Source organism: Dermacentor albipictus, chromosome 6 (genome assembly GCF_038994185.2).
Source record: "Dermacentor albipictus isolate Rhodes 1998 colony chromosome 6, USDA_Dalb.pri_finalv2, whole genome shotgun sequence".
NCBI classification, from domain to species: domain Eukaryota; kingdom Metazoa; phylum Arthropoda; class Arachnida; order Ixodida; family Ixodidae; genus Dermacentor; species Dermacentor albipictus.
Window position 1 is genome coordinate 118,043,288 of NC_091826.1, and position 106,593 is coordinate 118,149,880.

The 106,593-nt window shown below is 45.5% G+C and overlaps 4 protein-coding genes across 6 annotated transcripts; 2 read left to right on the forward strand and 2 right to left on the reverse strand.

The window, feature by feature from the left end:
• Positions 1-10,598: 10,598 nt before the first annotated feature.
• LOC135916287 (nuclear envelope integral membrane protein-like) lies at positions 10,599-12,950 on the reverse strand. Its single transcript, XM_065449614.2, has one exon. The coding sequence runs from the start codon at positions 12,726-12,728 to the stop codon at positions 11,511-11,513; it is 1,218 nt and encodes a 405-aa protein (XP_065305686.1). The 5' UTR covers positions 12,729-12,950; the 3' UTR covers positions 10,599-11,510.
• Positions 12,951-16,340: 3,390 nt separating this feature from the next.
• On the forward strand, positions 16,341-49,107 carry Prp18 (pre-mRNA processing factor 18). Of its 2 annotated transcripts, XM_065449612.1 has the most exons (10): positions 16,343-16,545; positions 20,555-20,659; positions 23,285-23,359; positions 26,302-26,436; positions 28,012-28,140; positions 36,082-36,153; positions 39,877-40,089; positions 44,991-45,108; positions 46,412-46,449; positions 48,227-49,107. In XM_065449612.1, the coding sequence occupies exons 1-10, from the start codon at positions 16,483-16,485 to the stop codon at positions 48,302-48,304; spliced, it is 1,026 nt and encodes a 341-aa protein (XP_065305684.1). In that variant the 5' UTR covers positions 16,343-16,482; the 3' UTR covers positions 48,305-49,107. The 2 variants fall into 2 exon arrangements, with proteins under 2 accessions (XP_065305685.1, XP_065305684.1); XM_065449613.2 differs by lacking the exons at positions 46,412-46,449; positions 48,227-49,107 and adding an exon at positions 45,948-46,013 and having other exon boundaries at positions 16,341-16,545; positions 44,991-45,164.
• A 1,305-nt stretch (positions 49,108-50,412) lies between these two features.
• Positions 50,413-73,680, reverse strand: BORCS6 (BLOC-1 related complex subunit 6). Of its 2 annotated transcripts, XM_065449610.1 has the most exons (6): positions 72,693-73,678; positions 69,423-69,697; positions 64,338-64,507; positions 60,225-60,308; positions 52,500-52,576; positions 50,413-50,575 (listed from the first exon to the last, which is right to left on the reverse strand). In XM_065449610.1, the coding sequence occupies exons 1-6, from the start codon at positions 73,076-73,078 to the stop codon at positions 50,518-50,520; spliced, it is 1,050 nt and encodes a 349-aa protein (XP_065305682.1). In that variant the 5' UTR covers positions 73,079-73,678; the 3' UTR covers positions 50,413-50,517. The 2 variants fall into 2 exon arrangements, with proteins under 2 accessions (XP_065305682.1, XP_065305683.1); XM_065449611.1 differs by lacking the exon at positions 60,225-60,308 and having other exon boundaries at positions 72,693-73,680.
• Positions 73,681-79,883: 6,203 nt separating this feature from the next.
• Positions 79,884-88,461, forward strand: LOC135916283 (nuclear envelope integral membrane protein-like). Its single transcript, XM_065449609.2, has 2 exons — positions 79,884-80,865; positions 84,426-88,461. Exons 1-2 carry the CDS (start codon positions 80,176-80,178, stop codon positions 85,002-85,004), a joined length of 1,269 nt encoding a protein of 422 aa, XP_065305681.1. The 5' UTR covers positions 79,884-80,175; the 3' UTR covers positions 85,005-88,461.
• The last annotated feature ends 18,132 nt before the right edge of the window (positions 88,462-106,593 follow it).

Here is a 106,593-nt window from a genome sequence, read left to right on the forward strand (position 1 = left end):
GAGGTCTATCCAGTTTGCTGTGAGGGGGAGGATAAGTCCTCCTACCCAGGTGATAGTGCGTAGTAATTTCGCTTAAAGTAGTTAGAGTGTCCCGAAACTTGAGAAGCCTCGAGTCTGAGCTCGATCCTGCTCCCGCGCGGGGGGTTAGTGCGCGCGCTTGGGAGTGGGCGATGTCATTGAAATTGGGAAACGAGTCAAGCTGGGGTTCGAGGCGAGTCGGAAACCACGTGATGGTGTGCGGAGAGATGATCTTGTTCTTGAGAATCTTGTGAGCCTCCTCAGCGATGGATCCTGAAGCGAAAGCCCTGACCGCCGATCTCGAATCAGTGAAGATCTATGATCTGATGTTGTCCAGGAGTGCTATAGCAACTGCGACCTGCTCCGCTCTGGTTGGTGTTGAGCACTTCAGGGAAGCCACATTCACTATCTGTCCATTGTGGTCAACGAGGGCAATGGCGAAGTTAGACGACTGTCCATATTGGGCGGCGTCGACAAAACATGCCGAGTAGGGATCGTCCTTGGTACGCTTGAGGAGGGCGAGGACTCTTGCCCTGCGTCTGCCTACGTTGTGTTGAGGATTAACGTTACGGGGAAACGGTGCAACTCGTATGTTGTTCCTTTGATCTTCTGAAATTTCATATTTCCGCTCTTCCATGAGGATAGGGTTGATCCCAAGAACCGCCAGGATCTTCTCTCCAGCCGGGGTACAGGATAGACGGGCCAGTTGGGCTGACTCCTGGGCCTCGATTACCTCGTCCAACATGTTGTGCACTCCTAGTTGCATAAGGAGATACGTACTCGCCCGTAACGGAATGCCTAATACTTTTTAATACTTTTTCTGATGAGCGTGTTTAATCGTTTCTTCTCGGAGTTATACAAGCTGTGCATGGCTGCCACATAAACTATATGACTCATGAGGAAGGCGTGGAACAACCTGAGGAGGTTGTCTTCCTTTAAACCTCCACGCCTATTCGAGACTCTGTTGATAAGTCTGATCATGTTCTCAGTCTTGGCTGTGAGCTTGTTGAGCGTCGTATTTTTACTGCCATTGGATTCCATGAACGTGCCAAGCACCCGAATGGTGTCTACTCTGGGGATGGTACAGCCGCTTTTAGTGTGGAGTTTGATGTTTACTTCTGACAACGGTTTCCAGCCTCTAGGTTTCGGACCTCTCCTGACTGGCGTGTAGAGGAGGAGCTTAGACTTGCTCGGGGAGCATCTAAGCCCCGTATGTTCCAGGTACATCTCTGTTTGATCTGCAGCCTCCCGTAAGCCTAATTCAACAGCTCCTTCGCTTCCTCCGGTGCACCAGATTGTGATATCATCAGCGTAGAGCGTATGATTGATCCCTTCTACGTTGGAGAGCCTTTGCGATAGTTTCTTCATGGCGATGGTAAAAAGCAGTGGTGAGACTACCGCGATCTTCAAAGCATCTGGAAAATCTCCGCTAAGAAGCATCTGATTTATTATATGCGATATATATATATATATATATATATATATATATATATATATATATATATATATATATATATATATATATATATATATATATATATATATATATATATATATGTGATAAAGAACAATTATTATCAAAACAGTAACCGTTTGATTATTAAATATTATATAGCGCGCAAATGTTTACATGATTTATTTAAATCCGTAAAACAGATGGTACCTTAAGGTGATTATGAAGAGATGGTAATGACAATTCTATATTACCGTGGATGAAAATTTTGTGGTAAATTTGCCATAATTAGTTCTCGTAATTATGCTTTCGGTTTTCGTAATAAGTAGCTCCTGTTACAAGCGAATTGGGTAGACGTGGAGTGAGGAAACTGGCTGTTCGTAATTCAAGGGATATAATTGGAGCTTTCCGCTGACAGATTTATGTGCCGAGTAGTTCCAAGTGAATATTTATTTAGTTTTTTGGACAGATCAGATACCGTGGGAAGTGAGCAGCGGAGATGCGCTTGATGTGTAGCTGTTACGTGTCATAACGCTGCCTGTCTGATTTTGGGTATGCTGCGGTGGGGAGGAGGAGGAGGAGGAGAAACATTTATTTTAAAAAATAAAAGAAAGGACAAGCAGATGTCTTTCTGCTTGTGCGGGAGGCGCCCTTAGTCCAGGGCTCCTGCGGCTCTTGCTGTCTCCCGGGCCCGCCGCACCAGTTGCTGCTGGTTACGAGGGTCCGAACTAGTCAGCACGGCCTCCCACTGCTCGGGTGTGGGGTTGGGTATTTGCGGGGCCGCCTTCACGTTGGGGCACGCCCATGTGGTGTGATATAGGGAGGCGTAATCATTACAAAAAGGACATTTGTATGAGTATAGTGTAGGGTGGATTGCGTGTAGTCTGCTTAAATGTGGGTATGTATTGGTTTGTAGTTGTCTCCATGTTACGGCGTCTTCACGTGAGAGGGTCTTGTGTGGAGGTGGGTATTGTCGTCTGTTCAATCTGTGGTGTTGTAGTATGGCGTTGTATTGTAAAGGTACGGGCTCCATGGATGCGTCCGTATCCCTCTCTTGTGGCGCCCGGGTGGCATGAGCTCGGGCTACAGCGTGCGCACGCTGATTTCCACGGAGGGACTCGTGTCCTGGAGTCCACACTATTTCAACGTCCGGGAATGCGGAGGCCTGTTTGAGGAGTCGGTGGGCGATTGAAGATATTCGACCTCTCGCGTAGCTACGGCAAGCTGCCTGGGAGTCGGTAATAATTGTGATGTACTCGTTGGTCAGACTAGAGGTGATGGCCAAGGCGATGGCTGTCTCCTCCGCTACGAGGGCGCTGGCAGTGCGGACAGTCATCGACACCACCTCTTGTAGGTTATAGTCGACAACGCTGGCCGTCATGGCTGCTTTTTGGGGGTACTGCGCGGCATCTGTGTATAGTGTGGTGGGGAGACTGCCATATCTTGTCTGTAGAGCTTTTGCGCGAGCTTGGCGACGATCGGCATGATGTTCCGGGTGCATGCTTCTGGGGATAGGGGCTACCTTGATGTGCTCTCGCAAGTTGGGGGCCAGATGGATTGCTTGTTCGTGGCCTTTGCTGTGTGTGGGGTAGCCTAGGCGCGCTAGGACTGTTCTTCCTGTTGGTGTGAGGGCTAGTCGTTCTCGTTGGCTTGTGAGGTGGGCGTCTATAATTTCTCTTGTAGTATTATGCACTCCTAGGGCTTCAAGCTTGAGTGTCGCTGTTCCTGGGGGTAGGCCGAGCGCTTGCTTGTAGGCTTTCCGAAGAAGTACGTCTAATTGATCTATCTCCTTGGGAGTGAGGGGCAAGTACGGGCCAGCGTAGGCAATGCGGCTGCTTATCAGGGCCTGGACGAGCTGTATTATGTCGTCTTCTTTCAGTCCGTATTGTTTGGTGGTGATACGGCTGACCATTCGCATGATCTGGAAGGTGGTCTGCTTGAGACGTTGGATGGTGTATGCGCCTCTGCCGTCCTGTTGTATGTGGAGTCCGAGAATGCGGACGCGGTTTACTGTGGGTATTTCTTTGTCGTCGAGGATGAGTGTGATGTTTGGTAGTTCATTGAGTTTTCTTCGGGATTTCTGTCGAACGATTAATAGTTCTGACTTCTCGGGGGAGCACCGGAGACCACTTGATTTTGCATATTGCTGGACGACGTCGGTCGCTTGTTGAAGGGCGTCTTGTTTCTCTCCTTCGGAACCAGCGGTGGTCCAGATAGTGATGTCATCGGCGTATATTGCATGCCTGATTCCTGGTATTGCGTTGAGTTTGTCAGGTAATTTCATCATAGCAATATTGAAAAGGGTGGGTGATAGAACAGCACCTTGTGGGGTTCCTGTGTTGCGGGTAGGTAACGTCGGGGTTCTGAGTGAGCCAATGCCTATTGTGGCTGTGCGGTTGCTTAGAAAGGCGCGTATATAATTGTAAGTATTACGACCACAGTTCGTGAGGCTTAGGTTTGTAAGGATGGTATGGTGAGCCACATTGTCAAAAGCGCCTTTGAGATCGAGTGCTAAAATCGCTCCGGTGTTGTGCGGTGAGACGTGTTCAAGGACTTGTTCCTTCAGCTGAAGAAGTATGTCGTGGGTAGAAAGGTGGGGCCGGAATCCGAACATTGTTTCGGGAAAGAGGTCGCTGGATTCTAGGTAAGGTTGAAGCCGATTGAGAATGACATGTTCCAGAAGCTTGCCTAGGCATGGTGGGGATAAATGTGTGGAACACGTGTTCCCCCATGACGATGCGCAAAAGTTAATGCACGCGTGAATGAACGCATAGTAATGGAGGATGACTGTTCTCACATTTAAAAAAATTAAAGCCTAATAACCATCTAAATACGTTGAGCTGTCTATCTAGTTTAAAAAATATGCGTATCACATTTTAATCGTTTATCTAGTATTATGCGAATAAACAGATGGTGTCTGTAGAATAAAGTGTGCTCGAGTTATAAGTTAGCGATGGTGGAGCCACCGAAATAGGCTCTTGGTTAGACTGAAAAATAACGAAGCTAACTTTAATATTATTAATGCACTGCCGTGCAGCTTCCGCATTAGCTTGTCATCACGGCTTTCACGTTGACAACGTCTACTCCCGTCTACAGTTGATTATTGTATATAGTTAGGTATAGGACTACATCGCACTTTTAGAACTGTTAGAAGATACGAACGTGTGCTTGTTGGTACGGGTTCATGAAGAAAAGAGTGCGCTATGCGAAGCAAGAAAGAGAGGACAAACTAACCAAACAGTCGATGTCTTAGGTATCGAAAATGCTTTTTACATCAAAGGTGCCTTATTGCAAAAAAAAACATAAAGGCATATATGACGTCATACATATGTAACGTCGCGGAATAATAGAAATAAGAAATTGGTCTTCATTTTCTCCCACAATACTGAACCCTTTACCGCAATATTAATTAACATAGCGTTTTGGAATTATGTGCCCAATTAAACCAATCTATACATAGTTGCGGAAAGTGACCGTGAAAAATTCAGGCACTCACTCAACTCGCTTAACCCTTGTTAACCACTGATATCAAACTCATTGTTCTATGTTATTTTTCCTACCTTTTTCTTGCACTGTAATACGTTTGTTACAAACTTAGAGAGTTCTTTTTTATTGTACCCATATACAGCATTATGTAGCTAATATGCTTCTCTAACTTTTAGGCTGTGCACTTGGGTGGTGCTCTTTTTGTATTAATATTGTTGTTACTCAATTGTATGTACTTACTTGATTCTATGCCCCCTTTACTCAATCCCCATGTAGGGGCGTTGTAAGTTTTTTTACAAATAAATAAAATAAATAAATGCTGAACTTTGAATGGCCCTTTGAGTTACAGAAAGCAGCAGTGCTCCAGCATCAACGGTGCAGAATATATTTTCTGCCAGCATTTCAGCGCTGTCGCCTTAGTGACACCCGCCTCTAATTGTACCAGAGTAGTTTGAAGAGCCAGCTTACCGATCGCGATCAAGGAAGCCAAGAAGATGACGATTGTGAGCTTCATCCCGGAGCGCTTCGGAGCTGGCACCTGTATGAATGTATGACGAAACCAACGACAAGATTCTCATGATCGTTGTCATTGGCAATTAAGCAAGTAATCTTAAAGCAAATCCTTCGCAACTTCGTATACTCTTTAAAGAAAGCAAGACGACAAGTAAAACACCACAGTTGAACTTTGAGAAAACAAATTAGGAAAGCACACTGGAGACACTTGCCAGACCGTTCTTGAAAATCGGCGATGTGCTTTGAGAGCTCCCGCGGCGATGAATGACAAACAGCTTTTGCTGCCCAAATTTATACAGACTGGCAAATAATGCGGGGTCGTCGACCATTCGCGCAGCTTACCGCTTGTAGCTATGCAATCGCGTAGAACTGGACAAACAAAATTATAATTCCACTTCCGTGTTCTGCGCTCTGTTATTTGCCAGACATTTCTGCCGCGAATTAAAATTAAAACACCGACGTCAACCAGCTGTCCTTGGTGGTTCCGTGCTACGCCTCATCGCTCCATTAACGTGTCGTGGAGGTGGTTTGTTTAGAAGGCGTTGAACCCTGGTGCACGCAGCAAGTAAGCAGCCTGCGCACAGTTGCGTGACGCTTTCCGCACTGCACGCATACTCATTAAACCCTCGCGGCAGTGGCAAAGCTCAAGCCTCCAGCTGTCAATTTGACGTCCGGCACTGTTCTAGGGCTGCTGGCGGCGCTGTGTTCAGCCAAGCTTAGCCATCTTAGGCGTCATCATCATCATCAGCCTGCTTACGCCCACTGCAGGGCAAAGGCCTCTCCCATGCTTCTCCAACTACCCCGGTCATGTACTAATTGTGGCCATGTTGTCCCTACAAACTTCTTAATCTCATCCGCCCACCTAACTCTCTGCCACTCCCTGCTACGCTTCCCTTCCCTTGGAATCTAGTCCGTAACCCTTAATGACCATCGGTTATCTTCCCTCCTCACCACATGTCCTGCCCATGCCCATTTCTTTTTCCTGATTTCAACTAAGATGTCATTAAGTCATGTTTGTTCCCTCACCCAATATGCTCTCCAATACAGCAGTTGCAATAGCAACTTGCTGTTCATGATCTGAGAATGCCTGCCAAACGCACCCCAGCCCATTCTTATTATTCTGATTATTTCAGTCTCATGATCTGGATCCGCTGTCACTACCTGTCCTAAGTAGATGTATTCCGTTGCCACTTCCAGTGCCTCGCTACCTATCGTAAACTGCTGTTCCTTCCCGAGACTGTTAACCATTACTTTAGTTTTCTGCAGATTAATTTTTAGACCCACCCTTCTGCTTTGCCTCTCCTGTTCAGTTAGCATGCATTGCAGTTTGTCCCCTGAGTTACAAAACAAGGCAATATCATCAGCGAATCGCAAGTTACTAAGGTATTCTCCATTAACTCTTATCCTCAATTCTTCCCAATCCAGGGACGCTGGATAGCTGGTGACGCTGGATCCAGGTGACACGCTGGGAATAGCATTGGAGAGATCGTATCTCCCTGTCTGACGCCTTTCTTTATTGGGATTTTGTTGCTTTCTTTGTGCAGGACTACAGTGGCTGTGGAGCCACTATAGATATCTTCCAGTATTTTTACATATGGCTCATCTACACCCTGATTCCGTAATGCCTCCATGACTGCTGAGGTTTCGACTGAATCAAACGCTTTCTCGTAATCAATGAAGGCTATATATAAGGGTTGGTTATATTCTGCACATTTCTCTATCACCTGATTGACAGTGTGAATATGGTCTATTGTTGAGTAGCCTTTACGGAATCCTGCCTGGTCCTTTGGTTGACAGAAGTCTAAGGTGTTCCTGGTTCTATTTGCGATTACCTTAGCAAAAACATTGTAGGCAACGGACAGTAACCTGATCGGTCTATAATTTTTCAAGTCTTTGGCGTCCCCTTTCTTATGGATTAGGATTATGTTAGCGTTCTTCCAAGATTCCGGTACGCTCGAGGTCATGAGACATTGCGTATACAGGGTGGCCAGTTTCTCTAGAACAATCTGTCCACCATCCTTCAACAAATCTGCTGTTACCTGATCCTCCCCAGCTGCCTTCCCCCTTTGCATAGCTCCCAAGGCGTTCTTTACTTCTTCCGGCGTTACTTGTGGGATTTCAAGTTCCTCTAGACTATTCTCTCTCACATTATCGTCGTGGTGTTACTGGTACTGTATAAATCTCTATAGAACTCCTCAGCCACTTTAACTATCTCATCCATACGATATTGCCGGCTTTGTCTCTTAACGCATACATCTGATTCTTGCCTATTCCTAGTTTCTTCTTCACTGCTTTTAGGTTTCCTCCGTTCCTGAGAGCCTGTTCAATTCTATGCATATTATATTTCCTTATGTTAGCTGTCTTACGCGTGTTGATTAACTTCGAAAGTTCTGCCAGTTCTATTCTAGCTGTAGGGTTAGAGGCTTTCATACATTGGCGTTTCTTGATCAGATCTTTCGTCTCCTGCGATAGCTTACTGGTGACCTGTCTAGCGGCATTACCACCGACTTCTATTGCGCACTCCTTAATGATGCCCATGAGATTGTCGTTCATTGCTTCAACACTAAGGTCCTCTTCCTGAGTTAAAGCCGAATACCTGTTCTGTAGCTTGATCCGGAATTTCTCTAGTTCCCCTCTTACCACTAACTCATTGATTGGCTTCTTGTGTACCAGTTTCTTCCGTTCCCTTCTCAAGTCTAGGCTAATTCGAGTTCTTACCATCCTATGGTCACTGAAGCGCACCTTGCCGAGCACGTCTACAGCTTGTATGATGCCAGGGTTCGCGCAGAGTATGAAGTTCGATTTCATTTCTAGTCTCACCATTCGGGCTCCTCCACGTCCACTTTCGGCTAACCCGCTTGCGGAAAAAGGTATGCTTATGAGCATGCTTGTATACTAAAAAGAAGAAATTGTACTTTTAAGTTGGCTCTAAAGCGTGGTGCACAATATTACGTGTGGTGCGTCGAAGCGAAGAAATGTTGACGAACCTGTGTACCATCACGTAACGAAAAACCAGAGCAGGGATGGTTATCTTGCTTGGGTACAATAATTTATTTTCTGAGATGGTACTTAATTCGCTTTTGCTAACTATTCTTTGCGACAGAAAGTAATTTATTTCTCATTTCTAGTTAGGGCGTGTTGAAAAGTGGCACTTCTTTCGTGTAGACAAACGATGTGGTGCAGTGATGGATCCTTAAGTATGCCCTTTTGGCACGTTGCTGCGCAACAGTGCGATTAGCGCTGCGTTGTGGGCGCGGTCCTTTCCAGGACGGCGCGTAATTGCGTGTCGACGTCGTCACAACATCTGAGTAGGCATTCCTTACCACTCCACAGTGGGCCTGCTTGCAGGGACTTCGGAACGTTTTGGGGAGCGAGGGGGGGGGGGGAGGGGGTTGCAAGTATTGTCGTGTTTATTATAGTTTTCTCAATATTTGCCAATTCTTGTGTATTTACATTACATTGTATTATTTTATTAATTAGTATAATGTTAATGGCATCAATTATTGATGTTTTAATTCATTTAAGCCGTATTGAATTTTACATATTTGCATGATTGCTTATTCTGCATTGGTATACACTTTAAAGATGGTTCGAAATTTCAGAAGTACTGAAAGCCTGCGCAGACCGCTCAAATCACGAAACGGGTTTGAAAGCTGCGAAAAATCATTTTTAATAATTCTGAATTCGCTTCCCCAGTGAAGCAAATGTGATCTGACACAAGTACCCAAATGTGTCCGCTTTGAATGATCTAATGGATGCTGTTTACAGACCTTTGCTATCTGTTCTCGACGGAGAGCTATTAATTTCTAAACTTTGTGCTTCTATATTTTTCGAACTTTCTAATTTTCGAAAATTCTTTTAACAAAATCCAGCCCCTAAATAGAAATTCCGCTTCCAACAGTCACTAGAATTTACATTTCTCTCTCAAATGCAGCAAATATCATTAACAGCAGTCCAGCGGTTACCCCAGAAAAGCGTTTTTGCCTTTTACATGTATTTGAATAGGCCGCGTCGGAGTTGGGCCCGAGCTAAAGCTTCCTCTTAAACTCTGTTTCTTGACACCTGCCAAAATCAAGGAAGGGGCTGACAGATGGAATAGCACACTGATATAAAGGTTATAAACAGGGATAAGGTGCCTCAGAAAGGCTGGCCAGCGTACGTTACGATAGGAGGACCTATCTTCGTCAAAGGCGGCCTCGTCTTCCTCGGCATGTAGTTTTAAAGCGCCCCTCACCAGTTCTGGCGATTTTGAGCTGACAAGCGCAGAACATACATTGCGCGATAACAATCGTGTCTGCAAAGTATTACATCGCTACGCGCCGCGGAAAGATGTGAAATTTCAAACCGAACGCCGTTTTTCCTTCTCGCGGCTGCCGCGCTCCAAGCCGCACGGTGACGTAATCGTGCCCCTGCGCCTACGTAATCGTGTCCGCAGTGTGCCGTCGCTCGTGCCGACAGTGAGTTCAATAATTATTCAAGACATCTGTTATCTGTGCGATCCGTTGCTTGAATTGGCGAATTGAAGTTTAGAGAAATAATAAAACACACAAGCAGAATGTCTGCGTGCTTTTTTGTTTTACTTCGCACCGAAGAGATTTACTTCCGCTTCGTCTGCTTGTACCCAAGGTCGTGCGGTCACGTGTGCAGGCACCGAAACTATGCCATTTTCTACTGTGTTCCAGCGCGTGATCTCAATCTGCGATCCGCTTGTTCTGCCTCAGTATTCGTGTAGCACTGAATAATACCGCTGGTCATGTTTCCTTGCGCACAGCGCGCAAAATCGTGCGCTGCGCGAACGAGACGCGGGGCTTGTGACGTATGCGTCATGCGATTCTCGAGGTCCGGTATGGGAGAACGCCAGGAAGGAGTTTCGCTTGCGTAGGCTAGAACCTGCTGAAATTATTGGTTCGCGGCACTGAAATATTTCTATCTCGGCTATCAATGAGCCGATTTGAAAAAGTTTTGCGGCAGAACGCTCCCTAGAGGACACGTAACAACTTCCAGCGTATAACCAAAATTTGCTATAGGACCTGATGAGGGGCCCTTTAAATGGTTAGGTTTAAAAGCTCACTTGTTAGTGAATGCAATGCACTACAGCATCTTTTTTCCCCCAAGTTAACCAGGCAAGCAAAGGTGTCGAGTGCTTTATGGAATGACAGAACTGAAAATCACATTTTCGTACAAACTTCAATAGAAAACAAACCAGTGATAAGTGAAGTTATCTTTTGAAGTTGTTCATAATAATAAAACAAAGAACTGGCTCGCTGCACATGAAATAAATGATCCTACAGCGTCTCAGTGAGGCACACAATAATTGCCTATGGAAGTTAGGCTTATATATTAGCCAGAAGATGCGTTTTATGTGTAAAGCAGGCGCCTTTTGAAAGACTGACTATTTGACCCAATAGATCATAGATGCTGAAAAAGAAAAAAGAGGCTGCTGCTACCCTATTCTGCAAGCTTTTTCAGTTCTTGCTATCAATTACCAGTGAGTTTGCATGCGAGGCCCCAACTTTTTGCCTATGACAATTTGCACTGTGTTTGGATAAAAGGTCAATAAGGGATTGAGATGTACAAGCATTTTGCCCCGAGACTTTTGTAAAGACTGTCCAGGTCGAAGTACCTTGCTCACCTCAGTGATGGCTCCAAATGATAAATGATACAACCATAAAACGTTTTTGTTTGGGTATGCATTCCACAAACTTTCACACACACCACCGATTCTCAACAACCTTAAACTCATTTGCTTATAGAATAAATATGCAGTTAGCCAGTTTTTCATGTTTCCATTGAAGTACAGTATAAACAAAGCAGATCAGTGACGAAATTTATCGGGAAAACGTGGTCAGGTATGCGGGGGGGGGGGGGGGGGGGGGGGACATGTACCGGCACTTTCAACTAAAGGGGTCCCGAACAACGGGCCGCCGCGGCAATATTGAGCATTCAAGTTAACAGATCGCCTAGTACGTTGTGTTAAGATCAATGCACCGCTCCGATACACAACTCGTGAGAGATATAACCGCCAAGGTTATGACTGCACTCAATATGTGTTGTCGGGCTCATCCACATTTGGTTCCTCGAGGAAATGGTCAAACTCGTCCCCACTATTGTCGAGCATGTCACGTTCCGACAACGTCACCCATTGTCTCGGCGAGCGTATGCCGTCGTCAGCACGGATACACATCGCGATTTTCTTAGCTTGGGGAGCCCGAATCTTCGTAACTATAGTCCACATGCCATCGTCACCGAAGTGTGTGCAGCTCGACGCTCTTGGCGAATCTGTCGGCGTTGCGCCCTGTTCGACAGCAGGTGTCAACAGTACGGTAGGTGTCGAACGGTTGGCGTTTGAGGCGGGAGGCCTGCGCGACCAGAACTGCACCAGGTAGGTCGACACCATCACAACTACCACGCCCGCCATCACGTCGCTCCTGTCAGACGAAAAGTAGACGCAGGTCAAACCGACCAACTGCAGCGACCACTGAATCAAGTTAAGCGTTCGAGGGTTGCTCGGTTGTCCGACACGATAGCAGACGGCGAAACTCAAGGCAGCCGAACCGACGACGTAGCAGACGACGAAATGTTGGTAGTTGTCCACGACGTCCTGCACGTTTGACCAGAGGAACTCGAGCCACGACACGACCAGCGACCAGCCGCAAAGCACGAGGGCGACACCTGCGGCCCTGCGCGGGAGCAAGCGACTCACGAGGAACACCGCAATCAGAGGGAACACGAAGACGCCGATGCTGGTGCCGCAGGTGTAGAAAACGGCAGCTCTACGGGAAACGACGGGGGCCACGAAGAAAGCGACGATGCCGAAGCAGAACTGAGCAATGCCCGGATGGTTGACGCTGAGCACGAACGCGAACTCGTAAGCGTCTCTCGAAAACACGCCAAAGCAGCGGCGGTGGCGACTGTTCAGAAAGCTCACCTTGCGCTGCAATTTCGTCGCCAAAAAGGAAAAATCGACGCCACTGTGGAAGTACTTCTGCTGCACGGTCTGCTCATCTTCACCGGTGAACAGTTGCAGGTCATTGGGAGCGACGGAAAACTTGACCGTGGCTGTCCTGAAGACATCGAAGTAGCTCGGGGCATTGTGTCGTGGTTCCCAGCAGTAGACATCGACGCCCCCGACGTAGTCGTACTTCTGTGACGACGAGTAGACGCGATGTTCCTCCAGAAGTACGGCGGATCCCACGACACGACCCAGTGCACTCAAAAGCACGATCACCGCCGACAAGGCAAACCCGGCACCAGTCATGTCGCGCTGTCGACCGATTCCCGAATTGCAACTACAAGTGTCGAGCAAAACCCGCGATTCGGTGTTTGTGCTACACCATTGCAAGGTCAGTAAGATGACGTGACAAACCGTGCGAACGATGCCATCGACGCAAACGCCCTGGCAAGCACAAACGCGCTATCAAAGAATGGCGCGGATTGAAATAATGATGCAGTCCCTCTCTTTAATATATATACTCCTCGACATTGGCAATGGCGCTGGCAGTTGCGATTTCGTTTTCAACAAGAGACTGAGGCAGGGGTGCCCTTTATCCCCGCTGCTGTTTATGATGTAAGTACATGGGGAGGATGGAGAGGGCGCTAGAAAAAAGTAATATCGGGTTTTATCTCTCATACAAACAGGCGTGGACAGTAGTAGAGCAGCAGTTCCCAGAATTATTTTATGCGGACGACATTGTGTTGCTAGCTAACAAGCAAAGTGATTTGCAACGTCTGGCTAATATCTGTGGAGAGGAAGGCAACAATTTAGATTTAAAATTTATGGTTAGAAAATCAGGTGTTATGATATTCAATGAAAACAGTGAACAGACAGTGGAGATACAAGGTTAGGCCAGGAAATACCTCGGGTAACAGAATATAAATACCTTGGTATATGACGAAAGCAATAGATAAATGGAAACACAGGAAAAAACAGTAACAGTGAAGGGGAACAGAAATTCAGCCATAATGAAGCACAGAGCGCTATGGGGATACAATAGGTACGAGGTCCTCCAAAGTATCTGGAAAGGTGTAATGGTTCCAGGACTTACTTTTGGAAATCCGGTTGTTTGCTTTAAATCAGGGGTACAATCAGAACTCGACGGGAACCAAAGGTCAGTGGGTCGCCCCGCATTGGGCGCTCACGGGAAGACTACAAATGAAGCTGTGCAGGGTGATATGGGCTGGACTTGTTTTGAAGTGAGGGAAGCTCGCAGTAAAATTGAGTATGAAGAACGACTGAGGAATATAGAAAAAAGTTAATGGGCTGGGAGAGTGTTGAGGTATCTGTACAGGAAAAACATTGATCCACAGTGGAGGTAAAGAACTAGGAAGCTCACCAGCAAGTATGCGGCCTGTAGGGTGGGCAACACAGCAACAAAGAACGTCAAGCGGAAAGTCAGAGAGGCTGAAATAATCTCATGGATGGCGGCAATGGAAAAGAAACTTGCCATGAGTAACTACTTAAGAGGAAATTTATGATAACTCAAATGGAAGCTCATTACTTTTCGAAGCGTGATCGGGATGCCTTAGAACACGCACCTATAAAGCGAGATATAAGAATTCGGAAGAAGAATCATGTGCTTGCTGCGGTAAAGCTAGGGAAACTATGGAGTATGTTTTATTAGAATGTGAAGACGTCTACCACAGAGCGTGTCCCCAGCGGTTGATTTAGGCACCACTGGCCTCCTTGAAGCCCTTAGGTTCAGCGGGAGCAGTGGTAAAGTAAACATGTCCGCAATAGGCATTAGTAAGAGGCGATTCGAGGATTGGTGGAAGAAAAGTAGGGAAACAACAGAAGACGGAGACGTACAAAAGCACAGTTCGCACTAGGGGATCAGAAAATTTGGGCGTGGTAGTTCATAGTGTTTTTTTTTTCTATTGGTTAACCTAGGTAGGACGTACATTAGGCAGTATAACAGCAAGGGCTTTGTGGCGCAACCCACCGCCCCATTGAAAAGGGAACGCTTATAACATCCATCCACCCATCCTGCGTTCTGTGTTATCGTTAGGGTGTTTTTTTTCTTTTTTTAATATACACTCTTAAAACGTTTGCACCCTTTGGGGTGTATATTTGTCCCACAACAATAATCGTCATCTGCCTTGCTTGCGTTTCCTTTCTTGAAACTCGGCGCTCGCTACCTTCCTGTTGAGAATGCTGCGTCACACTGATAACGCGCATGCCGTTCGTGACTGGGAAGTACAGGGCTCGCAGCGTTAAAGAAAGGAAACGCGGGCAAGACAGATGACGATTATTGTTGTGGGACAAGATAAGCCCTAAAGGGCGTAAATTTTTCTAAGAGCGTAGCTTCAACAATAGCCAATATAATAAAACTTTAGTGGCTCAACCCGCCACTCCGTTTCAGGGGGGACACTCACAGCAGCTATCCAGCATCCATGCATACAATGTACTAGAAAAGTTTCTAGTACACTGCACTCTAAAAACAGTTGCACCCTTTGGGGTGTATATTTGTCCCACACTCTAAGAGCAGTTTACACCCTTTGGCTTGCCCCTTCTGCCACACAAAAATAATCGTCATCTGCCTTGATGCGTTTCCTTTCTTTATCGCTGCGAGCCCGGAACTTTCCAGTAACGAACGGCACGCGCGTTATCAGCATAGAACAGTTTACACCCTTTGCACTCTAAGAACAGTTTACACCCCTTGGCTTGCCCCTTCTGCCACACAAAAATAATCGTCATCTGCCTTGATGCGTTTCCTTTCTTTATCGCGGCAAGCCCGGAACTTTCCAGTGACGAACGGCACGCGCGTTATCAGAAGAGGCACTCCAAAGGGTGTAAACTGTTCTATGCTGATAACGCGCGTGCCGTTCGTTACTGGAAAGTTCCGGGCTTGCCGCGATAAAGAAAGGAAACGCATCAAGGCAGATGACGATTATTTTTGTGCGGCAGAAGGGGCAAGCCAAAGGGTGTAAACTGTTCTTAGAGTGTGGAGTGCCTCTTCTGATAACGCGCGCGCCGTTCGTCACTGGAAAGTTCCGGGCTTGCAGCGATAAAGAAAGGAAACGCATCAAGGCAGATGACGATTATTTTTGTGTGGCAGAAGGGGCAAGCCAAAGGGCGTAAACTATTCTTAGAGTGCACAACAATAATCGTCATTGGTCTTGCCCGCGTTTCCTTTCTTTAACGCTGCCAGCCCGGTACATTCTACACTCTAAAAACAGTTTGCACCCTTTGGGGTGTATATTTGTCCCACAACAATAATCGTCATCCGCCTTGCTTGCGTTTCCTTTCTTGAAAACTCGGCGCTCGCTACTTTCTTGTCGAGAATGCTGCGTCACATTGATAACGCGCATGCCGTTCGTGACTGGGAAGTACCGGGCTGGCAGCGTTAAAGAAAGGAAACGCGGGCAAGACAGATGACGATTATTGTTGTGGGACAAGATACGCCCCAAAGGGTGTAAATTTTTCTAAGAGTGTAGAGTGTGTATTCATGCGTCTTCATTCGCGGCCATGGAGGTTCGCGGCGCACCGCGTCTCTTCCAGAAAGCTCGCCTTCATGCACAGCGTTCGCCGCCAGTGCTTCCTGGTGATCTGATATTAAAACTTCCGGTTAAGATGTTCCTGGAATCCAGTTTATTTTTTTTTTGTGTAACGATATTCGGCTGTCTACTCCCAGTTACAAGCTGAACTGAGAACAGTTGGACGACGGTGGCATCAACGTTCTGCGTGCCATAACCCCTTTAACAGCCCGTGAAATCTCTTTAGGTATTACACAATGGCGCCGACTGCCTCCGATACTGCGTTGCAATTACATCTACAGTGCATTCTGCAACAGAACATTCTGCAACGAACGGGCCATGGAGGACGTTCTTTTATTCAATGCGGCCAACCTTGACCGTTTTTCCTGTGGTCACTTTTTGCAGTTGGCAACATTCATGGCAGCGCCCACGGCGACGCGTACTATGTTGTTGGCGATGTCGTAGTTTGCGCAGTTCAAACGCGATTACAGCTTTTCAACGGTCTTCGTGAGCTCGATCGTTTATTACGACTTTGAAGAATGGACGTTCTAAAAGCAGAGATTGAGCGCAAGCGTAAAGAACTGGAAAACAGGCAGCTCGTCGTGAGTATTTGGCCGTCTGCAGCGATAGCCAATGCGTTCGAAACGCTTCACAGCTCGTGTACAACGAAGAACTGTTTCGTTGCACCCTCAGTACCTACAGCAAGCACATTGAATTAGCAAAAAGATGTTCTTGCTGGGTAAACTTTCGTGGTCTTAATTGGTGTTGCGTTACTACGAACTTCGGCGATTTGCAGTAGGGCTCGCTCGCTCGTTCATGCTACGTCGACTTCCTTTTCTATTTTTCATCACTCATTCAGTTTTAATGAAAAAAAAGAGAGAAAAACCTTACCAACAGTTTTCACTTTAAATACCTAAAGCACAGTGTGCTTAGTCTAATGTAACACAATTGTATGCTACGGAGTATTTTTGACGAATGGAATAACATGATCTGCCGAAGAAGTATATTAAAAGAATAATACTGCACCTGTTCGTTACAGCATATTACAAAATATAGAGTAGCACGAATACAGGTAGTCAAAACAATGTTGTCATGTTGCTGTAATATTGATGCATAAAATTTATCATATTCGCTGTTTAGATTAAAAGCTCATGTTTAATCTAAAATGTTATATTTAATCTCAAAATACTGCAGTACATACAAGCACTCAGTACCACATTATGGATCAGTCATTAAACACATCACCATTTTCTATCTTTTTTATACACTAATCATGTCTCTTTTGATCTATGTCGGATGCTCGGTTGCCATGGTCGCAAGTTCGAATCTTTCTATAATTTTTTTTTTTTATCTTGGACGGTGGTAAGCTTCAGTTTCACCTCCTACAGTGCACTACATGTGCAGGCTTGGAGTGACGCCTAACAACTGCAAAATATGCCGAGGGTGAGTGGGGCTATACAAATCGGTACAACCAAATTATGAAAGCCTACTAAGCTTCAACAGACACTGCCTCACCAGAACAGAAATAGGCCTCCCTGGTGGAGTATTCGGCTACTCCCTCCCTCATGATTCCTTCAATTAACCCATGGCCCTCATTCCCCAGCAGCTACAGAGCACCTGACCAAGGCCTATTGTCAAACCTACAACACAGCAGAGGGTGCTAAGAATCTCTGAACCCGGACAGGCCACCACTGGAAACTGACCCTGGCGAATAATGAACACCTTCTTCAGGAAGCTTTGGAACAAAATGTGGACCTGGAAAATCCCTAATGATAAAACAAGAAATGAAATTGATTTCATACTTTCTGCTGATCTCAACATAGTGTAGGATGTAGAAGTGATAGGTAGGGTAAAGCGCAGTGATCATAGATTAGTGAGAGCTAGCATTCACCTCAATTTGAAGAGACAAAGAGTAAAATTGGTCAAGAAGAAACAGGTCAACTTAGAGGTGGTAACAGTAAAAGCAGACAAATTCAGGCTGGTACTTGCAAACAAATATGCAGCCTTACAACAGAGCGATGAAGATGACGTAGAAGTAATGAATGTAACTGTAACTAGGCTGGCTTCAGAGGCAGCAATTGAAGTGGGAGGCAAGGCAACCAGTAGGCAAGCTCTCCCAAGTAACAAAAGACCTAATAAAGAAATGACAAAGAATGAAAGTGTCCAACTCAAGAGATAAGATAGAATTTGCAGAACTGTAAAAACTGATCAACAAGGTGAAAATAAGGGATATTCTAAATTATGAAGTGAGAAAGACTGAAGCCGTAAAAGATGGATGCAGCCTGAAATCAGTGAGAAGGAAACTTGGCATGGGACAAACCAAGATGCATGCACTGAAAGATAAGCAGGGTAATATTATCAGCAATTTCGAAGGTATAGTAACAGCAGCGGAAGAATTCTGTACTGACCTGCACAGTACCCGGAGGAGTTGGGATGCCTCCATTCGAAATAGTAATGAACAGGATACAAAAACGCCTCCTATAACTAGCGATGAGGTCAGAACAACCTTGCAAGACATAATACAGCGAAGAGCGGCAGGAGAAGATGGAATAACAGTCGATTTAATCAAGGATGGAGGATACATAATGCTTGTAAAACTGGAAGCTCTCTATACGAAATGTCTATTGACTTTGAGGGTCCCAGAAAACTGGAAGAATGGAAACATTATACTAATGCACAAGAAGGGAGACATTAAAGAATTAAAAAATTATATGCCCACTATCTTACCCCCAGCATTATATAAAATATTCACCAAGATAGTTTGCAATAGGATAAGAGCGACACTGGACTTTAGCCAACCAGTAGAACAGGCTGGCTTCATGAAGGGATAGTCTACTATAGATCACATCTATGTCATTAATCACATAATCAAGAAATCCGCAGAGTACAATCAGCCTCTCTATATGGCTTTGATAGATTAGGAAAAGGCATTTGATTCAGTAGAGATACCAGCAGCAGTGGCGTAGCAACAGGGGGGGCCGGGGGGCCGTGGGCCCCGGGTGCAAGGGGTCAGTGAGGGAGGGGGGGTGTCATATACGTCTGAAGACACCCCTCTTTCCGCCGGCTACACCCGGGGAGGGGGGTGACAGAAGACCTATGGGCCCTGGTGGCTGACGACCTAGCTACGCCACTGACCAGCAGTCATAGAAGCATTACGTAATCAAGGAGCACAGAGCGCTTACGTAAATATCTTGGAAAATATCTACAGAGGTTCGACAACTACCTTAATTCTGCACAAGAAAAGTATGAAGATACCTATAAAGAAAGGGGTCAGACAAAGAGACAATCTCTCCTATGCTATTCACTGCATGCTTGGAAGAAGTATTCAAGCTATTTAACTGGGGAAGTATTAGGAGTAAGGATCGACAGCGAATATCTCAGCAACCTTCCGTTTGCCGATGACATTGTTCTATTCAACAATACTGCAGGCCAGTTACACCAAATGGTCGAGGACCTTAACAGAGAGAGTACAAGAGTTGGGTTGACGATTAATATGCAGAAGACAAAGATAATGATGAATAGCCGGGCAAGGGAACATCAGTTCAGGATTGCCAGTCAGCCTGCCAGCGCTGTAGAGGACAGCAGAAGACCACATGAGGCGATGAAATTAGGAAATTCGTGAGCGCTAGTTGGAATCGGTTGGCGCAGGACAGGGGTAATTGGAGATTGCAGGGAGAGGCCTTTGTCCTGCAGTGGACATAAAATAGGCTGCTTATTATTATTATTATTATTATTATTATTATTATTATTATTATTATTATTATTATTATTATTATTATTCGTCTTTTCATGCCTTATTAAGTACAATGATGTCATATTTAAAAACTGTGGCACTTTGTCAACAGGTGTTTTGTAATCATTTCAGAAGTAATACTGAATAACCGCAGCAAGGAGGTGAGAGCGCTCATGTATTCATAGGGCATCAAGGAAATCGCATTTTTCTTTTAATTCAACTCATTGCTGATTTATCTGTTGTTGTCAGAATTACTTCTCAGGTATCAAATTCTATGTTCATATTTCTCATGACTGAACTTGAAATGCAATGTTGTTATTTGTCTTAGATGATAGATAATATAAATAATAATTACACTGTGTTATGCCAGACCTGGTGTCATTGACATTGTACTGTGTCATGATACAGGGTAAAATTTGCTGATATCACATTGGGATGAGAATACGTGTGATGATGTTACTCAAAGGGTACTGCGTGCATTGCTTATGGCTGTGTTCATGTGTGGCCTTTGCAGCTCGCACGAACTGAGTGACCCAGTGTACCCTTAAGTCAGTCACGATGCTTGCACTTATTCAACGCTGAAATCAAAACTAGTTTGTAGTAAACTATTTATGGCAGTGTGGCACTTGCCTGCATTTTTTCTCGGGCACAGGTGGTTTGCAGGCTCATTCAACTGACAAGAAAAGGAGATATGGCAAGTTGTAAATGTTGTGTTGGTATTTTAAGTGCACAATGGGTGTTTTAAAGAGGTTGCTCAGATTGTACCATACTTAGTCATGCCATTCTGCTTAGTCTCACTTCCTGTTCTAAAGCTAGCAGCTTGTTCAGTTGGCTTCACTTGACAGCTGTCATAAGCAGGTGCCCCTTTGCTTTGACAGGGACCCCAGAGAAAGTTCTTCAAGCGGGAAGAGCTGATCAAGCAGACGACTGAGGAGTATGAGCAACGACGCCGAGCTAAGCATCAGGACGAAGATGACGATGAGGTGAATGCACCTCTGTGGGACAATCTTGCCACCCAAGCTCACCCCTATATCACTCCACCTGAACGCTTCCTTTGCACTTTATGGGGAGCATTGAATGGCTGGGCATTTGGACCTGCCCAAACAATCACTGCACCTACTGGTTCTTGCTTTTCATGTGCGGCCGTATGAGTTCTCTGAAATAATTTAGCTAAACAAGAGAGTGGTGGCATTTGTGAAGATTAATATATTTAGAAACTCACAAATCAGAGTTACCAGACCACTCCAAACCACAGATCACCAGATTGGCCATCATGGTAGCCAACATTCTAGGTTGTTCAAAAGTAGCCAAAAATTAGTGTTGTTTTGTGGTGTTATTCCAAGCATATTGAACTAATTTTCCACAAGAAAACTTACATGTGAGTTTTTTTTCATGTAAAAAAGAAGGCCCAAGATTTGCCCAGAGGCTTGCGCCAGAGCGAGTGGACAAGTCCCTCAAAAGGCGCTAAATGAAATTATCGGTGCCGGCATAGGTATATTCGTTAAGTTAAAGTCACTTGCCCCAAAGTTTTATTGTGGCTGTATGGCTGCTCCCAAGTCTGGAAGAGACATTTGAAATACATGCGCACATATGTGGCCGCAAGATATCATGTTTCACTCTGTCCCTCTATGGCTTACACTCTCAGCACTAGTTCGAAGACGGCATCAATGCAGCCTCGTTGGCAAATTTATGACGAGGTAAATGCAGGCTTTATGATAAATACACTCTTATTTTTCTCAAAGATGATTTGCTGCATTTTTGCTGCCGCTGAATTTCGTATGTGAGAAACAACTTCAAATTATCATCCAGAATTATCATACGCTAACGTGTTGATTTAACATGCACCCCCTCATCAGCATAGTTTATTAAGTAGTTCTGTGGGAGATGACTTGTGAAGAGTTGGGGGGGGGGGGGGGTAAGGTTAGGTCAGAAAGGAATCTAGCCGAAAAATAGCCGCATAGCCCCCCAAAAATTTTTAAGCCAACTCAGGTGAGCTATTACCAGCCCAATTTGGTAACCATGACCTAAATACAAATGTTGTTGCCTGTTTCTTTTCATCGCATAAACTTTACTTTTTTTTTAGTTCTAACATCAATTAAAGAACTGAGTGAATTGCACATGGTTTGTTTGATACAGTGATCGGTATTACTTATGTAGTCTACTTAAACGTGCTGTGCTGTAATGTGGAGAGAAAAGGAGGTTGAGGAAGATGATAACAGTCCCTCTGACGGGCAACAGCATTTCAACGGCTATCTTCACAATCGATCGCCTCTGCCAGCCTTCATCTGTAAATAAATGCACAATCATTCATAACAGTACTTTTCTGTAAACACATCTGAGAAATGGAGGATCAGCTTATCCAGTTTGGGTGGTTTCACAGAAACCTGGTGCCTCTCTGCGCATAGTGACGTTGCCAAACATTATCTATTTGTCTTCTGATTGGCACTAACATCTGCATTCATCTGCGTTTATTGGACTATTTATACGTTTATGCAAAACTTGCCATTGCATGAGCTATTGCTTTGATACCATGATAGATCAGATGCAAAAATTACATGCAGTCAACGAATATACAGACTTGAACAAGTGCCTCGTTTGTGTCTGTTTGTCCACTACATGTACTTCATTTTTGATCCTCATCTACCATGGCTGTATGTTCAGGTTGGGGCAATATTCCACCAAATTACTGTTAGTTCCGCTGCTTTCTAACTTCAGTTGTTTGTCCAGCTGCATATTTTTTGTTTGCTTGTTTTTTCCCTGCCTTGAGTGATCCTTTTCTTGTGTAACCAATACTGTTTACAGTTCAAAATCTCTCCATTTCTCTGTGCTGCTTGTGAGGCTTGTCTTGTAATTTTTGTGCTTGAAAAAGCCTTCGAAAGCCGCCTCTGTTCAACAGAATAAAGGTTTTGGTGATTTGGTGGCCAATGACATTGAACTGTAGTCATGACTGGCAACTTAACGGTACCCTCGTAAAGGAAAATGTACAATCATTGCATTCTACCAGTACTAACATATCGTCTGGAAACTTGGAAGCCAACAAAAAAGCTTGAAAAGAAGTATTGTGCAACGAGGGATGGCATGAAAAATGTTAGGCATAACATCGACAGGAAGAAAGTAGTGTGAATCAGACAGTAAACACGGGTGGCCAGTGGTCTGTTAAGGTTACAGAATGGGTGTCAGGGGAAGGGAAGCACAGTTAAGGGGGGATGAGGGTCTTGAAAACTTTTTTTTTATTTCTTAACATATCTTTCTGAAAATTGGCATGCAGATATATCTTTGAATGCTGATCCCAAATATATATTCAGATTTTATATATCTCATCTAGAAATGAAGATATTGTAAAATAATTGATCCCACATAGGTCTTTTCTTATGATGACAGAGAACTCGGTGGTGTGATGAAATTGGGAAATTCGCAGGCCTAGGATGTTGCCAGCTGGCGCACGACGAGGGTAATTGGAGATCCCTGGGTCTTGGTCTTGCAGTGGACATAAAAGATAGGCTGATGATTACCATGGTGAATGTTGAAACATGGCAACACAGATGGAGCTAATGTTATTTCAAGATGATCACTTCTGTGCTCATCTCTGCCTCCCTGTGCCATTGCAGTCGTCATTGTCGCTGTCAGTGGCCAGCCTCCTCAAGAAGAAGCAGGAGGACGAACGTGTGCTGCCAAGGAAAGAGGTGTGTCCTGTGCAGACTTTCACTGCTCGTTGGTTGATTTCATTGCGTAATAAACTCGGTGCAAGCAGGGCAGGACAAGGTGCTTGTCCTGTCTTCTTATTGTGCCAGACCTGTTCGAACTAAAGCTTATTGTGAATGCACCCCAACTATCCCATCAATGCATCTTGCTGTCTTCATTGCACTTTCAGTAATATTCGTTTTGTGTGCGTGTATTAGTTATAGACTCCAGTAATACGCTGTTTTTTGTAATTATGTGTAGCTGCTGTATATTTAGGATTTTTAGACAATGCTAATGGGAGGTCCCCTTTACAGTCTATTAACTCTGAAGCCTCTCTCCGTATGTGTTGTCCATATTTTGTGACCTTATTATGTGCAATGATATGAAACTTAAACTTATCATGCATTATCAGCGAAGCTCATTAAGCAAGATAAGGCCAAATTTACTTAGCCTCTTCTTTTTCCATAGTTGCTGTTTCATCTTCTGTGCAGGTTGCTGCAAGCGTGTGCCACCAAGCTAAGTGCATCTCTGCGCATTTCGGCAGTAATGATTAGTTGTGGTTGTTCTCTTGCAACTTGATTCCTGGTTACACGTTTTCGGTTCATAAGTTGTTTTATTTGCTTCGCTCTTTTGCATAAATATGAAGCACCTTGGAAAATTTAACATGAGTGTCCAGTGTTAATGGCACTGAATAATCATGTTTTTTGGAAATCTCTAACTTATGCTGTGCCTGTGTTTACCAACTTATTTTACTGCATTCCATACTTTATTATGTAGGATAGCAGAATGCTTCCAAGAAAGCTTGTATGTACCAGTGACATTGCCAGTGAGGGTAAAGCGAAAATTCCACTTTCATGTAACGGGCAGCTCAATGACAGTGACTTGACTGAAAAAAAAAAAACGCCGGGGAACGAGAAATATGTTTTGTGTGGAAAGCTTTGCTTAAAAATAATTACCACTTGAGAAATTTCGTTGCATGCTCTTGCCAGATTAGAGCCAAAAATTTGCCAGTGAGCGATGCTTGTGCTTGAGGGTGTTTTCCTCTAATGCAATTTGGATTGATTAAGCAGGCATTAGTATATAGAGTCAGAAGGCTGTAGGTAGGTTAGATGAGCTTTTGCCATCATGGATAAGCCACTTTAGTCTTCGGTAGCTAATGGCAACACATCAACGAAAGGCTGCGCGACAACACCTGTCCATCAGTATACAACTCACTCGGGAACAGGGCCTTGGCAGGTTTTAGAAATGTCCACTGAGCAGTATTCGAGGCCAATGGTGTAAAAGTGCTGTTGCACAGTAGAACAGTCAACAGATCTTATCCACCACCACTGTGGACATCTTAAACCATGTCAAGCTACAGTGGTGCAGAACAGTCCGCAGGCCATCAGGGAGAGTGCATACTTGGGCAAGGGATTGCAGCTGTCAGGTGGCCTGCCAAATTTGTCGCTCTATCAAGGCAGCCGAGGAAACTCACTTTCTCTTGAGACAGCTGCGCTTCTCTCTGTCCTTCACTCCTTCGATGCAGGCAGAGAAAAAGCTGAAAAAAAAATGGGAAAATGTGGTAAATGTCCAGCACATCCGCTGCTGAGCATCGGCTGAAACTAAATAAGAAAAATATGTAGCCCAGTATCATTGCAGAGGCTGAATGATTGCAGTAAAAAGATGCAAAGAAGAAAAGACAGATCATGATTTCCGAGCACATTTCCGAGTCTGACAAGCTGCTCTGCCACAGAGAATGCCTGCACAGAATCTGCCATCTGTTTGTCTCATGTTTGTTTCAGCAGTGTGGTAGCCTAATTTGACAATGCGTTATGGCTTGCGCAGCTCCACTGTAAGCATGGTGGGGGAAAAAAAATGGCGCAACTTATTACTCGAACAGAGACAGAGTAGATGCACACCAGCGTTTACTTGATCAGCGCTGGTGCATGTCTGCTCTGTCTCAGCCCCTGTAAAAAGTTTTGCTGTTCTTCTTTCTCCACCACGTGTCCATGCCAACTCACCCAAATGTCAGCTCTCGCGAACCGCCATGAGCAGTCGTGCCTCACTTTTAAAGTGAAAGCTGGAAGTGCTTTTATAGCACACAACAGTGTGACAGGCATACTAGTTACATCACTTGCATCATTATTTTTCTTCTTTTCATTTATCTCCAACAAGAACTGAAAGTTAGGCGAGTTTGTGAGAATTCATACTTGACTTAAAGCGCGAAAAATGAGGACACATGAAGTAAGACCAGACAGGATGAGCGCAACACATAAGCTATTCATCTCTTTCTTTCTTCCTTTATCTCCGAGTGAGTGTTTATGTGAGAGCTGTCCCAAGTAAACTGTCTTTTCACATTCTGACCCTGTAAGAGTGAGAGAGAAAGAGAAATTTTAATGGTACAAAATCACACCGGGACACTCCCCGTCAGAAGGCCTTAGTTGTGGGTGGAGCCCTCAGTCTAAAACCCCATGAGCCGTAGCCACACGCCACACTGACCAGACAAAGCTGGCCCCTGGAGTCAACGCAGGACAGCAAAGTTTCCCTCTGTTGTGCAGTCAGCTATGCTGCTTCCTGGAGGTCACTATCGTTGCAAGCAAAATGCTTCCATCCATGTCATGTGCGTGCCCTACAGTAACCTTTTTGTGAGTCACTGTGCAGTACATGTATGTGTTGCTTTGTACAGGAACAGAGAAGGGCACATGTCACTCTGAACTTAGCTCCTCCTGCCAAGTTTCTTATAGCCTTTTATGACATTTGTTTTGGATTGCATCCAAATCTATGCAGAACCTTTACCTACAATGGTGTTCTGTGTTACACTGTGTACAGCATTGGCAACTGTAAAGATGTTCCACATATGCTGCATAATCATTCTTGCAGATTCTATTTTAGAATGTCGTTATTGCCTTTTGTCATGCCTCTGCATAGTCTACTCTGTAGTAATGCACGGTGCATGTCAATGCAGGTGATCAGGCGCCTTCGGGACCGTTCTGAGCCAATACTGCTTTTCGGTGAGACAGAGACAGAAGCCTTCCATCGACTGCGACGCCTGGAAATTCTCGAGCCTGAGGTGGACAGGGGCCTCCGCAATGACTTTCAGGTAAATTGATGAAGCTCTGTAGACCTCACTGTTATTGTAATAGACACCTTTTTGTGCTGATTGTATCACAATTTTTGCAGCTCCTTGAAAACCTTGGTACCCTTTGCTCCATAAAAAGAGAAACAAGAGGTTTAGTTACAATAAATAAAAGGCAACCTCCATGGTGCTTTTGGTTAGGTGCCTCAGTTGTTCTGCTCCTCAGTAGATATAACAACAGGTTTTTGTGGATGGCTTTTTCATGTCCCTCTTGGAAAGATCCAGTCCTTTATTGCAACGACTGGGCTCTGTATGCCCAGCAAGGCAAATGTTTCACATTGCGGACAGGCCTGGACACGTCCATAGCAGGCGGTGTGCTGTGGCTGGCTCACGCATTAAAAATTTCTAGCATTCTTCAAATGATTTGTGAAAGAAGGTACCGGTTACATGCCTATCCAAACATGTTGCCTCTCCACATTGATCTTCCTTTTAGCTCCATGGTGGCTATGTTAAAAGGGTAAAAACCACGCATTTCTGCTTCTAATAGTTTCATGTGCACACAACACTTTGTCTTGCACAAATACCTCTAATGCATTGCGAGATTGCATGCACTTCCATCTTTGCCTCGGCTGCTGTTTCCTTCGCATGTTCAGCCAGAGCTGATCAATGTTTACAATGCACCAGTAAATTGTGGAAATGTCATAGTACCTACATTTCCTCCTCTGTATTTATGACACAATGCCTGTGCTGTAGTTTAGACAAGCCTGCATTTCCTTGCCTTCTCCAGGGATGTCATGTAACAATAGCCCCAAGGCTGTACTGATATCAAGACCAGCACATTGATTTATGCCACAGGCAGACCTTCCCACTGCTACTGTAAAATTTTCATCACATGTTACTCCATTTTACTTCTTGCAGCATTAAGAGGCAACCATAAATGAAGTTGACAACATGGCATAGTTGTTCATGAATCGTTTTGTAGTATATAGAGTTCACTGTCATGGGGGGCAATACAGGCAAGAGGTACTATGAGTAAGCACTCCATATCAAAAGAGGCGCTCTCAAAATCCACCGATATGTCCATCTATCCAAGTACTTTGTTTCATTTTAAGTGTGTGTCTGAGCATGCCAGTGGCTCATTCAACAGGTCACTTTCAAGCGCTCTATAGTGCTCTTGCAGTGCATATCAGGTGCTCGGAACACATTCGCCTGGTTCATTAAGAGTGGTGCACTTTATCTGAAAGCACTCAGAGGCACCGTCACCTTCAAGCTGGGAGCAGTACCTAGATTTGACAAAATCCCCATCACGAGGCTCCTCTAATTGCTGTGGGAGCTGCTTAGCATTTCACCCAGGCTAGCTTTCTCTGCCTCCAATGTTGAGAGGCCTCTGCAACACTGCAAACTAATTCGAAGTGTGGCGGAAACTGGTCAAATGTACCGTAACTATTAGTGAAGCAGAAGGTGAGCATGCTCAGCTGAAACAGCCTGTTAATATGCATGTCACCAGTGCTGTGATGATGCTGCTCTCAGGTGCTACTCTGTCCCTCGTCATGCACTACTGTCTTCTCACTTCTCTCCACTTCACCGAAATCTGCGCAGGAGGCAATGGAGAAAGTGGACCAAATCTACCTGGACGAGATACTTAAGTCACAGGGCAAAACCGAAGACGGGAAATCGGTGCATGACGTCAAGGTTGAGAATGATGGAACCACCTTGGAAGACATCCAGGTACGCACTGGGCTTTGTTGTGCGCAAGTGTTTCCTACGCATGTTCTCAAGTCAGAAGCATGTTTCTAGAATGTTGTTGCTGTGATGCCAGCCGTGAAAGCCAAGAATCGTTCGTACATATACCATATCTTTACAAATATAATATGACCGTAAATAGTACAAAAAACAAGACATGACAACTAAAAAGGAGAAAAAAAATTATTAAGGCGAAAGCTTTAGACGAATCACGAGATGAAAAATTCATGTCCGGCGTTATGGCACCAAAGTTCACTGGGAGTCGAACCCACAACCTTTCGTCTTAATTCAGGTGAATTTAGTTGTCAGGCCCAAGACCTTTTGTTGGAGTCAAAGCCATGACATTTGGTGTTAATTAGGGTGAATTAAACCATCAATTTATTTGTAAGAAAGCGTGAAGCCAAGGCGAAGAAACCTCAACACGACCTGGGGTGTTAATTAAGGTAAAGTTAATTAAGGCACAGGTAACTACGATATAGTTAATTAGGGCACTAAAACCGACAACCTTTGGTGGAAGTTAAGCCCACTTGGAGATATGGGAAAACCGGCCATATCTCCAAGTTAGATCCCAATTGACATCGTGTAGGTGTAAAGTCAAAACCACTAACTTTGGTGTTAATTAAGGCGAAGTGAATTAAGGCACAGTTAATTAAGATATAGTTAATTAAGGAACTCGAACCAATGACCTTTTGTGAGAGTCAAACCAACTGGGAGATATGGGCAAACCGGCCATATCTCCAAACTGGATTCTAATTGATATTGTGTAGGTTGAGAGTTGAACCCATGACCTCTGGTCTGTCAAGCTTTCGACCTTTGGTGGGAGCTGAACCCGTGACCTCTGGTGTGAATTAAGGTGAAGTTAATTAAGGCACTTGAACTAGTCGCATCCTCGACGTTTGGTCGGAGTCGAACCCACAACCTGTGGGGTTAGTTAAGGCAAATCAGGACATTTAATTAAGATTGAGTTAATTAAGGCACTTGAACCCACAACCTTTGGTGGAAGAAAACAGGTAATAGGAAGTAACAATGCATTAGTATGGAAATGTCAAGTAATGTAATTAATGTCCCGGGAGCGGGCAGGCTTTTGCCTTCATCCTCTTTAGCGTATGCTAGAGTGACTGTTAACTTTTTAACATTGTAACTAGACCCGTAATTGTGGACCTGTGCAAGCAGGATTGTTTCAGTACACTCGTATGTACACTTGTGTGGAATGGCTCACACACATGCGGGAGCCACTGTGCATTGCTGTTGTGCTCTGCCAAAGTGTTTCACCAGTGCTAGGTGTGGCCAGGGCAACAGTATTTGTGCATGTGAGGCTGGGCAGGCATTATAGTGGACTAGGCCCTCGAACTGCTCTGAATCATCGCACCCTCGCCTCCCCCTTCCCTTCTTGCTTCCTTGTAAACGCGCACGCATTCTTCTGCTCATACGACATCAAGAGGCTGACTTTCCTGCACACAGAACTCGCAGCGGCCAGAAAAGTATTTAAATTGAGCTAGTTCGTTCATAGCTAGAACAAGTTTGAACAGCTGAACTGGCATACAAGAGACTATGGAAGACTGACAAGGGCATTGCTGTTGTCCTGACAGTATATCAGACAACTAAAAAAAAGCATGTCTTGCCGGCAGGTGACACCCAATCATGTATCGACTCTCTTTACATGGAAGATGCAAGTTACAGACGCTACGCACCTGTTTTAAAGCAACGCTTTCTTTGCATCTTCCTTCAACTTTCCCACTGCTGCTGCTGCTGCTGCTGCTGCTGCGGCTGTCTTGCACACCGCATCGGGGATGGTTCAGAGCATGTATATACATTGAAGAAGCGTGGCAGAGAGGAAAAGAGACACAAGAAACTCGTTTGGAACTTTCCATCATGTCTCATGTGTGCAATGCACTCTGGAGCTCCCTGGGCTTCGCCACATTTGCCTCTTGACAGCTGCAATTATCTGTGACCCCTCGCAAAAACATTGAAATAACTGCAGTGCTTACCTTTCTACAAGCGCACAAGTACAGAAGGAAGCTGGATAGAATGGGATAGAATGCGTGAAACCGATGCAGTCGCCAAACGAGTGAATAGCAGCCTTGCCACTCTTTGCTCACGGTTCTCGTACAAAGGGGGGAAGGGGGTGACAGGGAAAAAGTGGCGTGAGAAGGCAAGGGAACGCTACTACTGTAGACACGACAGTAGTTGCAGGGAAGCTCGATAAATTTAAGTTCAAGGTACGGCATGGCGTGCTTCTGCTATTTGTGAAAAATAAATGCCATGCAAATAAGTCAAGCAGACAACTTATGCAGGGCTTGCAGAAGCAGATCCGCATTAAAAAGCGCACCACGGGGTCAAGGCGACGCTGCAGAAGTGGTCGCATGTCAAATCAACATGTACATTTCCGCCACGATAGCTTTGCGGCTATGACATTGCTCGAAATCACAGGTTTGATCCCAACTGCGGCAACCACATTTCACCGGGGCGAAATAGAAAACACTCGTGCACTTAGATTTAAGGACATGTTAAAGTGCACCATGGTGTTCTAATTAATCTGGAGTCTGCCACTATGGCGTGCCTCATAATCCAATTGTGGTTTTGGCACGTACAGGCCCATCATTCAATTAAAGTTTAAGACTTCCGCCACGATGTGATGTGCCATGTCAGAAAATGTCTACTCTCAACCCTCCCAGAGGTTATGAAATGTGGCGTGCAAGAACTCAAGCAAACACCTTTCCCTGTGTGTTGTGTATACTATGCAGACAGTCGACAGTGGTGCATGCAAGGTAACATTTAACATCAACTCACCACTCTCGTACTGGACTAAACATTAAAGAAATTAAACAGTAGCCATCAACATCATCGCTAATTATCATCAGTCAAAGCCACGACCGGCTTTATTACTTCGCGACCTGTTCACCGACGCCGCCTCCGTAGCCGCCGATTTTTTACTGCTTGTTTAGTTCATTCTTAGTTCGCCCGACCGCCGCTGCTCTCCATGGCGCCAGAACTTACCCCCACGCCGAGTGCGGGCTGGCGTAGCGGTAGCAGTGGCGGCTTCTTCGTTGTGTTTTTGTGCTTGTCTGAACACCGTGTTTCCGGCTGTTCTCATTGCTGCCCGCATACGTGCCAAGAACGCAATTACTGCTGAGAGCCTTTACATTTCGTAGGCCGCAAAAATCATCGCCCGCGATGGTGTATTGCTGCGTTCCGCTCTGCAAATCGAGCGGGCGCACAGCGAAGGGTATCACATGTGAGGGCTGTCTCATTAATTTGAGGGCACCAGCCTCTCAGTCTACTACTACTGCCATCATAGCAGGCATGGACCGGGGAGGGCTATCAGTACCCTACCTTGGCTTTCGTAGGGTTCGTCAGCCGCCTGGAAGGTGTTGCATCAAGTGTGACTCCTGTACTTGTTAGGGGGCCAACGCCGCTTAAGTTTGCAGACCTAGTGCTGCCGTGACTTATAAAGAATCCGTTGTTTGTGTGCTTGAAGGACACCACAGAGCCTCACAGAAGGGCCCAGCTAAAGCTGATTGTCCACAAGTTTATGAGGTCATTTTTGTCCAATTTTTCCTCTGATCTCACAGAAGAGCACGCCAAACGAAAATTAATTAATGCCAAACCGAAATCACGAACGGTCCTAAAAGTGTAAGAATCTGGCTGACCTGAAATAAAGTTCTGGCCACGACCGGCTATTGTGTCTGGCAAACAAGCTTTTCTAGTCTGGTTTTATTCATTTTTCATCTAGAGTGCGTCTTGAAATGATTAACGATCGGGTGAATGCTCCTGAAAACGAGTAAGTGAGCATAGCGCGCTTTTTCTTGTAAAGTGGTGGAAAGTAGCGCGGCTTCACCCTGGGATGCTGCTAGCTACATAGCAGAAGCAATCGTGTTCAGGTTGTGCAGCTGTGCGCGCAAAAAAAAAAAAAAAAAAGCGCCGCTTGAGTAGCACGTACCAGAGCCGCGCCCACCAGCACAACCGCTCTTTGAGATTGTTTTAGCCGCAAAACTGCTGCGCTGAGAAAGAAAAATAATACCGCTATCAGCGTTTAGTCGGGTACGCCTTTTTGTGGCTATGCAGGGGAATTGCTACGAGCGCGATCGAAACGCTTGCTTCTGCGCTGTTCTCGCGCGCTCATGAGCCAGATTAGGCGCGTTAGCTGACACCTCGCGCTCTTAACTACCGCTGTATACAGAAAGCTGTCCGCGATTATTGCATCTGATGAATATTAACACGTCTTTGCGGTGCGTGCTCAAACAATGCGGTTTAACTCGGCCTACCGGCTACATGGTAACGCAAGCCTACTGAAGCTAACAGAAGCGTACGGCAGGCGCTGCCGAAATGAGGGTAGCTTGTGGCGCCACCTGTTGTGGCGCCCCGTCCCTCCTGAACAGTCACGTGACATTTACGCGGACACGCGCCGCCATAGGAGCCGGCGTAGTGAGCAGGTCGCGAGTAATAAAGCCGGTCGTGGTCAAAGCAAACAGCGCACAAAGCTTCTCTTACATCGATTCCCACAGTGTGTGGGATCCTCATAATTTTTTTTATTATTTTGTGCGTGTGCTACTATATGCCGTCATTGACCAATAATTCGGCCATGCTTGAATATTCGGACAGCTCTGTGGCACTGTCATTGGCTCCAGAGACTTCATGTATAAGGACGACCAAAATTTTGGACACCTTACTGTGCATCGTGCAATAATTTGGACTCCAACTGAATGGCTATGTGCTAATTTGGCCACCGAGTCAAGCAGAAACAGAGATAATTTTGTTTTGATGCTTTGCCACAATGGTTGTTGGCCATGCCACCAGCACCTCCTTGAAATTGAAACCAGTGAAGCCTAGTCGTTCTTGTAGTCACCGACCGTGCCCACACTACAGGACAAGCCAGGCCACTAAGTCGTAAAGGCTGCATTGCAAATTATGCAATTTGTCGTGCGAGTTCCATTCCGCTCTTATCATCCACCGTTCATGGTAGGCTGATCCTGCTGATAATGTGGGTGTAGCATCGCTCTGACCACTGACGAAGTGCAAAAAGCATAAAAAGAATAGCATACAAGGCATCGCTAAAACATCTCGGCCACAGACTGTCTAGTCCAAAGTCAAACGTGTGTGCACGTAACAATGCGTTGACAAACTTGGCCTATATTTTCAGACGATGACTTTCAAAGATACCTTCACTTTCGCAATATTTCATGTGACAAGCACTGGACGCATTGACGGGCAGCATTTCCATGTTGTGATAAGATAGCATACGAGGCACTGTAGAAAAAATACCATCGCTTGAAGATGCCGATGCATCTTGCTCTAGTCATGCTACAGACAGCTTGCTTGTTGCTGATCCAGGAATGCCATCGCTCGTAGATGCTGATGCATCTTGAGCTAGTCATGTGAAATTGAAGGTATCCCAGAAAGTGATTTGCAAATGTGGCACTTATTTTTTTACCCCTTGTGGAATGAAGTCACATATTTTTGGGCAAGTCTAGCATTTCTGACTCTTGATTATTCAAATGTTTTAACAGTTCCCAGGGAGTCCGAATTATCGGTTGATAGTACAGCAACGTGCTTGTCTGTATCCCTTAATCCCTTGTTATTCAGTTCAGCTATTCAAATTCGCCTTAGCTTCACAGCAACCTTTGATAGCCTTAACAGCCCTTGAATATCACTATGATGCCAGTTTCAAGGCCCTGAAAACCCTTAAATTTCTCCATGTGCCAAAAATTTTCCTGAATTTCACTTTCGGCTAAGCTTAGTGGGTTTCTTTTGGAGACTTAGCCACAAGGTCGATTGCACTACAGCAAATGGCAGGTGAAAAATGGTTCTCATCTGGAAAAATAGCTTATGCACCACCCTATTTGACAATAATGCCTAACCACATTGGCGATAAGGACAACCTCAAGCATGCAAACAAGCTCAAGGGAAGACTAAGTCTGAACTTAACCTTAGACTAAGCCTCAACCTGCTGTGGAAAACCACGCCAGTTCTCGTAAATAAAGACACCTCTGTCCACTCCTGTGCACAGTGAGCCACAGCAACACTGTTTTATTCGGAGATTCCTGATGCAATTTGTTTTATAATACTAATCAGAACTTTGTGGACACACCTCATAGTTGTGGCTGCTGCCTGCACGTGTATTGTAGCAGGGTCAAAGCCCATGCAACAATTGCTCTCTGCTACAGTAGGTCCCTTTTAAAAACAAACTTGGTTGAGCTGAGTCATGAAAATTTTGGAGACTTAGTTTTCTCCGGGGATGCCTATGGGTGCAGTCATTTGTGATAAACGTGTGATGACGTGTAGGAACTCTCAAGGCCTACCTAAATTTGAGTTCATTGCTTTCAGCACACACAAAAAGCCTGCAAATGCGAATCGGACTCATAGCTTTAGACTAGTTCAGGTCTGAAATTAGAAGTGTGACAAAGGCAAGTCTGCACAGCATATGAAACAGGCTAATTTTTTTTTGCCTTGTGTTTTCCACTGCTCTTTACTGTATCCTTTCTGTGCATTTGCGCACTCTGTACTTGTAACATAGTTGATTAATTGTTGTATAGCATTCGCTCCTTTATATGTTACTTCAATACTGTTTCCCCCCCCCCCCCTTTATGTAATGCCCTGTTAAGGGTCCTTAAGGGTTAATAAATGATGATAATGATGATGATGATGATGCATAGTACTGGATCCTTAATGTTCTTGTTAAAGAGAATGTGCGGTCTGTTTTAAATCAAAGCTCTGTAAGTGAACTTTCCCCCACTCTTTTTTTTACCATAACTTCGTGGTGCTGCTGCTCTCTTGCCGAATAGCTCATACACAGCACAGTACTCGTGTACCAAATAAACTTATATGTAGCCCCAGGTGCGCTACCTTTACAGTTGAAAGATAAGACTGTCATAGTACAAAGCTACAAAGGAAATCCATATGGGTTTCTTTTCAGGACCATTTTCCCTTTCATGAACCTTCCTTCACCTTGCAGGTTTCCACAGAATTGGTTTGCTCTTATAGATGTGTCGTTTGCCAGCTCTATTGCGTACGGAATTACGTGGTGAAACAACACTGTCTAAATATCTTCAGCGCAACAAATATACATTTTCAAGCATGTAATTCCTTTATTTCCAGACCTGTCTTGGTGCAGTCCACTTCCATTGATTCGACCCTGACGGGACCAACAAAATTGATCGAATTATCCATCAGGTCGAATTAAACAAGATGCAAAAAAAGATCTCAAATACGCACTGCTGATTCATTTGTCAGTAAATGCCAGATTCTAATGCGCACATGCTTTCTGTGAGTCCAAAATGGAATACTAACGTAGAGATAGCATTAAAGCTTCTAAACAAAGTAGATATCTGTAGCACACCCACGTTTTTAGCAAGAAAAATGACTATGGGTATTTTATGTGTTACACAGTGGTGGTGGGTTTCTTAGTCACCTTCACCCCGATACAGAACTGTAATGCGGCAAAGCATGCAAACGTTGAGAACGCGGTTCTCGGCCTAATTTCCGTCGAAAAAAGAAAGACGCACGTTAGAGTCAGATAAATACTGTAATGAGACGTTTTGAGCTACCATTATTGCCCGAAAATCTTCCGAGGGTAGGCTGAAAATAGGCCTGTCCAACAGGAGATTGCATGTACTCAACGCATTCACTGTACCCTAAGCTCTGCCAAGACAGACGCTGCCGGTAGAGGGTTTGCTATTGGGGTCACCATAGGAGTCATGCACATGCATGCTGACTGGTCAAGTTCAAATTATCTGACGAAGGACAGTTTTAGGATCAAAGTAACGAAAGTTTGTGCCTGTAGAAATGCATGGGCACCAGCTGGGTGGGACCTTTGATATAGGTTGAATTAACTGGAGTCTAATTAAGGGAAGTCTACTTTAGTAAGGCCATTTTCACATTAATGCATTTTATTGTAATGCTTTCAACATTTTCCTCTGTCCCTTGCAGAACATAGCACAGGAACTCGGCGAGCGCAGAAACAAGGGAAAAGATGCGGAGATGATTCTTACTGCCCTCAGGGTGAGCATGCAGCATCTTTTTTTCCCTTACATCTTCCATTGTTCCCTGAGATCCTTGGGTAATGTAAGAGTACTAAAAAGTGCTGCTGCCCTTTTTGGTACCCTTATTTTTATCCTATGTGAACTGAATTTTCTTTTCTGCCCCATGTCTTTCTGTACCCTCTTTCACCTGCCATCATGGCTTAGTGGCTGTGGTGGTGTTTTCTTGCTGAGCACAAGGTCACTGGCTCAGTTTCCGGCTGTGGGTGCTCTATTCCAACCCAGCCAAAACCAATTGCGTACCATACTTTCGATACGCATTGCAGAACCCCAGCTGATGAAAATTACTCCATAACCCTCCACTACGATGTCCCTCATAACCTATTGCGCAGCTTTGCGACGTTAAACCGTCATCTGTTTCTCTTCTTTTGTGATGTTCACGCTTTCTTTATGTGGTAAGGTGTCCACCAACTGAGTTTCGGAAAGCACTGGCCAGAAGGCACTATAGCAGTTTGATTGTGCAAGTAAAATTTGCCAACACGACTCGATAGGGAGGCCACAGAAATGGCACATCATTTCGAACGATAACTAGGCTTGTGCAAATATTCGAAAATTTCGAATATTATAGACTAATATATTTTTAATATTTGTATTTGATTTGAAAACAAGGTATTCGAAAAATTTTGAATATTTTATTAAATAATATTATTCGAAACAAATCGAATACATTGCTGGCAGTGCAGGAGAGAACACGGTTCTTAGCGTGTATTTCTGTCTAATCTAAGTAAGTGTGCCTGATCTTGTGCTGAATTTTGCAAAAATTTCATGCTGCTGGCAAAATTTCGCCTGTAAAACACTCTTAGCCATTGGACGTCTAAACCTTGCAGGAAAGCCAGCGTCTCAGTAGCAAGAGGCACGGGTTTGCAAACAGCGAGGGTGCACTCACTTGCAAGTTCCACCCGCAATCCTGAGCGTATTGCTTGATGGCAAATGTGATGAGTGACGACTGGTACAGGGTCAAATGCCTCAGAGTACGCGAGAAAATGATGCAGTATAATAAGGCACAGGTTGGCGAGAACAGACAACTAGCAGAAATTATTCAATTTTCCAAAGCTAACATCAGCTGGATACACAATCTTTTAGTATAATGGCTTACCAGTTCAACTTTTTTTACAAATTACAATGTAATTGCACTGTTCCAACATGTTAAAATAAACCAACTTGCAAATAAATCTATGTGCATATCATTATTCAATATTCGATTCAACATTGGATGCTAAGCATTCGTATTTGATTCATATTCAAAAATTTTTACATTCACGCACCTCTAACGATAGTAAATGCACACCTGATCAGCACTTTAGCCCGATGCATCCAGCCAAGCTCTGTCCACGTTCTGGAAGGCCGAAGTCTAGTCACGTCACAAGCATTATAAGCAGCGAATTTGCCATTGTGAAATCGCAGCATGCGCTACAGAAAACTGTTGGCTCCTCTAGGCAGTGTGTTATGGCACTGCTGTTGATGCTGGTGAGATAGTGATGATGCTGGTGAGAGATGCTGGTGAGCCATAGGTCGCTGTTGTTCCCGAAGAGAATTCCACATTCCATTGTAGGACCAGTCCAGGTCATTCGGAAGTTTCACCATGTGGAAAGGACTCATGCAGGCAAAAAGTTTGTGCAGCTTTGTTTGTTTATCTTTTGCAACAAGACACTCTGAATGCCAGTGAGCCCAAAATCCATAAAAACTGAATGGAAACTTTTACAAGCCACGTGGTGAAAACAAACCCAAGTTCATTTAAATAAGCATGAGCCATGAATCCGCTTGTGCTTATTGGGAAATGGTGCCCCATCAAAGAGCACTTGATTTCGACACACTGCTGTACAACTTTAAGCTTCACATTGTGAGAACACTGTGAGAACACTGTGAGAACACCTGTTTCCTAACTAGCACGCATTCAAATACACCTAACCTGTCGTGGACTGCCTGCATATACCAGTAGACCCTTTTTCTAACTCGCAAGCTCACTTTGTCACATCTTGCATTTTCACAGCTAATGAAGGCACCAGTCATTATTCAAATGAAGTGCAGACTGCCTTGTTGGATGCTCCACAAAGCTTTGTCACCGAAGCATTTACATCTTCCAACTCAAAACACACCAACTGTATGCATGTGCACTGATTGAGAGGTTTCTTACACTGCCAATTAGCTTGGCAAACTGCCTTGCATGTTAGCTATCACCCTGTGGATGTTGGCACCTAGGGTTCCCCCTCTCTTTCACTCCCTGACTTTCCTCCCTTTCTCCTCTGAGCCAACTGCTCCCAATAAACTCCGCCAGTTCTTTTCAACACATGTGACAACATTATCACTGAGATCAACAATTTGAATGTAAAATTACAAATGTGGAATAATTTTAAAAGGAAGCTTTAGCTCCGGCCCAACTTCGACACGGCCTATTTAAATATATGTAAAAAGCAAAAACGCTTTTATGAGATAACCGCTAGACCGATTTTAATTAAATTAGCTGCGTTTGAAAGAGAAAGTTGAATTCTAGTGACTGTTCGAAGCAGAATTTGGGTATAGGGCCTGAATTTTATTGAAATAATCTTCAAAAATTCAAAAGTAAAAAAATTATAGAAGCACAAAGTTTACAAATTAATAGCTCTCCGTCAAGAACAGATATCAAGGTTCTGTAAACGGCATCCACTAAATCATTCAAAGCGGACAAATTCAATATGTCAATTTATAAATTATGTGAATTTGTTACATTGGATACAAAGGTTTTACGAAAGCTGTATTTACACATTAGTACTAAATTTTTTCAGGTTCATATGTAACATATCAATTTTGTCCGCTTTAGATGTACTATGAGATGCAATTCACAGAATTATGATATCATGTTTCATTGCTGAGTTACAGAGTTGTAATCTTCGTAGTTTCATTTCCCGAAAATTTGCAATTTTTGCCAAATTTTTGAAATATTGACGACCCAAATCAAAAATTCAAAACCAGTCACTAGATTTTAAGTTTTCTTTTAAATGCAACAAACCTCGTCAAGTTTGGTGCAGTGGTTGCCGAGAAAAACGAATTCTCCTTTTACATGTATTTAGAGAGTAGCACCCGAGCTAAAGCTTTCTTTTAAGTGATGAAGTTTTTGTCATGTATGGCGTTACATATGTGATATGAAGAAGACAGTCCTTTAGTTGGTATTTCACTAGAATAGCAGCTTGGGCTTGTTGGTTTTCCATCCTGCTGTTAACAGCGCAAAATGCAGACAAATTGACAGCGCTTGTGGTGTCTTCTTGTCTCGTCTCTTGTCTGCATTTTGCGCTGTTAACAGCAGGCCTTAGTTGGTAACTGTGCCCGGACCATCTGTGCATAATCTAAAACGATTGTTTTGCTACGAAATTTCTCTTGTGCTATAATAACTACAATTTTGTAATACATAGTGTAAATAGTTCAAACAAGGCCCATGATTCCTGCAACAAGTTTCGCTTTTATTTTTTTATTTTTTTAAGATTTCTTTTGCTGCCCTGACAGCAGTAAAAATGTTCACCAATGCAGTCAATGGGGGCTGGTTGGTGCACATTCATAATTTGAATGTATGCGTCTCAAAAACTTTTTTTTTTTTCACATAGTAAATGGTTTGAAACTATAATGATCACATACAAGTTTCATATAACTTCCTAGACTTCGGCAAGTGAAGTAGTCGCCAAAAGCAGTAGATTCCTTTTTCTGTCGTTGGCAGTTCATCCTGCAAATGTGGGGCGAGCGGCTGAATGCTCGGCCCGAGCCTGAGAAGATGTCGATGCGGGGCAAGCTGGCATCGGCAACGTACGGCCAGACGCAGTCATACCTGCGACCGCTGTTCAAGCGACTCCGCAAGAGCACCATCCCTGAGGATATCCTTGAGCACCTGGTGCGGATTGTTAAAAACATGCTACTCAAGGAGTATGTCAAGGTGTGTGTACTACCTCTTCCCACATGCTCGTTCTATTGCCAGTTTGGGGGAGAAACCGTCTCGGTGGCTACAGTCAGACCTTGTTATGGTGCTGTGGTAAGCAATGGTTTAGCTCTATGCTTATCTTTGCCATCCGCTGTGCCAAGTTAAAGGGACCATGGGCCTCTTCAAGCCATTTTCTGGCTTTTAGTCCACGGCCCCCAACATCTGTATTCTTTGGATTTCGATGTTGGAATGAAGCAGTTTTGATATTGATTTGAACACCCAACACAAAAATATCATCATTATATTGTTATCATTGTAAGCATAACTGCTCATACAGTAGAACCTCGTCCATATGTTTCTGAAGAAAAAAATCTTACTAACCAGGAAAACATACTATCCAAAGTGACAGAAAATTTGGGCAGACTCAACTGTAGTTAATATCTACGTAGTGTGAAGCATTGCACGAATTGTTGCAGCACGAAACACTGACACGTATCATCGTTTTTCTGTTACGTAATTGTTTTAAGACTGCGATGGGAAACCGAAACCAACTCAAACTGGTGGATGATGCCAGAATACGATTCTGCCAGAGTGAAACATGATGCTCACTTCGCAGCACCTGAAGCAGAGAATGGTGGCACATTTGGGTTATCGCCATTTAAAAGCATGTAGTATGCTTCCAGCAGCACTATGCCTCACATGGGGTCTTTGTGAAACAGATAGGTGAAGATGCTTATTGCAATGGGATTGGCAGTGGTAGCTGTGAATGGCGTCGTGCGACGACCTATAAGATTTGCTGGCCCAGAAACAGGAACGAAATCGAGCTGGCAGGCAATGCCGTATTATGGGATGCCACCAGAGCAAAACATGATGCTCACTTCACGCCGCCCACAGCAGGGAATGGCAGAGCATTTGGGTTATCAGCTATTAGAAGCGTTCAGTACACTTCCAAGTTCCAATGGCACTATGCCACATACACGCCTGTGCGCGGTGAGAGAGAGGTGAAGGTACTTATCACAGTAGGGGACCTCTATGATTTTCCGCTTCTGGCTACCCACGAGCTGCCAGAACCAGCCAGGACGATTTGGTCTGGCGACGCCTGGAACGAGTGGGCGTCTGGAAGCTCTCTGGCTAGCAGACAACAAAAAGCGGCGATGAGCGCTGGCCGCCATCTTTGTCAAGAATTGACGGATTGCAACGTGGGCACTTGAGGACTTTAACCTCGCGCAGCTAATTCGCTACGGTCACCTTCGGATTGCGTTACTTCTAGCATTATAAAAGAAGCTTTCTTTTGTGTGTGTGTCCCATGAAGGCTTCTTCCCAGCCGCAAATAGCGCGCCGCATTCTCAATCATGTGTGCATGCTATCCGCACTATGTTCCGCATAACTTGTAGATGCTTATTCCCCACACATTGCAATGCCTTTTTGGTTTATCTTTCTCTGTTGGTATCCCTTTTCACATCTCTCATGTATATGTGGCGATATCTCCTTTTTCTGCAGTTAGCAAAGGCATCGTAGCTAGCCTGTGTTTGCTCCATATCTCCATCATATGCTTGGGTGGCAGATCAAAACCGATGTATTCTAACTATAGGCCGTTGATGTTAAAGAAATGCACTGGTTGAGTAATGGCTACACGTAAATTCATTACCTTATTGCTCTTATGATTGACCGATGCAATTTTTGTGTGAAACGTTTCGCTGGTCACAGGTGGCATGCATTTTCATGTGCCAACTGCAGCCCCAGCTCCTTCAGCACAGGGGCAGAAGAGAAGTACCATCAGCCTAAACAAACTTTATGAAATCGAATTCAAGCATGGCAGCACGAAATTTTATGCGTATAAGACGTACCCAATATCCTGCTTTTTCGTGTCTTGTCAAATGATGACAAAATGCCAACTCATCAATGTCACCGGTGGCCGACGTGGCCGCTGCAAGCAGGCATCCTCGAGTGATTGCAATCACTTACGTCTTTTGGTATCATATGTGTCCGAGGCCGTTTGTTGCGCTGTGCAAAGTGAGGTGCCCTGTGCTAAGTCACGCAAAATCTTGCAAAAGTGATCGTATTACCAAGTGCAACTATATATTTTTTCAAGCTGGCAACGCATAAATGGGCTGACTACACCGAGCGAACGCCAGCTGCTGCCATGCTGGTAGCATGTTTACATTTATCCCGTGGTCTGGTCAGCTGTCCCAACATTCTATATTGTGAAATTCAGGCAGCTTTGGGTTGTCTTAGGATCCCAGTCCAGATGACTTCCTGTCAGGACCGGAACTAGCTGGCTGCCAGAACTCTGAAAATCGAAGAGGCCCAGGGTTGCCAGTGATGGCTGTGAACAGCGACGTGCAACAACTCCACGAGATTTGCTACTGCCAGAAGAGGGAATGGGCGCTTGCAGGCATTTTCACGTGACAAGGGCGGGCACCTACTGAATTCAATTGCATGTGCCTCATGTCTTCTTGTTTACATGGAATCTAGCAGCCGGAAACTGTATCAGCCTGCAATTTGGCAACGTACAGTGTGCTGGTGCCGAAAGATTGTGTTTTCAGGGAACATATGAACGAGTAAAAAAGAAGCGCAACTGTTTTGGGTCATTTCTTTGTGTTCTCAATCGTGGACATTGACGCAGGGGAATCGTAAGAAAGGGGATCATATCAACACGGTCCTACTGTATTGGCAATAAAATTGCAGTTGGGTCTATGCATAGTAGCCCACTCTTACGAGTTTATCTGAAAATGCTTGATTTTATGAGTGAGTTTCTGTACAAAGTACAAGTGCAATACGATCGCAGCCATTTGCTGTATGCTGCAGGTGCGAGGGAAAGCATCCAAGGGTGAGCCAAGAAGGGTGGTGGCTTGGCGCGGTGGCATCTTATTACATGTGCGAGGGTGGATGGTTGGAGGGTGCACGGCAACTTTTCGCGTGCACGAGGGGAGAAAGCAGGGAAGTGTGCACATGCTAGGAGGGAAGAGGGAAGGGGCCAAGGTAGCACGTGTCTCTCCTTCTACTCGTGCCACGGGTGCGCATGGTGCAGCTGACTGCAACCACGCATGTCCCGTCTTGGAGGTAATCTGCAGTGGGCTCAAAGGCTAGCCAACCCGACCCAACCCGACGTAGTTGGTGGCTTTGTGTGAGCCGTATTCTCGCACGTCTAGTTTGTGATGAAGCAAAAGGCAGCAGGAAGGGGAATTCGCTCGCCACTGCTGCTACTCTTCATCGTGCCAGCATTCCGACTATACACAGTCATCGAGTTAGATGTGTTTATGTTTGACTAGTAAGTGAATGTTTACAATAGCTTACACAGCTGATAAAACTACTAACCTTACAGCGTATAGCTGTCTAAAAATTTGCTACCACGGTCACTGTTTCGCCTTTCGGATGAAACTGTGGCTTTTATCGCTTGTTTACAATTTAGTGACAAACCACTTTCAAGATATATACAAGTACAGCTGCTGAGTGTTTTTTTATGGGCTGTATTAAGACCTGTTTATTATACTGGCATACACATGCATCAGCGACATCAACTGATAGAGGCAATGTATAGGAGCAAGCAAACTTTTGACAGCCATTACATGAATATTTCACTAATAAACTTCATATTCATTTCTGATTGGCTGCAGCGCAGATCATTGTTGCTGCTACTATGGACTGCTAAGTGGCTGTTCACTGCACCCCTACAGAACAGTCTTTTAATAAACACCCATCATATTGAAAATCAAACAATTTTTAGTATTCTTGACCAAATGTTAGTACTATTTTCTTGCCTTCAATGCACTGTTTTTCAAATTCTAAAGTTGGCCGCTCTGTCTTTGTGAAACGAGCACAAGAATGATGTAGTGGTGGAACAGCTGCACCAGTTGTGCCAAATTGCACCAAGAGCAGTCCTCTGCACCATCCTGCTCCAAAGCAGCATTTTAGCAGGTAAACTTTTCAAAGGCTGCGTCAAAGGAAGCATATATAAGAATTAAAGCCTTGTTTCTTTCATGCTGCCTCACTAGTGAAACTGAAGCCAGACTAAAAATTGTCCTGTTATTAACATCCTTCATCTGGAAGTCAACGGAGCAGCCAAAGCAGTAAAAATATGTGGCAGAAACTTGGAGCTTAAAAAAGAAGCTTCAGAAAAAATAAACCACATGTACATAATGAATGATATGGAATGAGAAGTAATAGGCAAAACATTAAGAGAAAGCAGTGCGAATGGGAGTGCAAACGGCAGTAGCCAATATTCCAATTGACAATTTTCTAATTAAGGACAAAACGGAGCTGGGTAGGCCATGTGATGCACAGGGCAGGTAACTGGTAGTGTGTTAGAGCTACAGAATGGGGGGAAGCGCAGTCAAGGGCGGCAGGAAAAGATGGGGTGACAAAATGAGCAAGCTTTGAGCCGCAAGTGGGAATCGGATAGTGCAAGACAGCGGCGATTGGATATCACTGGAAGGGACCTTTGTCCTGCAGCGTACATCAGTTAGCATGAAGATGCCATATATTTGACAGTGGGTTGGTATGCAGAAGTACAAACGGGAAGTGTATAGGGTTATCTACAACTTAATCCTGCAGCACCTTCATTCATTTTGTCTGTCTCCAATTAAAATAATTGTGCAGGTTTGTGCCACTTCATCCTGCTATCTTATCCTGCAAGCACAAATGAAATAAGCGTCGTGCATTCTGAATGGTAGTGTCTTCCTTTGCAAATTTGCATCTGCAAGTTATTTAGCACATATAGAGGATAAAATGCATGAAATGACAAGGCACATTGCACTTGTGTCACTCGATGCATTTTGTCCTCCATTTGTGCATAGAGACCTGCCAGTATGGATTGCAGTCACCACCTCGCCCAAATAAGTACCCTATTCCTTGCAGAGTAGCTGTGGATGCTGCGGCAGTAATTGTTTGCCTTTTTTTTATTACTGGACTCGCAGGCCAATGACGCATACCTGCAGATGGCCATTGGCAATGCCCCCTGGCCCATTGGTGTCACCATGGTGGGCATTCACGCCCGAACAGGTCGTGAGAAGATCTTCGCACAGAACATTGCCCGTATCCTTCACTTTACAGTGCCGTCACGTACACAGTATGACAGAGAAAACAAAGAGGTAGAGATCACCTGTCACCTAGCATGCACAGTTAGTGCAATGAGGCACATTATGCGGTACCGGCGCGCCCATCATGTCAGGCCGACCTTTTAATCTCCGCAGTTTGTCTTTTGCAGTGCAAAGCGCCTCACGCAGAATACTCACTTTTGGAAATATATATGACTTTAATTCCTGGTGTTCAAATGCAGCATTCAAGTGGCTTTCTTTTTTTTTTTTTTTTCTGGGCAGCTCAGCTTGTAGTATAGATGCGTATTTAAATAAAAGGGTAAAGGCCCTCCTAGTGTACAAATTGCCAAGTAGCCCTCGTTTCTGGGTTTGCTCACAAACTGGGTGACAAGATAACGTCACGCTAGCATTAATTTCACATCTTGTCTATCGTCAGTGACAGAATGCAGTGGCAAATACCTCTTCGAGGTACCATGTGCAGTTGGCTGCAAAAGTGCACGGCGGATGTCAACTTCTGGTCTCTTAAAGGCACAGCAATATTGATTTAATGGATCACTGCGTAGGCTGCAAAACCTACTACAGTTTCAAACTTTGGATTCGAGGCCATGTGCCTAAGCTTTGTAGGAATTCAGCTTTGTTGCAAATTGCAGATCCTGTGTCCAATAATTTTGTGACCGACTGTCGGAAATGCTGTGCCATCATCATCAAACACCATTGTGAACATCAGCAGTATACTTTAGAAGCATTGCTAGTGTGTCCATTTGATTTCTGCAGTCCACATAAACTCTTCACTCACTTTGACAATCATCATTGGTGGTTTCTGCTTTCGTTTCACAGCACTTCCTGCATAATCATGGCATGGCTTTCTTATGGGGCCCACCAATGTGAGTTGTATCATGAACGTCAATTCTGTATAGTATCTGCTAACCATTTCTTTGGAGTCTATAGCCAGGAACATGATGGATTACTTAGGCAGATGTGATGCTAGCTGTATAGCTTCCCGTTCAAGCTTTCTTAAGGAAACTCAAGCCAAACCCACCAGGATTTGTCAAAGTAAAAAACACTTTGCCAGCCAACCAGTATCATAGACATAAGGTGATATAACTATTGCCGATTGTGAAGTTTATTTGGCTTTATATTCATCGCATTCTGATCATGAAGAAATCTTCAAGAGCTTCTCATGTAATGATTAAAAAGTTGGTTCCATGGCGCTTGAACTTTTCAGTTGTGCCAGTTATAGGGATGATGTGGGTATATTTCGACATATTAGAAAATGTATGCTTCCCTAACCAGCACCTCAGATGTCTTGAATGATGAAACTCAACGCAAGTTCATTCAAGTAAGTATTGCGCATGTTGTTGGGGAAGTCGGCTCACAGACTTGGCAAAATTTTAAACTGCGCGAGGAAGATGGGACATGAACAGAAACATAGACGCGCACATAAGGCACAGAAACTGCACATTGTGTGTGTGTGTGTCTGTCTGTCCGTCCGTCCGTCTGTTCCTATCCAGTTTTCCCCGCACAGTTTAAAATTTTGCCGGAGTGTTGCGCCATGCTGAATTGATATGATGGTTATGTTTCTTAATGCAATACCCAGCTGTAACTAAAGTTCACGTCTTACATCTATGATCTTTACTGTATGAAGCATGTAGCAGCAAGTACTAGTCATGCAATGTACAGTGCTTAGCGGCTGAAATGCGATACCCAGAGCATATGGTTGCCTGCACATTTCGCACCATTGGTGGTCACTGGGGAAATGCATTTTTGTATCACATGAAAGTCTCTGCGATGCATTATGACTGCATTCAGCCCCTCCGTGATAACCCGTCAGTGGCATAAAAAGCACCGGCTGCCATGCGGTCTGAGTATAAAGTTTCAACTGCTGAGTACTGTACGTTGTTGCATCCCACAATTTGTGCATCAACGCTTTATTTCAGACACATACAGTAGAACCTTGTTCACAAGTTTTCGGGAAAAAATACTTACCGGGGAAACATACAATCCGAAATCAGTAAAACAATTGGCAAACTCAATTGCAGTTGACATGTACCCAATACGAAGCCTTGCGTGAATCGTTGCAGCACAAGACTGTGCTATGCGCCGATCAGGTACGGCCCAAGATGTGCACTGTTGGTTTTTCGGTGACTGCAAGCTTACGTTCGTGCTCCTCCTATTCCGCCTGGGTCAGCACTTTCTTTGGGTGGAGCACTTTGGCAGGAAGTTTTGACATGCCCGCTCGGCAAGAATCATTGTGGCACGAGACACCAGCACACATCGAGCTCGCTCATAGGGCCCTAGCGTCCCGAGGCGCATATTCACGTTTTAAGACTATGTAAAAGCAATATGAAATCAAGCTTGTGGGCAACACTGGAACATGGTGCCACCAGAGTGAAACATGATGCTCACTTTGCACCGTCTGCAGCAGGGAATAGGTGCGTTTAAGTTATCACCTATTAAAAGCAAGCGTTATGCTTTCCTACGCCATAAGTATGCACTGTGAAACAGATAAGTGAAGATACCTATCACAATTGGTTGGTGGCAACATGCAATGATCCGCGAGGAAATTTGCTGGTATTGGAATAGGAAACCAAGTGTGTGGCAGCATTTTCACATGACATGGGAAGGTTAGTGCTGTGGGGAAGCTGCTGTTGCGTGTGCCTACAACTCTCGATCGTGTGTGCCTTGCACCTTTACTTGTTTACTTACGATCACACTTTGGCAATATGCTGAATGTTGCTGCCAAAAGGTTGCATTTTCAAGGAATGCATTAACCAGTAAAGCATAAGCCAAAATGTATTGGGTAAATTTTTGTTTTTCCTTTTCGATCGTGAATGTTGGTACCTGGAAATCGTACGAAATGGGATCGTATCGACAGGGTTCTATTGTAGTTGCTTTTTTTTATTTCTGTGTATGTCGTTATTAAGTTATAAGCATTAATTATTTTCAAATTCAAGTTAACTGATGATCAAAATTACATTTACAGCTGTTCTCTGCATAACAGCACCTGCTTTCGAAGGTTAAGCAGGGTTTGTTGTGCCGGATCTTGTCACATGTTGTCGGCCAAATGCTAGTTCCATTCTTGAATGTCCTGTCGTCATTTCCTTCTCCCACAACAGGCACTCAAGCGGCTCATGACACAGTGCCAGCGACTCTTCCCCACTGATCCATCGCGGTCTGTTGAGTACAACGCCTGAGCAATGCAACATCTCCTGAAAAATTGCTGTGAAAGCACTTCAAGTATAAGGGGCCCTAGCTGTGCTCGAGGACAGTGCTGTGGTAGTCGGGGCCAGTGCACGAACCACTTCTGCGTGACACACACAAACCACCTCCCCTGTGCACATAAGTGCGAACTACATGCATTGTGCTTTTCATCATTGCACAAGAATGACAACAGGTCAAACGTGCGACTCAGGCGCAGATAATTTTTTTTTTTTTCTCCCTGCTTCGTAGTCACTTTGTAAGTGAATTAAAACCGCAAGTTCGATTTATTCAGAAGCAAGCGTCGTGGCCAAGCCCGTATGAAGTCGGACTGCTACCAGTTCAGGGTTTCACCTACTGTCGACAACAGCACATTACATTGCGGTAATTTTCTCAGCCACAGCCCTGGCTTGGTTAATGATTGCTGTGGTGTTGGCCCTTTCATTCCCGAATTACCAGTGCATGGCTGTAAAAAGTTCATTCCCTTAAAAAATGAAGTCATCCTGGATCAGATATGTATGTGGGAAAAACAAGATTGCATGATTCTAATTGCAATCGTGTTAATTTCAGGCATTTTCACAAGATTAATGCACGTTTGTTCATAACGTATTTCATATCAGGCTGTCATAGATAAAATATCCATAAAAGGAAAGAACTTTAAAGTGTTTTCTCAGCTGGAATTTGTGAACAGCACAAAGTGGTGTATGCATGTACAGAAGCCTCTCAATGCAAAGTTAATGTGCTATTATGAACATGGCCGGTGTGCACAATTGAAATAAAATCTATTTTTCCCATTACAGTAACATTGATCTGGAAAATTTATTAGTACATTTTTGCAGGTAGGTGAATTATGTGATTCCAAGTGCAGCTGTATTTGAGCCAATGACTACGGGTGAAAAGAATGGAAAATGAAATGAATTGTTGTAAAATGTGGCCCCTGAAGAAATAGAAGAAAGCTAGGGGTGTGTGAGTACGGAATAGTACGTTAAGAATCAAATGGCGAACGTATAAGGGATTCCAGGAAGTGCGGACATGAGCACAAGTAAGAAGAAATGGACAGGACAACACTGGTTGTCCTGTCCTGTTGTGGACCGGTGCTGTCCTGTCCCTTTATTCTTATATGTGCTCGCGTCTGCACTTGCTGGAACACCTTATACGTTCACCATGCACCAATTGGCCCAGCAAACCACAGTACTTAGAATCAAATATTGAATCAAACCAAGAAAAAGGAAGCCGAATATCAAATAGAATATTGTATATTAGAAAATTTGAAACAAATTTTTACGCTTCCAAATTTTGCGCAAGAAACACAGTGCTTCACATTCACAGGAGGCTAATCACATTACTTAGCAACAATCTTGCTAAGTTACTATCAGTTACTTAGGTAGTACATACCTATGAAGCAAGATGCATAGTATGCTCTGCTCTTATTAAAGGGAACACCAATTAGTATGCCAGCACCGATATCTCAGTTAGTACACGAAGGTGTGGAAAGTATTTGTTTATCGATGGAATGTCTAACAATGAGAATTAAGTGCTTTCTTCCCTCTGAAAATGTCCTAAATACCAGTGGGGTTTTCTTGCCAATGGGGTTTTCAGTTTAAAAGTGGGCCATACTGTGCTTAATGGCAATCTTCTATTGCTTAGAAAGTATTGCTTTCCAGTTTTCTTCCTGAAAACAAGAGGCTATTTTCATGTTTATGGCAGGTGGTTTCCGTGGGTATTGTTGGCTCATTAAGGCCAGTCTGCACAACAGCCAAAAGCGGGGACTGGAAACCACATGATTCGGCAACGCTCCACACAGTCATTGACACTGACAGTAAAGAGTTCTCAAATTGGGAGGCCTACGGCAAATTCGCACAGCTCCCAAATATACAGAATATTTTGGAATCGAACAGTAGATATACAATTCGCCAATCGAATTATTCAAACATTATTTGATTTGACATTAAATATTCAAGTATTCGCGCTCCTATAAAAAAAAACTAAGAAGAAATGGCCACATGGAAATGAGCACCCCCATGTTGCTTGTGCAATGGAACAATATTCCAGTGGCGGAAGTTCAGCTGCCACTTGTCCGGCAAATAGTACATGCACAAGCAAGCCTGTGTTGATGGCTGTAAGGGCCATTTATTTTGACTTTGTGCAAGTTAAGTATAAATAACAAAGCCTATGTTACAATCTCTTCTGCCAGCTTGCTGCCTGTTGATCAGATCCTACCCTCCACAGCATTCTCGAAGTGGTCCAGCAGCTTCTTTATGCTCTTCCTGGAATGGCTAGTGTCAAGGCTAACAGTGCTTCCAATTTGGTAAAGTGCAATGTGAGCACAGTTTCCATGCACAGATATTTAATATAACGGTCTTACTTGCGGTACTCTGGTAACACAGTGACAATACAGTGAAATATGGTCACCGTCAAAGAGCAAAACAATGTACGCACAATAATTGCATTAATGTACTGCAGAATTACTCACCGAAGCGCAGTGACAGTATGAGACTTGACAATACAATCCACTCTTCACTGAAATGAGTTGTGGTTGCACTCATTGTAACGCTACACAAAATGTCTTCCTAAGCCATACATCTTTCAAAAATGTGGGCAGACAAACTCGCTCTTAGCCCCCCCCTATACAGTCTAATGCGCGAGCGTCGACTGGCTGGCCGATCGGCGCCTTCTAACCGTGTGAAGCGACGAGATCATCATGAGTAGTAGTGCGTGTGCACCAAGTTCACTGGAAGCCGTTCTCCGATAAGCTGGGGAGCTGGCACCAAGTTATTCGTGCCAGGCTTGTGTCGTGCTCATTGAAACAGCCTAGCAGACGAAACTTGCGCTTCCAGTGAACTTGGTGCACATGTACTACTCTTGCTGATCTAGCCACTTTGCACTGTTAGAAGGTGCTGCCCGGCCGGCCAGTCAACACTCGCGCGGTACTGCCAAAAGAATCGGTAGACTGTACCTCCATCTCAATAATGAACACAGACAAGGGGAAAAAAAAAAGGACCAGGCAAAGGACCTGTTTCCATTTGCATACTGTTCTCTTGACACGAATGCACACCTCCAAGCTTACCCATCTTCCCATCTTGTTCAACTTTACCCACAAAGCCCAGATGCTTCCAGTTCAATGAACAGCCATCTTTAGAGTGCTGCATTCGGGCTTTGAACATGCCAAACCTGCCATTGCTGCCTTGCATACCACTGTCCATCTGCCCACATGCTTAATGCTTAACTGGATTGGCTCGCACCCACTGGCAAGAACTACCAGCTTCAGCATCACGCTCTCTCTCCAGCCCAGTGCTGCACTTGAAGATACACCGCAACTGCTTCTGAAATCACAAGCCCACGGAAACTCGCCCAGTGCTCAGGAATACAGCACACCTGAGCTGCCACATAATTTCTCTTTTTTATTGTTGGTCAACTAAGAGATAAACTTTAATTATAGCTGCAGAGGTTGGGCCTAGCAACAGGCCTGTCATGCAACTGCAAGTGAGATGGTGAGGGATGAAATAAAAGGAAAACATAGGTGACTCGAGCACGCAATAAACTTGGGAAGGAGACAACTCGAAGCTTGCCAAAGTAAATGCCACGTCACATTTGCAGGCAACCCATGACAAAGACTGGACTGGAAAGCTTTGTTCTGGTCCTGAAGGTCCCATGACAAAGATCCAACCACTGAATGAAACCACTCTCTGGCACCTCCACTTCCACATTCCTTGTGTGGATGTCTGCACCGTGCCACACCTTTGGCCTCTTCAACAAGCCTGTTCTCAAGCTTGATGGACCCTACCACGTTCTGCAGGGGGGATCTCCTGTCAACTACCACGTGAATTGTTGACTCTGCCTTCTAGTTCTTGCGACCGTGGACATAACAATGTGCACGTCTAACAGGAGACTCGAGCTCTACTTCGACCAGTTTGTCGTGAGTACCAATCAGAGGCAGGACTTCACCAAACTGACCAACTGACTGACAGATGAGAAGAGGGACAAACAGCAGTAAGCACTGTGCTCAAGACATTCCTTTCCTTGCCTGCGTTTTGTCTATGCTGAACTGCAGAAGAGTTCACCAAAATGCACAAATACACAAATAGACTGAAACACAAAAGGATGGGCACAGACCAAGCGCTATGAACATATCCACTTCTGTTCAGCCACAGCGAGTCTGGGACAAAAGTGCCACACTGCAGCAAAGGATACACTTCTGCTACGAGGCCGTCCAGCGGTCGCATGGAGTTGCTCAGCTCTTCAAACTTGGCCATTAGCTGGTACATCGCCTGCATGAATTCCACACAAAAGATTAATGGCTGAAACTAACAAAATGCACAGCCTAGCTTTGTCATTGCACAAGCTTGGTCTCACTTTGCTAGGATTTCAAGGCAACATTCTTGCTGATTGTCCTCGGCTCTAATAGGACTTAAAGGGACCCTGAAACATGTTTTATCTTTATTCAAAGAATATCATGCAATGCCCAAGGGCGTTACAGCAAAGAATAGACTACATGTTCATTTATACAGTGCACTTGCTCTTAGGTCAGCCCGTTCCACTGGTTTACTGTTCGTCCAAAGGTTTACTGTTCGTCCACTCTAGGATGTTGCAGTCATGATTGTTACATCTTGAGATATAGCAAGGTTCACTTACGTAGGTTTCTTTGCTAATTCCAGCTATGGTATATTAAATATAACAGCTTCAGTCTCAGTTTTCTGCACCTGGCAATAAGTGAATCCCAACAAAGCTTGCCTTTCAATACCGTGCAACTCCTCTCTCCTTCCATACTGCCCCTAATATGAACCTGGCAGTTCTAGAGCGGTAATGAGTGCAACTTCGGTGGGGTCCCACAGTACACAGCCATGTTATTTAGAACATAGTGCAGTCCAAAAACCAAGCAGGGGTCAAACTTGTCAAGTACAAGTTACCAAATACATATTCTTTAGTTACACATTTGAGCATCACAATTTCCACTGAATGAAGTTCAACGCTTTGCCAGCCTTAGCCACAACATTACCTACATGGGGCTTCCATGAGCAGTCGATGGCATTATTACACCTAGGTATTTACGTGTACACTTTTGTCTTAATGTTCCATTATTTAAACACTAATGGAATTGAATCATAGAATGACAGAAAGCTGAGCTAGTTGGTAAGGATTCATTATGCAAAAAAAAAGAAGTGAGGCGTGCAGACAGGACACAAGAGTACAGAAGTGAACAACACGAATGCCGACTATCAACTGAAGGGAGCACTGAGGCGAAAAAAGAAAGAAGACACAAAACTCATCTGCACAAGCTCAGGAATGGTAACACCACATGTCAGTCAGGTACACGTGCCGGTCTACATGAGAGATAACTGTTAAGGCACTTAATCTCTTCCTTATGTAAAGTAATCGAAGGCTGACTCACGCACGCACTTCCACCATTATAGATATGCCATGCCTCTACCATAAGACTCGTATCTTCCTTCTTATGCCTGTACAATATCGTGCATTCATCTAACTCTGGCATGCAGTTACAATCTCGGCAATGTAGCGAAAGATTAGAAGTCGATCCACCGGTTAACGATTTTTTATGTTCCATTAGCCTCTGATTGATACACCGTCCCGTTTGCCCTACGTAGAACTGGCCACAGCTAAGGGGAATTTTGTAAACCACACCCATACGACAGTCAGTAAACCTGTTGTTCTTATTGTGCTTCACTGGACAAATATCTGTTCGTTTTTTGCCTTTTACCCGCTCCTTTTTATTCTGTACGGCAGCACATATCTTACCTAGCTTATTAGGAGCAGTGAAAGCAACATTAACATCATATCTACTTGCAACTTTTTTAAGCCTGTGCAACACTGAATGAATATACGGAATAGCCGCTACTCTTTTTTTGCTATTACTGCTTTCTGTAATCACGTCCGTCCCTCTAGAAACCGACCTCTTTAGGCGCTCAGCCACAGTGGCCACCACTACGCTAGGATAACCTGCTTCTAATAGGTGCTGAACCTGCGCATTAAAACTGGCGCTCATGTTGTGCATGCAGGATCTGGTGAGGGAAGACTTAAGGCACGACATGGCAATTCCATTTTTTACTAATTTAGAATGCTTGGATTGAAAGTTTAGGATTGAACGGAGCCTTGTAGGACTCCCAACATGGCACTTTCGTACTTGGAACATTTTTCATTCAGAACAATGCATTGACTTTTTTGAGACAAGTAATATTTTTATCCACTTATACACAGCTGCATCAACATATAACAGAAGTAAGTGTGGTGCCGTGTGAACAATTTTTGGAAATCCTGGAAAGTGCTGTATACCTGTCCACTGGCATCAACCTTTCATGCCATGTTATGATAGAACACAATGAGCTGTGTTACACAGGACAGTCCCCTACAAAATCTGTGTTGTTCCTTCATTAAAGGGCCCCTGAAATGGGATCGGACAAATTTTGTAGACGTGTAGGGTACAGATAAAGTTAATAATTCGCACCACAATTTGTGTGAAACGTCTCATATTAAGAGAGCTACGGACGATTACAAGTCACCCTCCTCCATTCTCATGCATTTTCTCCTCAATTCGTTCGCCGAGTGTTTGGGGCTAAGCTCCACCTTCACTTGGTCTGCGTCATGATGGCACATTGTGCCTGCTTCCGGTTGTCTAGGAGCGAGCGCGCGAAGCCTCTCCAACCTCTCCGTTAATTGCTTGGCAGTCGACCCCAAGCGAGATCTATCGAAGCAGCGTGCGTTGCGAGCATTCTGTAGCAGCGCCGAACATGTCTGATATTCTGGTAACCACAGGCGAACTGGGTCTTTTGACAGATAGGTGGAGGCATAAACTCAAGTGATGAAGGAACTTTAGCGAGCACGTACGTGAGTGACCTGATCGGTCTGCACAGTCCAGCCACCTGGTGGTGCAGAGCCTGACCAGCCAAACAAAGAGGTAATATCGCTCTAACCAAGTGTAAAACATTTTAAACATTTTCAAAAATGTGTTAACGATTACACTCCTGTGAAAAATTTAGACCAGCAGCAAAGACGAATGCACTTCGTTACTGCTACTGTATTTGATTGAGCTCCATGCCACCAGGTGGCTGCACCGTGCAGATCATTCACGTTTGCGTTTCTGCTCACCCCATGAAACGGCAAGGTCAAGCGGCCAGGCGCTGTCCCCTCACTTGCGTTTACCCAAATACCAGACTCGCGAAACGCTATTGGGGTAGTAATCCTCCAGTGTAAAGTCATGGCGACAAGTGCACAAAGCCTGGCGCTGATCGGATAGCGACACTCCGCTCGTCTACTGTTTTGCAGAGGGACACGATGTCACAGCTTGACATATTGCCAATCGCTACGTTTGCAGCCCATAACGTAACAAGGGCGAACCATGGTGCTTGCGAAAAGAAATATCGAGGTTAACAGTGACCACGTAGCTCTCGTCAACACGGAGCATGTTGTAACACAAGCAGATGACACCAGTTGTTTGCCGGAAGTGCTTAAGTGTGATGAGAAATTGTCCCCGTGCATTCTCTTCTTGTTACCGTAATTTTATAGAAACAAATTAACTAACGTTCCAGCTGTTACAAACAACATGTGTTCACCATAAAGTTGGAAAAATTTGCAACACTTTGAATTACGCAGATGTCATTCTTTTAGTGGCTTCAGACTATGTGCCTTCCCGGTTAGTATGTTTCCCTCTCCCATTTTTTTTCCGAAACATGAATGAGGTTTTACTGTATGTATTTCTATAAGCAAATAAATAATGACACAAAGGACAGCACAGGGGACGTTAACTGCAGTTCTTGCTTGAAATAAAGAAATGACAAACAAAGGAAAATGAAAGTGGGTAAAAAAACAACTTGCCACAGGTATTCCACTAATGTTGCCTTCGTATAATGTGACTAAAAATAATTAGGCCCCTCAGTTCTTTTTCTTTTTGTTCATATATATATATATAATACGACCCTACATCTGTAAAGATCTATCGGTCGTAATGACCACATTTGAGTGTATTTACGATTTTCTAACCCTGCCTATTGAAACTGTTTCCAGATATAAAGAACATTCTTTAAATTGCTATATTGTTGCAACAAACACTTCGAATCCGGTCACAGTAAAAGGTGGACACACCCGAAGTACCAAAGCACAGGAGCGCAACCAAACTGGGCACACGGCAGCGTGCATGGATGTCGGAAGCCGCAAACAAAGTCACGTGCTTTCAAAGTACAGTTCCAGGCAGGAGGCATACAGCATAAATGCGACGCTTGCACTGGTGCATGCACTGGTGCGATACTGGATGCCATAATGGCGTCACTCTTGTTTTTGCGCAGTTGTCTGCAAGACATCACGTGCATTACACCTGCTTCAAAGATTTGAAATGACCATCTATGTCCTTCCCCCATGGGAACAACGGCCACTCCAGTGTTCCTGTCGACACAGCCCAAATTGGCAAGAACGCTGCACCACGCACTGCCTCCACGCAATGGACAGGATTGGCAGTTACTTCACCATTATAAGAACATTACAGTTCGGCCGCGCTTTGTTTATGCACTGCTGATAATGGTTCGCGGTGAAATTTTACCTTTCGGACTAGGGTAAAAAACACGACACTGAAAACCTGGTTTTTGGACCAAATCTAGGGAGCTTTCAGCCACCAAAATTTTTCAAATCGGCTCATGAACAGTCGAGATAGAAATATTTCAGTGCCATGAACTCATGATTTCAGGAGGCAAGCTCCACTGCCAAGCGAGACCCTCTCTCTCCACTTGCCCCGTCTGGCCTCCGCATTCGAAATTCCTTCCCTGCGTTCTCCCATACCAGATAATGAGAATCGCGTGACACATACATCACGGGCCCTGCCTTCATTTTTTTTCTCGTTTTTTTTCCGGCGCAGCACAATTCTGTTAATGACGTTGTGCGTGAGATGTTACAATTGTCTACGCTGTGCACTAAGACATCTGACTATTGGTATAAGTCAATGCTACACGAATACTAAGGCAGACACAAGCGGATCACAGAGCACGATCCCACGCTGGAACACGGTAGAAAATGACATAGTTTTGGTGTCTGTGACTGGTGACTGGTTTGGTGACTGCACGACATGGGAACAAGCAGACGAAATGAAAGTACATCTCTCTTGCTGTGGTGCAAAGTAAAACAAAAACATGCAGATACTCAGTTTATGTGTTTTATAATTTCTCTAACCTTTAATTCATCTATTCAAGCAACATATTCAGCATAAAATCATGTCATGAAATTTTGAGTGACAAACTTGGGATGCGTCGTGCCAGTGCAAAACTTGTGGCGCATTTGTTGACTGATGAACAGAAGCAGATTCGTGTTAAAATCAGCCAGGAACTGCTCGCCGCTGCCAATGACGATAAAAACTTTCTTAAGAACATCATAACAGGCGATGAGACATAGGTTTATGGCTATGATTTTGAAACGAAAGTGCAGTCATCGCAGTGGGTGGCCAAATGTTCTCCTCGTCCAAAAAAAGCATGCTTGAGCCGGTCAAAAATGAAGGTGATGTTGGCTGTGTTTTTTAAAAATTATGGGGTTTTACGTGCCAAAACAACTTTCTGATTATGAGGCACGCCGTAGTGGAGGACTCCAGAAATTTCGACCACCTGGGGTTCTTTAACATGCACCGAAATCTAAGTACACGGGTGTTTTCGCATTTTCCCCCCATCGAAATGCGGCCGCCTTGGCCGGGATTCGATCCCGCGACCTCGTGCTCAGCAGCCCAACACCATAGCCACTGAGCAACCACGGCGAGTGCTGTGTTTTTTTACTGCAAAGGCAATGTCCATCAGGTATTTGTGCCACATGATCAGACGGTAAACAAAGAAATTTACCAGGGAATCCTAGCATGTTTGAGAGATCCTGTGCGCAGTAAGAGGCCTGAATTGTGGGAAAATCGGGCTTGGATGCTGGATCATGACAATGCCCCGGCTCACGCATTGCTCCTTGTCCATAGCTACTTAGCGAAACCCCACACTCCTGTTGTGCTCCACCCACCATATTCTCTGGACCTAGCCCCAGCAGACCTTTTTCTATTCCCCAAGCTGAAAACCACTTTGAAAGGAGGTCGTTTCCAAACTGTAGAGGAGATCCAGGACAATGAGAGAAGAGACCTGCACACCATTCCAGAAAGTGCGTTCCAGGAGGCTTTCCAAAAATGGAAGAAAAGATAGGAAGAGTGCATTGCCAGTAGAGGGGACTACTTTGAAGGGGACAGCACTTAAAATGTTGTATCATAAGCAGTAAAGGTGTTATAGCAAAAGTTCAGTTTGTTTTAGAGCGCAGCTCTTTGGCGTCCGTTCCTGGGTTTCGCGTCGTCGTCGGCGTTGTCGTCGGCCTCGTAACCAGCTCCGCCCCCCTTTCATCCCCCCAGCGCTAGCAGCGACCGACTGATACCGCTGGATGCCGCTGACGCCGCTAGAGAGTCAAGATAACGTGACTGCATAGAACACCGTCGCCGCCATGCAGAAAGAGGAGGAAAGGGTCCCCCCCCCCCCTGTTCTTGTGTGGCGGATAGGGTGCTCTTCAGTTGCCGACGCGCCGGTTATTTCACGTAGGCCCCGGCACGTCGACGAATACGTGACCACCTTCCCACGGCTAGACCTGGTTCTTAGCGCTGCGGAAGCGAGGGTATCATATTGTTTGTGTCGGCATCGGCGGCGTTGTCCCTGAAACCAACTCCGCAGCTGGGGTTGACTCACTATCGGCGTCAGCGGCATCAGTCAGTCGCTGCTATCTCTTCCCTCCTCCCTTTATCGTGTTGTCCGCTTGCTGCGCGCGCTTCTGCCCCCATCGTTTGCCGCTGGGTGTACACGCCGCCCCCCTCCCCCCTCTTCCTGCGAGTCTCCGGTTGTCAAAGCGCCGGCTCGAACTTAATTCCTTTCTTCGCTCCTCCTCCAATGCAACCCCTGTGCGGTGGCAATCAGAGAGCCAGATCGGTGGCGCGGATCTGTATATGTGCACCGCCCGAGCCGAAATTGCCGCTGCCGTTCGCCCTGTGCGGTGGCAATCAGAGAGCCACATCGGTGGCGGCGGATCTGTATATGTGCACCGCCCGAGCCGAAATTGCCGCTGCCGTTCGCCACTGCGAAATTATCTGCCAGTTCTTTCTGAGCCATGAGCGAGACGACCGATGGAAGTCCTCCGTCTGCTGCTGCTGCTGCTGCTGCTGTTGCTAAACGAGCTGCCAGAGCAGAGGCCCAGCGCCGTCGCCGTCAGAATCCAGAGGTGCGTGCCGCCAAAGCAGAAGCTTACCGTCGCCGCCGTCGAGATGATCCAGGAGTACGCATCGCCGAAGCAGAGGCTAAGCGCCGCCGCCGAGAAGACCCTGCCGTTCGCGCCGCCGAAGTGGAGGCTCATCGCCGCCGTCGAGAGCAACCAGCAGTAAGCGAGACTGAAGCAGAAGCTCATCGCCGCCGCTGAGAAGACCCTGCAGTTCGCGCCGCCGAAGCGGAGGCTCATCGCCGCCGTCGAGAGCAACCAGCAGTGACAACCTCGCGAGGCACTTGTATAGATCTCGTCTTTGAGAATCAAGCATTGGTGTACCAAGTCGAACATATATCAGTCTATTTCTCCGACCACAAAGCTTCCTTCATGACTGTCAAGAACTGTTAGTGGAGTCTTTGTTAAAGGAATACGTGTGAAAAATAAAAAAAAAATTCTGTGATAGCGCATACATGTGTTGCTCGATTTCTTTGCCTCAATCTATCGAAAAGGTGAAACAGCTTATTTGCTGCGCTCAAATTTCGCATTAGGAAGTAACGTAATCGTCGGTAATTTTTTTGAACACACTTCGTAAATAGTATGCTTCATAAGGAACTCAACCATCATCTTGCGCATGACATTTCATCCACATGGGGCCCGCTACTGTCAACAGGCAATCATGAAAAGAGATGTCTCAGTAACATTACTCGGCAATCGTGTGCATACCTTGATGTTGGAATCTGCCACATCGCAAGTCTTGGAGATGCCCTTCTCATACAACCTCATGCAGTCCACCGTCATGGATGAGATCTGAAACAGGAGAGCACAAGTTGAAGAGGAGTTAGCTAAGTTGGGTTTAATGGCACAAATGCAACTTAGGCTATGCTGAACCAGCCACAGAGTGTTGTTAGACAATCAATAAAAAAGAGCAGCGAAAGCTGCATTGTTTCTAAGGCTTATTCAAAAAAATTACCGACGATTACGTTACTTCCTAATGCGAAATTTGAGCGCAGCAAAATAGCCACCGCACAGGGCGAACGGCAGCGGCAATTTCGGCTTGGGCGGTGCACATATACAGATCAGCCGCCACCGATCTGGCTCTCTGATTGCCACCGCACAGGGGTTGCATTGGAGGAGGAGCGAAGAAAGGAATTAAGTTCGAGCCGGCGCTTTGACAACCGGAGACTCGCAGGAAGAGGGGGGAGGGGGGCGGCGTGTACACCCAGCGGCAAACGATGGGGGCAGAAGCGCGCGCAGCAAGCAGACAACACGATAAAGGGAGGAGGGAAGAGATAGCAGCGACTGACTGATGCCGCTGACGCCGATAGTGAGTCAACCCCAGCTGCGGAGTTGGTTTCAGGGACAACGCCGCCGATGCCGACACAAACAATATGATACCCTCGCTTCCGCAGCGCTAAGAACCAGGTCTAGCCGTGGGAAGGTGGTCACGTATTCGTCGACGTGCCGGGGCCTACGTGAAATAACCGGCGCGTCGGCAACTGAAGAGCACCCTATCCGCCACACAAGAACAGGGGGGGGGACCCTTTCCTCCTCTTTCTGCATGGCGGCGACGGTGTTCTATGCAGTCACGTTATCTTGACTCTCTAGCGGCGTCAGCGGCATCCAGCGGTATCAGTCGGTCGCTGCTAGCGCTGGGGGGATGAAAGGGGGGCGGAGCTGGTTACGAGGCCGACGACAACGCCGACGACGACGCGAAACCCAGGAACGGACGCCAAAGAGCTGCGCTCTAAAAGGCAGTTTCGTCTAAAAATGGTGGGTGCAAGTGGATTATCTACAATTAAACTGTGATGCAGACATATATATAATTCATGGAGTATTTTTGTCCTTGACTTGTGATGCGAGGACATGTATTTAAAGTATCTTTAGTAGACTTCTGTTAATTTGGTTTTGATTACTTTGACTTTTCAAATAATTAGATTCCGACCAAAGGTCCCGGGCAGTGCCCATGCATTCCAATGGGTCCAAATGTTTGTTATTTCGATCCCAAAATTTCCATTCACCAAATAATTCAAACTTGATTAGTCAGCATGACTCCTATGGTGACCCTAATAGCGACCCCTTTAGAGGCAAGCAGCGTGTCTTAGGGAAGCTTAGGGGGCAGCGAACACACATCATTCCCCCGTTGAAAACTTTTCAAGCAATAGCTCGGAATGTACGATTATAGTATTTGACATCATCTGACATCAACTGCATCTCTCTATGAATGAAGAAATTAAAAGGAGTTCACAGGTATATACAGATGGCTGCTACATCCGCTGCTTTTGGTGTCCATATATGACTCATGTACAGGGGCTTCACATACCTGTTGTTCCCTGAAGTCTTCCATGCAGTAATAATATGCTTGCAACGACATAGACTGCACAGTGTTGTATGGCAGTGGCTGCCCTCTACTGCAGCAAGAAGGGCAATCCACACACTGACTGTTCTGCTTGTGCAGCACACGAGTAATCCCCAGGGTAAGCCCCAACACCTTTCTCTAGGAGCGACAGTTCAGCCATACTGTTTCCTTTGGTGTGGCACTCATGGTGCGCTACTTGGGTCAACTCGAAGAAGCAGTGCCCGCCTATTCAAACTCAAGACCAAATGTGCGATTTCCACATGCTGCGTGGAGTTGAGCGGGGTCATTATGCATGTCTGCACTGTATTCATCTGAAAAGCTGCCAATGCAAAATCTTCTTATATGAAATTAAGTCGATAAGATCACCACTATGCCCTGCATGCAATACACTGGAGGATAGAGAATTATCACAGCCTCTCCACACTCCTAACGACCGCACTCAACTTACGTCAGAGATTGCACCTTTTCCTCAAAACAGTGGTCTCAATGAGACACTTTGATTCTACATGTTGCATGTTTGGTGTGTGTTGTGTCTGTCGTATGTTCTGTGTGTGTCATTTCATTTATCATAGCATTCTCCTAGAGTAGCTTGCTAGCATGCCAGCAGGCAAACCCCTTCAACACTCGTCAAGGGGCCTCTCTCTCTCTCCACTCAACCCACTATGGTGGATCAGTGGCTAAGGCACTCTACCGATGAGCCCAAGGTTGCAGGTTCAACCTGCAGTTGCCACCACCACATTCTGATGAGGACATAATGCAAAAACACTCATGTACCATGCTTTGGGTGCATGTTAAAGAAACCCAGGACATTGAAATTACTCTAGAGCCCCCCACTACAATGCCTCCCATAGCCCCTTGTGCTGCTTTCCAACGTTATTTGTAGAGTTTCCTAGAATAATATTTAGGCAGAAATCTGGAGCCACCACCTATGCAAATTTCTTCAAGTGTAGTGCAATTCCACGGATATGGAAGGTCTGGCTTGTCTTGAACACGGCTTTGCCTAAAGCACTGTCACGGCTGCAGAAGTAAAGCTTTCCCAGAAATTAATATTTGTAACAAGTGCATTTATAGTATAGCAATTACAAATCTTATCATTGACCACACGACAAGATTATACAAAGATATAAATCTTGTCAGTGACATAATTTATAATTACCTGGCCAGATGGTTCTCTGCCAAATTTTTGACTACATATGCCTACATTGCATTTATGCTTGCTCACAGGTTATACACAACAAATAAACGATGGCAACTCGATTAAAACCTAGGCACAGTGCCCTTCACTTAACACAATGATGCCAGAGCCTTTCCTCTTTCTTCAAAATTTTGCGATGCACCTGTGGCATTGTTCAAGTTTGATATTGTTTTATAGCCTAACATGAGTTATAATGTGAGTGACAATGTTTAATAAATTTTTATATCATAACATATCAGGCTAACATGAGCAGTTATGTGTTTAATAACAAATTCTTATATCACAACATATCATAAACATGATTTTACACATTGTTCTAGTACAGACCACTGTGAGAGGTAGGCACAAACAGCAACATGCGTCTTCAACAAGCCATGGCTCTCCAAGAAATACTCCTATCTGAAACCATCACTTTCTAGCATTTCGATGCATACAAAAGCACCGCAACCACTTTCCAAATTGTAAGAAACTCCAAGATCGTAGTACTTCTTTGATCACATCAAACAGCAAATGTTTACTCTGGCATAGTGGGCATTGTGGCAAGAGAAAGGGTGTGAAAACATGCAAAAAACAAATGTTAGATGCCCGAGGAACACACAAATAAAGCCTTCATACATGTACACAAATCCAAATTACTCCATTTGTAGGGTCTGTTTTGCTACTGCCTGATATCTACCCTAGACTTTGGAAGCCCCTCACTATACACACAGCGCAACTATACCTTCGCTATACCTGACCGTTTCCATAAGCTTCAGTATATCCAACAGACCTGTGTTTTTCTTTCAAAATTATTTTCATGAAGAGACAGGAACGTACTCATAAGAAAAGACACTAAAATTGATTTTAGTCAAAAGACTCACAATGTGACACCTGTAAAATTTTTGGCAATTTGGGCTACTCCTAGCTGACTTCCAACGAGGGGCCGGCGAAATGTGAAACGAGAAACAAAAGTTACGGATTGCTGGCCAAGATAAATTACACAACGAACTCGTTGTCTATCAGAGTGAGCTAGAAGCAAGGTAACTTTTATTTCATAACTCTTGGCATGGATTCTAAAGCTAATTCTGAGCTCTGATACAGGCTGCAATGTCAGTTGCGGGCTGTTCTTTTGTTGCCACTTGATACCAACCACTCCACCCCACGCTGCCATCGGCCTTCCCCACCACACATTAAAAAAAAAAATACATTGCAGGACCACCTTTAACAGCTTTACTGTAAAACGCTGATAATGGAGACCCTGAGTGCTGCCTTGGAAGTGTAGACTCGGACGCTTGAGCAAGCTTACCCCGTGCATGGCTGTGGTGAGGCTCTCGAGCAGAGTCTCGACCGAGGCTGCGACCGTTCGTGCTTCTTCTTCCAAGTCGGCCAAGGCACTTGGATCGATGGGAGCAATGTGTGGGGCATACATCTGCCGGCACAGACTCGACGTTGAGGAACACGATGAAGGAAACGGTTCTGCACAGATTTCACAGTTCACTTACCTTCCCCATACCACAACTCAATTGTCCACGCCACAAGACCGTTTACTTGAGACGAAGATTTAGATTGGGATCTGAGCATGTGGGAACATGGGAAAACCTAGTGACTATAAGAAACAGATTTTTTTTATTTAGACTGTCGATTTTTTAATAACAATTGCTGAATAGCGCAACATTTCAAAAGACGATACTCTCCAGTTTACAACTCTGTAACTCAGCAATGAAAACCAATATCACAATCCTGCAAGCTGCATCTAATAATAGATCTAAAGAGGACAAAATTGATGTATTATACATAGGGTCCTTCATTTTCGAGTTTTATATTTTTTGAAATTCATGGGTTAAAGACTGGGTATTATTTTGAAGGAGTAAAACTGGGAAGAAATAGGGTTTCTTTGTCTGGCACAAAAACTAGGAAGGAATCAGTGGTTATGTTTTCTGTCAGCCCAAAGTTTGGTATTCTTCTGCTAACTTTACGAACAATTAACACATTCAATGACCTCGTATTGGACATAACCATTTTATTTAACCAAGTGGTATCACTCCCGAGAACACAGGCAAAAAGAGCTGCACGTAAATCATGTGACAAACTCATCTCTGCAAATCCTCGTAGCAACAGGATTTATTAGTACATAAAATAAACTACATCAATAAAAACTAGAAATAGAGATCAGTGTGGCAATGTCTTCCTTATTCTTTGCATTTCTTAACAAAAATAATGTACAAAAGCTAGTGCACACATCTATGTTTTGCAGGAGGTGGGATGCTTTTCCTTATGTCACAAGCCCCTGTCCATGCAGTTTCCATTTCTGTGTCCATCCTAGACCTTTTCGCGCCTTTCGTCTCTGTCTGTAGTCATCCTGTTTTAGTGGTTCCCAATTATGCACTCTTGCAACAAAACACAATGCCAATTATGCAAATCAGCCACCTTTCTTTGAATGCAACATACATACTTGAATAAATGTTGTCCCAATGTCACAGCTACTGTTCACAACACAGACCAATGTCAGCGCTACGTCAATTCACTTCCTAGCACATTACCACCATTTAGATGCATGCGAGGCGCAGGGAAATGCAATGCACTACTGTCGTATTCATGTAAATGCGGATACTAAAAAAAGCAAGAAGCTTTCGTTCAGTCAAGTTTGGCAAGCAATGAATATAGGTATTATATATTTATATGTGCCGGTTTTCACTTGAGTGTTAAGCGAAAGCAAAGCACCTACCATATTCTTATAATAATAATATTACTAATGTGATATATCTTGACCACTTGCTCACACAAGGTGGCAGCATTTATTAGTTTTGTAACGCCTGCATTTGCTGTCCTTCACGAAGGGCCCAAGTTTGGGAAGAAATGGGGTTTAACCCAATTTTCATAAATTTTCTTCAGGGTGCAAAAATTGGGAATGATTGGATTTCACCGAAAATTGAGGGACCCTACTCTGAAATATACTACAAATTTGTGAGTAGGACTTCAGCAAAACCTTCGCAAACAATAACCCTTTCACATAACCTGTAAATTCAATATCAAATTTGTTCACATTATGTGCTCTAACAGGTACACTTTGCATAACTGCAATAGTATCTGTATTTGGTACAGAGTTACGTATCTTTAAACCTGGTGCTTAAATTTTTTGAAACTTAACAATTTCCAAAATTATCTTTTTCGTAATTTCTAGGCTCTAACTCATAATTTTGCTTTCTACAGTTGCTAGAATTTAACTTTTTTACTGGAATGAAACAAATTTCATTCAATTCGGTCTAGTGGTCGTCTCATAAAAGCAATTCTGCATTTTACATTTATATTTAAATTAGGAAATCGGAGTGCAGCCCCAGCTAAAGCTTGCTCTTATAGACAGTATATCGTTATCTGTTTTGCTGGTTATCTGTTTGAATAAAGCAAACTTGTTAGACATCTCCTGTGGTAGATATTGCAATCTTCTCAAGATGTCTGCATTGCTTTATGAGGTGAACACTACTTGCAAGATGCAGGGTGATGCCAGCTAATAAATAACTTTTTACAAATCACTTTTGTAATGACTCACTTTAGAGCAGATGCGCCAATTTGTGAAACTGAAGACGGGCAGTAATGGAGTGATATCCATTTAGTACAAATGCTGTGTTTCGCACTATAATTTCAAGAGACACGTTCTCAAAATCTGTGGCAAAATGCTTCAGTTTTTCTGGGTCCCGATGATTTCCCTACAATTCACAACAGTTAAAAGCGGACACCGACCATAAAGTTTATAAAACTAAAGACGTTTCGGCTCCCACACGGAAGCCTTGCCTTTGCATTAATTACACTGCCAGCTTTTAACTGTTGTCATGTATATTCTCAACCAGACGGGTCTCCATCCAATTCTTGATGACTACCCTATAACCTACAAGAAGGCTCTAATGTAAATATGATAGACCAATCTCACAGGGACTTCATTACACCGTGTCACGGTGCGGCATTATTTTATTAGGCATTATTCGATAGCACCGATCAACGGGCGCCAGAAGGTCGTGGAAATAGGGACCGGCGAGCAAAACTGGTATTGCCGGCCACTCGGGCAAGCGGCCGAAAGAAGTCGCAGGCAGGCTTAGAGATTATTGGCTTTTTGTCGTCGACCATGACGCACCAGCAGCTTTTCATGGGAACCCCTGTGTATTCCCTGCACCGCGCGTGCATTGAGAAGCTTACTAAGAAGGTGGGGGTGCGAATACTTTGAAGTATGTGGTGTCTGTGCAATCCTGTGTCCACGAAGTGCTGACCTTGTATGTGTGCCAACAGTGCAGTGTGGGCGGCTGCTGTCGTTTCTCCTTTGTGAATGAACAATAGAGGCCCACCATGGACTCAAGGTTGTGCATGTGTGGTGTGATACGAGTGCGCAACCTCTAAATGCAGGGGGGAATCACCCATTCCCTCGCCCCTAACTAAAAGGGGTGTAGACGAGACCTTGGGAGAAGCCGGGATACAATTGGGTGAACTTGAGTGGATCGTCACCAACAGCTAGCAGCTGTTCCCCAACACAGGAACTAGGGAAAGGAGAAGTTATTTAAACGCAGGTATTAGACTGAGCTAAGCAGTCTAGAAGCTGAGCCTACAATCTGCTGAAAAGCGTCAAGGAGCTAGTGCCATCCAGTATTGCCTGAGCCACCTAGCCGCATCTGAACTGCGAGTTACTAGTTGGCGTAAGAGATGACAAACCAATGTATGCAACAAAGCTCACGGTTGTTCCCCTCAAGTTAGCTCAACCTGCTCGAGGGAACACGTCAGACCTAGACTCCCGGGAAACCCAGCCCAATAATCGCATTCACCGCAACGAGATTGGCTTGCCGGCGTTCTTCGGGAAAGCTCTGCCATTGACTCCATGCTTTATGGACTTGCTGCTGCTGCCCGATTATGCGTATGCCATCATTTGTTTTCTTTTGAACTCTGTTTAGTTGACCACTGTCAAGTGTGTTTTGTGTAGTTTTAATTTTTATATTTACTGTTAACTGTCCATTGTATTTCTTTTGTCTTCATCATTGATCTAGATTAAGTGCACATGTGTTAGTGTTCTTGTGTTTTTTTGTAGTTCTTTTAATCTTTGTAACATTGTCAGTCGATAATTTTGTTTTTTTTTTCCTGTTTTTCTCCCGACTCTGACTCCTTCGCTGTGTTTGCTTGAGTACAGAACAACCAGCTGGCTTGTATACCTCGTCGACGACTTCGTGCCGATGGCGAACAGGTGACAAGCTGTGACACACAGCCAGTGCGAAAAGGATCCTGGTAGCCCTAGCCCCAGCAACCTAAGTAGAAATTGCACTTCGCAGTGATAGTTTGTTGTATTTAATTGTGGCAAACTGCCTTAAACATAGTGACGCCAGAACAGAGAGTATTGGGAGGTATTATGCAGTCAGGACAGGACCGAGAAGACACACTTGCAACAAAACACATTCCCCACGCAACTAGCAAAATTACGTCTATTGATTGCATCTATTGTAAAGTTGTACCTATAATTTCTAATGAGCTATTTGCATTACCATTGTGTCACTGTTCTTGTGTTTTGTGACTGTTTGTTGCATGTCACAACTGTTTCAAATGCTTTTGTGCCATTTGGGTTCATCATTCATGGCTTTGTTGCCACTGTAATGCTACTAATATGGTGCCACAGGTAAAGAGAGAGAGTTACGCACACACACACACACAACACGTACAACACAACACACACTATGGACAGCCACAGAAATAAATAAACCACTCCCGTTGTGTTACTACACTCAGTCACTAAAATTCCGGTATATCGTCATTAACTACATCTTTAACGTTGGCAATTGTAGCTGTATCACACTTGATAAAGACAGTTGTAATCGCAGTACTCACACTTTAAATATGCTTTTTTTTTTTGTTCTCATACTAACACGATCAAACACATTTTCTACAAATAGAGCATTGAAATTAACTGTCCAGTACTGTTCATTCCTTGCAGTAAATAAGCTCTTAAAAAGTTGGATCACTTATTGAATGAGTAATTTCTTCTAAATGTACTATAATTAGTTTTTTGCTTGTGCTTGCTTGGCTTTGTTATTGCTTTAATTATTTGCTCGAGTTTGCCCTGTTGTCTTCTTGCTGATTTACTGTTATCTCTAGTTCCCACTCCTGCTACAGCCATATTATAGGAATGCAGAGTTAATAAATAAATGAATAACTAAATAAATAAATAATATACTCAATGCAGCTGGCCTCAAGATTCTCCTCAAGGTTGCCTTGAACCTGAGTACACTCTAAAGGCGGCAAGCACTACCCACATCATGGCTTCGCTAGGGAGTACACATGCGCTTTGAGCATGCCGAGCTTGGTCCATCGCTCCACACCCACTCCGGACACCAGCACCATCACACGTGACAGGGCTGCAACCAACCTGCAACCTTGCTGACAGGACTGCTCAGCTTGATCTTCTCCTGAAGGTCCTCGGCAACAAAGCTGACCATGTCGCCCTCGTACGTGAGCGTCCCAGCGAGGTCGGACAGTCCCACGCCACCGGTGGCTCCGTGCCGTAAGAGTGGCGAGTCCTCAAACGCCTCCTCGGCACTCATCATGGACGAGCCAGGGCTGGTGATTTGGCTGTCCGTCATCGCAGAGGGAAGACGGCTACTTTGGTGCGGCTTGGCCGCCTTGACACCCAGGCTCTGAGGTCTGAAACATAACCCAATCGGGATAGTTTTGACCAGGCACGCACCCATGGCTGCACTTTTCTCATCCTGGCAAGTGTAAGCTGAAATGGCGGGACTTAGAACACCACTGAAAATTGCTTCAGCAAAAGAATTTTAGCAGCATATAGTAGTATTGGACGTAGTAGTTCTGCAGAAACCCTCAAAATGGAGAAAAGTAATTAATAAAGCAAAAATCAGACATCCACCCAAATGTAGCTCAGTGCTACAAAGGAAACCCATACGGGTTCCTCTAAAGAAAAGCTTCGCAGTTGAAGAAAAATTTCTCCTGGTCCGGGCATATAGTATTATTCAAAACCAGCTATAAATAGACAAATATTTATTAGACCTCCATCATATATCTTGCAAAGAAGAGACCGCAGTGCAAAAATTTGTGGACTTCCTCTTGTAGGTCACACCTTGCCGTATGTTCTTTCCTAGGACAATAAGACTGGAATGTGTGCTTGAATTGAGCAACAATGATATTATGTTACATAGGATATGTACCCCTGCTGTAATACCAGTATAGGTGAAGCAGGTACTAAATAAATAAATAAATAAATAAATAAATGATTTCTTCCACCAAACACAGAGTATCGAAAACTAGGTCAAATAATTTGCAAGACAACTACATGCTATATACAAAGGCACACATATCATGCAAGGAACTTATAGCTGGGCTAGTTGGTAACCTATCTTGATCACAGCTTCAGAGTGCAGGAAAATGCCCACTCACATACATGCCAGCACTCAGACACACAAACACCCAAGAAAGCATGTGTAAAAAAGGGGGGCCCTTCCTTGGGTGTTTGTGTGAGTGGGTGCTAGTATGCAAGTGTCTTCTCATGCTCTGAAGCAGTTAGCAACAACTCATAAGTATGCGTGTAGAGTTCATCCTGTCACCTTTCTCATGTATTGTCTTCATGTTACATTTTTTTACAGGAGTGGGCAAATATTAGAAGTTTCGGATACAAATCAAACATTGCACACTAACTATTCGTATTCAAAAAGGAACTATTCGGTATTTTCGACTATTTTAAACTAATCTAATATTTTGCAACACCAGACTTAACTGTTCTCCATCTGCTAAACCAAGCATTGCAAATTACCACAAGTGAAACCACAACAAAACTTTTCAAACAAATGAAGAAACAAACTGTATGATGCAAGTTTTGTTTACGATATTGTGGCAGAAGCAGCTACACAGCAACTTGTGACTATTGCTTGTAGTCATTCATTAACCCAAAAGAAAAATTTGCAGAATCTGAAAAAATCTTTATCCGCCATTGTAATTAACACTTGAAATTCGTCATTGATCCCAATTATATTCACCGTGCGCATTGCCTTAGACGCCATACAGAAGGCCGTGCTCAGCCACTTATCGTAAAATTTAATGAATTCAAAACTAAAGTGTCTCTACTTTTTAATGGACCCAAATTTAAGGGAAGCAATTTCAGCATCAGAGATTTCCCTCAGCCCATCAGAATTGCTTGCAAAAACCTTATCGCTTTTGCCAAATCGAAATCCACGTCCTATTCTCTGCGCTTCAAAACATTACATATTGGCACCAAACTATACATGTTTGACCATTCCACAGAATCTGTTAAGGAAATATTGTAGCAATTGCCCAGTCATGATCATGTGCCTTCCCACCCTCAGCCGGCCCCGCGATCAAACTTGTTCCTTTCCGCTATTTTCACTAACATACGGAGCTTCATCCCAAAATGTGACATTATTTCTAATCCGGTTTCGTCATCTTGCAGTAACCTTCTAATATTAATGGAAACATGGCTTACAGGAGACGTAACGGAGAGCGAGGTGCTCGTTGACCTACCAAATTTTCAACTGTTCCGAAATGATCGCAGGGGCACGATGGGGGGAGAGGTCCTTGTCGCCATAAACCAAAATATATCATGTACATCTGTTAACATTATGTCCGATCTTGAAATCCTATGGCTTAAATGCCATGCGGCACCCCATTCACTTTTACTTGGCGTTTGCTATGGCCCCCTTCATAGCACTCCAGACTGCTGTTTCAAGCTGAATAACATCTTAAGTGAAATAATAACGAAACACCCCAACATGCATGTAATTCTATTTGGACACTAATTTTCCTAATATCAACTGGTCAAGCCGGCCTGCACCAACGGTTACATCAAGGGAATCGAACGAGTTCCTTGAGGTATGCCTCAACTTTCACTTATCTGAAGTGCTCACAGAACCAATCCGTGTCACCGATAATTGCCAAAATATTCTAGACCTTGTCTTAAGTAATCCCGAGGGTGCGTCATTCATCGCGTATCTTCCCGAAATCAGCGACTATAAAGTCATTCATGTCGACTTCGTAATTAAACCCATTCTGACCCCAACTGTTAAAAAGACTATTCGTTTGTATAAAAATGGCAATTATGAAGCAATTAATCATGAACTAACGCAATTTTACCCCAGTTTTGCAAGTGCCTTTCCTTGTCATACCATGAGTGAAAATTGGCTCATTTTCAAAAAGAAACTAAACAATCTAGTTGGCATCTCGCCCAGTTTTCCAACAGATGATTATCATTAACCGTGCACCTTGTCTCTCAAACAGTTCCTGTGAGCCCGCTTCAGCGCTTCTGAAGAGGCCTTGTGGGCTGGAGTCCACTCAGAAATCAAGTGCTCTTGCCCTGTTAATGCACACGCTAGCTCACTCGAAAATGAGAGCTGGTCGTTTTCGATGAAAGCATCACCTCTGGCTGAGTACTGATGACAGGATCCTCAATAAAATTTGCCAGGACGTTCAGGCTTCATCCTAAACCAGTAAAACAGACGTCTGTACGGAAAAATTAGCCATCCTGAACTAGTTCGAAGTGTGAGGAAGGCGTATTTTTTTTTGGGGGGGGGGGGGGGTGGGGGGGAGGGGATAAGATAACGTTTTATCGTACCCCCCTCCTAAGATGGCGGCGGTCCGGCTTCGCGACAAATCCCTTCCGCTCCAGGCTCACCTGCTGCTGGAGTTGGCACGCGACGAGGTAGCGCGAGCGGTGCCCTCCCGCTCCTCGCGGTTGATCTGGTCGACGAGCTCGTTGATGCCCAGCGTGGCGTCCTGCACCTCGGCCAGGTCCGAGATTTCGCCCGGCAGCAGGTCGTCGTCGTTGTCCCCTTCCTGGTAGATCTCGCTGTACGAGGCGGTCATCGCGTCCGGCATGTCGTCCGACGTGGGCGAGTCGTCGCCGCCGTCGATCGACGCCAGCGGCGACACCGACGGGCTCGCCGCCGGGACGTCCTCGTCGCTGGTCACGCCGTTGGCGTCGGCCTCTTCGTCGCGCCGCAGCCTGGACGCGCAGTTGTCCAGGTTCTCCAAGTTCGGCGGCCGATTCTCGACGCTCATGCTGCTGGCCGCGACACGGCGGTTCGCCGTAGGAATAAGAGTGCCCGGAACGCGCCGATATGCGCACGGAACCACGCAGCGCTAACTATCGCGGCACTGAAGTGTGGGCGGTCCCGACCGAGTCCAGCGCCCGGCGAGCGACTGTCATACTGACTGCCCACTGACTCGCCCTAGGATGGAAACTGCTCGCTAGCGACTGTCAAATGGGTGACCGTCCGTGCGCGCTTGTTTCGTGCGCGCAAAGTGGACGTCCTCGCGAAACAATCTGAGTTATTTTCAATCGGGCTGCTCTAGTTCTGCAGACCTTCGAGATGCAGATAACCAAGCGAGTGAACTTATGCCCCTCTGGTTCAGCCTGGGCCAACAATCCAACAGCGCTTCCAGATGACCATCCGCAGTGTCGCGCCGTCCAGCTACAGTTTGGCAGGAGTGAAGAAGAATAAGGGTGGTTGCCAATTCCGTGTGTTTATGCGGCGACAGAGAGGGAAAACTCGGATAAACTTGCCACATAAAACACTTGTCATGTACTACGTACCTGCTTCCCATACGCGCACACCCTACCGTCCGTACAGCTGATTGATCTTGTCTTGACTTGGCTTTTAAATTTTCTGGTCTAAAGCAGTCAGCGCGATTGGCGCGATCTTCAAAATTATCAACGTTGTTCACACTAGTAGGTCGTGGTTCACACTACGACCTACTAGAAAGCGAGAAAGTTGTAGTGGAAGTGATTACTGATACGCACTTTCATAACACACGTGTTACGATCGATCGACACCTTTGGTTCTTTATTCTCTATGTCGACCATAGAGTTTCTCACTATTATACTAATATGAAAATCTATGGTGAGAACACTCCGTGAGTGAGAAACTCTATGACGTCGCCACTGCGTACATCAACGTTGGCGTAGCGAACATTCTGTGGGCTTAGTTGGTGCATACTTAACAAATCTTTAAAGCACAAAACAAGACACGACATAAAAGGAAAATCAAACACTGTGTTTGTCCTTACTTTAGTGCTGTGTCTTTTTTGGGCTTCGAAATTTGATAGTTCCCCTCTGCATTTTGAGTGCCACCGATCAGCCGCCGAGGTGACGCTACCTTGCGCCGACATAACCAGCATCATGCCCAGCCATAGATTTTCCTACAATTTTGTAGGAAACTCTATGTGCCCAGCATCCTATTGGGGACGAGGTCCACCACTTGAAATGCTGGCGCTACCGTCGGCGTGGCGTGACATAAGGGATCACGTGGACACAGCGGCCGCGTCGGCTGCTCCGGAAGCGCATGGAAGCGCCGAAGCGAGCTGAAAACGAAAGTTTAAAGTCCCAACTGCGCTGCGGTTCTGATTAAGTGGTGAGGCTTTACCGCCTTGGGTGTACGTACGCAACGGAGCCCGGTGTGAGCCTCACACGTAGCCGCAGGAAAAGTAGCTGCGTGAAGCTTGGTTCGCGAAACTTAGAACCGGTAGACAGCCATCGGCTACAACTCGGGCATGCAGCAAGCACAGACGCGAGGAAGATTTCTGCTACGGCGCCGCGACTGCGATATGTTCGGCGAGTAGCAGAAAACGCGCGCTGAGACGCTCGCCCGCGCTTGCTTCCCGGCTAATGTCATGACGGTTTGGTCTATGAACTTGTTGATGGTCGCTAGTTCACTGGAACGGAAAGGGAGCGGTAAGACGCACATTAAAAAAGGCATGGTATATGGTCATGTTTGTGATGAATTAATGCGCTGGATTATGAAAAAGAAGCAGAGGGAAATCGCACTCTGAGAAGATTGATAAACATACAGTGCGACCAGTGGCGTAGCAAAGTGGGGGGGGGGGGGGGGTGCATACACGTCTGAAGACACCCCTCTTTCCGCCGGTTGCACCCGGGGCGCGGGGGGGGGGGGGGGTGACAAAATACCTATGGGCCCCGAGTGTCGACCGACCTATAGCTACGCCAGTGCGACGCAACTTGGGAAATAATACTGAAATGTCCAAGAATTTTGAAGACAAAAAAGATTGAATCGTCGCGACGTCGCATCACAGTCGTCGTAGCTATGGATAGGCGTCGAAGTCTCTATAACGAAATTATTTTTGAATAGTTACGATAGCGTCCACGCAACAATGTTTGCTTGCGTACTGTGTACCGTCAAATGCTCATATGCTGCGGCTATATAATTAATTAAAGCTCACGGCACGGTGCGGAAACGTGCTCACAGCGAAGCAAAACATTTTGCGCGGACATGCATGCACAAGCGCAGTCGGTCGATCGCTGCGAACCCGTGCGGTCGCTGCAGCCGGTTCGGGAGACTCCATCGCGGCGATAGCGCGCAGTATTCGGTAAAGAGATAGCGTCTGTAAACGGTTCTGTGCTTTCAGTTTGCTCAAGATCGATTATTGTATCGACAGTCAAAAACTACCCTCGCTTTGAGAGTACTTACATAAATGTCCAGGAGGGCTGCCGCGTGGTGTTTTTATTGAGCGCCGTAAGCGAAACTATGAGGAGCGCGCCGCGTGATCCCTCATAGTACGCAAGCAAGTGATCTGCATTCTCGTGTTTCTCAACGATCAATTGACATATTTCTTCTTGACTTATCGGCTCTGCGACAACCGCATCGATGTGACAATGAGAATGAATGGTTGGAATGGCAGACAGGCTGTCCTGAGGTCTAGGCTGCTCTGAACTTGGAAAGGGAAGGACGAAGGACTACGGGAAGCCGCAGTGATAACATAGAGAAAGATAAAGACTGGTGATACCGACTAGCCGAAAGCAGGAGAGAGAATCGCATGGCAAGTTTACTTTCATAACACCTTGAAAAAGCATACCGTGAACAGGCAGATACAAAAGCCTGGGCGTAATTTATGATAAATCTCTTAATCTTAAAGTTTGTTGAGAAATACTGTTACCGCAGGTGACGTCTCTTTGTCCACAATAAGAATTGTCTTTTTTTTTCTTGAACGTTTCTGAACGTTTTGTTTTTTGAAAGTGTAAAATAGGGACTAATAGTCATAACCGTACTTTATCTTTTGCACATGTTGAGGAAGTAACGCAAGCGCTGCGTACCGTGCTCAGCAATCGAAACTCGAACAACATGGCGGCTGGTACTTCCTTGCGCCACAGGCTCCGTGGCCACCGGTGGGCGCTGGTAACACTCATTTTTGTATCACATGAAAGCGACAATCTTTTTGATGCGTGGTAACTGTATTCGGCCTCCTGAGCGATCACCGGTGGCGCAAGAAGCGCTGGCCGCCATGCTGTCATCGCGTTTCAAGCGCCGAATTCTGTACATGAAGAGCACTTTGCTCTATAAAACGGCGCTAGCAGACAAGTTTCATCATCATCATCAATAATGTGGTCAAAAGGAAACTTTTCTGTTTCTCCATAAGTATAATAATATAATGCTCTATCATCGGTCCACGCATCAATGGTATTTTTGGCAACGTTCTTAGACATACTTCAGTTTCACAGCTCCGCTCGGGAGATGGCCGAAGTGGTGGTCACGCGAACTAGCGGCGCTGCGATCGCGTCTTTCGTCAGTTTTTTGTTTCGTTTCTGATAGAAGTTGCTCCATTTCTGGTAGATTTCTGGTTTCAATTTTGAGAAGTTCTTATTTCACAGTTCTTAATTTTGAGCCTCTTTGTGACAATTTGTCATACCTGAGCTAGGTATTGTAAATGCGTTTCTGGTAATGAACTTGAAACATGACTTCTGCTTTCACTTCTGGTTTCATGTTGGTTGCGCTGCGTCGTCTGCCGTTATCCTTCTCCGTTTTGTAGGTGTTGTCTGATGTGTCGTGATTTGCTCTCTTGAAAAGCTTCTTGAAGAAGCGTTTCCGCGTCTCATGACAGCAAGAAGTTCCCTATGCCGTGCTGTTTTGCCCCCGGCTGCACCAGCGGCCTAAGACATGATGCCGCATGGTCACCATTTTTTCGCACCGCCGCGAGACGCCGGAGAGTTTAAAAGTTGGGAACGCATGCTACACCGAAAAGACAAACGCCTCACAAACAAATCAAAAGTGTGTGAACTCCACTTTGAGGACGACGACATTTTGAAACGCTACAAGCATGTTGTGGGTAAGAAAGAAATATTGATTCCTCGCGGGAAATGGATGCTTGTTCCTGGCCCACTTCTTATTCGGCTCTTTTCTGGGCTGCCTGAGCACATCTCAAAGCCAAAAATGTGAAGCGAAAGCGACGTCCACCAAAAGAACGAGCGCAAGTGCCGGCAAGTACATCGGGCGAAGCTTGTAGTGACAGCGCTTCAACTAACCTGTTGTTTGGCTTGGAAGAAGGAACTTGAGAAATATGCGCTACACACATGGTGCTCAACGAGCTCACGAAACGTGACAGCTGCCTTCTGCGCTCTGGAAGTTCGAAATTGTTGAGGACGACACAACACAGAATTAAGCGATGCGGAATATTTTATATAGAGGCAACTGGTAGCCAGGCATCTGCGAGTAATGAAAGCTGTTGTGCTTGAAGAGGATGGTACGGCTACAGCAAAATTCACAGGAAGCTATTTCGAGCTGCGACTAGCATTGCAAGTGTGGAAAGAATCCTGAGAGAAGCAGAGAGCTTGAACATGTGTGCGGGCGTGGAAGCAGGCCAGCGTGACACGTTGACATCAGATAATATGCACCACAAGCAGTGCAATGTACTTACAAAGCAACTAGTCTGCGCGCGTTGTCTCCGTCTACAGAGGAAACTTCGACTGAGCATTAAGGCTCCGAGCGCAACGCTCAAGCAATATCAGAAGCTACGCATTGCGAAGAAGAGGCTGCCTGGGCCAGCTGCTGCGCATCAAAAGCAAAAGAATGAAATCTTGGCTCTGAAGAAGGCTTTCTGAAATGTCCGATAACAGAATCGAGGAAGCGTTGGCCGAACTTCCTTGCATTTATGACATCGTTTAAACAGTTGAAAGCAAAGTCTCCGTGTGGCGCGCGGTACAATGCGGACTGGCTTCTTAATTGTTTAATGCTGAGGATATTAGCGAGCCCTCGAGCATATAAGCTTCTATCTGACATAAATATGCTGCCCTTGCCCTCCATGAGCCGTGTCACACAAATTCTGAAAGGAATACCATGCAAGTATGGTTTCAATCATCTCTGTATGGAAGCTATTAGAAAAAATTAAATTATGGGGTTTTACGTGCCAAAACCACTTTCTGATTATGAGGCACGCCGTAGTGGGGGACTCCGGAAATTTCCACCACCTGGGGTTCTTTAACGTGCACCTAAATCTCAGCACACGGGCGAAGCTATTGGAAAACAGCTGGCAACAGAGCAGATGGGAAGAAACTCGGAACACTGATTTTGGATGAAATTAAGTTACGCCAGGCGTACAATTTCAACAATTTCAACAAGTCAACCTCCAAACTTGATTGATTTGTGGACTACGATGGTATTTCAAATGAAGGAACTGACCAACTTGCAGATCATGCGCTCGTGCTGATGTTCGTACCACTTCTGGAGAGCTGGGTGCAACCGCGTACGTGCCACCTATAGCTTTGCCACGAAAGGTGCTGCGCCTGGCAGGATTTTAGCAGAGCTGGTGTTGCAAGAAATAATGCAATTGCATAAACGTGGTGCTGTGGTGATCGCCGTAGTCAGTGACGGAGCTGCGAACAATCGCTCGATGTGGCAGCAGATGGGAATGAGCAGCAGCGTAACCTCATCTTCTCACAAGATTCCACATACATGCCTGCCTGGGCGCGCCTACCTTTATTTCCAGTGTGATGTGCCACATACCCTGAAGTGTGTACTCAACCATTTGCTGAAGCACAAATTTGGACAGGTGAGCTAGTAGGTTATTTCATATATAACCTGCGCTGATTGGCGTCGATAACTCGCTGACATAGCAGGTGCAAGCAGCCAGAAAGAGGGCAAAATTGCTTTGAGGAAAAGTAGCTCAAAATTACTTTTTTGTGCACAAAGTAAATAAAAAGTGCCACTGTGTTTGTTGTTTGTTTTGTTCGCCAAAAAGAAAATGAATTAAACTTTGACATAAATATGTTCATAGTATTTAACTTCGTCCTTGTCACTGCTCACAGATCACTTCCAACTCATTTGCACGTCCCATAATATCCGCGGACAACTATAAAAAATACATGTGTCAATTAAATTTATTAGGCGAAGAAGCGTTGACGGGGGTGGATCAATTCACCACAGCGTTATCTCAAGCGACTGCTACATGGGCGTGATGCGTTAACGTCCCTACGTCTGCACAGGCGCTCGCCGTCTTTAATGAATACACATATTAGGAATAAGCAGCAAAAAACAAAGCCCCCGCTGAAGGGAGCACCGTGGCGCTTTTATAGGGAAAAAAAAAATTGGTTTAAAAGCGGAATCGAAGTGCACGACCTCTCATTTGCGGTGTAGTTGCAGCTTCTAAAGACTAGCTAGACATGTCATTCAAAGGTCCTTGGCATAAAATACTGTTCGGGCAGCCAAAACACAGTCGTCGAAGAGCGAACGGCACAGGCCAGTTGGGGAAAACGACCCACCGCAGAGATGACATCGTAGGAGTAGACGATGCGCGCTGCGTGAGAGATATGTCACTGCAGCGCCAATAGTGCACAGACACCGTGAAGTCCCCGTTACTTACGCCCGGCAGGTTTGTCACAAAACTTATACTGCGTATCTAAACTACATTTACCGACGGATAAGCGCCTACAGGCCTGTTGGTGCAAACGACGCATCGCAGCAGGAGCAGACGACGCACGGCGCATGACGAAAGACGCGACTGCAGCGCCGGTAGTGTCAGTGACACCCGTTTCGGCCACGTCGGCCAATGGGCTCGCATAGGGAGCTGCGAAACTGAAGTATGTAAGAACGTTGATTTTTGGGCCATTGGCATATTTGGGTTCACGAGGCGTTGGTTCACTGAATTCGTTTGCGTTTATCAACAACGCTAAGCACGCGTTTGCCAATGCCAGCCAGTGTCGAGGCCGATGTCACTAAATTCAAAACTCTGTATACATTGGACCTCAACCCGGCCGCTGTAATTTCGAAGGCTGAACAGTGTGCGATGCGCATCCGACCAAACGGTTCTTTATTCTATGCTCCCGACTGTCTGGTGTGGCGAGGCGGTCGTTCTGCAAAGTGAACACGACGATGTCGACTTCGCTTCGGTCAGTGCTGGCTGTCGTCACGCTCGTCGGTTTCGCCGGAGTCGCCTTCAGCTTACCAGAAAGGCGCGGTCAGTCCGACAGCGACGAGACTTTGTCGACGACCATGCGCGAAGGCCACCAGTACCTCGCCGTGTCGCGCAGCCACAGGAAGGACATGGCCATCTTCTGCTACCCGGGTGAGCGCGCCAGCTACCTGTCGCTCTTCAAGTCCGTCTACGTCGAGTTCAAACTCGTGCCCGAACGTTACATGCTCTTCGAGGGGCCCGACGAGGCGTCGGTGCGCGTGCAGTTTGACTCGCACCTCGCCAGCTGGGTACCGCTGCTGCCCTGGAGGCGGTCGACCATCTCGCTGCCGGCGTTCCGGCCGCACTGCATCGGCGTGGTGTCCGACGATGACTACCGCTTCGAGCTGGTCGTGCGCGAGGCCAACTACTGGCGCGTGCTGCAGTTCGTGTTCTCGGTGCTGCTGTTCTTCGGCGTGCCCTCTCTGTGCCGCAACGCGCTGGTGTTCTACTCGTGCGGCGTCACCGTGGGCGTGCTCGCGTCCCTGCTCGTCGTCGTGTTCGTCGTGAGCCGCCTGTTGCCGCATCGCACGGCGGGCTACGCGGTCGTCTGCTTTGGCTGGTCGCTGGTGCTGTACTTGCTGCAGCTGCTCTGGTCGAACGTCTACCAGGTGGGCTTTCAGTGCTTACGCAATCAAGTTACAACAGCCTGTATATCACTATAAAAAATGTGGAACTCCCTGGGTGGCACCAGTTTTGCTGTACACTTAGAATGTTTGACAGACGAATCTTGCTGCTAAGTACTACAAGAAAGCTACGCGATGAGCTTTACACATGGTGCATGTTCCTCATGTCTGAACACATCAGGAATGTGCACCTAAACTATGAGACAAAGTGCTAATTTTTCTTGGCAAACTTGACTGACAGAAATGCATGGCCGGAAGTTTTGTGGGGTTATGAACACACTGCTGCCACAGCGTGGACAAAAGGGTTTATAATGTGTGCCCAAGAATGTGGCAACTTGAAGCACTAGCACCCGTCGCCTTATCCTTCTTCTAATACATTCAATACTTCATTAAAAAAAACTGGCGTTTAATGAGACACAACGTAGGAAAACGGCACGCACATCTCTGCCTTCTTGAGTCACTGATATTGTGGAGCAAGCCATGCCAGAGAGCCCACCAAGTCCTTACGTAAAACAGTCTGGTTTTCATGTTGGCGCACCACCATTCCTATATTCCAGTAACGACTCGTCACAACCAAAAACGCATGGCAAGGTCATTGCACGTTGCTTTTGAGAGCTGTAATGACCTGTACCTGTGCAAGCTCGCTATATAAAGTCAACGTCATCATCAGCCTGGTTACGCCCGCTGCAGGGCAAAGCCCTCTCCCATACTTCTCCAACTACCCCGGTCATGTACTAATTGTGGCCATGTTGTCCCTGCAAACTTCTTAATCTCATCCACCCACCTAACTTTCTGCCGCCCCCTACTACGCTTCCCTTCCCTTGGAGTCCAGTCCGTAACCCTTAATGACCGTAGGTTATTTTCCCTCCTTATTACATGTCCTGCCCATGCCCGTTTCTTTTTCTTGATCTCAACTAAGATGTCATTAACTCGCGTTTGTTCCTGCACACAATCTGCTCTTTTCTTATCCCTTAATGTTACGCCCATCATTCTTCTTTCCATAGCTCGTTGCTTCGTCCTCAGTTTAAGTAGAACCCTTTCGTAAGCCTCCAGGTTTCTGCCCCCTACGTGAGTACTGGTAAGACACAGCTGTTATACACTTTTCTCTTGAGGAATAATGACAAGCTGCTGTTCATGATCTGAGAATGCCTGCCAAATGCACTCAAGCCCATTCTTATTCTTCTGATTATTTCTGTCTCATGATCCGGATCCGCCGTCACTACCTGCCCTAAGTAGATGTATTCCCTTACCACTTCCAGTGCCTCACTACCTACCGTAAACTGCTGTTCTCTTCTGAGACTGTTAAACATTACTTTAATTTTCTGCAGATTAATTTTAGACCCACCCTTCTGCTGTGCCTCTCCAGGTCAGTGAGCATGCATTGCAATATAGGAGTATTGAGACATAATTGGGGACACTGCAGAAAACAGCATCATGACATCACTTTTTATTTGTCTTAATCTGCACACAATCATGTTATAAGAAGTCATTTGTCCCGAATCTGGAGCTGTACACTAGTGAGTCATTACTATTTTGTTTGAATGCTGGATACCAAGGCACTTAAAAAAAGGACTGCTATAGCTACAAAAATTTGCAAATAAAAGTTGCATTACCGGCACTTAATGAGAATTAACATTAAATATTTTAATATAAAACCTTCATTTTCGTAACGAGTTTGCGTTTTAGAAAGGAAAATGCAAGGTAAAGATTCAGACATATTCCTGTAAATTGAATAGAGTGTGTGTTGGCAATGATGTTTGCACCACAACAGACAGTTTTAGCTGAGTGATCAGAGTCTGCTGCATTTATATCGGTGGAGTTAAACCTCGTTGGTAAAATCGGCAATTTGCTTCATTACATCGAAATTTTGTTGTTGAAATTCGACATTTTATGCAAATAAGTAGTACAGTCGCCAATCGATGTTTCTTACACGAAAGGGGCCGCAGAATTTTCCGAATTGTCGGGCAATCGAAAAAATAAAATTTGAATGAGAAAATGATTCATTTTGATAACGTTAGGGGTGGGCGGCGAATGATGCAGTTTCGTGCCACACACGTCGACAATATCTTCAATGACATCGGCGGTACGAATTAAACAAAGCCAGCACGCTTTCGCATGCTCTCCGCTCCCGCGCCTGATAGCGACGCCCGCACTGGAACAACGCTATCAGGAAAGGCGCCGGGCGAATGCCTCTCACCCCAACGGGTAATCGAAACTCAAGATTACGCAACCTCCTATACCGGACGCGCGGGAAGACAGCTTACAAAGTGCCACACCCTCTCGGCACACCCACTCTTTGCACGCGCTGCTCGCTTGCCTCCCCAACTTCGCCTTCGCTTGCACTCGTGAAGCCACCATCTTGTCTCATCCTCGCACCCTTTCTCTTGCACCTAAAGTGCACAGTGTGCAGGGCCCGATAGGAGCTTATGGCACTTAGACTTTATACGGAACATGATGCTGCTCCACTTCGGCGGTCGCATTTGTCGCGCAACCCACGGTTTGAGAGGTGCGCTTGCAAGCAGCCGCTTGTAGTTCAATAATTTAATGATTTGCATCCCTGGAAGTTTCCTTTCGTTGTCGTGGCATTCCTCTACGGCGGTAGTGAAATTTCGTTGTATTGAAATCGCATACAAACACACTTCGTCATATTAAAGTTCTAAATACGTAGTGTTCTATGGCCAAGAAGTTACGAAAAGTTAAATGCTTTGTTATATTGAGAAGTTCGTTATATAGAGATTTAATTGTACATCCTAACAACCTGCACTCAGCAGGAACTCTACTATGTGTGCCCAAAGATGCTGCTCTTGCTCTGCTGGCGAGCTAATTAAGTGCAGTGTGGCAGTGCGCCCTCTTGGTTTCTCCAACATGCTAGAAATTTGGGCTTGTTAGTACATGATCTTCGTATTGAGTAGTGCAGGGTGAACTCAGACATAAGCACATGCAACAGCACAAGGCACTATCTTCTAAGAAAGCTTTATTTCCAGAGACATGCATGTATAATGCTCACTCGTGTCACATGACCTGCGTGACAATGATTATTTCCTGAGGACCGCAAGTTCTCTACCGCTGAGATGTGTGGAGGAAGTGCTAATGCATTTGGGGCGTGGACTCGAAATAGCTTTGGCTTCAACAATCTCCATCATTGTGCAGCCAAGCTGACTATGCATTGTTCACATCTCTAAGAGATGCAGTATGATTTGCTCATATCAAAAATCATAAATTCGTGCAGTTCTAGTGCCTCAATCTTTAACTTTGAGTGGTCTGGATCAACAGCAACACTCAGCTAAAGCTGTCTCAAATGACCATCTGGTATATGACCATTTGACTTTCTTGTGTTTAGTACCCCTGTCAAATGGGGCACCTTCAATTGCGATCTAGCTCAATCGGGATTGAATTTCTCAACAGAAACTGGCTCCCTTCTGCAGGTTGTGCAAATGACCCAATCACGATCGGGAAATTAAATCCGGGTCAGACTTGATTGCAATAGAAGCTGAACCGTGTGACACTCATTAAATACCAGTGGCCTTTCCCCACTGCCAATGCAGGTTCTGGCTGACTACAAGAATGTGCTGGCCGTCTACATAGGACTCGCGGCGCTCGTGAGCTTCGGTGTCTGCTATCGTATGGGGCCACCGACAAATCCGCGAACTCTGGATTTGATTCAGTGGTCGCTGCAGCTCGCAGCACTGGGCGGGATAATCACGTCGTCTGAGCTCCGAGAAGTGACATGTGCAACCGTGCTGGCTGTGCTTGTCGCCTACAACTTCCCTCCGAAGTGGGCAGCCAAGCTGAAGACCTGGTGGAGGACGCGCGTGTGTCGGCCGAAGGTGACGCTTCTCACCGAGGAGGAGTACATCGTGCAGGGCGATGTGGAGACGAGAAAGGCCTTGGAGGCCCTGCGGGAGTTCTGTGGCAGCCCCAACTGCAAGACGTGGCAGGTGGTGACTCGTCTCAAAGACCCCGTGCGGTTTGCCAAGTTTGTTCAGGGACAGTCGCACCTCGCGGATGAGGAGGTCCTCCATTATGAACTGGACTCATCGGACAGGCAACCTAGTGACCAGGACTGCCAGTTGACAGAGGAGAGCGAAGACGAGCAGCCATCCTTCACGGAGCTCGCAGAGTAGATTGATTGAACAGGTGCTGCCAACTGGCACTTTGCTAACACTCTGAAGATGGCTAGTGGTAGGTGCACGCTGCTCTGTTGTTGTAAACTCTTTGGATTGCACAATCTTGGAGGCTCGTGAAACCTGCACCAGCTTAGGCTACAAGATAACAGGCAACTCAATCGAGGAGCTCAATGAAATTTGTCAGATTTGTGCAAGAGCATTCATGTATTGCAGCTGGAAACAGGTCCTCTGTTATGAACTGGGTTTGTTGAACTGTCCAGAGCTACCTGACGGTGCAGAAGGGTGACAACCAGATGCAGCTCTCACTCGTGGCACTTGAACGTGAGGCCAACTGTGCTCAACTCTCCGCCAACACTGGAACAAAGCGGGTACCAAGCGTGATTGGCGTGGACGTTTCTAGTTGAGCTTTATAATTGTTCCATTTGTGGCACTGAATACACTTTCCCATTAATGGGCATCTACCCTGTCCTGACAATTTTTGCATCTCGGAGGCCCTAGTTATGAAGTGTTTACCAGTTTATGCAGAAACAATGGAGGTGCCTCAGCGCATTTCACTACCTGCTGCTGTCAGTGTCAAGTCTGCGGTGGTGATGGTGCTACCGGGTCTCATGTGGTCTAATATACCTGTCACACTGGACATTCTAATGTCATTAGATTCGTGGTGGTGCTACACAGGAAAAATTAGTGTCATTCAGTCATAATATCAATGGCAATCATTGCGAAAAAAAAGTTGCTGAGAAAATTAAACAAGCATTGTGTAGAATGTCTGAAAAGTCAATCTATTTATTTTAATATATATATATAGAGTGCTGCTTCACTGGAACAACACACATATAAACTTCTAATTCCAGAATGTCTGGCAACTATAAGCCAAAACAAGGCTTAGCCAGTTTAGTAGCCATAACCGATAAATTGCAGACAAACAATGTGACTGACATGGCAGTGCTGAACAACGACACTCAGTTGCAGTAGGTGAAGCTAGAGAAGGTACTGTCAAGCCTCACAGTGTTGTAAACAATTTAATATAATAGATTTCCTACAGTCAGTTTCATTTTATATTTTAGTTTGTTGTGACATAATGACGCATGTGGCAGCAGTACCATTTCAACATTTTGATACTCTCTTCGAATCGCTCAGTCATCTTGCACAATGCTACTCATTGTGAGAGTCGATGTAGCAGCCTAGCGGACGATCGAGTGAGCTGGAGCGAGTGTCAGAACCTGGCTATGTCCTGCTCCCACATGCTGCATCATTATGTCGCAACACGGTAAAATCAAAAATGAAACTGGCTGTAAGATAAATTATTTAGAACACTGTAAAGCTTGACAGTACTTTCTCTAGTGTTTTGAGGTACTGGACCTTCATTCCAAAGATGACTCGGAAATAATGTGTTAGCACTACCCCTTTAAATTACACCTGTCATAACTTCTTGAACAAATGTGCAGTATAGTGCAGACATGCCTGACACGCTTGACATAGTGAGAGTAATTTTGCATACCTGTAGGGCAGGCTGCGACAGATATTCTCTCACCACCTTCAACTGTGTGTTGTACCACTCCTTGCGACAGTGTGCTTTGGTGCCCGCAAATTCACACTGACTGCTGCAGTATGGGTGTGCGAGTGTGATCTCACCACACATTGTACGCAGTGCGAACAAAGACCAGTAGCATTGTCATCGCGTGTGAAAATCGGTGTTTGCTGCAGCTTGCACAGTGACTTGCATTTTTATCCTAACGACTTTAAAAGGTTTTACACTTCCTGACACTTTGCTCTCATTCGAAATGCTGCAGCAAGACTACACTTCTTGGTCTATGTCGTTCGGTAATACACTTGTCATCTTTGCTTGTCTGGTTTCTAGGGGCCAAAAAAAATGAAATATCACCATCACATGCTCTGTTCGCCATCTGCAAGGTGAGCTGCTGCAGAAAGTGTGGGCTAGTTTTGCTGTGTGTCGGTGACGTAAAGTCTCAACAAGCAAAGGAAACTGTGATGTCTGGTGTTCTGTTTAAAGGCATATTGACATGAAATTTTTTTACTTGTCACTTTATTGTGTTAAATTAAAGGCCAACAACAGTGAAGCTTAACTTTGGCTAAATCTGTTATCAGTGAGAATTATATACCACTGAGGCAATCTTGGCAAAGCTGCAGGGTTGGTAATTGTATTACCTTGTTAATTGTAATTGTATTAATCTTGTAAACAGCCTTTAAACAGCACCTAAGCAGACAATGCGTGCACCTGGTGGTTGTCACTGTGGGCCGGGATAGCATAAAACATTTCCAATCTGTTTTTATTCCAGGTCCCCTGTAGCCTTCTAGGATAGGACAAAATGACCGATGAGTGCTGGTTGATTACTGGGGTGCCAAATGCAGACTCAATACATCGCAAAGGCCTTCGCATTAATTGTAAGGCATCAGCTCATCAATAATGCACCGTAATGCTTGTTGTAATGCATCAGTTCGGTGTCTCCAGCACCCACCAGTGGCACAAAAAGCACCAGCTGCCATGCAGGCTGATTGCCACCTTTTAATTGCTGAGCACTGTACGTTACGGAGCCATAGAAGATGCACAAATATTTTTCTTTTAAAAACAGCCAGTGTTCTACTATGCTTCTACATCAGCTGTCGATTAAGCTCACTTTGTGCCAACACATCTGACAGCAGGCTCAACATTGTGCTCTTTTGATTCAAGCACAAGTACACAAAGGTTGCTTTGAGGTGACTGGGCAATGCAATTTTAAATTTGTTTTACTGTTTGCTCTCGTTTTGTTGTATGTCTGTGCTTGTATTTATCCTAGGCCGAGGGCAGCGTTTACACTGTACATTGGCAGACCAAAATCATTAAGCACTTTTAACGAAAGAGAATTTGAACCTCTTTTCGTGTTGAGGTGGGTGCATGCCTTTTTTTTACTATACAAACATTGATGTGTTCCTGTCGTGGTACTTCAACCAATATGTACAAATGTGAATAAATTCACGAGCACAGCAAAGAACGGTGTAAAAGGCGACACCTTGTAAACATTAGCAGCTCTCAAGTGGCTCTGTTATTGCACTGAAGTGAGAAAGGCACAGTCAGACAAATTCCCTCAAAAAGAGAGGATGCTAGCTAGTATTGAGAAATGCGCTTCTGGAGTGATCATTGAATACTAGCAAGGTATTCCTTTTTATATTTTTTCACCCTGTACGTGCACGAGACCTGTGGGAAAGAAAAACACTCTCCTTTTAATAGTGAGTTTGGCATGATTTTTCAGCATGCACTGTCAGTTAGATTGTTCTCTTTTGATGAACTACATCCATTTCTTGTGTGGCTGTAGCGCTTTTTTCCCAGGTAGTTTTGCCTACATTTATTGTGTGACCTTGTGCGTGAAGTTTGTGAACACTTAAAAAGAATGAATGTGCTGACTCATGCTAATGTGGTACTATTAAAGATGTGCTAACTTGTCTAGCAAGCAAGGTACTAACTTTCCTTTCATTGTAGATTTGATCACATGTTTATGACGTCAAGTAGTGTTCTAACAATTTGTGCTACTGTGATGAATTGCAGAAGCTTTGCAGTTGGAACCCTTACTGCGCAGTCAGTGCAAGCAGGCAATGAAACAACCCATTGCCATTCAATGGGACGCAAAGCAGAGAACACACGAGTGGTCAAGCGCGTCTGCTTTGTGCCGTTTTGAAAAGCACTGTTTTCTTTTTTTGTCTTCCAAGTGTGTACCAACTGGCTTAAATAGTTTAAGCGCTTGCAGTTGTGAGCCGAAGCACGGATATTGGCAGAACAAACCTTGGAAATGCTGATTGGCTGTGTGCACATTCCACATTCGCTGCAATTTTTGTGTATTATAACACAGCCAAGTTACATCAAGATCTTTATTTTTAATCATAATGTGACCAGGAATTGCACATGCGTGCTTTCGCAAGCATTCTGCACTTTGTAGGAATGCAAAACCCTGGATAATTGCGGAGAATAGCAGGCCACTAAGTGATGTTCATGACCTGGGGATATTCAGTGTAAAAAAGTTCTGTAAATCAGTTATATTAAAGCTTTATTATAACAAAAGAGTCTCATCTGCAGACTGTAGTTTTGCATAGATTATGGGGTCACAGGAAGAGCGAACTTATTTACAAAAAGGCAGAGAGGTCAGCTTAATCTGGCAAGCTGAAACCTTAAAAATGCTTTAGTGGGGACTACTTGGTATGGCATGTCTTGGCAATATAAATTGCACTGCTCAGGTGACCCACAAAGCATGTGCTTAGGTCTCTCTATAGTAAGCCGTTGGGCTAGTTGGCTTGACACGATTCTATCCTGCCCAGGTCATCTGCAATGCTTTTACGCTCCTCTTTGCAAAAAAAGACGTCTGTGTATATCACTTAGGCAGCGGAACTTTAACTATCGTGACATGTCCTGACCTGTTACTCTGCTGAGAAGGGTTACAGGATGATGGGGAGAGAGAAGAGGAACGAAGCATGGCTGTGACACTGGTAATGCCGCCAGTCAAGTTATAGTATGTCATGAAAGGCACTTGCATGGTTTCGTATGTGCCACTGACATGGAAGAAGTCCTAAAATATGTCATATTAATACACAGTGAAGCATAGCCTATTTTCTTCTGCTTTAGGGAACTGCGGGAAAGTCGCAACTTTATAATGCTTGTTCTCAGCTACTAAACATATATAAGAACCCGCATAACAGAGTTGGTGGCCTGTGCCTATAGATCACTGCGAATAACACGTGTTGACTTCTGAATGTGTCATCCTGTTGTTAACCTAATCCTTGTCAGCTCCCACGTCAACTATTATGCAGGGTGCCCATATTAAGATAACGTTGTGACCATAGCATTGGATGGGAAAGCATGAGCACAAATAGATGGTCTTGTTGCGACCGCAGATTCTTTTTCCTCGAAAAACTAATCTGAACGTTCACTTCCATCTCGGCGCCATATTTGTTCTTAAGAATTGACTAGCCCGTCTGCATACCTCCCCCCCCCCCCAAAAAAAAGAAGACATGCGCTTCCCACTTCCTTTTCTACACACCTCACGCAGCAGATGGTAACCCAAAAATCTTTTGAGAAGTGTGGAGGCTAGATAGTAGTTCACGTTTGGTTTTTTAAGAAAATATGTATATGCAGGGGTAACACTCCTGCGCCAAACACAGAAAATTGAGTGAATTGCACCACACCATGTCAATGGCTTCGGCATATGTGCTCCAGCAGTGGCTGCAAACGGCAAGTGGATTCATTCTCCGAAAAAGAGTGCAGCTATTACATTACACACACTGCACGACAGCACCTCTCGCACAGTTCATCGTAATTTTCGCACTTATTACACTGGACTTTTCTGTGCTTTTGAGAAGTGGCCAGCACGCGTGCGGCCACTCTTGGCTGTTGTTGCTGCTGTGGGAACGGCCAGGGCAGCTGTAGTTAAGACTGTACTAGAACATGGTTTAATGGGTTGGGTGGCACGGAAATCCCTAACTGAGGCGCAAAACAACAAAAAGTAGGCAGAGGACACTGCATGCAAACTAGGTATTGGGGAGGCGCGTGCTGCAGAGGGTTCAGCAGGCGGTTGTCTCTGTCCCCAGGGCTGGTATAACGTAAAACTATTCGAATCTGTTTTTATGGCCATATGGACGAGACTCGAGCCATTTTGACCAATCACGAAGGGCTAGTGGCGGATTTGGAATAAAAAGTCAGTTTCGCCTGAAAGGTGAAGCGTCGATTGCGATAGCAAATTAGTTGGCAACTATACGAAGTAAGCATAGTAGTTTTATCAGCTGTATAAGCTTGTAAACATTTGCTTACTAACTAAATTAACAAGTATGGTGTGACGTGCACAAGCAGACATGAACACATATCACTCAGTCGTGAAAACTTGCTGTTAAAATGCTAGAGTGAGGAGGCGCTCGCAGCAGCAAGTGAATTGACCTTAGTGCTGCTTGGCTTCAACGTGAACTAAGAGGTGAAAATGCAGCGCACACGAAGCTATCGGCACTCGCACTCTGTCCCCATCTCAGATCGCTTTCAACACAGGCCACACCATACGCAGCAGCCGCCAGAGTAGAACTCCGGTGCACGGTAGTTTAAGGTGCACAGTAGTTTTCATTATGTGAAAAAGAAGTGATCACTTCATCTATGAAAAATTGTAGACCACTTCGTCTACGAAAAGACAGGGTTGCATCTTGACGAATTAACATGCTGCAGGACTAGGTGCTAGAAAGACACATTCAGGTCATACTTGCACTTACTTTCTGCATGCTTTTTGATATTTTACTGGTGGCTCAGTAATAAACGTGTTGTCATCACTGCCTTACAAAGCTTTGCATCCTGCTTCACCCACAAAAGTGCTGTTGGACGCATAGTTCATGCCCATGGCACATTCATGAATGCTTTCCTCGTCTGTCCTCGTCATGTAGGACGCTAGGCATATCTGTTGTTAATTGCAGCAGATATTCACAGAATATGCAAAAGGATGGAAAGTTGGGCGAGTTGGTACGGTGACATGATCTTGGATTGTAGCGCAAAGTGAACATGGACACAGAAAGGAGCAGACAGGACGAGTGCTCTCTCGCCTTGCTCGTCCTGTCTGCTCCTTTCTGTGTCCTTGTTCACTTCGCGCTACAATCCAAGATCATTCACAGAATACACAGATTGCCTGTCCGACAGGGTAAGACGCCGGGAATGATTGCTCCTTTCACCAGACAGACAACAAGAGACTTGTAGCTGAAAGCTAAGAACAAAATCAAAAATAGTGAACTGCAGGTAACTGTTCAGGAAAACATGAATCGATATAACAGACTTTCTTCACACTTCGAAAGAAAGGGCGAGAGATAGCGGCTATCGTTTTGTCTGGCATACAAATGGGAAAATACTAGTCCCCAAAGATGAAGGATTGAATGTCATTGATATCAAAGGAGGAAACAACCAGGACCAGCTTAAACAGGTACTGCATGGGTTTAATATGAAAAGAAAAAAAAATGATAGAATGTTCGTATCACCTTCCGACTGACCTAAACCGCATTGCTTCGTCTTTTTAATCTGCATCTGTTAAAGCAATACATATTAATGCACCATAAGTAAAAGATTAAGCAGGATCGCTAAAAGAATTCCTTAGTGCATTTTAATTTATCTTTTCTGTGATAATGTTGAGTGACACATGGAGCACTAGTGCAGATAATGAAATTAAAGTGACAAACTATAAAACATTCTACCTTAACAGGCATGTTGGCCGTGGCCGGGGAGGGGCACTACTGCTGGATACGGATGAAAATGGTGAAATGCTGAGCCCATTCAGTACAATTACACCAGATTATGAGATAACATCATTGTGTTTGGGTTAATTTATTTACTCCTTTTTGTTGCCACCCGCCAAGCAGAAATGCAGCTACTTTTTAAAGATTCTAGGACCACTTTTTATGTTGTGTAGCGGATGTTGGTTACATGCTTATAGCTGCAGGTGATTTCAATATCGATATGAGCTGTAATAATTATTCTACTAGAAAATTTAAGGTTGTATTGTCTTCGAACGGTTCTTGAATGTACTCGAAATACCTACTAGAATAACCACTGAAAGTTCATTTGTTCATTACTCCCATTCTAACATCGAGACTAGTGCCTTATCATGCCCTCCTATGAGTGACCATGTGCCAATGTTCTTGTGCATAGATGCGCCGACCCAAACACTAAAACAGCCAGAAGGTATTACATACCAGCGTATAACTGATGTTACTCTTGATTATTTTTGTGGGTGCTCTTAGTCCACATTGTTTGTCTTAATAATGCCAATAAAGCCTATAATAAGTTTATTGAACTACACTACTACTTGTACACTACTCTACACTATTCCTATTTTCTCCCTAGAGCATGTAAACCATCTCGGAAAACTCGCAAGCCTTGGATCACACCTGAATTGTCTAACGAAATTAAGTATAAAAATAAGCTGTACAGATGGTTTCTACTGGCATGTGCGACTGATAATCTGCATTTGTTTCAAAATGGGTTAACAAAGATACTACTTCCTCGTGTTTGGCGCAGCATAGCCTCAGCCGCTTTTACGCCATTAAACCCCATTTAACTAACTAACTAACAAAGATACTGCAACCAGCTCAAATGGAATACTACTCCACATATCTAGACATGAAGAAGGGCTGCCATTATGTGATTTGGACCTGTATAAACTCGTGATTGCGTTGTAACCGGTGACGAAGTCACGTGCGCAATCTTAATATTGATGGTAAAGAGCTAATAGGCATGGAGCTCGCAAACGCTTTCAATGATTCTTCTACAAAAATAAAAATGGATGGATCGTTGTTGGAAACATGAGCACACAAACTTTCATGATGATAATACAATATTTCTAAATCCTGTGATCCTAAAGGAATACCAGATGTCGAGACATTGATTACATTCAGATAAAGCCTAGAAAATATGTTGCAGATATCATAGCACCAATGATCATACATATTTTTAACCTTTGTTTAGCTACATCGGTATTTCCAGAAAAAATGCAGATTACAAAAGTAACCGTCTTCTTTAAAAAGGGAGATAGAAATCATTTAGGCAATTGTAGACTTGTGTGCACACTCCCGTCTTCTCCAAAGCGTTAGAGAAAATTTTGCATTCTCGACATAGTACATTTATAGATGCAGTGGAACCCCGGTTACACGTCCCCCGGTTTTGCGAGGGCCTGGGTTTTACAATGGATTAGCGCAGTCCCGGCGAAGTCCCCATAGAAGCAATGCATTAAAAACCCTGGTTATCCAACGCAATTTCACGCCTGACCCGCATTATACGATGACCCTCGCTGAGAATTATGGAGGACATTAATACTAAAGGCACACTACCCCACAACATTATTCTCACAACACTGTACGTCATGGCCCTGTACACCAACATTCCAATCTTCAATGGTTTATCTTCGATAAAACAAATGCTGTCTAAACACAATGCCCAACACTCTATCGAAGTCTACCTACTTGTCTCTTCTTGAATTAGTTCTAACACATAACTACTTCGAATTTGAGGACAGTTACTGCCTACAAATGCATGGGACAAGCATGGGTACACCTTTGCACCAACCTACGCGAACATATTTATGGGGATTCTAGAAACAGATTTCCTATCGCACTGCACTGACAAGCCCCACACATACCTACAATACATAGATGACATATTCATAATATAGGGACATGGTCAAGACAATCTAGATAAATATGTATAATTTCTAAATTCTTTTCACCCAACAATAAAATTTACATCAGAATCTTCAACTGAGCACATAAACTTTCTGGACACAACAACATACATTGACAATGTGGCACTAAAGACAACGCTGTATAGGAAACCTTTTGACAAGCAACAGTACCTAGAATATACCAGCCACCATCCCAGACATTGCAAACAAGGCATCTTTAAAAGCCAAGCCACACGACTACGTCGCATTTGCGTTGAAAACCAGCACTACATAGATAGACTGGATCACCTTAAAGAAACCCTATCAAACAGGAACCACTCAAACAGTGCCATTCAAAAAGCCTACACTGCTGCAACCAAACTTGATCGAGCTGAGGTCCTCAAGCCCCGTCCGCGGATCACAAGAACAACAACGCCTCTTCTTGCTACTAAATTCTAAAACGCACTCCCAAACGTGAACAACATCCTCAGTAAATACTACCCCATTCTCACCAGCAACCAGAAGCTTAAGATTTTTCCGACCTGCTTAGAGCAGCCTACAGACGCAACACTAACTTTAAAGATATTTTTGTGCATGCCAAACTAAGGACAAAGCCGAAGTTGGGAACCGGTCCCTGTGGCCGCCCCAGGTGCTCTACATGCAAACATATTTACTACTACAGTAAAAAGTACAGTGTCGAATTACTCACACAAGGTAACTTCGAGTTTCACCTGCACATCAAGCAACGTAGTCTACTGTCTAAAATGTACCGCCTGTAGCAAACAATACATAGGTGAGATTGGACAACAAATTCATACAAGACTCAACGGTCACTGCACCAATACAAAACACAATACCCTTCTTTTTCTTATTCTTTTTTTCCCCTCTTGGGGTGTCTTCATTTTTTTTCCCCTCGCCTTAGGTACTGCGCTCACAGACGTCAGGTGACAGTGCTCATCCTCTTTGAAGTCTCTTCCTTTACAACCAGCCGCCACTGACAACACCAACACGTGACATCACTGTACTAACCATTTAAAGGGCCCCTCACCAGGCCCCATAGCAAATTTTGGTTATACGCTGGAAGTTGTTACGTGTCCTCTAGGGAGCGTTCTGCCGCAAAACTTTTTCAAATCGGCTCATTGATAGCCGAGATTGAAATATTTCTGTGCCGCGAACCCATGATTTCAGCAGGTGGGCTCCACTGCCAAGGAAGACGCTCTCTCCACTCGCCTCGTCTAGTCTACTTTTTGGAGACTTTTTGGAAGACTTCTTTGCTTAACATTTTCTGCTGGTGGACCAGCTTTCGTCAGAGTACAGGGGTACAGGTACAGCCTTCGTCTATACTCTGATGGAGGCTGATCCACCAGCCGAAAACGTTAAGTAAAGAAGTCTTCCAAAAAGTTTGTTGTCTCTTTCCTGCATATATATATATATATATATGTATGTATTGCTACTCGCTTTTTTTCCGGCGCTACGCACTTCCGCCGACGGCGTCACGCGCGAGCGGTTGTCTCGTTTGCACACTGCACGAGTTTGCACGCTGTGCTCAAGGAGACGTGACCAGCGGTATTATTCTGTGTTACACGAATACTGAGGCAGAACAAGCCGATCGCAGATTGAGATCACGCCGCTGGAACACAGTATAAAATGGCATAGTTTCGGTACCTGCACACGTGACCGCACGGCCGTGGGTACAATTAGACGAAGCGGAAGTAAATCTCTTGCTTCGGTGCCGAGTAAGACAGAAAACACACAGACATTCCGTTTGTGTGTTTTATTATTTCTCTAAACTTCACTTCGTCAATTCAAGCAACAGATCACACAGATGACCGATGTCTTGAGTTATTATTGAAGTCGCATGTCAGCACGAGCGACGTCCCACTGCGGACACGATTACGTAGGCGCAGGGGCACGATTACGTCACCGTGCGGCTTGGAGCGCGGCGGCCGCGGTGAGAAGGAAAAACGGCGTGCGGTTTTAAATTTCAGATCTTTCCGCGGCGCGTAGCGATGTAATACTTGGCAGGCACTATTGTTATTGTGCAATGTATGTTCTGCGCTTGTCAGCTGAAAATGGCCAGACCTGGTGAGGGGCCCTTTAAAACTAACATGCCGAGGATGATGAGGTTGCCTTTGACGAGGATAGGTCCTCCTATCGAAACGTACGTTGGCCAGCCTTTCTGAGGCACCTTATCCCTGTTTATAACCTTTATACCACAGTGTGCTATTCCATCTGTCATCTGCCAAAACCATCTGCCAAAATCAAGGAAGGGGCTGACAGATGGAATAGCCTTCCTTGATTTTGGCAGGTCTCAAAAAACAGTTTAAGAGGAAGCTTTAGCTCGAGCCCAACTCCGACGTCGCCTGTTCAAATACATGTAAAACGCACAAACGCTTTTCTGAAGTAACCGCTGGACTGCTATTAATGAAATTTGCTGCATTTAAGAGAGAAAGGTAAATTCTAGTGACTGTCGGAAGCGGAATTTCTATTTAGGGGCTGGATTTTGTTAAAAGAATTTTCAAAAATTAGAACGTTCGAAAAATATAGAAGCACAAAGTTTAGAAATTAGTAGCTCTCCGTCAAGAACAGATAACAAAGGTCTGTAAATGGCATCCATTAGATCATTCAAAGCGGACGCAATTCTATATGCCAATTTATATTTTACGTGAATTTAATTTGTTACGTTGGGTACAAGCTTACGGTTTTGCACAAGCTGTGTTTACCCATTACTAAATTTTTTTTAGATTCATATGTAACATATCAATTTTGTCCGCTTTAGATGTACCATGAGATTCAATGCACAGACTCGGGATATAAATTTTCATTACCGAGTTACGGAATTGTCAACTTCATAGTTTCATTTTCTGAAAATTTGCGATTTTTGCCAACATTTAGTAAAACATTGCCGACCTGAATAAAAATTTCGAAACCAGCAGTCACTAGATTTTAAGTATTTCTTTTAAATGCAACAAACCTCGTCAAGTTTGGTGCAGTGGTTGCCGAGAAAAATGAATTATCCTTTTACGTGTATTATAGATAGGAGTAGCCGAGCGAAAACATACCTAGAAGCGAGCTGCAAGCACGAACACGCAGACATTGCACACGTCTTATGGAAATGCACAGAGATCAGAGCAATATACCTAAAAAGCACAACATAGAACCGGACCTTCTCGAGGAGCGATGGCTATGCGCTGTGACTAGCTAGCTCGGAGATACACGTATTAAAGTGGAAAGTTGGGCGAATTGGTATACATTCATAATGGACGAGCGGATGAGCGCCACACAGGACGAGCGCTGACTCACAACTAGGTTTACTGAAACACACATCAGGTATTGGCCTCGAGCTCCACCACTGGAAAAGCCGGCGCCACCGTCGGCGTGACGTGCTAGGAGGGATCACGTGGACATAGCGGCCGCGTCGGCTGCTTCGGGCGCGCCGAAGCGAGCTGAAAACGAGCTTAAATTCCCCTGTACGCTGCGGTTTTCATTTAGTGGCGAAATTTTCCCGCTTCGAGTGTCTCCTTTACAACGCTTGAAAGCACTACAATAGGTAGTGGCTGCCTTTGAAGGCGCGCGACATGGTAGGCTACTGCTCGGTGCCGCAGGGCTGGACGCACGTAACGGAGGCCGGTGTCAGCCTTATTCGCACGTAGCCGCAGGACAAGCTGGGTGAAGCTTGGCTCGCGAAACATAAAACCGGTAAACAGTCATCGGCTACAACTCGGGTATGCAGCAAGCCAAGACGCGAGGAAGATTTCTGCTACGGCGCCCGGTCCGCGACGTCCTGAAAACGCGCACTGAGACGCTCGCGCGAGTCCGCTGCCCGACTAATGTCATGACGGTTTAGTCTATGAACTTGTGATATTATAGATACTGGCAAGTTCAGTGGAGTGGAAAGGCAGCGGTAAGAAACACATTTAAAGAAAGCATGGCATATGGTCATGTTTGTGTTATGAATTAATTCACTGATTACAAAAAAGGAGCAGAGGGAAATTGCGCGCTGAGAACGCCGATAAACATACAGTGCGACGAAACTCGAGAAATAGTATTGAAAGGTCAAAGAATTTAGAAGAAAAAAAAGATTGAATCGTCGCGACGGCACATCACAGTCCCGTAGGCGTCAAGTCTCTACAATGAAATTATTTTTGAACAGCTTTGATAGCGCCCACGCAACAATGGTTGCTTGTATACTGTCAAATGCTCATATTCTGCGGCCTTAAGCTCATGGCACGGTGCGAAAACGCGCGCGCGGAGAAAGCGAAACAGTGCGCGGACAAGCATGCAGACGCGCAGTCGGTCACGGCGAATCTGCGCGATCGCTGCATTGAGGCTTCATTCTATTACGCTCCATTTAGTTATACAAACACTATAAGAACATATTTCACATAGTTTGCTCTCAGCGTTTACCTACCTTTCACGCAAGAAGCCGGTTCGGGAGACTCCATCGCGGCGACCGCGCGCAGTGGCGTTCAGTGTACGTATTCGGTAAAGAGATTGCGGCTGTAAACGATTGGGTGCTTTCAGTTTGCCAAAGATTATTATTTAGACAGTAAGAAACTTCTCTCGTTTCGGAAGTACTCACAGAAATGTCCGGGAGAGCTCGCACGTGGTGTTTTCAGTGAGCGCTGACAGCAAAACCTATGAGGAGCGCGCCACGTGATCCCTCATACTACGCCAGCGAGGCGCTTCCGATAGAGGGCGACTCCGTAACTCCTCGCCGCCAATATAAGCGACACAAGCGATCACATGGTCAATCGATGAACGCACAACCCGGCCACGTGTATGCAGGGCATCTGTTACCGTATCGAGCTATCTAGGAATTAACCGCAGAACGTACCTAGATATTACGTTAGTGTTAGGGCGTGTTGGTTAAGCATGATCTGAAGTGAAGGCACGACAACAACGGTGGACGAAGAAGGAACATGCGCGCTGTATGTGTGCGTCCTCTGAATTCGTCCACCGTCGTTGTCGCGCCTTCACTTCAGATCGCACCTAGATAGCTTGATACGGTAATCAACACATGCGCAGTTGTGCGTTCCTCGATTGACCATGTGATCGCTTGCGTCGCTTATATACCTGATGTGTGTTTCAGTAAACGGAGTTGTGTATGGGTAATCCAGCGGGCCCGGGAACCGGTGGAAAGACTATGCGAAGTTGGTTCTTTATTCTATGGCTATGGCTCAACGAACATAATGCATAATGCCCGGGTGGCCTGAGCCTGGCTCAGACCACCTGAGCCTTGTTCTTGTGCATTCTCTTTCTGTTACTTTTTTTATAGAAACAAATTAACTAACATTCCTACCAGTGGCGTAGCTAGGTCATCTGGCACACGGGGCCCATAGGTCTTCTGTCACCCCCCCCCCTCCCCGGGTGTAGTCGAGGAAGGCGAGGATATCGACAATTTCCGGGTTTCAGCACCATTACAACCGCCTTGGATACCGCGCACGTACCCCGGGTCCCCCTCTCCTTCGCTTTCTTTCCCAGAGATCGCGAATGCAGCAGGTATTGACGGCGAGGAGCTACGGAGTCGCCATCTATCGGAAGCGCCTCGCTGGCGTAGTATGAGGGATCACGCGGCGCGCTCCTCATAGGTTTTGCTGTCATCGCTTACTGAAAACACCACGCGGGTGCTCTCCCGGACATTTCTGTAAGTACTTTCGATACGAGAGAAGTTTTTTACTGTCCAAATAATAATCTTGGGCAAACTGAACGTACAGAATCGTTTACAGACTCTATCTCTTTACTGAATACGTACAGTGAACACCACTGCGCCCGGTCGTCGCGATGGAGTCTCCCGAACCGGCTTCTTGCGTGAAAGGTAGGCAAACGCTGAGAGCAAACTACGTGAAATTTGTTCTTACCGTGTTTGTACAACTAAATGGAGCGTAATAGAATGAAGCCTCAATGCAGCGATCGCACAGGTTCGCAGCGACCGACGGCGCGTCTGCATGCTTGTCGGCGCACTATTTCGCTTTCGCCGCGTGCGCGTTTTCGCACCGTGCCATGAGCTTTAGGCCGCAGAATATGAGCATTTGACATTATACAAGCAACCATTGTTGCGTGGGCGCTATCAGAGCTGTTCAAAACTAATTGCATTGTAGAGATTTCGACGCCCATACGGGGATGTGCCGTCGCGACAACTCAATCTTTTTTTTTTTCTTCTAAATTCTTGGACATTTCAATATTATCCCTCGAGTTGCGTCGCACTGTATGTCTATCGGTGTTCTCAGCGTGCGATTTCCCGCTGCTTCCTTTCTGTAATCCAGTGCATTAATTCATAACACAGACATGACCTTATGTCATACTTCTTTTATAATGTGCTTCTTACGCTCCCTTTCCACTCCAGTGAACTTGCCAGTATCTATAGCATCGACAAGTTCATAGACCAGACCATCATGACATTAGTCGGGCAGCGGAATCGGGCGAGCGTCTCAGTGCGCGTTTTCCGAAGATTGCAGTCCCGGCGCCGTAGCAGAAATCTTCCTCGCGTCTGTGCTTGCTGCATACCCGAGTTGAAGCCGATGGCTGTCTGCCGTTTTTATGTTTCGTGAGCCAAGCTTCACGCAGCTTCTTGTCCTGCGGCTACGTATGAATAAGGCTGACACCGGGCTCAGTTGCGTACGTCCGGCACTGCGGCACCGAGCAGTAACCTACCATGTTGCACGCCTTCAAAGGCAGCCACTACCTATTGTAGTGCTTCCAATCGTTGTAAAGGAGACACTCGAAGTGGGCAAATCTCGCCACTAAGTGAGGATCGCAGCGTACGAGGGAAATTAAACTCTCGTTTTCAGCTCGCTTCGGCGCTCCCGAAGCAGCCGACGCGGCCGGTATGTCCACGTGATCCCTAATAGCACATCACGGCGACAGTGGCGCCAGATTTTCCAGTGGTGGAGCTCGAGGCCAATACAGCCAGTCGAGTCATACCATACGTCTCCAAACTCATCGGCCGCACCGAGTCTTTCAAGTCTTTCAAACATCTTTCAAGGAAGAGCACAACTCTTTCTTCCCTAATAGATCCACGCGATAATAGCATAGTCGACTCACCAGACGGAGTGCTTGCACTGGCGAGGCAGTTTTACATGTCTTTGTATGCCGAACCAGTTGCCTCTCCAGCTGTTTTTCCGTTTGCTTTACCAGCTGAGCCGCCGCAAGTGTGCGACTCAGCCATAGATGAGGACGAGCTATTTTCTGCCTTGAAGTCTATGAAGCGTAATCGCAGTCCAGGTTCCGATGGCCTTACAGTCGAGTTTTATGTTAAATTTTGGACAATGTTAGGGAAGCCGTTCACATCACTGGTGAACCGGCTACTCAGTGAAGGGACTTTGTCAGCGTCTCAACGAGAAGGGCTAATCACTCTCCTTTGTAAGGACGAGTCGAGGAGCACTGATCTGCGAGCATGGCGTCCAATCACGCTTCTGAACTGCGATTATAAGCTCATAGCAAAGTGTCTGTGTACGCGACTCACACCAGCGCTCAGCACTGTTTTGGGTCCGTACCAGGCATGCAGTGTCCAGGGGCGCTCTACTCAGCTTCACGGTATAGCATTGAGGGACCTTCTCCTGTGGGCAAACACCAGGAAACTTCCAGGTATTCTTTGCTCCTTTGATCAGGAGAAGGCTTTCGACATTATTAGCCATAGGTACCTTTTCCGTGTTTTGGAAGAGGCTGGTTTTAGTGTGGGTTTTCGACAGATGGTCCAAGCTTTGTATTCTCGACCGACTTCTGCTGTTGTCATACGAGACCGCGTCTCGGAGGCGTTCATTGTGGGGCGTGGTGTACGGCAGGGGGACCCCCTCTCACCTGCCCTCTACGTGCTCGCTTTTGAACCGCTTCTGCAGAGGTTGTCTTGTGACCGCAGAATTGGCAGGTTCCTACTCCCACCAGGTTCCCCTCCGGTTGCGCTATTTGCCTATGCGGATGACTTGTCCATTGTCGTCCCGGACGAAGCCTCAGTTTGCGGCGTCTTGGAGGTCATGGACAGTTACTGCAGGGCGAGTGGTGCAAGGTTGAATAGGTCGAAAAGTGCAGCCATGTACTTGAACTCCACTCCGTCCAGTCCGCAGCCCGTTCATGGTCTCCCCGTGAAAACGCGGCTGCGCATTCTAGGCTTCCAATTCGAACCAGATGGTCTGTCTCCTGAAAACTGGCAACAGGCTAAGGAGAAGCTTGAAACCAGAATTCAGCAGTTCAGCGCGTTGTCATGCCCATTGACTGCTCGAGCGACAATCCTGCGCTCACTTTTGTTTTCATTCCTGACGTATGTGGCGTGTGTGTCTCCTGTTCCTACCCGAACCAAGCTCATCTTGGAGAGGGTTCTCTTTCGCTTCCTTTGGAAGGGTACAACTGGTTGTGTAGCTAGGCGGGTGCTCAAGCTGCGCAGGGATAAGGGAGGACTCGGAATTCCCGACCTGGGCATCGTGGCTACCGCACTACACGTCAGATGGACCCAGGTCGCTCTTAACTCGGATATGCTCCTGACTCGAAGCTTTACCTCGTTTTTCCTTAGCACCCGACTCCGCTTGTTTTCGCAGAGCACATTTTCCCACTGTGCTCCTCGTTCAGGAACCCCATCCACCATTTATGCGGCGGCTGCCAACTCTTTGGTCAGCCTCCGCACGGTTCGCCCCGACATCGACGTAGTTTCAACTCCACTCCAAGAGTTAGTAGACATCCTCACCCCAGGCCTCCCCCCGCATTGCCATATGTATGACCTGTCCATTCACAGGCCAAACTGGAAGCTCATCACGGCCAGTTTCCTCGACTCTAGGCGTGCCACTTTCATGTATCGCCTGGCGCGAGGGTGCCTGCCGTTGGGCTACAGGCCCTTCACAGCCGTCCCGGTTCGTGGAGTGTGCCCGTTCTGTGGCGCTCGTGAGGACAGGGTTCATGCGTTTGCGCAGTGTTTGCTTCCTGCAGCTCTTCTCCGTAGGATTGCTAGTCTTTTTAATCTCCCAGGCATTCCTTATCAGACAGTCCGATTTTTGCACCCTTTGCCTAATCAGGCGGTCAACCAGTTCGTGCTTCTCCTCGCTGAGTGCTCCTACCAAGTTTGGTTGGCACGCCGCGATGCAGTTTTCGGGGGGAGGGCGCCGGGCCTTCACGAAGTGCTTGCGAAAGCACGGAAGGAGGTCTGGTTCCATCTCACCCGGGAGAGGCACCGCTTGGGCGAGAAGAAGTTTCTCGAAGTGTGGGCCCGTCCTGCGGTAATTTTTGATGAGTCAGGCGGAAAGCTTTCCATTAAGTTATGATGCATGCTCCTAAGGTCGCTCGACTCGGCCGTGTGCGCCAGTCGATCTACGGGGTTTTGTTTGGTTCAGTGGAACCCAGAGCTAGAACCGGTGGCGGCGCACCCTTGGTTGGTCGCGCTGCTCCGCGGACGGCTTTGGTGCTCTGCTTGGTTGTATGCCTTGGCCTCTTTTGCGCCGAGGCAGTCCGAAGGTCAGTCAGGCTCGAGTCCTGTACGACCAGCACGGCTGTTTGTGTGTTGCGTGCGGTAACTTTGTGTTGCTGCACCACAACAGCCCCCTTGTCCGGGAAGGACCGTTGGCCCGAACCAAGTCCCCCCACCCAGTCAACCCGGGTTGTGGGGGAGTACCGGGGTCAATGTATTGGATGATGATGGGTTGATGAGATATGTATGCTCATGGACGCGGTGCCTTCAAAGGTGCCAAGTCCTCCTCCCATCTGACAACGGTACGAGTCTGAAGACGATCCAGAGAATCCCATTCGCGATTTTTGACGGCCGCACTTATGCAACGTCGCTCTCAACGAACGCTTCGCCGTAAACGCGAGAGCCGGGCGCTAATTTTTTCCAGTGACTCTACCGGGCGCGCTCGTTGAACGCCCTCTTGCTGCTGTCTTTGTTCGTCTTCGCTGCGCGCTCTGAACGGAAGAGGAACCCAAGTGCATCAACGCCTTGCAACGTCTCACTGTATGTTGTAAGAGTTGTCGGACGATCCTACCGCTGTCAACCAGATGTAGGAGTCGTCGGACTATCTCGCCGCTGCCACCATTTGTAAGAGTCGTCGGGCGATGCTACCGCTGTCAACCAGATGTAGGAGTCGTCGGACTATCTCGCCGCTGCCACCATTTGAAGGAGTTGAGAGGAACTCGGTGAACAGGATTTATTTACATATTTTACATTTTAAGCAAGATACATTGGCAGTCTAGCGCGACTCCCATATGGAGCCCGCAAAACTAACATACAGCAAACAGTTTACGAGCACACAGCTCACTACTACATTTCGAGCATGACAACGAGCACTCAGCTCCCGACGACGAGCACACTCTAGCAGCCGGCAAACGCTGCTTATAAGCTCTCCGCTCGACGTCATAGTTCGACGTCATCGTTCGACGTCACCGTTCGAAGTCCCCGTGGACGGAAACGTTCGTCCAGTCATTGTAAACTAGCCGCCCCCCCCCCCCCCCCCCACGCAGGACAGTTTGCGCACACATAGGCACACACATTCCGATGTCCGGCGCCTACGTCAGAGGGCTTCGTGGAACTCTGCTCCGTCCCCGGTGGCGCTGCCGAGTATCACATTCCTGAGCTGACCGCGCGCCACGTGGCTGCCGGTCATCCGCAGTTCTCTGAAGGGCGCCCCGTCTGGTGGGCTTCGAACACGTGCAGCGGGCTGAAAGCTGGCACGTTGCCACCCCGTACGGACATTCCTAACAATGTTTAGCGACTCCTGCTCCCAGCATGAACGCACGGCATGAGCGCACCCCACATGAAACGTTACGCAAAGCGAATAGTTTAGCGACCATTTTGCGAATTAAATTTTTGAGCCCGCACATTCGTGCAATTATTTATTGGGGTGTTGATAGAGCTGCAGCCGATAATTCTTCGGCGCAACGCATCGGGTACATGAGCTCGGGCAACTGTATACCGGAGCATTCTTTGCCATTTGCGCCCAGTCAAGCCGCCGGAAAGAGGGGTGGCTTCAGGCGTATGACCCCCCCCCCCTCCCCACTGGCCCCTTGCACCCGTGGCCCACGGCCCCCCCTTGTTGCTACGCCACTGATTCCAACTAGTATTGGCGGCGAGGAGTTACGGAGTCGCCATCTATCGGAAGCGCCTCGCTGGCGTAGTATGAGGGATCACGCGGCGCGCTCCTCGTAGGTTTTGCTGTCAGCGCTCACTGAAAACACCACGCGCGAGCTATCCCGGACATTTCTGTAAGTACTTTCGATACGAGAGAAGTTTTTTACTGTCTAAATAGTAATCTTGGGCAAACTGAACGTACAGAATCGTTTACAGCCGCTATCTCTTTACCGAATACGTACAGTGAATGCCACTGCGCGCGGTCGCCGCGATGGAGTCTCCCGAACCGGCTTCTTGCGTGAAAGGTAGGTAAACGGTGAGAGCAAACTATGTGAAATATGCTCTTATAGTGTTTGTATAACTAAATGGAGCGTAATAGAATGAAGCCTCAATGCAGCGACCGCAGAGATTCGCAGCGACCGACTGCGCGTCTGTGTGCTTGTCCGCGCACTGTTTCGCTTTCGCAGCGTGCGCGTTTTGGCACCGTGCCATGAGCTTTAGGCCGCAGAATATGAGCATTTGACATTATACAAGCAACCATTGTTGCGTGGGCGCTATCAGAGCTGTTCAAAACTAATTGCATTGTAGAGATTTCGACGCCCATACGGGGATGTGCCGTCGCGACGACTCAATCTTTTTTTTTTCTTCTAAATTCTTGGACATTTCAATATTATCCCTCGAGTTGCGTCGCACTGTATGTCTATCGGTGTTCTCAGCGTGCGATTTCCCGCTGCTTCCTTTCTGTAATCCAGTGCATTAATTCATAACACAGACATGACCTTATGTCATACTTCTTTTATAATGTGCTTCTTACGCTCCCTTTCCACTCCAGTGAACTTGCCAGTATCTATAGCATCGACAAGTTCATAGACCAGACCATCATGACATTAGTCGGGCAGCGGAATCGGGCGAGCGTCTCAGTGCGCGTTTTCCGAAGATTGCAGTCCCGGCGCCGTAGCAGAAATCTTCCTCGCGTCTGTGCTTGCTGCATACCCGAGTTGAAGCCGATGGCTGTCTGCCGTTTTTATGTTTCGTGAGCCAAGCTTCACGCAGCTTCTTGTCCTGCGGCTACGTATGAATAAGGCTGACACCGGGCTCAGTTGCGTACTTCCGGCACTGCGGCACCGAGGAGTAGCCTACCATGTTGCACGCCTTCAAAGGCAGCCACTACCTATTGTAGTGCTTCCAATCGTTGTAAAGGAGACACTCGAAGTGGGCAAATCTCGCCACTAAGTGAGGATCGCAGCGTACGAGGGAAATTAAACTCTCGTTTTCAGCTCGCTTCGGCGCTCCCGATGCAGCCGACGCGGCCGCTATGTCCACGTGATCCCTAATAGCACGTCATGGCGACGGTGGCGCCAGATTTTCCAGTGGTGGAGCTCGA

What these genes read in the sequence shown, in the direction of transcription:
- LOC135916283 (XM_065449609.2), top strand. Translation starts at nt 80,176, where the DNA reads ATGTCGACTTCGCTTCGGTCAGTGCTGGCTGTCGTCACGCTCGTCGGT. An exon ending in TCTGGTCGAACGTCTACCAG is followed by an intron (nt 80,866 to 84,425) that starts GTGGGCTTTCAG and finishes CTGCCAATGCAG; the next exon opens with GTTCTGGCTGACTACAAGAA.
- Prp18 (XM_065449612.1), top strand. Translation starts at nt 16,483, where the DNA reads ATGGACGTTCTAAAAGCAGAGATTGAGCGCAAGCGTAAAGAACTGGAA. An exon ending in GTGTGCTGCCAAGGAAAGAG is followed by an intron (nt 23,360 to 26,301) that starts GTGTGTCCTGTG and finishes ATGTCAATGCAG; the next exon opens with GTGATCAGGCGCCTTCGGGA. An exon ending in TACTCAAGGAGTATGTCAAG is followed by an intron (nt 40,090 to 44,990) that starts GTGTGTGTACTA and finishes CTGGACTCGCAG; the next exon opens with GCCAATGACGCATACCTGCA.
- BORCS6 (XM_065449610.1), bottom strand. Translation starts at nt 73,078, where the DNA reads ATGAGCGTCGAGAATCGGCCGCCGAACTTGGAGAACCTGGACAACTGC. An exon ending in CGTGCCAACTCCAGCAGCAG is followed by an intron (nt 69,698 to 72,692) that starts GTGAGCCTGGAG and finishes GTTATGTTTCAG; the next exon opens with ACCTCAGAGCCTGGGTGTCA. An exon ending in TCCTGTCAGCAAGGTTGCAG is followed by an intron (nt 64,508 to 69,422) that starts GTTGGTTGCAGC and finishes AAATCTGTGCAG; the next exon opens with AACCGTTTCCTTCATCGTGT.
- LOC135916287 (XM_065449614.2), bottom strand. Translation starts at nt 12,728, where the DNA reads ATGACTGGTGCCGGGTTTGCCTTGTCGGCGGTGATCGTGCTTTTGAGT.